Source organism: Callospermophilus lateralis, chromosome 13, assembly GCF_048772815.1.
Source record: "Callospermophilus lateralis isolate mCalLat2 chromosome 13, mCalLat2.hap1, whole genome shotgun sequence".
Taxonomy (NCBI): Eukaryota; Metazoa; Chordata; class Mammalia; order Rodentia; family Sciuridae; genus Callospermophilus; species Callospermophilus lateralis.
In genome coordinates this window covers 105607641-105747531 of record NC_135317.1, presented here as the reverse complement: position 1 = coordinate 105747531, position 139891 = coordinate 105607641, and the positions used below count along the sequence as shown (strand labels likewise).

The 139891-nt window shown below is 42.3% G+C and overlaps 3 protein-coding genes and 1 long non-coding RNA gene across 8 annotated transcripts; 2 read left to right on the top strand and 2 right to left on the bottom strand.

Moving 5' to 3' along the window:
- Positions 1 to 47116: 47116 nt before the first annotated feature.
- On the bottom strand, positions 47117 to 49626 carry Mettl18 (methyltransferase 18, RPL3 N3(tau)-histidine). Its single transcript, XM_076831760.2, has 2 exons — positions 49479 to 49626; positions 47117 to 48447 (listed from the first exon to the last, which is right to left on the bottom strand). The coding sequence occupies exon 2, from the start codon at positions 48246 to 48248 to the stop codon at positions 47151 to 47153; it is 1098 nt and encodes a 365-aa protein (XP_076687875.1). The 5' UTR covers positions 48249 to 48447; positions 49479 to 49626; the 3' UTR covers positions 47117 to 47150.
- Positions 49627 to 49740: 114 nt separating this feature from the next.
- Positions 49741 to 84783, top strand: Firrm (FIGNL1 interacting regulator of recombination and mitosis). Of its 4 annotated transcripts, XM_076831903.1 has the most exons (24): positions 49741 to 49878; positions 52560 to 52599; positions 53696 to 53784; positions 55473 to 55577; positions 56035 to 56175; positions 56957 to 57122; positions 58403 to 58487; positions 60437 to 60575; positions 65340 to 65420; positions 66986 to 67050; positions 68163 to 68311; positions 68873 to 69002; positions 69981 to 70167; positions 70951 to 71033; positions 71654 to 71705; positions 73038 to 73127; positions 74691 to 74876; positions 76700 to 76822; positions 78016 to 78111; positions 79367 to 79480; positions 81230 to 81334; positions 81880 to 81960; positions 83089 to 83208; positions 84285 to 84783. In XM_076831903.1, exons 1-24 carry the CDS (start codon positions 49783 to 49785, stop codon positions 84480 to 84482), a joined length of 2721 nt encoding a protein of 906 aa, XP_076688018.1. In that variant the 5' UTR covers positions 49741 to 49782; the 3' UTR covers positions 84483 to 84783. The 4 variants fall into 4 exon arrangements, with proteins under 4 accessions (XP_076688018.1, XP_076688021.1, XP_076688019.1 ...); XM_076831904.1 differs by lacking the exons at positions 49741 to 49878; positions 52560 to 52599; positions 53696 to 53784 and adding an exon at positions 53884 to 53931; XM_076831905.1 differs by lacking the exons at positions 49741 to 49878; positions 52560 to 52599; positions 53696 to 53784; positions 55473 to 55577 and having other exon boundaries at positions 56100 to 56175; positions 57000 to 57122.
- On the bottom strand, positions 84540 to 117423 carry Scyl3 (SCY1 like pseudokinase 3). Of its 2 annotated transcripts, XM_076831908.1 has the most exons (14): positions 117268 to 117423; positions 113292 to 113506; positions 105535 to 105720; positions 103436 to 103549; positions 101458 to 101514; positions 100044 to 100146; positions 98841 to 98952; positions 96216 to 96293; positions 94803 to 94942; positions 93156 to 93340; positions 89738 to 89909; positions 87115 to 87273; positions 85737 to 86368; positions 84541 to 85304 (listed from the first exon to the last, which is right to left on the bottom strand). In XM_076831908.1, exons 2-14 carry the CDS (start codon positions 113454 to 113456, stop codon positions 85245 to 85247), a joined length of 2163 nt encoding a protein of 720 aa, XP_076688023.1. In that variant the 5' UTR covers positions 113457 to 113506; positions 117268 to 117423; the 3' UTR covers positions 84541 to 85244. The 2 variants fall into 2 exon arrangements, with proteins under 2 accessions (XP_076688024.1, XP_076688023.1); XM_076831909.1 differs by lacking the exon at positions 87115 to 87273 and having other exon boundaries at positions 84540 to 85304.
- A 414-nt stretch (positions 117424 to 117837) lies between these two features.
- On the top strand, positions 117838 to 120519 carry LOC143379208 (uncharacterized). Its single transcript, XR_013088439.1, has 3 exons — positions 117838 to 118494; positions 118738 to 118888; positions 120131 to 120519. It is a non-coding gene; the product is annotated as an uncharacterized LOC143379208 (long non-coding RNA).
- The last annotated feature ends 19372 nt before the right edge of the window (positions 120520 to 139891 follow it).

Sequence of the window (139891 nt, the reverse complement as noted above, 5' to 3'; positions counted from 1 at the left end):
CTGACCTGGGCAGGGCTGGGAGGGCTAATGGGCAGAGACTTGAGTAGCTGGAGCCGTTGACTGTTAACCGCCTTCTACACAATTCAAAATTCCCCCAAGAAACAGGCCAGGGAGAGGGGCCTCCGTTCCACTGTGTCTCCCAAGCTCTGAGGATGTGGCTGAGTGTCCCTGGGACAACCTCCTTCTTGGGGGAGAGGAAAGGAAAAAAAGAACAAGTGCAGACACAGGCGCAGCCCAGATTGCGCCTCCTGGGCTGCACCGTCCCCTCCCAGGCGCCAAGGGTTCCCACTAGATCTTCCCTTTTCCTGGAAGTCCCTTGTCCCGCCCCCCACGCCCTTCACTTGGACATGGAGATGTTGACCACCCCTGCTTCTGGGCCTGGGCCCGGGCATTCTCATCTTCATGGCAAAGGGGCACCCCTGAAGGAGGGAGGGAGGGCCAGCCTGAGGATTGGGGTCCCCAAGCAAATGCTAGAATCTTAACCGTGGCTATCTGTGGACAGGGGTCTGTTGGAAAGTAGCTCTGTCCATAGCCACAAGTGAGAGAGCCTCCATGGAGATGTCGGTCTGTGACAGGGTCCTCACTGCCAAGGTCCCTGGGAGACTAGGCAGCCTGTCTCCTGGGTCTTCCCGCCCTCCTTCCTCTGGGGAAGTTTTTGTCACCTCAAAGTACTTCTTTTTCACAGCCTTGCTAAACCACCACCAAAAAAAAAAAAAAAAAAAAAAAAAAATCGACTTTGATAATACGTAAGTTACCTTTGCAGAGACTTAGGTAAAGGGGGAATCCTAATCAAGTCCCAATCTTATTTGTAGACTACAAGCAGAACATAAGAAATTCTTGCACACAGAAAACTGTGAAATAAAATTAATCAGTGTACAACTACATGACACAGTGGCAGCTCTTATCTGATAAAAACATAAGTACATTTGATGCAGCATTGGTGTAGGTCCCTGCAAATTCATTTCTCAGGAAAGCTGAGTCACTCGCTGGGGGTTTGCAGACAGATGAACACCTGGGTGGAGTAGGAACTCCAGCTCTCTCCCACGCTGCTCTCCACACCCAGTGAAGAAGTGGGGTTCTCAGATTAGAGTATGAAGAAGAATCACTTGAGGCATCTCATTGATCATGTACAACTTCAGATCAATAATTAGAGACACTGACTTAATCATTCCAGGTGGGACCCAGGAATTCGTGCTTCAAACGAATATTTGAGGTGGTTCGACGGAGCAATCTGACTTCACCACACTTTGAGATGTATAGACCCAGAGTATCTAATTTGGAGGAAATACCTGATAAGGTCCATTTGGGGTGCTCAAATATACATAGGTACCAGCATTTTGACCAGAGGTTCACTGAAGTTAATCATGGATCCTACTCTTGGGAAATGAATTTTGACAGTGCTGGGTAAATACAAGGGATATTTAGGATGAGTTGTTGTTTTCAGTTTTTATTCATGGAAACAAAGAAAGGGAATAGCCCCTGACAAATTGACACCTGTGTGTATATGTATATTTATTAATTTATTCTCTTTTCTCCTCTGATCGCAGAGGGCTCAGTAATTCCATTAATTCTCCCTGAGCTTCCTGGATGATTCTGAGACTTAGAATTTGGATTGTATTTTGTGTTTCCTGTTTGGCAGCACCTTATCTGGAAGTTTCTGCCCTCTGTGTAGGTATTTAAGGACTAACTAATGGGAATACATTCAAAATGAGCCAACTCTGGTGAATTCCCAGAGCGGAAGAAAAAGTACGGGTGGGCAGGTTAATTAACAAGACTTTTCCTGAATGTGGCCGGACCGCTCACCATTGTTAACAGGAGAGAAAAAAATACCCCTGATTTCAGAAAAGCCCCCTGGCTTGTTGTCCTTGGCCCCTCGTGCTGCTTATTTTGTAAGTCAGAAGTTTCCTTAAGGAGTATTATTAGCTTGTTCTCAGGACTCACATCAGAATTGTCCACCTGGTCACTCTTTAAAGCATCACTTTGAATTTATTCTTTCACAAACAAAATGAAAAAAATCCAAATAGATCTACAAGGACACCAAATGATGATGAAAGAGGTACTTTTACCCCCAAAGTAAAAATAGGTGATTTCAAAGAAGCGAAGTAGGAGAACATGCTGAATTTTCTAGATCTCCCCAATTGATGATTGAAATAAGTTAAAAAAAATTTAAAAGAAATTGAAATAACCTTTGTAAGTGGAAACATACTTTAATTAAAATGTTTGCTAACAAAAAACTGATCATTGATAGCTTAATTAGGTAAGTATTTGGAAATAGCAAGATTAACTTGATAACAATGAATATTAAATGCAGTGATTTAGCACTAGAGATTTCAATTGCACTAATTAGCTCTGTAACGTGGAACAAGATTCTTTTGCCTCATCAGGTCTCAAATTCCCCATCTGGAAACCAAGGGTGCTGGACCTCAGCCCTGCTGGCTGTGAAGCTACCACATAACAATGTTATGCTTTAAGAGACCTGCGGCTTTGCTGCCCACTATTTTAAGACAAAGTTGTTGTTGTTGTTGTTGTTATTATTAGTGGTGCTGGGAATTGAACCCAGGGCCTTGTGCATGGGAAGCAACCACTCTACCAACTGAGCTGTATCCCCAGCCCCAAGTTTTCATTATTTTTCTTAGCTGTGAAGTTTTTAGAAAACAGTTCGTGTCATGCTCCACACATAGTGCCTCTGAAGACAAGCACTTTACGTACATTGCTTCATACAAATTTTACAAAGTGAAAGGCAGACATGAGTCCCATTTTGCAGAGAAGGAAACTTGGTTGTTCACCTAGACAGGGTGAATACTCACCTGAACTTTTCAGTTATTAAATAGCAGAGCTGGAATTCAAAGCCACATCTGTGTGACTCTGAAGCCTGTGTGCTCTTGGTCACTTCATACCTGTTTAATGCAAACCTCAGCAGGGAAGTGACCCTTAGTATTCATATGAGAAAATGTCGTAGAACTGTTATGGTTTAGAGATGAGGTGTCCCCCCAAGTGCACAGGTGTGAGTCTGCAAGATTTCCAGATGACATGATTAGACCATGAGAGGTGTGACCAGATAGTGGGTGGTTACAAGGTAGAGGTAACTGTAGGCAGGTGGGGTGTGGATGGAGGATGGGAGTCACTGGGATCGTGCCTTTGGGGTTCCTGTTTTGTCCTGGTGAGTGGTGTCCTCTCTCTGCTTCCTTGAAGTCATGTCCTGAGCCGCTTCCTCCGCCATGTTCTTTTCCCTTCATGTTTGGCCTCACCCTGGGGCCCAGAACAGTGGAGTCAGCTATCTATGGATGGAGACTTCTGAAACCAGGAACCAAAATAATCTTTTCTTCCTTTACACTTTTCTTGTCAGGCCTTATGGTCACAGTGACGAAAAGAAGAACTCCCTCACCGCAGCTCTGAAGCTTAGTGTCCTCGGCTGGGAGTTTTTGAAGCAGATCCTAAGACACGAAAGTGCTGCCAGTTGTGTATTTGGGAGGTGACCCCCAAGAAGCAGTGCAGGGGAGTGAGGGGGTGAGACCAGGAAGAAAAGGAATTCAACAGGTTGATCATCAAGTCACCCTGCGGGCAACCAGGGATCAGTCTCTCAGAGAACTCTTGGGGACAGTGCAGAAAATCTCAGAATGCCCCAGCAGGGGCAAGAGAGCAGTCCTGGGGCAGGGTTGCCCCTGCAGAGGTGGTAAATTCCAGATGGACTCCTGTGGCCAGAGGAAGTGCTCCACAAGGAAGAGCAGGGCTTGAGTTCAGAGGTGACAGCATCTGCATGTACGCTGTGTGGGTCATGGTGGGCTGCTTGCTTTCCATCATCCCCTGAACAAGTTACTACACAGTCAATGGCTGCAAACCACACACAGTTACTATTTCAGAGATTCTGGGGCAGGACGTGGAAGTTGGCTGACCCATGGCAAATTAAAAAAAAAAAAATCGCGTAGCCTGTGGGTGGCAGAACTGGGACCCACACCCACTCCTCTGTGCCACCCCGTGTGCTCCTGCCTGTCGCTCTGCCACTGCTTTAAGAGACCTGCGGCTTTGCTGCCCTACCCGGACTCCTCAGCCTCCCAGCTGTCTGCAGCGGGCTCCAGCAGCCCAGCAAGTGCCCACATAGGCGGGAGGCCTGTCCAGCACCTCACCTCTCCACGCCTGCTGTCCAGAGTCGCCGTTGCCCTCGTTAGACTGAAGGGTGCGGGTGATTTGGGAATCAAGACGCCGGCTTCTCAGAGGGCATTTGCTTCTTCCCCAGCCCCTGACCCAGCCTGGCTTTTCATAAATGGTCAAAGCCATGTGCTCATGGCAGGAGGGAAAGGAGTCACGTGAGATGGGACCCCTGCTCCTGTGTCCTCGTCACAGGCGTCAGGCTCCGTGGCCCCCTGGGAGGAAAGCCTGGTGCTCCTTCTCCCTACTTCCTCCCTACCACAGAGGGAAAGCTGTCCCTGCCACCCCGAGGTGGACTGGGGGATGCAGAGTGAGGGGGCGTGCAGCCAGAGCCTCGTCCAGGGGACAGCCAGCGGTGGTCAGCCCACAGACAGCAGCCCCAGGGCACACAGCTGCACTGAAGTGGTGCCCAGACTCAGAGACAGTCATGTGCCCAGGCAGAAGATCTGCTCAGCGAGGAAGTCCTGCTTAGAGCATGCAGAGCCTCCTTAAGGACCTCACGGGAATACAGGGGCCAACAGAGTAGAGGAAGGGGACCAAGAGGGGCGGGGAGCCTGGGGGAGTACTGGGGAGTGAATCTGCCAAGTTATGCTTTGTCCATGTACAACCAGGCCACATTGAGGAGAGCTTTTATATAATTTTGAAACAGGATTTAAAATACTAATAATAAAATAGAAGGAGCATCAATAGTGTAGAGCAAGAGGATGATGGGAGGAAGAGAGAGAGAAGGTCCTGGGGAATGCGACTGATCAAATTATGCGTGTGCATGTATACACATGACATAATGATTCCCACCATTATGTATAATTACAATGTACCGATAAAACAAATGAATGAAAATGATACTCTTTAAAACACCTAAGAATTTATGAGAAGTGTAAATTGAGGCTGACCACCAACTCTAGGAGATTATAACTTTCTATCAAAACTGGCCTGTGCTAGCAGAAAAGCAAGAAATGGACTTATTTTCTGATGAGGCTGAGAGATAGATGAGGGGACATTGTGCCTGGCTTGCAAACCTGGCCTGCTCCAGCACCCTGGCTTTGCCTGCCTCACCCACAAGCAGTCGGCTTCTATCTGTGGCAGCAGTCAGGCTGGCCAGGTGCACCCTTTCCGTCTGGTTTGTCAACGTCACAGTTTGAAAAGCTACTGTTACCATGGAGCAGAGCACCAAGGTGATGAAATGATGAATCTGACGATGAGCTACAGGCACGCATGGTCCAGAGGGGACCAGGGAAGATTTGGCTAACGTTCAAAGCAGAATTTCCCTGCTCTGGGGGTCAGCTTACTTGGCCTGTGATGTTCAAAGGCTCCTTTGCATGTTGAACAATGTTGATTTTGGAAAGCAAACTGAGTTCAAAACTCCACACATCCTTTCCTGGGGAGTGTTTCAGGAATACAGAGGGCAAAGTCCCCAGGCCAGCAAGGCTTCATCTCTGCTTCTTACAGATAGGAAGAGAGGAAGAGATGAACAATGCCTTTTCAAAAAGTTCAGCTTTATTGCCACATCTCGTGAAAAGATGCCTCCAGTCAGCCTGGCTAGGGTGGCTGTCATGGGAGTCTTGGTCTGTGATCCTAATAACTGGAACGCGTCCCTTTCTTAGAGAGCCTTGTCGGGCTCTGGGAAGTGAAGAGCACACTCGGAGCCCTGTGTGCTGCAAAATACGCGGGAGCAATAAGGCAGCTGCAGAGTCGTGAGGAATGGGCCACCTACACCCTGAAATATCCAGAAAGTTGCATCAAAGTCTAATCTCGGGGTCTTCTTTGTCCAGTAGACCAAGTTGTCTATCTCTCTGAATTGCTGGGCAACCGTGGAGAACAGAGGCAAAGCCTCGCCATTGCAGTCACGCACCTCTGCAAAACCCACAGAACGTTCCGGTACTACAGAGGACTGGCTGTGTGAGCTGCAGTTTCTGCATGTGCAGAAGAGGGTGTTCTCTGAAAAAGGGCACATGTTTACATAGTGCTGTGATTTAAAGAGAAAAGTACAGACGGATGAGAGGGTCAGAAGTGACTTAGTCACTCAGCATAGCAGGTGAAGAGACTGGAGATTCTCCAGTTAGACTTCACCTTTCAGAGACCAATGACCACGGCTGGCTATGTCAGAGGCATTTGGGAAGTTGATGGACCCCTAGAATGGAAATAGTAAACCCCTCCATCTTAAAGCAGACTCTGGCTTATAAAGACTCTTTACTCTGCCTCTTCCCTTGGGAACAAGCCCTGGAGGATGTGAGGGGGAACAAGCAGTGGGTGCTGCCCATGGTAAAGCCACGCCCCGCCGGAGGCTCTGGAGAGAATGAACTGACTTCTGGAGGGTGGCAGGAAGGACAGGTGGCATTCCTGTGACATGGATGCCAAACCTCCTCCAGAGTCCTCAGTTGTATAAACGGCACCACAGTGATGACTTCTGAGTTATGTTGGATACACTCCTGCTTTCCAGAGGTGCTCAGTGAAAAGTACCAAGGTCAAAAAAGTTTGGAAACATGGTACAGCAGAGCTCCCTTCTGAAGAGTCACATGTCACATGTTAAAGCCCTGGAAAGCCCTGCAGAGTAGGGAGGGACTCCCATCAGTCTAGCTCCATATTTGCCAGTACTGTTCTCTGATAAGTCCCTAACAATATGAAGACACATGTGCATGAGGTTATTCATTATCCTATAATTTAATAGCCAAATACTGGGAACAATCTAAATGGAAATGCATAGCTTCCACCTCTTCTCTATAAAATATGTATCTATAATTAAGGGCAACAGCGCCCTAGAGAAGTAGCTCAGGCACCAGCAAAGAGACATTGTAACTAACTTGTAAGTTTCCTTTCTGTGGGCTATGCATAGAATTTAAATTCCAGTCTCTGCAAATTGCAAATTACCAAATTTCATGTTCATCCAATAGTCAAAGATGCAAATACCAAGTCTTTATAAGCCAAGAGACCACTAAAATATGCTTCTGTAAACATTGGTTTTCCTCCAGAGTAAATGATCCCTTGGGTAAAAAAATCAGAACACAGATTTTTACAAGAGTAGGATTCTCTCAGCCTTCCACCTACATGACCAGAAATGTACAATGTCATCCTGTTATTTTCCACCAATCTTACAACCTTTGGTGCTGATTTGGACACTCATTTTCCCTTTTGTATAGAACCATGTAAAAGTTCAAGGTAAGGAAAGCTTGTTTTGAGATTTGTTTTGCTGAGTATGGGTCCCTAAAATAAATTTGGCTCTGTTTTTGCAAAGTCCAACATGATATTTTCTGAATTTTTCATAACTAATCATTTTTACAGCTGTTATTATTAGTTAAGTGTTTTATGTATATGAAGCCAAACATTCCTTTCTTGGACAAACAGATCCAAATAAATAACTTTTCTTAAAATGTTGTCAAGATAAAAAGGTCAAGGGCTAGGGATGTGGCTCAAGTGGTAGCACGCTCACCTGGCATGCGTGCGGCCCAGGTTCGATCCTCAGCACCTCATACAAACAAAGATGTTGTGTCCACCGAAAACTGAAAAATAAATATTAAAAAAATTCTCTCTCTCTCTCTCTCTCTCTCTCTCTCTCTCTCTCAAAAAAAAAATAAATAAATAAAAGATAAAAGGTCAAGGCAAATATAGACTCCTAGCCTGCACTATTCCTAGTGACAAAACCAAAGAAAGTCCTTGCAAAGTGAAAACATTTTAAAAGTAAGGGCAAGTGGTTGGAAGGAGGTTAGAGATGATCGGAGGACCAGCCACAGAGTGGGTATCTGGAAATCTGGGCAGTGGACCTCGGAGAAGCTGGTGGGGAGTGTTGGGCTTCATACCCCACGGCTGTGGGTGTGCAGCAGTGCCATCTGTATGGAGAGGACCTGGGAAAAGAGTACAGGACCTGGGAATCTCACTTCTGGAATCTGTCGTGAAGATGCTCTCCAGTTAAAAAGTGTACAAGGTGTTCATCTTACACTGTGAGTTGATGTTTAATGGCAAACTATTGGGAACAACCTACATGGGCAAAATAGGAGACTATTGAATAAATTATGGTATATCCATATAGTAAAATGCTGTTCGACCCCATTATTAATTAATTAATTATTTTTTAAAAAGCAAATTCAGTACAGTGGTGCTCACTCAGGAGTCTGAGACAGGAGGATTGCAAGTTTGAGGCCAGTCTCAGCATCTTAGTGAGACCCTCTCTTAAAACAAAAATAAAATAGAAATGAGGATGTAGCTCAAAGGTTAAGCACCCTCTGTTCCATTCCAGGTACAAAAAAAAAAAGAAAAAAAAAAAAAGAAAGAAGCCAAAGAGGATATACAAAGAGGAAAAAAGAAAAATGTTTATGAATCTGCTTATTTTTACAAAAATAAGCATAAGAAGGATAAATTTGTTTAAAAGAAAAGAAAAAAAGACAACCCCTAAAATTGAATACCAAAAGTTATAATTGAACCTAACAGTGGATCAAAGTGATAACGTAACTCGGAAAAGAGAGAAAATAATCCAAATGAAAATAATCCAAATAATCCAATGGCACACACTCAAGGGATTGGTTCTAAGGACAGAAGGAATTGCACAAATATCTTGAATTGGATTTTATTGTTAATGCTATTGATATACCACTTTTGTGTGGGGGAGTATATGATAGGATGGGGTAAATTAATAAATGCATCCATGTCCCTGGGAACTAAGATTCTCACTGTGGAAGAAGAAAGATAGAACTATGGTCTTGGCAATGAGTGCCATCACCACATAACTCAATAGCTTAAAGACGCATTTGCCCTGGTTCTGCCCACTAACGAGGCCTAGGTTCCATGGTATCCTAGTATAAGTGAGCACACCTATTGCCGGAACTTTTTCTCCACATACATTCTCCACTACTAGAAGAGAAACAACATTCTGGTCTCCATCAGTTCAAGAACAAAGCAGCCTGGCATTTCTTGCTGTGCCAAAAGTGAGCAAGTACTTCAAAACTCACAGAACTCATCAAAGGACTCATGAGGCAGCCTGTAGTCAGCCTTGCTGGCCACATGGCTGGGACCTGGAGTGGCAGAAACAATCTTGCAAATAATGGGTTATGAATCAACAAAAAGAATCCATAAGGCCACCAAAGGGGAAGTAGAGAACACCAAACAGTAAATACAGAAGGTGTGACAGACCCCTAGAACAGTCAGTCACCGCTGTGGTCTTCAGCTAGGCTTGTGTTATTAATGGCTCTGCCACGTGGCGTAAGGTGGTTGAGGAGCAGCGTGGCCACAGTCTCGAGGCGTCAGCCTGCAGATGCGCTATTCATCCCAGAGGGCGCAGGGTGCCTTGCAGTGGGGAGAGCTGGCAAATCCCACTCTTACCTGTGACCAAGCGCAGCATCTCCAGTACTGGACCACATAGAGCTGTGCATGCCCAGTGTGATGCACCTGGAAGGAAGGAGGCAACAGCACCAGCGCTCCTGTGGGCTCCAGGGACCCAGGGGAAGAAGCTCTGTGGCTTTCCGGGGGTGTCGGTTTGGACTCCTTGGAGGATCTCCCATTCCTCAGGTTCTTATCAGCTCAGTTCTTTATTCAAGTGGGTGATTTTTGCATTGCGTCCTCTTAGCTTGAGGGTCTTTCAGGATTTCTAATTCACCAAGTTGCCAGCGGTGCTGAACTGCATGGTTTCTTTGAAAATGTCCAAATCGACACTTCCTGGTGTGTGTCACTGGGAGTCATCTGGTCCTTTGGCCTCATGATGTGGTGCCATGTGGCAAGGGCTATAAAAATGTTTACAGTCTTCTTATTCAGTTTGATTCTTAAGAAATTATTCTCAGGAAATAATCTAATAGTAGAAAAACACTGTTAGCACACACCATAACTTTGATTTCGGCAGCCGAACTCTGGAAACAACCTAACTGCCCATTAGGAAGTCATTTACTGTGCAACTGCTAAACTCATTAGGAAGACTACAGATGATTAGGATACTAAATTTTATTTATTTATTTATTTATTGGTACTGGGGATTGGACCCAGGGGTGCTTTATCACTGAGCTATATCCCCAGTTCTTTTTACTTTTTATTTTGAGACAGGGTCTCATCAAATTGCTGAGGCTAGCCTCAAGCTTGCACTCCTCCTGCCTCCACCTCCCAGGTAATTGGGATTATAGGCACATCACATCAGGTCCAGAGATGTTAAATTCTAAAAGCCAAACATAAAATTTATATATAGCCTAACTGCAACTTCTAGAAAAATATGTGCACATAGGAAAAAAGTTGTGTTAAATTGGTAGAATCTTGTTTAATATTTTGTTTACCACTTCCAATGCTTTGTTTTTGTTATGGGGAAAGGCCTCAGAAAGCCTCTTAAGTCCAAATTTCAAATCAAAAGAGAGCTTTATTTACCTGGCCTAGGACTGTCACCCACTGCAGAGACTCAAGCTCTGTGGGAGGACAGCAGCTTCCTGGTCCCTTCAAGGAGAATATAAGGACAAAAACCACAACTTGGTGACTTGCTTATCAGCATGTAAACTAGCCAATCATAGAAATTAAAACATTAATAAGTGGGACCTGTGGGCTGTAGGCAGGACTGGAATTTTCCGGTCAGCAAGCAAGTGATAAACAGAGGCCAAAAAAGCATTGGCTTTGCAGTTCAGTTGACCACAGTCCTGGGTCAAGCAGGTGCTAGACAGTCGCATCCTGAATTTGGGTGGGGGTCAGTGGGGTGAGAATCTACTTCAAAGTCATGTAGACCCACAGGGGCTTTCAAACCCAGGATGTAGCTCCCCATGACTACCACTGTGTCCTGAGTGGGGTACAATTTGTGGGGTACAATGTACAGAAAGACAATTTTTTCATAAGAAAATAGCTTTCATTTCAGACTCTCAGAAACAGCTCTTGCAACAGTTTTCTATAGAAGGCAGCAAAATGGAGTCTTAGGCCTGTCTGTGACAGTTCTTGCTTTATAATTCTCTTATCTCACTTATCAAAATCTTATATCCATAATCTATATTTTTTACTAATCTATAACCCATCACTTACACTCTTATTGATTATTTATCAGTTCACACCACAACAGTTTTGATTTTTTTTAATGCAGAAGAGTTTGCCACTTGTCTTTGCCCCTTGAAGGAGAAAGAGATGTGTTGTTGATTCTGTTCTTACTGTAGTTTTGGCAGGTTCCTCTTGTGTGGGATGAAGATATCAATTCAATCTTAAAGAGATAACAGTGAATAGTCTAGCCCAGTAACTGGCCCGAGGAAGACTATTAACAATTGGCTCTCGACCTTTTTTTCTCACACCCAAGTTTGGAAGGGTCAGTGCTCCCCTGCAGGTCCAGTGTGGATGTGGCCACACCAACTCTGAAGAGACCTTGGGAAGGTCCCTAGCGGACAGCACAAGAGGGTTCAAGAGCAGACACCTGAGCAGAAGCAGTCCTTACCCACTCCCTCCCCCAGCTTCTGTTCCCCCTGTGCTTGGCTTACTCCTATGCCAATGGAGGCAGAGGACAGGGAGCCTTATGTCTTTCCGACCCATCTAAGATGAAATGTAAGCCACCCTTAAGTCCCTGTTCTGCCACTTGCAATGTGATCCTGGGAAGATATTTGTGCCCCTGATGCTTGGTCTCTTCATTTGCAGAGGGACTGTGCCCCGTGCCTCACTGGTCTCTCGTGTGCAAGTTGCCATTGTTATGTAGAAAAAGACAGGGTAACAGAGGAGTTGTTTAGACATGTGCCAGGTCGACAGTACATGGCCTTCTCCTTCTTGACTGCCTTTCTGTTCTTATCCTCCTCCACCACAAACACACCCTCAGGATATGAAAAACACTGCCTGGTTAATGATAAGCCTTGTTTAGTTTCAACATCCACATTTCAAAAATCTCAAATTGGAAAACTGGTTATCTTTGTGTTGCCTGTACCTCATTAAGGAGATAGTATTAGAGAAAGTAGAAAGTAATACATTTTTTCAGCAATTGTTTCAGCAACTGCCCAAACAGTTGACAGTCCCCAGGGATTTATCATCAACTAACAGTATTGAGATATGGATGAATGGGGAAGTCTAAACAGATCCTACAAGTTTTATAAAACTGAGCAAATAGTTCAAATGAAGAGATAATATTTTGTGAAATTTTAGTGGAAGCAAAATTTTTACCCTATGTTCTGGTAGCTGTTTTGTCCATATCTGAGAGAATTTTGTCCACTGACCCAGCAATTCTATTTCATTGTTTAGAAATACCCATGTAGAAGTGCGTGTGTGTGTGTGTGTGTGTGTGTATGTGTGTGTGTGTGTGTGTATGTGTGTGTGTGTGTGTGTGTGTGTGTTATTCATTAGAGATTGCAGTAGAGCACACCTGTAATCCCAGCAACTCAGGAGGTTGAGGCAGGAAGATCCCAAGTTCAAGAACAGCTTTAGCAAGGCACTAAGCAACATAGCAAAGCCCTCAAAATAAGAATAAAAAGGGCTGGGGATGTAGGTCATTGGTAAAGCACCTCCGGATTCAATCCCCAGTACAAAAATAAATAAATAAACAAACAAACAAACAAAAAGAAAATTTATTTATTGCAGTGCTATTTGTAATAGCAAAAAGATAAAAAGAAAAACACCCCAAACTGTGATACCCGTAAGTCACAGAACACTGTACCACCATAACTGCTAGTATAGACATGCACTTCCGTGAACCTGGCTGAGGTCTTCACCAAACTGGCTTCTAAACATTGCCGCCCAAGGTTAGGCTGACCCTCCCAGGTGCTGACCTCACTGGGCAGCCTGTGCCTCGTCCTGCTGCAGTCCCATGCCTAGAACAGAAGATGAGCGCTGTGCAGGCAGACCCCAGAGAGGAGGGAGGAAGGAGCCGAGACGGCCCACGGCCAATTCCTGCCCAGTTCTCTAAGGTCAGGGGTGGGGAGTGGCCAGACGGTTCCTCCAATGGACCTCAGAAAACAGTGACCAGCAGCCCTTGGCCTCCGTCTCTTCTATACCACTCGTTTCATGTTCTGGCGAGAAGAGTGTCTACTTTATTGCTTTATGCAGCAATTAACACAGTGGCTGGCACGAGAAATGCGTGTCACAAAAGGCGAAGGAATGAACCACACCTCACGGGGGACAGGAACAGCAGACCCTGGCACTGGGCCAAATGTCCTCATCCCGAAGGCTGAGGACTTGGTGCAGGCACACTGTGCGTTTATGTAGAAATGGGAGTGTGGTCAGTAGGAACGGTTTATCTGCCTCCACCCCCCCCGCCCCGTGTGCGGTTCCAGAGGCCCAGCTCTTTTTACTTCTGCCCCTCTGGTGTCCTGTCCTTCTCCAGACTGGGTCATTCCTACTGCACCAGCTGCAAGCTCACTGACCCTGCCTTCTGTCCATCCAGGGACTCTATTCTGCCCTTAGGGAGGTTTGGAATGCTCTGGGCTTTAGTCTGCTCTCTAGCAGAAGTCTGAAGAGTGAGGCCTGATTCCACACTGAGCTGGTTCCCTCCTCCAAGTGTGGACTCCCCTCAGCCTGGCTGCTGGGGGAGTTGTTCTGAAGGGACGTTCCCCTGCCCCCCCAGGGGGTAGGGGGGGAGCTGGGAGCTCTGCCTGTGGCTGCCTTTGAGCAGTTTCCAGCAGCTTCCTGGTTTTCCTTATTTCTTGTTTTCTCAGCTGTATTCTTTTTATTTTTATTTTTTACTTCCTAAGTCAGTTTTTCTCTTTGAAAATTCAGTGACCATTATCAAGTGTCCCCTTATTGTTAAATACAGGCACTCTGTTGTACTTACAAAAGAACCTCCACTGGAGCTTACTGGGGCCCTGGCATAGCACAGTGAAGTGAGGCTGGGCTTTGGCGCCAGACAAGCAAGCTCACAATCCCAGGTCTCAGGTATCAGCAGGTGGCCTTGAGAACCTCTCACAATAACAACACGCTTTTCATCTGTAGAACAACAGTGACCCTATCACATGGGACGACTGTGACTACAAGAGATGCCCACCAAAGCCATATTTGTGTTTGGAGCAAATCAGGTGCTCAAAAAAATAGTAGAAATTACATTTTTAAAAGTACTTTTATTTCTTGTTAAAGTTTTAGGTTCACAGCATCGTGGAGTATAAGATACAGAGAGTGTCCGTTCTCCTCCCCTCACCCGCTGCTCTCCACATCGGAGTCCAGATGAGGGCTCACTCTTGGTTTTGTACATTTTGTGGGCTTTGGCAAATGCATAATGACACCTCTCCACCACTGCAGTATCGTGCAGAGCAGTTAAAATGTGGATCTAAAATTTGCCCTAAGAATTCTCTGCACCCCCGGTTCCTGCTGTGCCCCTTCCCCACTCCCCTACTGGCCCTTGGAAAGCACTGGTCATTTTGCTGCCTCCAAGCTTTGCTTTTCCAGAATGTCAGACAGTTGCAACCATACAGCGTGGGGCCTGTCACTTGGTAATACGTATTTAAGTGTCTCCACGTCTTTCCATGGCTTGAGAGTTGGTTTCTTCACAACACTGAATAATAGTCCATTTCTGGATGCCCCGCACTTTACTTCTCCACTCACTGCTGAAGGTCAGCTTGACTGCTCCCCGGTGCAGCAATCATGAATCACGCTGTTGCAAACCCCTCAGGGCAGGTTTTTGTGGGGGCAGACATTTTTAACAGCTCCGATTGGATTTCGAGGAGCTGGGTCATGTGTAGACAGTGTGTTTGGTGTGAGGGGCTACATGCTGCCTTCTGCAGCAGCTGCACCACCCTGCATGCCCTCCAGCAAAGAGGAATGCTCCTGTTCTCCACAGCCGCCAGCATTTGGTATTGTCCCTGTTTTAACATTAGCATTTTGGTGTAACTTCTGTATTTTCTTTTTCAAGGAAGAAAGATAACAGACCACAGAGAAAGGATGTATAAGGAAGTGCAGCCTTTTCCAACAGCCCATCAAGGGACGAGCCACCCTGGCACGCTTCGTTGTCTTCCACGCTGATGCTCCCTTCCCCACCCTCCCCTCCCCTGGCTGCTGACACATATGGGGGACCCTGGCTCATGAAGCTGTGCCTTCTCAGACTCCCTGTGCTCCGAAGCTTGGCTTTGACTTTGATCATATAAGATAGTGTCCTGAAAAGTCTTGACCTGCATGCAGGGGCACATCCAGAACTAAACCATAAGCTCCTATCCAACAAAACCCACGTGCATGTCTGCTTGCCTGCCAGCACGGCTCACACCCCAAGCCCTGCAAATTGTCACACAGGTTCTTTCTGTTTGAAAGAAAACTCCCAGAGAAGCACTTCCATATCACTAACCCTCATGTCACACCCAGTCCCTAGTCTGTGAACACTGAAGCTGAGCCATCCTATGTCATCGGTTCTCTTCCAGCCACTTCCCCTTGTGGGCAATGTGGGCTCAAGAGAAGATTCAATAAAATTGCTCAAGGTTAAGTTCTCCATCACCACACCCTAGAGAGACATGACAGAGTATCCAATGCCTCCCAGGTCATCCAGTATAGGCTCGAAAAGCAAGTTTTGAATGAATAAAGTCTTATTCCTTGGATAGTGTGGTAGGCTGGAACTCTGAAGATACCACACACTCATCTCTGGAATTTGTGAATAAACTGCCTTTCATAGCAAAAGGAACTATGCTGATAGGATTATGTATTTTGAGCTTCTAGATCATCCAGGATTATCCGTGTGGACCAGTGGGTAATCCCATGAGACTTTAAAAGCAGAACACCTTTCATGACTGGATTAGAGACCATGAGACAGAACAAAGAGGGGAGAGATCTGAAGCATGAGGATGACTCTACCCACTGGAAATGGCTTCAAAGATGAAAGAAGGGGCCACAGGACAAGGGATGAGGGTAGCCTTGGAAAAGGGGGCCAAGTCCTCCTCTGAGGGCTGCTAAGAAAGCAGTCCAATAAGCATGATGAACTGAATCCTGCCAACAACTCAAATAACCAAGGAAACAGAACCTTCTTTAGGGACTACAGAAGGGAACCCAGTCAACCAACACCCTGATTTCAGCTGGGGGAGACTGCAGCAGACTTCCCACTGACAGAATGAGAGACAGTTAGCTCCTGTGGGAGGATGCTACACTTGTGGTAATGTGACCCTGCAGCAACGGAAAGCCAGTGCAGGTGCAGGCGAGAGAGAGAGAGGTGGTGAGAGAGACAGAGAGACAGACAGAGAGATGCTCTTCCTAGATCATTTTACGCATGGGTGGCCAAGGATGGCCAAGCTGCACAGACTGCTGGTTCTCTAGAAGACTCCCATGTCATCCCATGTCTGCTCTGTGCAAAGTCAAAACCTGACCCTGAGCAGCCAGAAGAAAGATGGAGGGCAAATGAGAGGGACCCAAGCGAGAAGTCAAGGGGTGGAAGTCTGCCCAGCTCACTTGTCTCAGGCTGAGCCTTGCGAGTTTTTGCCCTTTGAGACTGCCAGGGACAGTCACAGTAACCTGATGGAACTTGGCTCATAATGAAGGAAATAATTGTCAATGGCTCCAACTTCAGGGACTCTAGTGTCCCATGGCACCAGCTGAACAAAGCCAGCTGGAAATGAGCTTAAATGGGGGATTTCCTGAACATACTCCCTGTTGTCAGGGCTCCAGTGTGGCTTCCTCGCCTCTGTCTGTGCCAAGTGCTCACACCGCACCGTCTCTAGGGACAGGAATTAGTGGATTGTTTCAACCCAAGAAACTTCTTAATGATCATTTATATGAAGGGCAATAGGGCCAGTGGCTTTGCTCCACAGGAAGTGGAGCTGGCTACCCAGATGGAAGGGAAGAGGGAAGAGGAGATCCGCAGGGAACACTAAATGGAGGGCGCCTGACTCTGGAGGCGAGCATCGTGTTGCTTCTCAGCACTGGCAGGGTCTTTATTTCAGCATGTCAACTGGATGGGAATTAAGTTGTGTCTCTGGAATTTGATTGAAAGATAATCTACTCCTTAGACAAGGAGGACCTACTTTGGGGGGTGGCATTAAGGGGTTGACGTTCCTAGTTATTCGTAGTCAGTCAATAAAGCCTCTCAAATCTCAAGTGCTGGCCAGGAACAAGCACACGAGCTCATCACAAAAGGAACATCTTCTTCAGAAATCTTCAGTGGAGATATTCAGCTACTCACCTGCTAGGGAACAACTATTAACTAGATGCCTAGTGACTCCTAGAGACCATTCTGCAAATCATCATAACCAACAGTGTCCAACCCTCTGCACTATGCTTCTCGAGGCCGATGAACAGTCTCCCCATTGGTAAGCTGTTTCCTAAATGCATCAAAGTTCATTTACTCTTTCTACCCAGTTCCAAGGTCAGGGCTCTGTCCAGAATAGGTCTTTCCTTTCCAATCTCCCTCTCCATGCCTAGATGGGCACTCACTTGGCCTGTAGGCCTGGCTGTGTGTGGACAGCTAGTCTATTCCACCTCTCTGGGCCTTACCCAGTACGATGCTGCAAACGACCTGCTCTCAACTTGACAAAATAGCCCCCCTCAGGACATCCTTATGTGAGTGCCGGACAGTGATGACTCCTGGAGAATGCCGGTCTGTCTCCTCCTCTGTTTCAGAGACAGGAGATAAAACAGGGCCATCCAAGGGTCAGACTAAATGAGGGAAGCGCTGAGAGAGGAAGCCAAGGTGGCTGCCAGTGTCTGGCCTGGGACTGAACAGCTCTGGGGGTTCAGGCAGAAGTAGCTGAGGAACTGTGCGTGGCATGCCGAGAAGAGAAGGAGCTTGAGCGTGTGAGCTGAGCGCCAGGCGGGAGAGCTTCAGGTGAGCTTTCCTTGGAGGTGACTGGAAGCAAAGTTCTGGAGCTAAGAGAGACGTGAGACCAAAATCTGGTGGACTGGAAATGGTCAGCAGGCCTGGGAACCATTCGGCAGTTTCTTAAGAAGGCACAGGTGTGTTCACCAGGCAACCCAGCAACTGCGCTTGAGCATTCCTCCAAGAGAAACGGAGAGGACCCAGACCGTCCCCACACAGACCTGTACAGAGGTCTGTCGATGGGAGCCCTGGGCATAAGTCCCAGAAGCACCTGCAGCGTTCCCAGTGACCTGAGCGAGGAAAGGGCTTATCTCACAGGAGGTGCCGCTCAGCAGTGGAGGGAGCATGAGGGCCCCTGTGTGACAGACGGCCTCAGGGGAAAGCCGAGAGTGGGAGCCAATCCACCCATCTCAGAGTGGCCCTGCTCCCTGATCCCTCAGGCAGCATGTCACAGATGACAGAGCCGTGGAGAAGGAGCACAGAGCAGGGGTCGCGGGCTGCGGATGGGAGTGGATCAGGCGGGTGGAGTTCTGCAGGGAAGCACCAGAGCCTTGAGGCGAAGGGCTATTTGGTGTGGTTGTGGTTGTGGTGTGGTTGTGGCATGGTTATGTTGTGGTGGTGTTGTGGTGGTGTGGTAGTGGTGTGGTGGAGGTGTGGTTGTGTTGTGGTTGTGGTTGGTTGTGTTGTGGTGGTGGCGTGGTTGTGTTGTGGTGATATGGTGGTGGTGTGGTGGTGGTGGTGTGTGGTAGTATGGTTGTGTTGTGGTGGTGTGGTGGTGATGTGGTGGTGGGGTGGGGTGGTTGTGTTGTGGTTGTGGTTGGTTGTGTTGTGATGGTGATGTGGTGGTGTGCTGTGGTGTGGTTGTGTTGTGTTGTGGTTGGTTGTGCTGTGATGGTAATGTGGTGGAGGTGTGTTGTGTTGTGGTGGTGGCATGGTTGTGGTGTGGTTGTGGTGTGGTGGTGTTGTGGTTGTGTTATGGTGGTATGGTGGTGGTGTGGTGGTATGGTTGTGTTGTGGTTGTGGTTGGTTGTATTGGGGTGGTGATGTGATTGTGGTGTGGTTGTGTTGTGGTTGTGGTTGGTTGTGTTGTGGTGGTGTTGTGGTGGTGGTGTGGCTGTAGTGTGGAGGTGGTGTGGTTGTGGTGTGGTTGTGTTGTGTTGAGGTGGTGTGGTTGTGGTATGGTTGTGTTATGTTGTGGTTGTGTTGTGGTGTGGTTGGGGTGGTGGTGGTGGTGTGGTGTGGTGGTGTGGTGTGATGATGGTGTAGCGGTGGTTGGTTGTGGTGTGGTGGTGGTGTGGGGGTCGTGGCATGGTTGTGTTGTGGTTGTGATGTGGTGGTGGCGTGGTGGTAGTGTGGTTGTGTTGTGGTTGTGGTTTGGTGGTGTGAACTGCACAGAGGATGAAATTGCACAGAACCCCATACAGGTGTGCACAGCAGCATGAGCCTGGGACATCTGAGGAAGCTCTGTGAATTGCACCAATGTGGCCCCTAGGTTTTCTAGAGCACTGTCTGTCCTTATACAAATGTTACCTTGAAGGAAACCGGGAAAGTGGATGCAGGACTTTTTGTATATATTTTTGCGACTTTCTCTGAATTCATAATTATTTTACAATAAAATATTAAAAATAATGGATGTACACCCAAAGATTAATGCCGTAAGATTGATAAGTTTACCTGATTTAGTAGATAGCTGCCTTAATTATTTTCTGTAACTATAACTACAGGAGGTTTGCTGGGGATTAAACCTGGGGTGTTCAACCACCTAGCTACATCCCAAGCCTCTTTTTGTTTTTTATTCTGAGTCAGGGTCTCACTAAGCCCCTTAGGGCCTTGGTAAGTTGCAGAGGCTGGCATCAAACTTGCAATCCTCCTGCCTCAGCCTCCCAAGTCACTGGTATTACAGGCATGTGCCACCATGCCTGACTACTAAAACCAAACATCAAAGATTATGTAATTTATAAAGAATAAAGGTTTGTTCAGCTCTTAGTTCTGAAGGCCAGCAGTTCCAAGATTTTAACCTATTTTGAATTTCAGAACACTCTTTTAATATTATAATTCATATTTACTTAAATGTAAATATGAATTTTAATATTAAAAATTTTTTGTTGATGTCCCCTTTTAATTTTCTTCAATAGCCTATTAATTCAACAAATTCATCCCACCACAAAAATGGGAGATCAGTAGAGGAAAAAAGGACCAAGGGATGGGAGTGAGAGGGAGGGGGAAGATGCTGGGGAGTGATGTTGGCCAAATTGTATTGTTATTTGTGTGCATGTAACAACAAATCCCATCAAGTATAATGCAAGTATAATTCCCGAATACAAGTATAATGCACCGATAAAAAATCAGATTCAACAAACATTTATTAAATGCTAAAGTATAAAAAGATTCCTGCTTTAAGTGGATTGCAGTCATGTTTGAGATTGTATGCACCAATCTGTAGGTGGCAGATGATTACAAAGTAGTATTTTGTGGTAGAAGTTTTGTGCACAGGGGAACGTAATGCACTCAAGAATTCAAGAAAGATACTTATTACATCCAAGTGGACTCATAGATACGGTGATGTTTACTGGCTTTTCCTCCTCAGTTGTCCACCCTAAAGAAAGGAACGCCCTCCACAAACGATGAGCTTCCATTCTCAAGTTCAGGGATATTTCCCAGCTTGACTGGTCTCTGACATCAACTTAGTAACATGCTCATGAAACTTGGCAATGAGCAACCAATTCCCGAACATAATCCCCCTTAGAAAACATCTGCGGTGGAAAGCTGAGGGACCCAAGGGCAGAGGCAAGGGACCCAAAGCCATTAGTTTGCATAGGAAACACCTTGTCTAACCCAGCCTTTTCCATTTTTATTACTACGTTAGTCACTAAAACTGTTTTTTGATTGCTTTGATAATAGGCGACTTTTAAAATGTCTTCATTAAGAATCGTCATTCCCTTGTCTCAGTCCAAACGGCCAACACGTTTCTTGGTACTGCCACTTATGGCAACATCCACTTCCAAGAAGACAAGGAGACCTTTGGACTTTAAAACGAAGACTTGAAGCTTTCTGTTCTGAAGAGGAAGCAGCCTGGTGAGATCACCACCGCTGCTCCACCAGGAAGTGAAGTCCAAGCTAAGACTTAGAACTTAAGGACCAATTAGCCAGGCAAAGGATGCAGAGGAGGGGAGAGTCCAGGCAACAAGAAGAGCCAGTGTGTGCACAAGTCCAAAGGGGTGGCCGCACAAGCCAAGGCCGAGAGGCATCCAGAGGGAAGCTGGCAGTGAGGTAGACCAGGAAGGGAGTCCTGCCCCAATAGGTCCATCTGGAAACCCCTGGGCTGCACCTTAGAGCTGCCCACAGCCCTTTCTTCATTCACTCATTCAAGATTTATTTTTTTCAATATGGATCAAAAGCCTTTCACGTGCCAAGACGTGGGCACAGACCCTTTAGTGTGAATGCCCTTGGGAGCAAGTTTGGCCTGTTCAAGGTGCACCTGCAGTGCAGTGAGCAAGGAGGGAGGAGGGTGGGTGCCGAGCCTGCAGTCACAGAGGGCCAGACGGTACAGCCCCTCGGGTCATGGTGAGGCAACGAGGTGTTATGCGGAGAGTGCTTGAGAACCACGGGAAGTTTTAAGCTAGAAATGATGTCTTGTTCATATGTTTAAAAGATAATTCTGAAGAAATAATTGAAAGAAGCAGGAGCTCATTAATAAGCTAGGGACTATTTTGGTGGGTCCGGTTGGAGAGCATGGTAACTTGGACTTGGATGGTAGTAACAGAAAGAAATTAAAGTGGCATGCATTTATGATCCATTTTAGAAGAAGCGCTGAATTGGCTTGTGAGTCACATATGGGAGTAAAGAAAGGGGGAAACTAGTAATGGATCCCACCCTTATGCCTGAACAGTGCATGAGTGGGTGCTACACATTGAAATAAAGGAGGCTGGGAGGGAGAGTAAGAACCACAAGCTCGATTTTGCCAGATTAATTCTGAGGGGCCTATTAGACATCCAAGTGGAGATCTCCAGCAAGTGATGGTATGCTTGTGGAGCTCAGCAGACAGGAAAGGGATGAAGAAACTAACTCGAGAATCATTTATGTCTGCGTCCTACAGAAAGCCACGGCAGTCAGTGAGATACTCAGAGTAGGTTAGATGAGGAAACAATGAGAGGCCTGGCACAGGGGTGCACGCCCCGTGATCCCAGTGACTAAAGAGGCTGAGGCAGAAGGATTGCGAGTTCAAGGCCAGCCTCAGTAACTTAGTGAGGCCCTAAACAACTTAGTGAGACTCTGTCTCAAAAAATAAAAAGGGCTGGGGATGTGGATTAGAGGTTAAGTGCCCCTGGGTTCAATCCTTGGCACCAAAAAAGAAAGAAAGAGTAACCATGAAGGCCTAGAACTCTGGGCCTCATTGGTACAGTTGACAGGGAAGTAGGAATTGGTAAAGGAGATTTAGACCCAGCAGCCAATGAGGAGGGGAGGACCCCAGCGAGGCGCACATCCCACAGGGCCAGGGAGTAGGCTCTAAGGAAGCAGCATCAACTCTGGACAGGTGGATGCGAGCACAGGAAAGTCACCTTTGGATTGGGAATACGGAGGGTTCACTTTGGCAAGCACTTTGACAGAAGCCCAGTTGGGGAAGTTGAGTAGATGATGAAAAGTGAGGAAATGTAACTTGCACATAAGGACGATTCTTCAGAAGCATTTTTATGTGAAATGGACTTTTGTCATATCTTGTGTTTCTACAGGGAACGTACACAGTGTGAGGCGAGGAAGCCTCTCCTGCTTCCTCTCATAGAGCTCTTCACTCAAGCTGCCCTCAGTTCCTAACAGCTGCATGGAGAGATGGACAGGTGGAGGACACAAGCAAACTGAAGACCAGAGGCTTTAGATTTTTATTCTAACTTTGACATCAATGGGTCCCACACAACGGGATGTCATCGTGTGCTCAGCGTTTGAACTGACATCTAGTGCAATATTTTTGGTGTTTCCCTGGTTGTGGCTAAATAATCCTGCAAAATTTCTTCCTTCTCAGACTAGAAAAGTTGAGGTTCATCTAGAAAGCTAGATGAGGAAACAACGAGAGGCCTGGCACAGGAACTGAGGGTCTTGGAGTTAACTGTTTCCAAAGCTCTTTCAATGACAAGAAGATCCCTCTTGCATTTCACTAATCTAGGCGATGGGAAAACAATTCTCAACAAGATTTATTTTTTCAGTGTCAAACGTGGGAAGACAAAGGGTGTTAGCTCCTTCTCCCCAGTCTGATGGCTGCTGTACCTTACCTCTTGACCCTTTGTTCCTAAAACTGTCTAGTTCCTAAGTTTACCGAGGGCTGAGCAGGCTCTGGGGGATTGCTGTGCAGTCAGCAAACTCACAATGGTCATATTTATAAGCCACAATGGTCAGTGACTAATAGGAAATGCCCTTCACTGAAAAACAGAGTTGGTTGTTTGCAAATGGCTTCCCCTTCCCAGAGCCATTACTGGGAAGAACTGTCGTGCAAGAGAAATTAAACTTCATAGAAAACTTTTCTCTGTTTTGCGTCTGCTCCTTCCATAGTCACAGGGGTATCAGGGTCCCTTTATCTCAAATGATCTGATACACCAATTTGCATGAAACTCTTAATATCTTATGTAAGCGTAGTTTCAAAAGGGGGCAGCCCTGCTTGGACAACAGGAGGCTGCCTACTTCATTCCAGATGCAGAGGTCCAAGCTGGGAAGCATGAACAACTGGGACCTTCTGGGTCTCCCTTCATCTATCAGCCACCACCCCTAAGTCTCCCTGCTCTTGAATTTGTTCTCTTAGGACACGAAATTTCAGATTAAAAGTTGCTTTGCCAATCATAAAATTTATTTGGAAAAATAAGAGACCCAGAATAGCTAAAGCAATCCTTAGCAAGAAAAGTGAAGTAGGAGGCATCACAATACCAGACCTTAAACTATACTACAGAGCTATGGTAACAAAAACACCATGGCATTGGCACCAAAATAGACACAGAGACAACCTACATAAATATGCTTATGTCATACTAGACAAAGATGCCAAAAACATTCACTGGAGAAAAGATAGCTTATTCAACAAATGGTGCTGAAAAAACTGGAAATCCATATGTAGTAAAATAAAATTAAACCTCTATCTCTCACCCTGCACAAAAATCAACCCCAAAGTGGATCAAAGACTTAGGAAATAGAACAGAGACCCTGTGCCTAATAGAAGAAAAAGTAGAAAAATCTTCATCATGTTGGCCTAGAATCTGACTTCTTTAACAAGACTCCTAAAGTGCAAGCAATAAAATAAAGAATCGATAAATGAATGGATTCAAATTAAAAATATTCTCAGCAAAGGAAACAATCAATAATGTGAGGAGAGAGCCTACAGATTGGGAGAAAATCTTTACCACATGCACCTCCAATAAAGCATTAATCTTTAGGATATATAAAGAACTCAAAAAACTTAACACCAAATAAAATAAATAACCCAATCAATAAATGTGCTAAGGAACTGAATAGACTTCACAGAAGAAGAAAAACAATTAATTGATCATCAAACACATGAAAAAGTGCTCCACATCTCTAGCAATTAGAGAAATGCAAATTGAAACTACCCTAAGATTTCATCTCATTCCTGTCAGAATGGCAATCATCAAGAATATAGGCAACAATAAATGTTGGCGAGGATGTGGGGGAAAAGGCACACTCATACATGCTGATGGGACTGCAAACTGGTGCAACCACCTTGGAAAGCAGTATGGAGATTCCTCAGAAAACTGGGAATGGAATCACCATTTGACCCAGCTATCCCTCTCCTCAGTTTATACCAAAGGACTTAAAATCAGCATACTACAGTTATGCAGCTCAGTGTTTATAGCAGCTCAATTCACAATAGATAAACTATGGAACCAACCTAGGTGTCCTTCAATAGATGGATGGATAAATAAAATGTGATATATGTATTCAATTTGAATATTACTCAGCTTTAAAGAAGAATGAAATTATGATATTTGCCAGTAAATGGATGGAGTTGGGGGATATCATGCTATGCTAACCAAAAAGCCAATCCCAAAAGACCAAAGGCTGAATGTTTTCTCTAATATGCAGATGCTGATTTACAATAAGGTGGGGGGCACTAGAGAAGAATAGAGTTACCTTAGATTAGGTAGAGGGAAGTGAAGGGAGGGGAGGGAGAGGAGAGGATGTGGGGATAGGAAGGATAATAAAACAGACATTTTACTTTATGTATATATGTGATTGTATCGCCAGCTAGGATGGACCTATCCTGGGTTCCCAAATCTGACTATTCCAATAACTTAAGAAAATGGTGAAGAAAGCACACAAACTCACAGAAGTACCTTTTCAAATCTGGGTGGGCTCTCCGAACTTAGGAGTCCGTGGAAAGAGAGAGAGCCATTGGAATTCTTTAATTCTTATATAGGAAACACACAAGGGGAGGTTCCATGGAACATTCTATTCCAAAAAGGGCAAGGGGGTAGGATTACCAAGGAACAGGTGAGTTAACTCAACCCCACCAGGTATCACCTATCCTAGAGCCACGCCTCATCATCTGAGCAGAGGTAAGGCCCAAGTTATCACAGGGCGCAATGATTGTTCAGTATCTCTTGCTCAGGACCTAAGGGCGTGTATTTCCAGAATGGCTCCTGACATATTCCCCCTTTCTTAATATATACAGGCAATTGGGGAGTTATATCTTCTGGATTCTTGGTTCAAGGTCGTCATGATCTACTATTGAGATACAAAATAAATTAGTAGAAAACATATCATTTCAATAATATATCACATAGAAAGATTCAGCATATATTTTAGGATTAAGGTCTTAACTTTGAAAAATCCAGGTTATTATTATTATTCTGCCAAACACATATCAGAAGATTTTTAGTCTTTCCCCAATTTTATTGGGAAGCATTGTGTTTAGCCACAGGAACACAGACATATTTATATTTAGCATGGCATTTAAGCCTTCCCTAAAACCATAGAGCAGAGGGCTCATGTGCATTATTCATTATGGTGGCTTCTAGAGTGTTCAACTTAGTTCCAGTCCTTCCATTAGCACTTATCTAACTATAGAGGATCTTCAAAGTAATTTAGGTCAAATTATTGAGAAAATCCACATGTTGTCAGTTTTGAAACATAGCCACAAAGGCTGTAATCGTAGGAACAATGAATAACATTTTAAGTAGTCACTTCAAGAATCATGAGATCAAGAGCTGCCTAGGCTGTGTAATGGCATGCACCTGCTTCAAGGCCTGACCGTTAACTTCAGCATGCCAGGGGCAACAGGACAAGGAAGGCTGGTGAAGGATCAGTGACCTTTTTCTCTACTACAACTGGTGATAAAATTAGGCAAGTTGCATTCTTTATGGGTTACAGGATATTAATCACCCTTTCTCTTAATTCTCACATTAAAGGGGTCTTTTAGTTTGTCAGAAATGTAGAAATTCTGGAGGCAAAAGTCAGCCATCAAACATCTTTTTGGAGGCCATCTCACTGAGGGTTAAAGTTTCTAGGAGTTATGGCATCCTCATGATATTCTAGGAGACCAGTCTAAGATATAGTCACTATTTCTAGACACCTTAAGTTATACTGGCAAGACACTTGCACAATCATCCACTTAGGAAAGGTGTCAATTTCTTGTGTAGAATGACTAGGGTAATAGTACATTGGTGGATATATTATGTAAATAACTGGCCTGTATAGGAAAACTCTATTTCAATGATCTTTCTATTTTGATAACTATCCAGTATATGTCTTAATTTCTAAAGACCAGCATAATTGGCTGGTTTAGTTTTCTCATATGCTGTCTTTTTTCTCAAAACATACTCCCAGACAGCCTGTTTACCATAGGATCAACATATAGGTATAACTGGCCATTACAGTCAGGACAATTAATCTAGCTTCATGGGTGGACTTTCCAGTCCACACTGCAAGAAACATTAAAGGTGGACGTGAGAGGTGGGTCCACAGGAGTCTCTTCATAATTTTTACTTACCTGATAAGCTCGTGAAGTTGCATGGCTGTAAACTCTGTAGCTGGAAATTTACCTTCCTGTGCCAGGTTTCAGTCATTTTCATGATGACAGGTATAAATGCTCCTTTGAAATTTGATTTAATCTACTGAATCATGTTTAGTAACAGTAAGATTCTCAATATTTTAATTTAAGAAAACAAATTTAAATATTTTGTAAGATCTAGTGTGTGCATATGGGGTCCTGTCTCCCCACTTTTTTATTAACATTTGATAAAAGGCTTGCATAAGTCATAATATCATTATTTTAAGTTATAGACAATAGTACAAGTGTTTAAATAATAAGAAAAGGTTTAACATCTTTAGTTGGTTTTGAATTTTAACAAAAATTATTTAAAGGGACTATGGCAAATAGAAATTTAGTCTTTATTAATTGTATGACTTGATTTTGACTTTACTAGAATTATCAAAAATGGAAAATATAATGTTGTAAATGAAAATTTTATATTTTGAAATTAGCTCTAGATTAACTTAAAATAATTATCTTAATTTTGGATGAGGCTAGTGACAGAGTTTTTAATTTAGGAGCTGTGGCCTGTACTAGGGGCATTAGAAATACATAAACATCTGCCCAAAATAGGAAATACAGGTTAATAAGCATAGAAAAGATATTTTGTTTTTTTACCATTAATAAGAAATGAAATGGAAAGATGAATAATCTTTTACTTAACAATCAATGAAAAACTGTTATTATTGTTATCAAATCCAATGTTCACCAAGTACGGGGAGTTAGTATCTCAAATATTAATGGGTAAAAACAAGTCAATAGTATTGTTTAAGACAGTGATCTAATTTAGAATTTTATATGACATTGAGCTAGCAATAGCACTTTTAGGGATCTTTGTGTATAAAGAAACAGTTATATGAGCATCCTTAGTAACTTAATGTAGTAAAATTAGCTCTATTAATTATGTATAATTTATGGCTTCACCAATTTCAAAAATATCAATGTATGCAGGGCATCATCTCACATTATTAGAGAAAAGGTTTATCATGTTAAATTTCTTATAAAAATAAGTTATCGGCTATTGAGCTGATTTATTTATGGCTGTCAGTCTAATATTTTAGGGTAACTATTTTTAGGGTTATTTTCTTCAGTGACAAACTGTCGACAGGTGTTCAAAGTAAGGCCCTGTTTCAATGTTTAGAGGCTTCCAAAAATCTGTTTTTAACCGAGAAGCTTATTTTTCTTGGGGTAAGATTAGCATTTTTATCTCTCTCTGTATGTTTGCCTTTCCTTTGTTTGGTCTCCATTCAACTGTGGCGTAATGTTCAAACTTGGTTAGGGCGATGTTAACCTTTGTAAGTTCCCTCGGAATGACTAGGGCTGACTGGATGATAAACCCGTCTTTTGAAAATGGGTGGCCCCCTATAAATCCAGGGTGCTGTACTGTCTTTTTTGAGTCTTTCTGTGAACACAGTAAGATTTGTCTAAAGACCTACCATAATCATTTGGTGGGCATCCTGTTCATCTGTCGGATTCCTGTTTGGGGGAGTTGTCTGTGCTCCTGACAGACCATCAGGGTTGTCCCTGTGTTGTTATTAATAAATTAGTTATGTAAATCTCCCCAAAATTGTTTTTGGGTGGTATTTTACCTTAAAATTTAGCTAAGTACTAGCATAATATCTTTTTTAGGTGAGGTCAGACATTTGACATAAATTTTGAAATATTATAATACATGTATTTGGAACTTTTTAAAAAATCTTTTTGAATTTGTTTTGGTCTATATAAAGTCTGAGAGGCTCCCTTTGATCTTTCTATCCAGTAGGTAATTTTTTAAAGGACTTTTCTATTAAGAGTAGTTTAGGCTAGATATGAAAATGAGATACCTATTATTGATCATTGTAATTTTCCAGTATATTGACTAGCTGATCCATGTTGATGTTACATGCAAATGGACAATTTAAAAAGAACCCTCAATCTCTTCCTGAGAGAAGGTCTCAAAATATCTCTATGTCTTTGAATAGGTGTCTTTTAATTGTCCTTTAGAAAATATGATTAAGGTTACTTCCTAGTGTAGGGAGCAATGTACAAGTCTTTCAGTGTTTCATGGATTAGAGGTCCAGTCAGAGAATTTATATAATACAAATGAATTTCCCACAAAGTTTGTAATTTTTATTGCTCAAAACTAATGTATGATTTTAATTTGGAGAGCTCCAGTTCTAATAAAATGTTCTCCCAAATCCCACAAATAGAAGCAATATGCAAGAATCAGTAGTAATCATTACTGATGTCTTTGAATCAAATATAGTCTCCAAGGAGAAGTGTCAAAATTGGAACTTTTTGAACTTGTTTTGGTCTATGTGAAGTCTGAGGGTTTCCCTTTGATCTTTCTTTTCAGTAGGTAATTTTTTAAAAATATCTATTTTATTTTAAATATTGTTTGATCAAGAATGTATGAATTTGATTCATTAAGAAATCAATCCTTGTCTAAACACTTAGAACCACTAGGCAAATAATGACCTTCTTGGAATGCGAGTAAGTTTTTGTCATCCCAACATATCAGCGTAAGAAAATCAGGGGGAAAGCCGAAATATCCTAGAATTCATCAGTTCAAATTTTTATAGTCAGTTCGGTTATACACAAGTCTGTGTTTCAAAGGTTTTAACCTTCTAGATCACCCGTCTAGATAATGTGGCAGAGCCCTTGTCTCTGCAAACCCTTGTCGGCCTTGTGTCACTCTTGGCCACGTGGCTCTGGGCTCCAGGCACCGAGCTTATCTTGCACCTCTCGGTTGCACGTGTCCTTGCCCCCGCACGTGGGCGTCGCCAATCCCTCTGGGGCTCGGAGTCCAGGCGGGTGGCAGCAACTGGGCTCCGGCCTCTGCGAGTCAGGGCAGGGACAGCTCTCGGAATGGCGGGGGGCGCGGAGCTGTGGCTGGGTTGTCTCATGCAAGCCCAAAAAATAAAAATAAAAATAAAAATTTTCAAACTCCCCAAATGGGCCCCAGTGGTAGACATGGTGCCAGTGGGTCCCAGGGGAGCCTGCCTTTTGCTAGACGGGCCCTGAAAGGGGCAGAACTAGCGGTGGCTTTTCAGGCAACAGTAGCTGGAGGCAGCATCTGCGCGAGAGCAGCTGAGTTATAGGTCACTCCGTTGTAATTTTTGGTAAGGATGCAGTGAGAGGCTCAGCAGGTTTATTTGCCCAATTCAAACTGTCTAAATAATTCTAGAAAGTACAGATTCAAATAAAAAATTTAAAAATACTTTATTTTGGGCTGGGGACTTGGCTCAAGTGGTAGTGCGCTCGCCTGGCTTGCGTATGGCTGGGGCTCAATCCTCAGCACCACATACAAACAAAGATGTTGTGTCCGCAGAAAACTAAAAATAAATATTTAAAAATTCTCTCTCTCTCTCTTAAAAAAAAAAAAAAAAAAAAAAAAAAAAAAAACTTTATTTTTTTAGAAGCAAAGAACTTCTGGAATTTTAACATCCCACAGATAAAACAGTCTCTTCTCTCTCCCTTCATTCTCTACACATTAATTTCCAGTATATAAATCAAAAAATTCTTACCTAAAGCATTTCAAAGCACACAAAAAAAATCCACATTACTTTCACACTAAGTCATAAAAAGTGTGCTTATGAGAGAGGACTACACTTTAACTGTATACATTTTATCAATTACCTTAAAACATCCCAGCAATGCCTCCATTTATCACCATCTATCCTAGCTATCCACCTACCCTGGGTTCCCAACTCTGACTATTCCAATAACTCAAGGAAATGGTGAAGAAAGCACACAAACTCACAGAAGTACCTTTTCGAATCCGGGTGGGCTCTCTGACCTTAGGGGTCGGTGGAAAGAGACAGAGCCACTGGAATTCTTCATTCTTATATAGGGAACACACAAGGGGAGGTTCCATGGAACATTCTATCCACAAAAAGGGCAAAGGGGTAGGATTACCAAGGAACAGGTGAGTTAACTCAACCCCACCAGATAACACCTATCCTAGAGCCACGCCTCATCATCCGGGCAGAGGTAAAACCCAAGTTATTGTTGAGAGCAATGATTATTCAGTTTCTCTTGCTCAGGACCTAAGGGCCTGTGTTTCCAGAGTGGCTCTCAATATGACTGCATGACCAATGGGATTCTACAACATGTACACTCAGAAAAATGAGAAATTACATCCCATCTATGTATGATATATCAAAGTGCTTAAATGCATCCCGCTATCATGTATAACTAATTAAAACGAATAAAAAATTAAAAGAATTTTTTTAAAAAAGGGTTGCTTTGTTACCTTCACTCAATACTGTATTCCTTTTTTTCTTAGGAAGAAGAAGCCTCTATCACCCTAGGGACTGCATCACTCTTGGGACTGGATTTTAGTAAATATTTATCACATATGATTTCACTTAATTCTCATAACAACACCATGAGGTCAGTTTTTTGATCTAGCAAATGCTAGATCCAGTTAACCAGCTAGAACAAGGCCACATAGTGGCAAAGGTGCAGAACCAAGAGTGTGGTTCCAATCCCAAGCTTTCTCTCCTCTGGGCTGCTTCCCTGGGTGGTCTGAGGTATTCCAGGAAAGAGAAGAGTCATAAAGCCAAGGGAAGGCAAGTTTACCATAAAAAGGAAATGTCCAAAATAGTTTTTCCTCTTAGCAATTTAAAAATACAGTGGAAAAATTCCATTCACTTTAACACTTTAAAAAGAATAGAAGATACATAGGAATAAATGGAAGAAATTTGTACAACATTTGCAGAAACTGGAAAACATAAATAAGGCCCTTCCTTAGGAAAAAAAGTCTTGGATAAACAGGCAAATATATCATATATTACTATTAGAATATTTAATATTCTAGGTGTTTTAATTTATCTTCATATTAATCTACACATTTAACATAATATCAAGCAAAATATCAAAGGAATTGTTATAAACTGTCAGAATGATTAAAAAAGTTTACCTGGGAAAAATAATCATGTTTGATGAATGAATAGCACAGCACCCCCCAAGACCCCCAGAAAAGGTTTAAAAGAAAGCAAGAAAAGCACGGCCTGAAAAGTACATTGATTGTAACTATTTAATACAAGTCAGCAACAGGCAGAAAAAGAAAAGAAAAAGAATAGATGGGAACTACACTCAAAAGGATAAAGATTTAAAACAGGACAAACCTGCATAATTCCAGAGAAAGGCTAGGTCTAGATCATCAGAGGAGGAGAGGCTGGAAGATCACACTTGGCTCCTTCCTCACGTCCCAGATAGGTTACATTTAAAAAAAGAAAAGAAACTATTAAATACTTAAAGAAATACGAATTTTGATTCATCTAATCTTTTGATGGAACATTTTTAATGTAGTGCGTATCATAAGTGAAAAGTTTTTGAAAACTGTTTTTTTGTTTTGTTTTGTTTTTTTAAAAATATTTTAGGGGCTGGGGCTGTAGCTCAGTGGAAGATGACTTGCCTCTCGTGTGAGACACTGGGTTTGATCCTCAGCACCACATAAAAATAAACAAATAAAATAAAGGCATGCTGTGCATCTATAACCACAATTTTTTAAAAAAAAATTATATTGAAACTTTCCATAAACAAAGTTCAAAAGTAAATGGCAAACATGAAAAATATGTGTAGCACTTGTGACAAATACAAATGCATAATATGTAAATAGCCTTTACAAAGCAGAAAGAAAACAATGATTGTTCCCCATAGAAAAATCAACTACTGAAAAAGAAATTCAAAACAAGAGTCTAAATTATCCATACATATGTAAGAAAGTTCAACATCATCAACCTCACAGTCAGGGAAAGAAATACATTCTGAACAAGAAAATAGTCCCCTGTTATTCCCCAAAACTAAGCAATAAGTTGTAAGAATCCTGACCTATGAATGTTTCTAGAAAAAGATATTTGCATACTTCAATAATCCATGTAGATTTTGGGGGACAATATAGATCAGACATCTTTAAAAATCTTTATTTACTCTGACCTATTTGGCCAGCATAATTACGAGTATACACACAGGGTTACACATAAGAATGCCCATGTGATACTGAAAAATTGGAAACAGATGTTAAAAAAATATGGATGAAGACTATAAATCGCAGTGAAGTCATACAAGAAACATTGTAGAAACAGTATTTATTCCCAGCCTCTTTAAAATGTAGCCTGAACTGGGTGCAGTCACACACATGTCTGTTATTACATGACAAGGGAGACTGTGGCAGGAGGATCCAAGTTCAAGGCCAGCCTCAGAAACTTAGCGGGGCCCCTGCTTCAAACTGGAAAATGAAAAGGGCTGGGGATGTGGCTCAGTGGTTAAGCCCCTCTGGGTTCAATCCCCAGTACCAAATAAATAAATAAATGTATAAATTATTTTTAAATAAAAAGGGCTGGGGATGTGGCTCGGTGGTAAAGCCCCTCTGGGTTCAGTCCCCAGTACCACCCCACCTCCAATTAAACAACCAAAGACTTGGGGATGTAGCTAGGGCGGAACACCCTGGCTTTCAACTGTCACAGGGTAAAGGCAGCTCTCAGCACTCTGTGACTTGGCTGCAACCACCATTTTCAAGAACAGTGCCCTGCCAGGCTGAGCGGTCCCTCCCCTTGAGCAGGGCGACCCTCTTCTCAAATCTCCCTTCCCTTCTTCAAGGCCACTTCATTTTGTCCCCCAGTTGAGCCCTTCTCTGCCTCAGGGCCTGCCTCTGGAAGCCTAAACATCCAGACCCTGGACATCTTTTCTGTCATTTGCCATTTAAGTACAGAGGCTTTTAGTATTTGTTTTCTACACAATTATATTTTAAGGCCTTAAGTCAGGAACAAAGGGTCTTGCTCTCTTCTCTCAGCAGGTCTGCCTACAGAGTTGGTAAATGTGGCTGATGGGTTAATCCAAGATGGGAAATATTCAGAGCCCCAGAGACCAGATATTACGGCTGTTCTCATCAACAGTCAAAACTGAGGAAACAGCAATTTTCTGATACAGGAAAGCACAAAACACTGAACCGTAACTGAAAATCCCCCCAGTAGTAGCCAAACTACTTTTTCATCTTTATCCAAGTCAGCCAAAGGCAAAAAGATATGAAGCACTAAGGAGGAGAAAATTGAGCAGGAGGGTTTCTCATGAGGGGCCATCTCCACTGGATCACATTTTACACCTCAGAGTTGCCGTACCCTAATCCTGCATCCTAATCCTGCATCCTAATCCTGCACGCAGCACAAGGACTTTTCCAAGTGCTGCCCTCCAGGGCCTGAGGACTCCAGCATGGTTCTCTTGCACTGGGGAGGAGATACGGTCCAGGCACAAGGATTTCCCAATGCTACCCTACAGATGGTTTGCTGAACTTCATCCAAAGCTCAGTCCTATTAAATCCCACTCTGTATACTGTGGCTCTTCTCCCCTGCAGCTGGTCACTGTTGAAGAAAAACTACAAATCCTGATGTCCCTTCAAATTCGTAATTAGCAACTCCAAGCAGCCCCTTCTATTCTGTCAATCCTATGACATTCCCCAAGTTCCACTTATTTTCTACTCTTCTATATGACTGTCCCACACCTTTCGCTCTCTCCTCAGACCTTGCAATCTCCTTCCCTGCCTTCATTATTAAGTTTCCTGTCTCCCTGAGAAGACAGAAGCCATCAGAAGAACTTCTGCAGACTCCCTCTGCCTCACCCATACCCGTACCTTGTGCTTTACGACCGTCTTCCCGTGGACGCCTCCTCTGTGCTTGGCTCTCAGGCCCACAGCGCCACTAACTCGTTGGATCAGCTCTTGCCAACTCTAGGCCGTCGCTTCGCTCCTCCTTTTGCTGTATTGACCCATCGGTGCACAAACATCCCCTCTTCTGTTTTGTCCCCTAGCCTCAGTAGCCCTCCTCCAGATCCCCGCTCCTTCCAGGTATTGCTTCATCTCTCTGCTCCTTTTTATGGAAAAACTCATCAAACTAGTTCCATGTGCTTTCTGCCCCCAGGCTCCCTCTTCTCACTTTCTTTTGAATTTAATGCATTTCGGCTTTCATCCCAATCACTCTACCAAAACTGTTGGTGCCCACATCACCACTGACTTCCACGCTGACAGATCCCGAGGTGCTCCTGTCACTTGGCCAAGCCACAACACGGGACGCCATCCGTTTCTCCTTCCATTCACCACTGGTCTCCAGCACTGTGCCTGCTCATCTCTCACTCACTGTTCCAGTCTCGGGCTCCTTTGGGATTTGGAGGCCTATTGCTACCCAGTGATTGATGACAAGTAATGGTCACTCTCTTTATTAAGATCAAAGTGACAGTCCTTTGTCATTTGACTTGCTTCTTGGCCTCCTTTCTATCAGTTGATCTACTGGGCACAGACACTTTTCCTGGTATAACTCAATACTGTTGGGTGTCTAACTCCAGTCTTGGACCCACCAAAAGAAAAATTTCTGTGAGGGGCTAAGGAACCTCCTAGGAGTAGGTCGATCAGAATTGGCAAACATAAATACAGAGTGAAGTTCAAATTGAATTTAAGAAGATTACTTTTTTAGGGTGTCTGGTGAAATATTTGTAGCTTCTTTGGCAATTCTATCCAGTACAGGACTGACCCTCCTCAAGAAAGTCTGACTCTGTAAAAGGCCCTTCAGTGCTGGACGGGGGAAGTCTTGCCAGCCACAGCACGGTACACTCCCCCAGTTTGTATCCTGGTCTGATCTACAAGGAACTCGTGATAGATCCAGAGCAGGTGGCAGTGGGAGTTGTGCGGGAGGAAAGGAAAAATTTAAAAACCTGAAAAAGCTTTTGCACAAATGGGACGTGGTCCAGAAAAGGAGGTGGGAGAAGTTTCTATCTGCTCCTCACATCAGAATGACCTTGGCATCTTGGATCTGGGCCCTGTGGGAAAAGGTGGTGCTGGGGAGGGACAACAGGCCAGTGGAGCCCAGGGAAATTGTGCCATGGGCCCTTGCGGAAGAACCGGTGCCTAGGAAGAGACTGCAGCGTGAATCAGCATAAAATAACAGTAAAGGGACATCACAGAGGAAGGGCCAGGCTTCCTGGGTTTAGAGCTTGAGGTGTTGCCTGAGGAGTGGGTGTGAACGGGGCGTCCCGTCCAGGCACAGCTGACTACAGAGTAACGCTGCATCCTGCCTGAGTTGAAACTCCGCTGGACCACCGGCCCCTCCAGACCCCCCTGGATATGTGACCAGGTCGAGAGGTCGAGAGACCCCCTCAAAACACAGCAGAGATGCTCCTGTCCTCTCAACAGCTTTCTCCGTCTCTTAGCCCCTCCCTAACTTTTAGCAAGATTTGAGAGTATGATGGCTGTTTGAGAATTTTTCCTATGACATGGTTCAATGTTTTATCCTTTGTTGAATTAGAGAGCCAGTTTTTTTTTTCATTTTTTGCATGTAAATGTTAAGAAAATTCCTACATACCAATTAACCCACTCAGCAATATGGTTAGGGTGAAAGTAATTTCCTCCCCAACAAGAGGCATGTCTTTATTTCCAATCCGATTGTTCTGTGTCATTTGTCCCCCTTCTATAAGTTGATCCACTTGTCAAGGAAACTGGATGAACAGTTGCCCTGATATACCTAAATGCAGCTGGATTTCTAGCTTGAGTCTTAGATGGACCCATCAAAGAAAATTTCTGAGGGACTGAGGAAGCTTGTAGGAGTAAATATAAATACAGGGCACAATTAAAATTGAATTTCAGATAGATTTTACTTAGTAAATATTACTTAGCAAATGAATCCTTGGTAATATTGCTTTAGTGAATAGATATTTACTAAACTCATGTTTAGGGAAATCACAAGTTAATAGAAGAATTTAAGGTACATCATGGGGACTTTGAAGACCTTGAACTTCCCTGAGAGGGCATTAGGCATTAACCAGGAGCCACCTGTGCTCGTCTGTCCAGAACAGACCTGGTTTACCCTGTTATCCTGGAAAAATCATTGAAACTGTCTCACTCTCAAATGGGTCCTGGTTTAGAAGCCAAATTGTATGGCCCTGCTGATGTCAAGCTTTTTATTTCAGTGAGAGATTTATAAAGACACCTTCATGAGAAGTTCAAAGAAAGAGACTTCAAGGTGGATTCAAAGGTTAGAGTGGGTTCATGGACCTAGGTAGGGTTTAAGGTAGGCTTTAAATGAAATGTAGGAGTGTTAAAAACAGAAAGAAAAAGGGAGCTGGGTGGGGGTAACGAGGGCGAGTGACCTTTGACAATAAGAGAGAGATTGTTTGGGGAGGAATAGTTACAGCAGAGCTCCAGAAACAGGGTGGAAATGGTAGCTTCGGCTAAACTGAGAGCCGGCTAAGGGATTTCATCTTTATCTTTGCGAGAACATCATGGAAAATTCTGGGCCACCTGGACCTTCCTCCAGTAGCCTGCAAGGGCGGGCAGCTGTGGAGCAGCCGGACGCCAGCCAGTCCTCCTCAAGAGCCCCCCTGGAGACTCTTCCACAACCATCCCAGGTTCATGACTGCCTTATGGTGTCCTGAGCCCCTGTCCCTGTGGACACTCTGTGTGGTCCTGAGACAATGTGAGTAAAGACAGTGACAGTCAAGGTGGCAGAGTCTTAGAAGGTCGCACTGACCTTGTGGTATATCCTATGCCCTGGGAGATCAAGAATTCATTTCTCTCTTATGCTTTAAATTTGAAAACTAATACAATTATATGATCTAGTATTTTCTCCTGCTTTACAATGAGTTGTTTTCTAGACTCACTTTGGAGATTATTGTCTTAAAAAATGGGAATCAGCTGAGATTTTAATCAGGGAAGACACGGGATGAAATCGGTGCTCTGGAAACCATCCCCGGGTGGTATGTACCGCATGGGTCAGCATTTGGCAGGGTGAACAGGGGAGAGATAAACAAAGGAAGCAATTAACTTAGTGTTGGCAGTGGCCACATTGGAATATTGTTTTGGTCAAAGGTGGAAACAAAAAGGGAGCACAAATCAATCTTGGAGGTTTTAAGTGAGACTAAATTCCCAGGTTGACATGAAACTTTAATGTACAATACTACATATGAAATACACAATTCACTGGGGTAAGCAGAATGAATACGCAGCCTTCCACTGGTGAATCTGCTAGAGATGCAGCACTTCAGCAGGCACTTAAGCAGCCACTGGAGGCCAGAGCCAGGGCCTGGCTCAGGGGTTTGGCCTACTCCAGAGCCCTGTCACCAGCCGACTGTCGGCTCCTTTCTTGGGTGCGTGTATTTGCTCTGTGGTGCTGGTCTTGAGATATGCCCGGCAACTGAGGAGCAGCAGAAAGCTACAGCACTCTAAGCTGAAGATGCCACAAGTTCTCCAGGCCCTTCCCTGGGGTCTGCTAAATTTAGCAGCCCTTCCTTCTGCTAGGCTAAAATGAAGACACCACCTGGGCCTGAAGTGCCCTTCAAATGCATCACAGTCACATCCCCGCAGGAAACAGACACACTCCATCGCCAGATCGTGTGTGTGCTGAGGTTTATTATCTGCCTAACAGAGAGGAAAGGCGGCATCTTCCTTGAAACTGGGATGTACATAGGCTTTCAAAAAAACTGAACTCGCTCCTGGAAAATGTTTCTGGATAAAATTTAAAAGTGAAGTACTAACCTGTGTTAAGCTATTTAAAATCAATGCCATTTTTTAAGAAAGTGACCGCAAAGCATGTAATTTAGATTAACAAAATGAAGTTTTGAAGATCTTTAGTTGATGGAGTCTTTTAACTAGAATAATGATGAATCGGGAAGCTCTTATCAGTCGCCCAGCCAGCTTTCCATCCAACAGAGGTCCCAGAGCTTGGTGGCCTGGAGCCGTGCTCCTGGGCTGCTATCCACACTCCAACAGCACTGCGTCTCCTGGGTCTGTGGGAAATGCAGACTCTCCTCCGCTACCCCTGTGCCTAGAGGTGTGCCTGGCAGACAGGAGGTGCTCAGATGCTGCACAAAACTGCAGATTAACATGCTCTCAGAGTGCACTGCTTTTTCACGGGCTAGTCCTTCTGCCTGTCTGAGTGCTCAGCTTTCCACCCTCCAAGCCCACTCCCCCTTCAGTCTGACAAAAAGCACTTACATTTGAGTCCGGGGTCAAATGTTACCTCTTCTAGAAGTCTTCCCTCCCAGTTTCAAAGGCATTTCTTCTCTCTTAGCAATGTCCCAACCTTGTCATTATTTGCTGTTTTCCTTATCCGTCTTCATTGTTTGCTTGCATGGATGTATATAAGGAAACCAGTCATTTCCCTAATAAAACAAGACCCTGCCCTTCAGAGCTGGCAGTTGGGGAAGCTCTAACTGGGGGAGAGGGAAGAGTGCTCACCAACCTCATTTTCCTATGCCCCACCTAAACTTCTTAAGGGCCATCTGTCCCCTTCTCTGTCCCCTTACCATCAGAAACCATTTTCATTCTTGAAATCCTGAGTCAAAAAAGAGAGACAGGATTTCCTGGGTCTGTGATCAACTTTCTAAGTTCTGTTTCTGTCTGAAAACACAACCGCTTTTCACCAGATGGTTTAAACTGGGCAAACATCCACCTACTTACTTCCCCTTCAGTCTTCTGCACACAGGGTCATGGTCCTCCTCTATAACTCAAAAGGATGGCCCTACCAGAGAAGCAGCAGTAGGTGCAACATTCTTGCAAAAGGTACAGTAGTTGTTATTATTTCCAACCTTGCTCAGAAGCTCCTCCAGGACACAAAAACAGATCATTTTATTTTATATTTCAATCTCAAGTCCTGTGCCTGACACATGACTGAAAGTTGATATGTATTTGTGGAGAGATTTTTTTTTTTCAATCATGACTTTCTCTACAGAACTCTAAAGAATAATGCTGCAGAGTTGGTGTAAATAAGCCAACTGCAGTTGTAATGGCGCCCCCTCCTTCACAGAAAATCTTAACTAAGCTTCTCCAGAAATCTTCACCATAATTGATTTTAGGACTATCAGCAAAAGTGTCTCTAAAAAAGAGTTCAATGTAGGTAAACTTCCTATTTTCCTGTTGCTCTATTTTACTTGGCCACTGGCCTGGAAAAAATCAGCACTCCAGGTGCTGGATGCCCCTTTTTAGTTTTTCACAAACATTTTTCCAGCATGGTAGTGTGTAGAAGGTGTTTGCAAGTGCTGGATATAAGGTTCTGAAGCAACCTGAACTCGGGGTTCAGAACCTGGCTCCTGCTCTCTTCAGTGCCCTGCCTCGTCTGTCCCCTACAACACGAACAGTTTTGGAGTGCTAGAATGTCTGATCAGCGGACACGAGGATGACCCTCATGGCCAGAGCTGCCTAGGAACACTGGGGTGTAGGTACTCACCTACGATGTGCAGCACAGCCATCCCACAACCCCGAACCCCAATTGATGTGACGTGCAAGGGCACAGCAAGTCCTTTCAGGCTGTCCCCAGGCTTCCCCTTGGGCTCTGGCTAACCCTGTCCCTGGCATCATCTGCAATGTCTCCCTGTCACTTGTTAAAGCTCAGCCAGCGTGTGAATTCCAGGCAACCTCTGGACACCAACTGCCCGGTTTTCTCCTGGGGGCTCTACCATCTTGCTTTCCCAGCACTTCCTCCCTTTCTCAGCTTTAAGGAATAACACCTTGCCTACCCGCCCTCCATCCTCCTTCCTCCTTCTCCTCTCCTTCTCTGTCCCCTTAGTTTGATTGAGTTTGGCTTTTGTGTAACTCTCCTATTCTTTCATACCAGATGACTGACAGCTTGAGTTCTAAGCTGTCAATCATCTAGTGTTCTGTCTCCCTTTGGCTCGTCTCTGAACCCCACCACCACCACATGATAACTCTGACAAAGTCCCCTGATTAAGGAAGGAGGCACTCAGGTCACCGTGAAAGGGCAAGACAAGACATGAGCAACTGGGATGTGTCTCCTCACCGTCCTGCTTTTACAACAGGTCCAGGAGAAGAAGATGCAGCCATCAGTGTGCTGAGTTGGTACACAACAAGAGGACATAACTCTTCTTATGAAAAATACATTTCTTCCAGACACAGTGCTGCAATCCCAGCAACTCAGGAGGCCGAAGCAGGAGGATCACAACTTTGAGGCCCGCCTCAGTAACTTAGTGAGGCCCTATGCTACTTAGCAAGACCCTGTCTCAAAAATAAAAATAAAAAGGGCTGGGGGCGAACTTAGTGGTTAAGCACCCCTGGGTTCAGTCCGGTACCAAAAAAAAAAAAAAAGAAAGAAAGAAAAGAAAAAAAGGAGAAGAAGAAAAAAGAAAGACATTTCTTTTACTGAAATTATTGAAAATGGAAATTACCTTCTCTACATACAATAAGTACTCAGTGATTCCTTTGTGGAATGAGAATGTGAGCAGACTTCAGAGTAGGGTAGAATTCTGTTTGCCTGATAGGTATGGGGAAAATTAAACACAAAGGTACTGGAACCTAGTGGGTAGCTGCCAGAAGGGACTCGATTCTTCCTGCTGTTAAAATACTCCAGAGAGCAGAACTGTACAGGCTTGTTTATGTAAAACCCAACAGAGAGCTCATTCAGGAAGTCTTTTTAAACCAATTATGTACTAAATTATTTACATTCGACTCTGACATTTGGCTTTGTTGCTTTTTTTTTAAGCAATGGAATAAAATATCTACATGATAGCAAGAGATGATGGCAGATGTTGACATTACCAGGGTGAACCAATCGCTAATGGTTTTGCGTGTGAGATCATTGCTCTTGTGCTGCACTACATTAGTAGACAAGATGAAAGACTGCTCCAGTATTGGCGGGGAGGTTATAGAATAAAACGTCTTTCCCACTTTTGGAAAATGAAAAGCCATTAGAAAGTTAGGAGGGCAGTTATTTTAATGTTAAGATAAGGGTTTTAACGCATTTTCTGGTAAAGGAACTGGAACAGAGTGTCAGACACATCTGGGCCACCCTTACTAGAAAACGTCCCTCCGAGGTATTTTCCGTGGATGAGAGAATCTTTATGGTTCTCATTGTCAAAGTCCTGGAGAAGCTTGAGGATGTCTAAGAAAACAGGAAACAGAGTTCACTCTGTGGAAAGCTCAGGGAAGAAAAAGAATGGCTGAAAAATGTGTCTCCCCTAAAGAATCTTTAAACAAAAGAAAAGTGGGAAACAATCATAATAAAAAAGCTGGCAGAGATGGTGGAGAGGGCAGTGGGGGCTAGCGAGCCCACTGGCTGTGTTTTGAATTATAGGCTTTATTCTACTAGACTTCCCTATGCTTTTCCCTTAAAAAGCACCCCCCACCTGAATACTTTTTCATGCTACTTAAATTTCAGAATCTAATTAAAGAAATTTGCTAGATGTTATTTAGCCTAAAATAGGTAAAGAATTCCAAGAGCTCTTAGAAATTTTAGATACACATAAAGAATTCAGACAAGCTTTGACCAGACAAGGTAGGATGAGGATGATAATGTTTCTTCTATCTCTTTGACTAAATAAATTTCTCAAACTTCCCAGGGGTCCATTTTGTTGTCTACATGAGCATATAAGATTCTTCTCTGCAGCATCGGAAAGATCTGAGAGGTGCCTGGGCTGTTGAATGATCCATGACCATGCTATTGGGACCAGGAGTTTACCTTTACTTTTGGGACCTGCTGGGGATTTGAGAGTAGTCTCAGAAAATTGCTAGAGCTACAGCCAGACTGTCGGGTGAGCTGGAGGCTTTCAGAATCGCAATTACTGCTGCTGCTGTAGTACACCCAGGGCAGCCGAAGAAGCTCTGAGACTCTTGGATGGGGCGGAAGGGACAGGTTCCAGCAGCCATTGGAGTTAGTGCTCACCCTGATGTCCAGTGAGCACAGGAGCTCCTAGGGGGATACTTGCCTCTGTATCCCTAACCCGCTGTTCAAACATTTTCTCTGAATTCACCTGCTGCAGAATAACTAAAGCCCAGTTCTCCTCGCCAAGCTGGATGCCCCCAGGACAGGCTGTTGCGATCACCAAATCATTACAAGGAGAAAAACCATCTCTTACAGCCCCTTCCCAAGCCTGGTGGGCCCAGGAAGTACTCTAGTTCTTTTCTTGGTGTTCACCAGCCCATTGCCCATTTTTCTATACCCTGTCAGTTGGAAAATGGGAGTTTTGTAGAACTAAGCCACAGGAATACCAAGAGGAGCCGAGGAGGTGAGGAGACTGAACCTGCCAGGGTCTGACTCAGCCTGGAGGAAGGACCTCTTCTCTCAGCCTACGGGCAGCACATGGTCCAGCAGCAGCGTGGCAAACTGCCTGGGGTTTGGCGAGACAGAGTGCATCTGTCTGCATTGTGCAGGCCTCAGAGGCACAGAGCCAAAAGCTCATCTCACAGGCCCCCTCCCACCTCTCCAGTAAGAGCTAGGGACAAGGGTGGCCACAGTACCCCTCCAGCACGTGTTTGCAGATCACAAGTAGATCAACCACTGTCCTGCTCTGTGAGGGGCAAACGTCCCACGCCCTTCAGGAATTCTTTTTTTTTTTTAAAGAGAGAGAGAGAGAGAGAATTTTTTAATATTTACTTTTTAGTTTTCGGTGGACACAACATCTTTATTTTATTTGTATGTGGTGCTGAGGATCAAACACAGCGCCCCGCGCATGCCAGGCGAGCGCGCTTGAGCCACCTCCCCAGCCCCCTTCAGGAATTCTTAAGTCATCAAGCCGTTTGTCAGTATCATAGTTTTTTATTTCAAACAAAGAAATAATTCTTATCCTGAGAAAATACTTCTCTCAGACAACTTCCCTTGTAGATGAAGAACTTACTTTTAAGGGTTTTCTGGATTCACTTTTAATTTCTTCAAAAGGCGAAAATTGGAATTGTGAGGAATATCTAGTGCTGATAAATGTACCGGGTCTTCCCCTCAAACAAGCTGGTTGAAGAGAAGCTGCGTCTGGACCACAATAAATGGTTCCTTCATGGCAGAGGGCACCCTTTCTGCTGGGCTGCGCCCAGATGTGTCAGCAATTTTAACATGTGGTCTTACTCAGAGAAGAGCCCTACATCATGCAAGCACCACCACAAACACTCACGGCTGAAATGGAGGCAGAGGGTCCAGTTCGAGTTGTCAGAGTCCCTTGCTGTCCTCTTTTTCTAGTGCTTATGAAGCACCTGGATGAAACAGTATGGAGGGTGCTGAAAAGCAAAGACATGGGTGCTCCACTCAGCTCATTCTCCAGCTGAGCAGCCGTCACACACCTGCAGGCCCTACAACACGTATGTCACCGGCCACTGCACGTGGCACAGGGAGTCATGGCTCTCAGACAGCACAGAGACAGTCCTAACCCCCAGGTCTGAACCCTGGGCAGAGAGCCATCTGTGGGACAGTGAGCTGGAACTTAGGGAGCCCACAGGCAGACCACAGCACGCAGGAGACCGTGCCTCCAGAACTCAGCCAGGGCACACACCCTCCTCCATTCTATATTTTTAATTTTAAATTTATTTATTTATTCTAATTTGTTACACATGATAGCAGAATGCACTGCAATTCATGGTACACATATAGAACAGGATTTTTCGTGGCTCTGGTTACACACAAAATAGAGTCATACCGTTCGTGTTTTCGTACATGCACGTAGGGTAATGATGTCCGTCTCATTCCACCATCTCACCATTCTTAACCATCTGCAATGCCACAGCTTCCAAGGGACTCTACAGGAACGGGAGGGGAGGAGGAGGAGGTGGGTGGTGGGACAGAGTGGAGATTGAGGCTGGGCAGTGAAAAGTCGGGAACTTAGTTTTTTCTCCCAGTTCTGGGCTGGGATTTGTAAAACAAAGGTACAAATCTAACTTTTAACAAAAGTGAACAAGACTTCCTATCTGTTTAGGAAAACAGGGTGACTAAATATTCTTGGAAGTAATAACTTTCATTTCTACACAGGAAATGTGTAATAGGATCCATGACATTCAACATTAAGTTGTATTCTTCAAAGAATTTTTTTAGGGAGATACTATTATAAGCCCTATTTCACAAGAGGAAAATGGAAAAATTTTAGAGCTTTAAAAATCTATTTTTATTAACACACTTCATACACATTAATGAGATTCATTGTGATATGGGAAACAATTTTAAACTCAAGGTATTAGACTACAAAACCCATTGTCTTAGCATATATCTCCTTAAACAATTAAATTATTTGCACAAGAAATCTAACAAAGCATCCCTCTCCTGGGTTTATAGCATGACTCACATCCCAAGTCCTCTTCCTGCCAGCTGTCTTGGTTAGGTGTATCCCCTTCGGATGACCTGTTACCTCAGAATTACCTGCGAAGGTCTGGGCTTCTTTCTGATACCTTCTACATATGCTGGACTCCCCCTCTAAAGACTGAACTTGTGTCCAGAACCTTGCTCATGGCCTGTTTCTACTACTCTTGGACAGGCCTCCCGCATGACCTACTGAGGGCTCATTCATCTTGGAGAGCTTCTCTTGAAAACACCTGTTATGTACCACAGGATTCTCTCACTGCCTTGGGACCAACAGGCTCATGCAGCTGGCCGGGCCTGTTTGTACCACCTTATCCAGCAGGTGGGTCTGGAATCGCAGCTGGCTTTCCAGCAAGGGCACTTTAGGGACTAGCACCAGCTACTGCCTGCCTTCGATGGCCTCAATCTGCCACTCACTGCCTGCCCCCGTGCACTTACCTGATAGGATACAAAGAAATTATAAATGACTTTGTTCATGTCATAGTTAGAAAGAGTACATGTAACCCTATATATGTTAAGGATGTGTGTGTATTTTTTAATGATATAAACGTTTTCCTTATGGCACTAGGGGCACTTTACCACTGAGATACACACCCAGCCTATTTTGAGATGGTATCTAAGTTACTGAGGCTGGCTTTGAACTTGTGATCCTCCTGCCTCAGCCTGCTGTCACTAGGATAACAGGGGTATACCACAACACCAGGCTTGATACAAGTTTTTTTAACTGACCTTCACTTCAGAATAATACATGATGTTAAGAAATATTTGTGATAAAAACAGGCATTGATAGGGTTGAAACCAGAAGGTGGTGAAAAGTATAATTTCCAATGGTTTCAGTTGAGATTCCAGTTCAACGTGAGGAATGTGATTGGGAGCAAATTACTGAATTCCTTTGAGTTTTGATTTATTTCTAAAATGAGGACAGTAATTACATCCTAATCCAGGGCTGTTTGGAATATTACATGTTATTATGTATAAAGCTGAACTGTATATGCTAAAAACTGTTAGCTGTCATGGTCATCACCAATATATCTGATAAGGTTATAATTATGAAGCAAGATGCTATATGAGTACCTAGTCAACAGGTGTCCAATAAATACCACAATTAATTAAACCTAAGATGTAGCATTATTTAAAGTACTTCCAAGAAACAAAAAATGGTATTGATATCGTAAAGAAGAGGGAAGATCAATTAAACAGGTAATTGAGGGGAAGGAAAGAGGGAGGGGAAACAGGAGAAAATGCCTAATGAATTTGACAAAATTACACTACATGCATGTATAAATATACCACAGTGAAAAGCATTTATACCACAGCTCTAAAGCATCATAAATGAATGCAAGGTAGACCAGCAGAGCAGAGGAAGGGGAATGGGGGAGGACAGAGGGGAGGGAGAAGGCACTGGGGACTGAAATGGAGTAAATAAAATTTCTGCACATGCTTATGTCAAAATAAAGCCAACCATCATATACAACCTAATGCACTAATAAGAGAAAGGAAAAAAGAAGCATATGAGGATTTTTTTTAAAGTTTGTGAGGATTAGATTAAAAAAGAAAATAACTGACAATTATAGATAGCATAGCAGATGTCAATTTTAGAGGTGATATGAAAACTTTTGCACTAAAAACAACAAAAGCAATAAAATGCTGCCCCTCCCCACCACCAGTATTGAACAACCGGTAAGGAGTCTACACCCCACAGAATTATCTTTTGCTATTCTCGTTTCTCTTACCAAGAGCCTAAGTTCTCTTACTTAACTACAAGAAGTTAATTTTAAATTCTCTGTATCACTTTTATACTTTATTATCTTTTATATTCTTGTTTTCTCATTTTAACATGAATTGAACTGCTCAGCATCCTAGGTAAATGAATATGAAAATAAAGCCTTCTTCCTAGTTATAAAAGGCCTTCATCCTAATATTCAGGTTCAGTGTCACTTAGAAATGCTGTACCATTTAAGAATCTGACCAGGCACTTTGTGTGAACAAGAAACTTAAAAAGACTGGGAAGAAATTCACAAACTTTAGATAAGAAATGGCAGGATTTTCTGGGGACAACTTCATGAAAAGTCCAAGATGGTAGAAAGGGCAAACAGAATGAAAACAGAACTTTCCTATAAGATGATTACTGGGTCATCTCACCAAATGCTCAAGAACACTTGCTCAGGCTCACTTAGCAAATCCAATGTTATTAACACAGTTGGTCTATTATTTGAAGAAACAAAACTAAAGACACACCATAATTTCAAGAAAAAACAATAGCAAAACAGAAGTTTGGGGTCATTCGGTTTATTTCACTTAGGAAACTCCATGAATATTAACTGGGCTGCTTAAAAGTCATTTCAATTAGGAATCTCTTTAGTCCTTCATCAATTATTTTGAGTATTCTAGTCTCAAATATATCCCTTTCTTCTACAAACTTCTGGAAGAGATGAACACCTCCACCAACACCAAAATAATGTGCCTTGCTGGCCAGAAGCACCCGCCCATTTTCACCCAGCAGTCCGTGGAACGCCTGGTGCAAAGCACTATAATAGTCCGGGTTGTAAATGGTTTCTGAGGTGAGAATGAGGTCATATTTTACAAAGAGTTTTTCACTGCTTAGCACAAGCTTACAAAACTCAGACCACTCCCCAGAAAAGAAACGGCACTTGTACAGTTCCTGGGCTACTTTTGACTTCCTGCATCTTTTTGTATCTGGTTCATTTACATCATTTTCTTCCTCTTCCAAAGTGGAGTTAGCCACTACATTAGGTAGGGTCACTTCATCAATCACCAGATTGTTATAATCTTGAAAATGAATTTCTCTGGCCCCTCCCTTGAGTGCAGTTATACCCAGCAACCCTGATCCACAGCCAAGATCCAACACTTTTTTCCCAGCGAATTTCATGTTGGTCTTTGTGAAATAAGCCAGGAGGTCAAAGGTACATTCCCAGATTTTTAAGCCTCCTTCATAAACACCTGTAATCAGATCAGAGTGTGAAGAAAAGTTTTCTGAAACTATGTTTTCTCCAGAGAAGTTCTCTTTCAACAAGGTGGTTTTCACTACTGATATGTTCACAGGCTGGAGACCTGGCAACATTTCTATGACTTTATTCTCTAGCACTTTCTTCAAATCTCTAGGCACAGCATGCTCTTTGGCAAGTCTCAAGAAAGGCCGATTGTCATGTGGCCCAGAGCCCCCTGAGCTCCCAGCTGTACTGGGTGGATCCGCATCTGGAGGGGGAGCTGCATTCCCCACTGACTTGGGCTTCCCCAGGTGCTCCTCTGAACATTTTTTGTTCTTGGGTTCTCCCTTTCGACTCACTGACAGTGATGATGCTTTCGAGGAATTCAGAGTCAAAGCTCCATCCCCAGCAGGCGCTAATTCATTTTCCAGATGGTCGTCTATAGTGAAATTAAATTGAAAGGTCATCCTCTTATTAAATGCACACCAGCCTGGAGTTCAAAGGAAGATTCTTCGATTTCTGGACAGAATTTGATGACACACAGAAACCTGCCTCAATTATCCAGTTAGTTCTGTTGGGGTCAATTCCTCTTTAGCTGCCTACACACCATTACAAACATATTTCCAAATACTTTTTAGAGGTCTTTGCTCCTCTTTGAATTTAGCCCTAGAGAAAAATAAATAAATAAAATTATTAAAGCAAAATGTCACATTTCACTGAAGTGAAATATTAAACAGACCCCATCACACTACCCATAATCAGCTGCCTTTTCTGAGAAAGCTGTAGGGAGAGAAAGGAGATTTGAGAAAAGATACACACACACCTTAAGGATCAGAAGCTGGGAAAGAAAATAAACTATAAAGACAATAAACTATAAAGAGGGGCAACAGCAACAGCCACTGCCACTGAACGAAGTCCAGGATTTTCAGACAGGACAGCTTAGGAACTTGTCTTTCAGTGATCCTGACTGTAACCAAACCTATTCACTCCCTAAACTTTCAGAATTACTTCATTTTGTTACTGCCTCAAAAAACAAGGGTGTTGAGGAGGAGGATCACAAGTTCAAAGCCAGCCTCAGCAACTTGGTGATACCCTGTCTCAAAATAAAAAATATAACTCAGTGGTTAAGCACCCCTGGGTACTAAAACCCAAAACAAGAGGGCTAGGAGGTAGAGTGCTTGTGTGAGGTACTGGGTTCGATTCTCAGCATCACATAAAAATAAATAAATAAATAAAATCAAGGTACTGTGTCCATCTGAAACTAAAACAAACAAAAATACTTAAAAACAAAAACAAGAGCTCAAGATTGTAGTCTGGAAGGTGAACATCCCTTTAAAAACATGCAAGTGTGGTTCTCACGAGGCACATTTTTCCAGACCAGGAGCCTGAGCACGTGAGTGACAGAGGGACATGCAGGTGAAAACGCACGGGAACACATGGGTGACCCAGGTGAGCACACGGGTGACACGGGGGGCACGCAGGGGGGCACACCGGTGACGCAAGTGAGGACGCAGTGGGACACACGGGGGGCACACCGGTGACGCAAGTGAGGACGCAGTGGGACACACGGGGGGCACAGGTGACAGGGGACGCGTCCGCCCTGCCGCGCCGCGGGTCTGGGGCCACCTCCCGCGAGGTCCAGCCAATCTGAGCCCACCCGTGCACCCACAGAGCCCCGCGGGGCCAAGAGTACGAACCTGGGACTCCCGGCCTCACCACCCGGGAGCATCGAGCTCCGAGTAAAGCCACGACCCAGCCGCGGGGACGCTGGCCGCCGGCGGGACCGGGGGGCCGCGGGGCGGAGAGAGCCACGCTGCCCGCCTCGCCCGGCCTCGAGCGCGCACCAGTGAGTGGAGTCCTCCGGGGACTAGAGGGGCCGGCTTCCTCGGGCGCGCGGCCGCGCCTCTCGGTGGTGCCCGCTTTGGCGCCGCCTCGCAAGGGCTGCCGGGAGGCCGGGGCTTCCGGCGCGGCGGCCGGAGCGGTGGAAGCGGCTCGGGCATCATGTCTCAGGAGCGCGCGGCTCCGCTGAAGGAGCTGCGCGGCTGGCCTGAGGCGCAGTGCCGCCGCGAGCTGCCGTCGGTCCTGCCTCGGCTGCTCATATCCTCGCGGAGGGCCGGGCGGGGGCGCCGTCGTCGTGCTGTGGCGCGGGCCGGGTCCGCCCTGGCTCCCAGGCCCGCGCGGAGTGGGCGGGGCCGCTGGCCGCCGCTCTTGGCGGTGCAGCGGGGGTGAGTGAGTCGGGGGTCCGGGGACGCAGTGAGGCCACGAGGCCACGGCTTTGAGAGACGGTCAGTGGTCCCCTGCCGTGTCGGCCTCGCTGGGTAGGGCTGCCTCCGCTGTTGGCCTCCGTCAGCGTTGAGTGCCGAGGGCCGCTGCTGCCTGTGCAGACGAGGCTTGGTTGTGAGTGTAACAAGGTGACAGTGTATCCCTAGCCCCACGAGTTCCAAGGAACGAGTAAGAAATGACCATCATTGGAACATTGTACACATGACTCTTTTTTTTTTACAGCTAAAGCCCAATATAAATATTAATATCCACAAACAAGTCATTCGGGGAGGCATGAGCAAAATCCCAGAAGGTACCAGTGCTTTTCCTCAGTCACTGTGCACAGACGCGATTGCCGTCCCGGAGCTCCAACCGGGGGGCTGCCAGCCTCCCCCTCGGAGAACACCCGTGTTCAGGACTGAGTGGCAGGCCTGGCGTCAGGTTTGCGGGAAACAAAGATGAGCAGCCAGGCTCCTTGGCGTCCCGACCTCCAGGTTCTAGGGGGAATTCAGTAAATTGAAAGTGAATATTCCTACCTTGCTTTGCGTCTCAAACTTTACACAAAAAACTCAAACCTGTTCTTCCTGCAGTTTTCTTATCCAAGTAAATGATTCTATAAACCAAAACCTTGACTCCTCTTTATTTTCATACTTAATCAGCAAATTATTCTTTCTGACAACAAACTATATCTTGAATCAACCCACATATCTGTATATCTGTTGTTACCACTGTGACTCCAACCTCTACCTCTTGAACTATTATTAATACTTTCCTTGTTTCTACTTATGTCCTCCTAAAATCCATTCTTCAAAAAAAGAATCTGCCCCCCCCCCATCCCCAGCAGGGACTTCTTAATGAATTAGGGAAAAAATCCAAACTTACCTTAAATTCCCGTGATCTGAGTCTTGCTCTTTTCTCACACTGGGCTAACTACCGTATGTCCACAAATACATCAGGCTCACCTGCTTCAGAAACTTTGAGCCCTCTTAGTCTTCTCCAGCCTTTTGGGCATTTCTTTATTCAAGTCTTGGTTCAAATGTTACTTCTTTAAAGGGGTATTTTTGGAGCCCTCAGTTTAAGGTAATCCCCAAAACCCAGTCTGTTTAAGTTTTATCACATTGCCCTGTACAGTTTTTTTTGGGGGGGAGGGGAGCATACCTGGGATTGAACTAAGGGGCACTCAACTACTGAGCCACATCCTTAGACGGGATCTCACTGAGTTGCATAGCACCTTGCTGTTGCTGAGGCTGGCTTTGAACTCACAATCCTCCTGAGCTGCTGGGATTACAGGCATATGCCACTGTGCCCAGCTGCCCTGTTCAGTTTTTTAGAGAGGAGCATCATTAATAGAAATTGTTTAATTTGCTTCTTCTTGCCCTGTTTTTCCTCACTACACTATAAAGTAGGGGCAGGATTTGGTTTGCTCACTGCTTTTTCCTCAGTATTGAGAAATGCCTGGCTTGTGATAAGTGTTTAGTACTGAAAATAGTGCAATTGTCAAAAGGGTTGGAAGTCTCAGACACTATTTTTTTAGTAGGAGGTAGTATTTTCACTGTTGACGACAAACGAAAGAAAAGTATAACATCCATATTCCTGTCACCCCAACATAATCATTTTCGTATTTTGCATTGTACATATTATTGTCCAGCCCTCACCTGCATGTTTACATAATCATAATTTAGGATGAATTGTGGAATAATAAAAACCTGACATTTTCCTTAAGGCAAATTCTACCCAACTAAACTCAAATAGGTTTGTGACTGTACGTGTACTTCATTTTGTTTGCTGTAAAAATGCAAAGATTTCAGAAGAGAATCAATTCTTGTATTAGGTGATGGGGTTATGGACATCCTTGTTACTTGTTGGCATATTCTTTAATGATCTTTAGGTTTTTACAGTAAAACATTTCTAGAACCAATGTAGTTTATAGTGTGGTTATATTAACTTTGGTATTGAACATAGGTAATGAATGTATTTGTAAAATATTTGTAAGCCCCTGCTAAGTGCAGAAGGATTTCAGACTGGTAATGTTGGTAAGACAGGTATGCAAGCAACAAAGTAGAAATGCTGAGGAGACAGAAATGTCTTTACTAGAAACCAGAACTGCCTGTATCATAAAGTAACAATATTTCTTTTTTTATATATATTTATTTATTTTAGTTTTCAGCAGACACAACATCTTTGTTTTGTATGTGGTGCTGAGGATCGAGCACGCTACCACTTGAGCCACATCCCCAGCCCCAATATTTCTTATCTTAAAAGCATTTCATGACTACACATGGAGTGAAAAGTTTATCCCTGAATAGTTTTGAAGATATTTCCTTTAAGTATTCTCACATTACTTTTGTTTACCGAATAAGCATTAAGTTTTTTAAAGTAAAAGTAGACCAGGAATCGGTCTCTTAATTTCAGTCTCTCATGGATTCTTGCTAAATTCCAAGAAGGGTCTTTTTGAACTTATTCTCAGTAACAAATGTTCTATTACTGTGATACTGTATCTTCCTTAATTATTTTACTCTATGTATCAACATTCTGAGAGTTGGATTGAACATGTTGGTAAGTAAAATTATTTTGATTGTATGATTTACTTTGATGTCATTAGGTCTGAATTCCACATATATTAATAGATGTGTCCTTACAATTTTGTGTTCCCTTCAGCTTTAATCATTTTCTTTATTGCAGCCACTGTGACCTTCCATTATCTAAAATGAACAAATTCCTTCAAATTACAATGCTTAGAGTTTTAAATTCCATTTTGGATAAATGCCAAAAGATCCATTGCTATGCATATGTGTACATTGTCAGTTTTCAATGTTGTCATTAGACTTATGTGAAACATAAGTCTACTTAGTAACCTTCAGCATCTAACAGGATTGATGTTGTTTAGAATGTACTTTCTGAGTTATAAAAAGCCGATTGTCCTTGTCCGGGTGATGACAAATTTGTCATTTGGGGAAAGTTGACTTTCTCCTTTCCATCTCTTTATCATTCTTCCTTGATAAGATTTACTCTTTTAGAGGAGTTAGAGAGTTAAGACTGTATGTAGATTGCTCAGTTTACTCAGATTTTGAATTAGCTTATTTGTGTTTTACTGAGTTGTGGAATTTTATAATTTTGGATCTGTATTTTTTTTGTTGTGTCTAATTTTTTTAAGTAGGCAAATTTATTTTTTATCTTGAATATAAAAGATATACATATTCATTGTAGAACATTGTAATATGCAGAAAATCAGAAAACATAATAAAACATCCACTAATCTGCAATGGTTAAGATTCTGATGAAAGCAGTCTCTTTTTCCTGTATGTTCTTGTCAGTCTATCTCATTCTTTGGACATTTATGTATATATTAAAATTGAGATTATATTTATTATTTTGGAAGTTTCTTGTTTAAAGTATTGTGAACTTTTTTAATGTTATAAAATATTTTAATGACAGATCCTATATAGGTTTTCATTGTCTTCTTTTTTGCTATTATAGATACCTTTTGCTATTAAATGCTTAATAGTTTCTCCATATAGAATATGTCATTGTGACACTGTACAGAGCTTTGATTGGCAATACTTAACATATTCTCACACTTGGTAAGAAGTAATGACTATTTACTGACATGATTTAGTGTTTTTACAAGGTATGTTGCTATTTTGCTTTATAGAAATCCTGAAAATTATGGTAGAAATGTTTTTACCTCATATGAACCACCTGACATTGGAACAGACGTTCTTTTCTCAAGTGTTACCAAAGGTATAGTACTGTTATATTAATCTGCATATCATAAAGCTTGTTAAAATCTAGCCTCAGACCAGCTATGGTAGCATGTACCTGTAATTCCAGTGACTCAGAAACCTGAAGCAGGAGGATTGCAAGTTCAAAGCCAGCCTCAGCTACTTGGTGAGATATTTTCTCAAAATAAAAAGGACTGGGGGTGTGGCTCAGTGGTTAAGTGCCCCTGGGATCAATCCCCAGTACGAAAAACTAAATAAATAAAAATAAAATCTAGTCTCAGTTTGGGCAATCATACTTGAAGTACAAATAAGTGTACTTATGAAAATGTGATGACATTGGTGTAAACTTGAGGTGATTAAAACTATTTTCAGATCCTTTACTGATTGATAGATCTTTTGCTAATTGAATTCAAATTATTGTGGTTAACTTTAAAAACTCTTTTGTTTTAAAGCTATTAATGAAAATTTGGAATGGGTGATGGAAATTTGCTAAATCTCTTTACCATCTTTGTGGTATTTATTGATAATTGTTAAATGTCAGTGTTTGGCAAAATGGAAACCAAATTTTATTAAAGAAGTTTTGGGGGGAAAACTGAAATTTAAAAAAAAAATTAAAATCAAGTAATAATGAAAAAAACATTAAGCTCACAGACTATATTACTACTTTGTAGCTGTAGATGTTCTCTGAAAAAATATAGCCATACTTTTTTTTCTCAAAGTGGAAGGAACTAAAGGTGCTTTGGTGCTGATTGTAACTGATTTATTTATGATTGCTTGGCCTTTATTGGAGTGGATTTTTAAGTTTCGTTTTTAAACAGACAATCAGCAGAATTCCTTTTACTTATAGTCACTGGATTATTTTCTGTCTGAAAAGCTTTTACAATTTGTTACTGACCGCCAAAAAAAGTTCCTGCTGTTATATAGGTGAAAACAGGAATCTGAGTTCACCGGCCTGCAGGAAACGATGTCCTCTGTAGCTTTATTGCCTTGTTGACTGAGTTGTTCTTACAGGGTTTAGGCTGTTTAAAGAGTTTAGAAAAATCTGATTATTAAGATATTGGGATAGTTAAGCTAGTTACGAGGTTACATATGCTACCTCTCATGTAGGAAGGGGATCTTGAATTGGTCAAAAGGCAGAGTGTTCAAATATTAGTGAATGATGTCTGGGTGATGCAGTATAAATCCATCCCCACACCATAGTGTGTCCTTGTAAGATGCCAAGTGGAGGGTGTTTCAAGGCAGTCGTTTTCTAAGTGTATGGAGTAGTGCTTCTGTTTCTTGCATGCCCCAAATAAACCTCAAGTGACTTTTTGTTTGTAGACTCAAACGACAGAAACAGAAAGTAATTATTTTTTGTGGGGGGCTTTTTTTAGGGATTATGTTGTAGAATTGCTTTTTAAGATGGACACAATATCTTTGTTTATTTTATTTCTTTTTATGTGTATGCTGAGGATCAAACCCAGTGCCTCACATACATGAGGCAAGCACTCTACCACTGAGCTATAACCCCAGCCCCTATAGAATTACTTTTTACATGTATTTTTTATTTAATTAGGTGTATTTTATTAAGCTGGACCATACCCTGTTGATGTTGCTAATGCAAAATTAAATCATCCTATGGTGTTTTTTTTTCTTTAAAGATATGTCTTTCTTTTCCTAGAGAATTTTGTTTCTTATATTCATTTATAACCTAATTTGTTTTTACAGACTGTAAAGTTATTTGATGACATGATGTGTGAATTAACCAGTCAAGCCAGAGGACTGTCAAGCCAAAATTTAGAAATCCAGAACACTTTAAGGAATATTTTACAGGTAAGTCAAATGTATTAGAAAGGGAGAGAGAGGGAGTTTAGGGAGAGTGAAAATTTTTATGCTTATATTGATTAGCCATATAGTCTTTGTTTAATGGCCTAATGCTGGATTTAAGTTTATGAACTTAAAGATAGGAATACTGAATTCTCGATTTTTTATACAGCTTATGTTGAGTAAATATTTGCATTCTTACAAGGAGACATATCGAGATACCTGAAGTTTTGAGGCGAGTGTGGAATACTTGCCATGTATTTTGAAGTGTGGGTTAGGTTTCTAAGTGACTGGCCAGTTGTTCCAGTGTTATTGTTCTGGGGTAGATTGAAGTTCTGTGAGAAGAGGAACAGAGTGTGTTTTATCTGTTCACTGTTTTATCCCTAACATTCACCATACTGTCTGATACCTTTTTATTGCACACAAAAATATACACTTAGGATAAATCTTCTTTTCTTATTTCCAGACAATGGTGCAGGTCTTAGGAGCTCTTACAGGATGTGTTCAGCATGTCTGTGCCACACAGGAATCCATCATCCTAGAAAGTATACATAGTCTCCCCTCTTCAGTCCTTCATGTAATCAAAAGTACTTTTGTACATTGTAAGGTGAGTAATGGCCTGTGTATACTTTAAGTAGCCTAGAATCAGTGGGCAAAGAGACTGAGTAAAACAGTGTTTATACATAAGGTTTTACATTTTAGCCAAGGTTATTAGGATAGACTTTTCCTTAGAAAAAAGAGTATGTGTGCAAATGTTTCAAAGTAAATGGATAGAAGGAAGACATAAAAAATGGTCTTTTGAGGGTTCATTGTTGGTGTTCATTTTATGTATTTTTTTTCTCTATAAAGGAAGAAATGATCAGGAGTTATACTGAGTGACAGGGATTCTGAAATTGCCTGACATATAGCATTTGTGGGTCAGTGATCAATCGCTTTAATGAACTTCCTATTAGAAAGGGAGTTGACCCTTATTTGGTCCATTTCTACATTCCAGGGGCAGCTTTAAGGCACAAAAGCTGGCCAAGAATTTGTAAAGCACAGGCAGTTTTTCATTGTTGTTTGTTGGGTAAATGAAAATTGCTAGCTCATTGATACTTCTCTTTGGTGGTCACTTGCTAAAATGTCATGCACTTGACCTAATATTGTCTTCAAATGTTATTAGTTCTAGAGTTGCCAGATCATGAAAATCATAAATTATCTTACACATTGTTACAGCTGCCTAAGCATATGTAAAATGGGTGATCACTGAAATATTTGTTTTATGGATGTGTGATAAGTTAAAAGCATTGCATTACATTTCTGATCTCTGATAGTATATGTTAAAGTAAATTGGATCTTAAGCTTTTTATGATTTGATTTTTTTCTCATTTTTTTATTTTTGGAATCAGAATAGTGAAGCTGTATATTCTGGGTGTTTACACCTTGTTTCAGACCTTCTCCAGGCTCTTTTCAAGGAGGCCTATTCTCTTCAGAAGCAGTTGATGGAATTGCTGGACATGGTTTGCATGGACCCTTCAGTAGATGAGAATGATGATATTTTGAATATGGTAATAGGTAAGTGAAGAAAAGTTACTCTAGTGGATGATGTGAAATAACAGTAATGCATGTGTCAGTTAAAATATTAGACCCAACATTGTTTATAGTGATTTCAGGATCTTTTATTCATTATGCATAAAAAATAATTGAATTCTTGCTGGATAAAGTTTTAATCGTACAAATTTTGAAATTTGCAAAATGTATTTTTACATTCCTTCCCAGTAGATATAAAAGTACATGTACCAAGTAATACCTGTTTCATATGTGATACACTCCATGCTATTTAATTTTTACATAACTGTTGATTGTAACATACTTCAGTGATTTCATCCCTCACTAATGGATTATGACCTAGAGTTTGAAAAACAATAATCTTATATATAGGGTAAAGATTATTTTCAAAACTTGTGTAAAAAAGATTATTTGTATAACTTGTTTTGTGTAGGGTACTAAGTTCTTTTGCTCTGTAACAAACCACCCCAAAAATCTGTTGGCTTAAAATAGCCACTGTTTGAATCATTCACAAGTCTGTGAGTCTGCAGTACAGGCGGGGATCAGCTGAGATAACCTTTTCTGCCCCAGGTAGCGTAACTGGCTCACTGATATATTTGTAGTCAGTAATTTCATGCACATCTGGCTATTGGCAGAGGCAGAAGCACTGAAAAAGTCCTGTGTGGCACTTCATTCTATGGACTAACACAGGCTCAGTCACCTTAGGATGGACTTAAGAGTTCCAGGAGCAGCAAGAGAGGGCGATTCCTGGTGTGCAATTACTTTGCAAATTTCTACTTGTCTCAATTTTATTATTGTCTCCTTTGCTAAATCAAGTCAAGGGACAATGTTTAGTGTTACTGTGGAAGAGTATGGATATTGTAATCTGTGGTGGCAGTTTATAAAATTATCTGCCATAGGCAGATAGAAACCTTACACGAATACCATGTATATTAGCTTTAATCCTTCCTTTTTAGATTTTCTTTTCTTAGTTTGTCAATTTGGATTAGAATCGTGTCTATAGAATATTTCAGTTATAATAGGGCACAGCTTTTCTACTGGATGTTTTGGTTTTAAGTGATAGGTTAAGTTGAAACTTAAAAAATTAATTTTCCATAGTTTGTAAAAACTAAGTCAAAAGTGTGGCACTTATTTTGAATGATTATTTTGACACAGTAACTTTGAAACTGCATTACCTATTTTAATTCAATCAAATATTGAAATGTTTAGTTGATACTTTTAAATGTAGGAGAAACACCCTAAATAACATTTTAATATCCTAAGGGCTCTGTTATCTTTCTTTGTAGTTATTCATACACTATTGGATATCTGCTCTGTTATTTCCAGTATGGATCAAGCATTCCATGCCAATACTTGGAAGTTTATAATTAAGTAAGTTTGTTAGTTTTTATAAATATTTCATTTATCTCAAATCCTAATTATTCATAGTTTCTTAGATTGCATTTTGAACAATTTTGTGTGGTGTGTATATTGTTCACTGGCCATGCTATCTGGCAATGAAGATATCCTATATGTAGCTTCTGTACCAATTTGGATTTATTCATGCTGCCATCTCTAACATGGAAAAGTGAGTCAGCTAGCAGTGGACTTGAATCAGACTATACCTTAACTACTTGGTTGTAGGTATTATTGTTAAACAACTATCAAGTATTTATAAGCTTGGGCAAATTAGTAACTAATTATAACTGTATGCAATCCCTTTATTATGCATGTTTGGGTTGTTCCAACTTATTTCCATTTATAAAGTAATATTGACTTTCTGAAACTGGAGTGCTGGGAAGAGTTTCTCAGGGAGAATGCCTATGACATTCATCAGGTTCGTAGGAGTGAGGGAAGACATGGTCACAATATCAGCATCATTGAAACCTCTATTAGACATGTGCATAAAAGGTGAAAGGTTGGGGTTATTCTTTGTGGTCTTAGGTGCTTTTCTGTATCATTAAGGCATTAAGTTGCCAATAAGAAATAGTGTATTAGTTGAGAATGTCACCTGGGAGCCATACTGCATGTCCTTGAGTTCATTCTGAAACCACTTTTTCTTCCTGAGACCTTGGGCATGTGGTTAATTTGCCCTTCTGAGAATGAATGTAACGATTGTGGCACTCTCTTGGTAGGATTATAGTGAGTATTGAGTTCATCACTTAAAATGCTGAGACTGTGCCCAACAAGTTAGCCATATTGCCACCAAAATCATTGTCGTCATGTCTGTGCCACTCTTGCCCCCTTCCAGTTCACTTTTTACTCAGCGTTTAGAGTGATCTTTTAAAAAAGTAAATCAAGTCATGTCACTCTACTGTTTACATCTCTCCCATTGTACAAAGTAACACCTAATTCTCCCTGGACTCTTCCTCCTTCGCAGACTGCCGTCTCCCTGCTCCTCATTCCTCAAACATACCAAGTTCTGTAGGCCCAGGCTTTTACAGCTTTTCCCTCTGCCTAGAGTGCTCCCCTCTCCCACTCTGCACCTTGATGACTCCAGCTTTCTTTCAGTTTTATGCTTAAGTATCATCTTTATGATCACATTCTTTGATAGCCTTAAGAATACGATTAGCTTTTTCTTTTTTCTTTTTTTAATATATTTATTTTTTAGGTGTAGATGGACACAACACAATGCCTTTATTTTTATGTGGTGCTGAGAATTGAACCCGGGTCCCGCCCGTGCTAGGCGAGCGCTCTACTGCTGAGCCACAATCCCAGCCCAAGATTAGCTTTTTCTGTTGTAGCACTTTTGGCTTTTCCGTCTCAGCATTTATCACAACCATAATTAAATATATTTACAATTATTTAATATTCTTATGCTAGACCACAAGTCACAAGTTCTATACACACAGGGCAGAGATGGTATCTATTTGATCTACTTTTGGGGGGGTTGGGGGGTATCAGGGATTGAACTGAGGGTCACATGACCACTGAGCCACATCCCCAGCCCTATTTTGTATTTTATTTAGAGACAGGATCTCACTGAGTTGTGTAGAGCCTTACCGTTGTTGAGGCTGGTTTTGAACTCTTGATCCTCCTGCCTCATGAGCTGGTTAGATTACAGGCAGGTGTGCACCACTACGCCCAGCTTGATTTACTTTTTTATCCCTAGGGCATAGAAGAGTGCCTCACACATAGTAAGAGCTCGTTTAATATTTTATACAAAGAGAAAAAACAAGCAACTGCTTCAGATGTAAAGTTAGCACATCTTGGGTATACTCTTCTAATACATATTATGCATTGTGGTTTTTAAAAGTGTTGTATAAAGCAGATATTTTTATGGCCCTAAGTTACTTGCTGTATTACTTGTGATTGTATTCTTTTCGTTTTATTCATTTTAGGCAGAGCCTTAAACACCAGTCAGCTTTGAAGAGCCGGTTGAAACACAAGGATGTCATTACTAGCTTGTGTGAAGACATTCTTTCCTCCTTCCACTCCTGTCTGCAGTTAGCTGAGCAGATGACTCAGTCAAATGTGCAGGTACAATCTAACAGCACTTTAAGCAGTACTGTTGTATCCCTTGGCAGATACTAAGTCTCATTTGGACAAATGGATCATTCTAAAAAGGTTTTGATTTACTCCTTCTTTTGGTCTGTGGGGTTATTCACAACTGTAGTTACTTCCCACTCAGAACACTGCCTGGCATCCTGACTGCCCTTGTCCCTGGAGCCCACTTTACCCTCTTGTCCACACTGCACTAACTGGTTGGTCAAGGTCTTTGCCTCAGAATTCTTTCATTGTTTTCCACTCTAGAACAAGTTCTAATTCTGTGTTTATTTGGAGTAAATTATAATCCTAATTCTGATTTACATTTACTTAAGAACTTTTTCACATAGCCACAATCTTTCTGTGTTTCCTTCACCAATGCATGCAACCATTAGTGGTGTGTATGTGTATCAGTCTTTTAAAACTTGTATAAACTTATGTTTAGTTTCATTTCAAGAAGTTATAGCGTTAAATTGACATACCATTTAGGAAATACATGAGTTCTAAACTTCTGTAATACAGTTGTTGGAATTATAGTTTGAGTGGTCTCAGTCCTTAGATGGCTGACTCCATGCTCTGGGCCCCAGGTGAGGCAGCATGTTATGGGGGAGGTCCAGCAGAGGACAGCTACTCTGCTCTTGGTGGGATCAGGAAGCAGAGAAAGAGAGGAGGGAGGAGAGGGGCTGCAGGGAAGATGCACCCCCCTTCCGGGGCCTGTCCCCATGTACCACCTCCTCTCGCCTTGCCCCGCCTGCTTGTAGTTACCCACCCAGTCAGTCCCTTCAGGCCAGGGTGGACCGATGGGGTCCCAGCTCCTAGTCTAGACATTGCTCCACACATTGCTGCATGGACACAAGGACTTTTGGAGGATGTCTTATCCAAACCATGACAATAAATATTTCCTCCTAAAATATCAACACCCCTCTTTGTGGACCTGCAGGCTCATACAGGGACTTCCTTTGTGTTGTGTTCTTCCCTGCCAAGCAGCTGTGGGGGTGGAGGTGCCAGATTCCTCTAAATCCCCAAACTGGTAGCATCTTCTGGAACAGGGATGATCTTGAAGGACAAATCCTACCTCGAGAGAGTTCTGAAGGTGTTAAGGAAGTAAGGAATGGCTCAGGAAGGAGCTGACCTTTTTCTTCTCTTTTTCTCGTGTCTGTCCTCCCTTTAGAGCCCTTCTTCCCCCCCTTTTTTTATTCCCACTTCCTTCCTTTGCCCTTCCTTGTTCCCCTCACCTTGTTGAAAGGAGGAATTATTTGGTTGGGCATCCTGTCCATTGCAGGGAGGTTGTCCCCTTCTCCACCTTCATCTCCTACACCCTGTATGTCTTCAACCCCCAACCCCCTGCCCCTTTCAATTTCCTTCTTTTATTGACACTGCAGACTCCACAGCTGGTGTTTGGAGAATAAAATTAGCAAAGATTCTTGGACAGGAGTGAGTTGAGGAAAAACCAAGCCCCAGCGTAGTTTACAGGGGCAAGAGAAGAGACCAATGCAGGTGCTATTTGTATGTATGTAAAATGTTTGTCTTACGTATGAAAATCATAAACTAAATTGCAGATGTGGGGCTGATAAATGTGGCCAGCTCCACACTGTCCATTAGCTGAAACAAAGCTCTGATATGGACCCAGCTCTTTACTATTAACTCTGTATTCTGAGCAGCAGTGCCCTCTGTCGTTCACTATTCATGTTTATGGAATCAAAAGTTTTCAAGTAATTTTCGCTTATATCTGTTTAGACTACTAAACAAAAACTAGCTTAAACTGGGAAATTCATAAATAATAGAAATTTATTTCTCATAGTTGTGGAGTCTAGGTATCTACAGTTGTGGAGTCTAGGTATCCAGGATCAGATTCGTGTATGGTGAGGGCTGCTCTCTGCTTCAAAGGTCCTGCTTCTTGCTGCCTCCTTGTGGGGTAAAAGGCAGCTAGCTCCCTTCTTTATTATAAGGGCCCAGATCTCACTGGTGAGAGGAGAGCCTCTTGACTGGTTCTTTCCCCATGGACGCCATATCTGTGTCTATCCCATCGTATATTAGCTTCCAACAAGGGAATTCGCATGGGAGAGGGCACTAACATTTAGACCACAGCACCTTGCTTTCAAAATGTCAAAATAAAACCATTAGATTTAATAATAGTCTGGCATACTAACATGCTCCTAAATTTGCTGGGGCTCTTATAACAAATGACCACGACTGAATGGCATTTTTAAAAACAACAGAAATGTATTATTTCACAGTACTAGAGGCAAGAAATCCATGATGTGGCAGCAGGGCCAGGTTCTCTCAAAGGCTGTAGGGGACAACCTGTCCACCCTTCTCTGGTTTCTGTGTTACTGGCAGCCCTTGGCATTCCTCAGCTGTGGCTGTAGAACTCCAGCCTCTGCCTCCATTGCCATGATGTCTCTCCCTGTGTCTCACATCTCTCCACGAGGACACCTGGCACACTGGATTAAGCACACACCTTACTCCAGCATGACCTTGTCTTGGTTGATTACGTCTGCAATGACTGTATTTCCAAATATAGTCTGAGGTGTTAGGGGTTAGGACTTCAACAGTTCAACCCATGATAGCCCCAAATCCATATGGTACTTATTATTTATTCTCTGTTTTCTTGGATTTAATTTCCAAAAGAAAATATTGAATTAGACTTCTCAGTAGACAGTGTTTTAGCCACAGTGATTGTTTTTCTTTTTTCTTTTTTTGGTACCGTGTATTGAACCCAGGAGCACTTAACCACTGAGCCACATCCTCAGCCCTTTTTGTATTTTATCTATAAGAGACCGGATTGCTGAGTTGCTGAGGCTGGCTCTGAACTTGCAGTCCTCCTCTCTCAGCCCCCCAAGCCATTGGGATTACAGGGGTGTATCACTGCATCTGGCCAGAAATTTATTTGAAAGGCCCTTACATATAATTTAGTTTCCATCGTGATTTCAACATTTGTTCATATAATGATTTGAGAAATTTGTAATATTCAGAAAATAAGCACACACTTTTATATCTGATGCCTATACTTAGATTTATTGTCTGCTACATTTGGACTTCATCAGTATTTTATTTAAAGAAAGGAAGAATGGGTACACATTTTAAAACACTGAAAATGGTCTTCTTTGCTTATATTTCCTGTCCCTTCTTTGTTGACATTGGGATGCAAACTTTGTTTTAAACAGTTGAGTAAATCAAGGTGGGACTACTAATGCATATGTGTTATTCACTTGCTTTTAAAAACATCAAAGTAATAACTCTTTAAATAGTAGTATGGTATTTAGTAATGAAATAAAAACGAGGATGTCAACCAAAGCTTGTACAATTTCTCTGTGAGTGAGAGAGAAAAATTTAAAGTAGACAAACTGATAATAAGTTGCCTTATCATTCAGTTGTCGGTTTTATAAAGTAATTCCAGAGTGCTTATTGTGTGCCAAGAAATGTAGTAGGTACTAAGTTAATCACATCCTCTACCCTAAATAACTTAAGAGTCTAGCTTGCAAGATGAACAGATAATTCTAAGTGCTTCTAGGACAGAGTGATCTTAGTTGGCTCATGGAAGTAGAGTATAAGGTAGGGACCCAATCATGAAGTCATGGAAGGTTTCTTAGGGGGATATGACGTCTAGGCTGAAAAAAATTCATTTTACGGTCAGTGTAGATTTATTTTTAATCACTCAGCTTTTATACTTACATAGCATTTTTGAGATTCATGTGCATAATTGAGCAAAAAAAAAAAAGGTGAATTTTCATCTACTCTATTTCTGCTGAGGAAAACTTTTCAGTTAGTTTTGGTAAAGTTCAAAATGAAGGATCCTATTCAGTTAATGGATCATGTGATTCCAATTTTATTGGATTTAACTAAGGATTTGCTATTGTTGAAAAAAATCATACTCAACATTAACATTAAGGTAAGTTATTTTCATATAAAATAATTCTCAACATTGAAGATAATGTATCTATTTGATTTAATTTTGTGGCACTAATTTAAAGCTCTTCATCAATCTTAGAGTTTTCTGTAGACAATATATCTACCCTACTCTTTTTAATAACTGTATGGTATTATAGTTTATGAATGTACCATAAATATCTTTAGCCTTTTGCCAACATTTGGTTCACTTCAGTTTTCACAGTATCAAGAACTTTGATTTCAAAGCAGTACCAGTATTTCTATGAGATAGGTCCAGAAAGGATATTTTAACACTTCCACTCTTAATAAAAATGAATAGAGTGTAGTGTTCATGCTTCCACCAGTGGTAAAAGAAAGTGCTTGTCAACCTCTTTCCTCTTTGGCTTTTTAATCAAATAGCCCTCCGTCCTTCCCCCTCTCACATGATATGGGGATTGGGTGGTCATTTGGGATTTTTCAGTATTAGTTATTGATTGGTTGTTTTTTCTTTTCTCAGAACTACCTTTTCGTGTCTTTTATATATTAGTGACCTTTTTCTTTTGACTATTAACTTGATTCCTGTATAGCAATGAATAATAAATTATTTAAATTTCTTTCCCTTTAAAATCAACAAGAAAGATTGCCTCTTTGTTATTAGGCTACTAATAGAATCATGTAGAATTTTATTTTCTTAAATACATCTCTTGTCATTTAGTGTGTGTTTATATGCTTCTGCCAAAATATTAGAGAATAATAATGTTTTCTTGGGAAATTTTTATACTCTCTGTATTTATTAAGAGGTGTTTTTAGAAAATACCTCATTTATAAGTTTAACTAATTACATATTTGTATTTTTATTTAACTCCTTATGTCCTTTTTCTGGAACAGGATAATACTGACTACAGATTATTCCAGAAAACACTTAAATTATGTCGTTTTTTTGCCAACTCCCTTTTGCATTACACTAAGGTAAGTGCTTTTTTCTTTATAATGCATAAATGTAAAATCTACACTAAATTATAAATTGTCCTGTTATTACTATTCCTACCAAAATTAATCTTTTGAAGTTATTTTATCAAGTATATTTTGAAGGGTTGTTAATGGTTTTGTGTTATTAGTTGTTAAATATTGAATATCTATTGTATTATTTAACTTGTTCCCATCATCATTGTTATGTGTGTGTAGTTGGGGGGATTGAACCCAGGGGTGCTCTACTAGTGGACTATATCCCTAGCCCTTCTTATTTTTTATTTTAGACATGGTCTCACTAAGTTGCTTAGGACCTCACTAAGTTGCTGAGGCTGGCCTCAGACTTGCCATCCTCCTGCCTCAGCCTCCTAAATAGCTGGGATTATAGCCATGCACCCCCATGCACTATCATTTTTATTTTTATTCACATCTGAAAAAAATATTTTCATAAGCATAAATCGATTTTCAGAAAATAATTCAATTTACCTTTAAATACCATTAAAAATTATTTCTACATATTTCTAAATTAGTTTGTTAAAGTTTAAATGTCCAGACTTTGAAACTGTCGTAACTGTAAGAGTGGGAGTCATGGGAACGGCAGTGACACCGGAGTTGGTGGAGTGGACTGAGTATGTTGCCTAGCACACTGGCCACGCCCAGCACACTGGCCCTAGTGTGTTGTTTTCTGCTTGTGTGTGGACTCTGTTGGTCCTCTGGCAGTCACCTCTCACAGTAGTCATCTGCCTCTTACGCTGGGCTCCTGCAGCTTGCGGGGTCTTACTCCAGGGTCCAGGGGCAGAGGTACGCTTGGGAAGTGCACCAGTGGCACTTGAGGGGCAGTCACCCATCTAAGATTCGCTTGGTGAATAGAAGGTAAAATTTTCTGTAATTATGCCCTGTTTTACATTTTTATTTCCATATAACAGTTTCTTTTTTATATACCAGGGATTGGACCCAGGGGTGCTTAATTCCTGAGCCACATCCCTAGCCCTTTATTTTTATTTTTTGAGACAGGATCTCACTAAATTGCTTAGGACTTTGCTAAGTTTCTGAGGCTGGCTTTAAACTTTGCGATCCTCCTGCCTCAGCTTTCTGAGCCACTGGGATTATAGGCACACACCATGTCTGTCTGTCTACACTGTTAGTTTCTAAGAGATAGTCTTAATGGATAGAGGAATCACACTTGGCTTGAATCCCAGTCTTATTTAGCTACGTGATGAAGTTATTGATATCTGAGCTTCAATCTTCTATTTTGTAAAATGAGGATAATAATATATAGTAAGTTTTTTAACAAGACTGAAAGTACTGTATGTAACATCATTTGGTACTGGTGTGGTTCCATAGTAGGTGCTCAGTAAGTGATAGCTGCTAGTTGTAGTTAGGATGGTACTTGTAATGGTAAAGAATTTTATGTACCTGCTCAGCCTCAGCTTTCTTTTTATGATCATGTACATTTTTTTTAATGTGGCTTATCTAGGATTTTATTTTATCTGCATGCTTTTGGGATAAGATATGTATTAGAAAGTCATATTGCTTACAAAGATTGAAAAATTATTTTATTTCAGGAATTTCTTCCTTTCCTTTCTGATTCTTGCGGCACATTGCATCAGCTTTATCTTCAGTTACACAGGTAAAAAAATAAAATAAGTAGAGAGGGAATCTTGTGAAGGGTGGATTCCATGTGAGTTACGTTTGCTTTCTTAACTAGTGATACACAAGTAATAAATAATTGATGTGGTGATAATAACGAAGGCAAAAAAAATTTTATTTGATAGATTTGGAAATTTTATTTATTTGAAATTAAAATTGATTTTGTGCGTTTATTTGTAGATTAAACATAGAAGAAAGGAACTACAAACTTAAAATTAAGTTAGTAGAACTTCCTGACTGAACACAGAAAAGGGCAGAATAGCACATAGTTACATTTGTGATAACATAAATTAAACTCACATACCATGTAAGTTTACTCCCAAAAGAGAGGGGGGGAGAGAGGATGATATAAAAATATATAGCTCAAGATATAATGGCTAAATGTTTTCAAGTTCATTTTTATTTCTGTGTAACATAATCACAGAAAGTGACTATTTTCTGAAGTTTTATTGTCTCTGGGTGCTAGATTAAAAGTTAGCTTTCAAAGTTTAGCTTCCATCTGGCACACCCATTATTTTGTGGTATATGGGATTGAATCCAGGCCCTCACACACACTAGCAGGTACTCTACCACTGAGCTCATCCCCAAAACAACTTTTAATAGACATAAAATGAAGCCAGAATTTGTCAGAAGTGTCTTTTTAATACACACACACACACACACACAGTATTCCACTTGTTGATTTAGTGTTTGTATTTTACTTACCCTGTTTTTGTCAAATGGTATTAAAATGCATCAAAACAATACTAAAGGCCCGGGAATGTAGCTTAGTGGTAGAGCACTTGCCTAGCATGCACAAAGCCGTGGGTTTGACCCTTAGCACAGCAAACAAACACACAAACAAAAATGAAAAGAAAAAAGGCACTTATAAGGATTTCTCCAAGATTGTGAACTTTTTAATTTTATAGAATTATGTAACATTTAGTCCAGAGTCTTCATACATCCTACTATCAGTTCAGTACTTCAAGTGTATTGCTGCTTTATAGAAACAGATGTAAAATATGCATTTTTTTACTGCTGGAACCTTAGTTTGTAGTACTTACTTTTGTCTGAATTGAGAAGGTAGCTGCTAATGAGCTGTGTTCTTTCCAGCAAGTTCCCTCCAAGCCTGTATGCAGCCAGCATCTCCAAAGCACATCAGGAAGAAATAGCTGGGGCTTTCCTGGTGAACCTGGATACACTGGTGAGTCAGCTGCTCCCGGTCCAGCCTTTCGCACAAGCAGTTTTGGACAATAAATCAGGTAAGCTACAAAGCAGATTTAATGTTAAGTCATCTCCTGTTAATTATGACATATTAGATATGGGTATTTCCCCTCATGTAGTCCCTCTTTCGTAGAATTCAAAAATTATTTATTTAAAATTCCCTCTACTGGGGGTGCTGGGGTTGTGGCTCAGAGGTAGAGTGCTCACCTAGCACATGTGAGGTGCTGGGTTCAATCCTCAGCACCACATAAAAAATAAATAAATAAAATAAAGATATTGTGTCCAATTACAACTTAAAAAAAAAAATTTAAAAAAAGTTTCCTCTGCTGGGGCTGGGACTATAGCTCAGTGGTAAAGCGCTTGCCTTGCATGTGTGAGGCACTGGATTACATCCTCAGCACCACATAAAAATAAAAAAGATATTGTGTGTCCATCTACAACTAAAAAAAATTCCCTCTAATTTTATTGATTATCTCTCATTTAAAAATATCATACCTCTAATTTCTTTATGTAACAATCAAATTTCTGCTGAAAATACTTTGGGCATGCTGTTAGCAATTTGTTGGATCTTAATGTGTAACTTGGTTCCACACCTGAAGACTTGCCCTGTGAGCTCCAGCTCCCACAGTGCCTACTCCTGGTGGTTGTCATGGAGAAGCTGCCCTCTCAGCCTGAAGACGTGCAGGCCCTGTGGTGCACCGAAGGCCAGGTCCCAGAAGCTGCAGCCAGGTAGCAAATGTGTTGTTCCTGTCCAGTCCTATCTATTACTCTTAGTTTAGAATACCTTATTGTATGGAATGGTCTTAAAATTAAATATTTTCTGTGTCAGATATTCTAGTTAATAGTCACTATGTAGAAAAACTACTTTATAAAAACAGCTATAAAGTATATCTATCTGTAACAGATACTAAAAATATTTTGGTCTGTGACCAGTGGCCATGAACACTGACTGTGGTAGAGTAGATGCAAACAGGGACATATAAAATGAGCCCAATGAGGGGCACTCCCAGGTAGTTCCTGGGAACTGCAGTGACCTCCGTCTCCCAGCAACACCGTGGCCCAGGCCAAAGTGCCTCGCTCCCTGGGTTATTGTTATGCTCCAATTCTCTACCCCTTTCACCAGCCCCTTCTGAACTTTCTTTTCTCCTGCTCAAAACTTCTCAGTTTTGCCTTCAAAGCCATCCTCTGCTTTTTCTCTTCATCCTCTCCTCCTTTCTAACACATCAAAGTGGTGAGCTGTGTCTGCCTATTTATACATGCTTCGTTGTCTTTACCTATTTATATTTTACCTATTTTTAATTTGCTATTTAAATCCTTTATGAAAGTTTCCTCCACCATTTCTATCTTAAAATGGCTCCTCCATGTCTGAATTATAAATAATATTGTTTTCTTTCTTAAATCTATAATAGTTAATTTGGCTTTCTTTCCAGTTCCCTGAGAACTTTGACTTTGTATAAGTCAGTGCATGATAAACAAGTTGGTGAATGATGAAAATCATGTCCAAGAAAATTCTTCTCCCTTTTGTAACTTATTCTAACAGTGAATATATTTCATGTGTGCATGTTCACATATATTAGCAGGTATTACTGATTGTATCTCTTGAGATATTGCCTTGCTAAAATAACCTTCCCTGTGATATATTATTATTTTACCTGCTAAATAATAAGTGCTATTAATATTGGGTTCAATGTTCTGACTTCCCTGCAGGAGATCTCTACTCAAGGCCATTTTCCACAGTTTCGAGCAGTGTTCTGGTGAACTCTCTCTACCTGTTCATTTGCAGGGAGTGCAGAGAAAAGGGAAAGCTGAGGTGGCTGTCACCTTGTACCAGCATGTTTGTGTTCATCTGTGTGCCTTCATAGCTTCCTTTCATCCCTCGTTGTTTCCTGAGCTGGTGAGCATGTTGCTTGCTGGGACAAGTGGAGTTACACTTCTGCTCTTTTCACTGAAATTGTGATTCAAATGTAGAAGAAAGTTAATGATTATTTCCTCAACTGCATATTTTATCCTTTAACTTGGTTGTCTTGGAATGTAATCCTCGATTCCTATAGATTTTAGATTAAATAGATAAAATACTTGGGGAAACATTTTGAGTGGAAAGTGTGATAAAACATTGTGAGTAGAGGAGAACTTGTATAGAATTTTACTTAATTTCATAAAAGAAGTAAATAGACCTTAGACATAATGTGCATGTTTTTTTTATTTTTCATAGAATTGGATTAGAAGAGAGACTTTTTTAAATTCTAGGAAAGTTCCTATAATTTAATGAAGGATCAGAATTAGTTAAGATATTATACAGTGGGTCCAGCTATCATATATTAAATATTTTGTATGAGTAGTTAAAGGCAGGAAAAAAACTAAGCATATATTTTATTTCCATTGCTTTAAAGATTTCAGGCTCCTTAAAGAATTCTTGTGGGTCCTAATGATTAAATTACCACATGTAAAACCAGTTTTGATTCTCTGTGGCCTGACCCAATGGTTACATATATTTGGTGCTTATTAAATGCTGAGGGAATGTCATCATAGGTTCTTGGTGATATTAGAAATTAAAACATTGTCATTGAGAATCTGTTACTATATTCTGATAATGATTTCTTGTGGAGAAATGTAATGTTAATGATAATTTATCATGCACTTTAGTATATTTATGAGCTAACTTTTTGTTTTCCATTAGGATGCTGCTCTGTTGAATGCTGTGCTTAGTGCTAATTTGATCACCTCCTTGTTGGCAATGGATGCATGGTGCTTCCTTGCTCGGTACAGAATACTTAGCATTTTGGTGTTTGGGGGTTTTTTAATAGTAACTGACAATAAATGATTCTATAATTGTGATGTTATAGAAAAACTGTAGTAGTAGTCCATTAATAGCACCTCAAAATGGTTTGATTTGATATCACAGCACTAAATTATAGGAAGCAAGTTTCCTCTTTCCTTTCTTTGGTACAAGCCCATAGATAAGCATTTAGTAGTAATTTTGTGATATTCTTTAGCCAGAAAAATGGGATGAGCACTCCTGAATCAGTGAAACTTTGAGCACTGTCATGATGTTTCAAGTGGAAAATGCCATACCATGAAACCTTGTTTTATGTACAAGATTATTTAAAATATGGCATAACTTTACCTCCAGGCTAGGAGTATATGAAACATAATGAGCTTATTGTTTAGACTTCAGTCCCACCCCTAAAATATCTCATTTTGACTAAGTAAATACTAAAAATCCTGAGTGAAACACTTCTGGTCCTAACATGGATGAGGTATATTCAACCTTTAAGTAGTTTCGATGTCCTCATCATAGTATTTAGTGCTTTTTGAAAGTTTATCTCCTTCCTTTTCTGAATAATTGAAGAAAGATGACAGCCTTCTGTTTTGTATTGCAGATACGGGACTGCAGAGCTCTGTGCATACCATGTCACCATTGTGGCTCATCTAGTGAGTGAGACATCCACTTTGCATATGTTTTCTCTGAGGATATGACATTGTTGAAGAATGTGAATAGCATAAGGAAAAACAGTCTGGTAGTGAAATTGTCTTGACGGTTTCTTGGCTCTGCATTAATGCTGGTGAATTGAGAAAGATGTTATAGCAACAAGCTATTTATTAGTGTAATTTGCATAAAACTAGGGAAATTTTCTTTTTTTTCCAAATTTTAAATTCAGTTCCACTAATTGTTCTAGGAAAGAAAGATAAGATTAAGTGCGAATAAATTTTTAAAAAATAAATTTTAAGTTGAATTCAAAATAGAAAATAAGTGTTGGTTGTAACATTTTTGGCCAGGAGTTCTCCCTTCTGTCTTTTCTGTATGATGTCACTGACTCTTGATTTTGTTGTACTTCTCTCAGCCAGCATGCTTTGAGAGAGGGACTGTTTGACAATAATCAATGCTTTAGGAGAAGAAGTCCTATTTTGTCAGTGGGTATACAGAGAAAATGATTTAATAGTGATTCTTTTAACCTTTTTAATGTCAACAGTTTTTTGCTTTTAAATTGAGGTGTTTACTGTGTTCCATGTGAGATGACTATGGCCTTATGATCTTTTTGTTGTATTTTTTCCTTTGGCATTTGATAAAGATCTTATGTGAACCCATCAGCCACCTTTTGTTTTGTTTCTTTGTAGAATGATTGTGTTATATTTCTTGGTTTTGTTATTTGTTTTTGTCTTTTTTTTTTTTTTTTTTTTTGGTACTAGGGATTGAAACCAGGGGCACTCTACCACTGAGCTACACCCCCAACCCTTTTTATTTTCCATTTTGAGACAGGGTCTTGCTGGCTTCAAATGCCGTAGCCCTCTAGTCACTGAGATTACAGATGTGCCCCAGTGCACCTAGCTCTTGGTTTACCTTTTAAGGATTCTGCAGACTAAATCCAGTGAAGTCTGAACATGCATAATGGCCAACAGGTATGTCTCTGTGGCTGATAGTCTAGATCTTACTGTACTAAACCTCTCACATATCCTACACAAAACATACTGATTTTTGTCAGTTGATTTTTTTTTTTGTTTTTGTTGTTAATATATTTTTAGTTGTAAATGGATGCACAATATCTTTTATTTATTTACTTTTTATGTGGTGCTGAGGATCGAACCCAGTGCCCCACACATGCTAGGCAGGCATTTCACCACTGAGCTACAATAGCGAGCCCTGTCAGTTGATTTTCATATGTCAGGTTTCCTTTAATAAAAGCTTTCCTGGTACCTTAGATCTTAAAAAGTTTCCACAAGTCTGCTTTTAAATCAGCCTCTTCTCTCCCTCCTGCCTTTTTCCAGATAAAATCCTGCCCTGGAGAATGCCATCAACTCATCAACCTGTCAGTGCTGTTGAAGCGCCTCTTTTTCTTCATGGCCCCTCCCCACCAGGCAAGGACCCCATCTTTGCCATCCTCTTTGGGCAGCTGCTGAGTGCTAAGTTCACTCTTCCCTTCCTTTATTCACAATTTAAGTGTCAGCATGATCTGAGCATTAGTTTTTTTCTAATCATAAATTTTTAACCAACTGATGGCTTTGCTTATTGCTTTTAGCACTGTCGTTTTTGACACCTTTGCTTCAAGTTACAATTAATTTCTCTAATTCCATCCTCCTGAAGTCTGTCTTTCCCCTTATATGTTTGAAAAATATGCAGTGAAATGACTCTATATCCTTTGTTCTTTTGAATTTACTTTGAGGAGCTAGAATGTTATGTTCTGAACGATCTTTTCTATTTTTTCATAGTAAATAAGTTGAACATCTAAGGGAAAATTTCTAGTATGGTGAGCCTTTGCCACCGAGGAAAACAGACTGTGCCACATGAGGTGCTTCCCTCCCACAGGAGCCCGTTCACCAGTCAGCACAGTTCTCTGCTTTCCCTGAAGCCATGTGGGTTTTTATTTTTTATTTGGAGACATGGTCTCTAAATTGCCCAGGCTGGTGTCAGACTTGGGATCCTCCTACCTCAGCCTCCTGAGTTGCTGGTATTAGAGGCATGTGTGCTACTGTGCCTGGCACTATCAAATTTGGGGACTCTTAGGGGACTTTTTAAAAGTTTTTGATGTAGGAAGAGTTTCCTATAATAAGTCCATTTTAGATAATATAAATTGAATTGTTTCATTTCTTTAAAAAATACACTAATATATTTCCTAGTTGAATTACACTTTAGTAATTAAGTGCACCATTATTTTTTTCCACCAAAACTGATATTTTTAACTGTTTTTAGAACTGTTTCCCATTTTTGTGTAGTCTATTGGTTCCTGAATTTTAATAAAACAGCACTGCTTCTTGTTAATCCATGCCTCTTTGAATTATCATCTCAGTGGTGGGATGGACCTGATGTGTGGCTTGCCTTGTGCAACCATATGGTATGTCCTGTAAGAGGAACACAGCGAGCTGACCCATGTGCTTCTCTGTATTCTTTATTGTGGTCAGTTGAGAAAGTACCAAGCTGGAAGGGCTGGCTAAGTCAGCGTGGGGTATACTGGAATATTACTTTTGATTTTACAAGGTGAGGAGTATTTAGGAAACTACTAGATCTAATGGGTAGGAACAAGATAAAGTATCTGATGTGACTAATAATGAAATATAATATTTAACATTTCTTAGTGCATTTATGTCATGCTTCATTTAAACTTTTTCATTTTGGAAACAAATGCATGCTCATTTTGGTGACGTTGGTCAATACCTAGTGATGTTACTGTGCAGTCAAAATGCTTTTTTATTTTTATATTTTATTTATTTATTTACTTTTTTTTTTTTTTATAATTTTGGTGGTGGTTCTGGGCATTGACCTCAGAGCCTCCTACATGCTAGGCAAGTACTCCACCACTGAGCTGCATCCCCAGCCCAAAATGCTTTTCTATATATTAAATATGGAAATTAATTCTTGGTTGTCATGCATCTCATCATCCAATTGTCTGATGTTACTCTGGTTTCCTTAATGATTTATTTCAGGTGGAGTTTGTCCAAAAATTTCCTCCAAAAGAAGCAGAAAATGTGCCTGTGTGGCAGTGTATTTCCTTCCAGGCGTTATCTACTGACCTGAGGAGACAGGCTGTGTGTGAAGTGGCCACAGTGGGTGTTGCAGAGTGCAAGAAGTGGCTGGGCAGCAATCACACTCTGGGAGAGCTCAGCTCTCTGGTAAGGTGATTTTGATGAGTCACTTAATTCATCAGCTGTTCACTGAGTTCTGCTTGAGATTAGTGATAAGAAGACAGACTCTGCTTTTAGGTCCCAGCAAGGTTTTCGGGTTGGTAGGGATCTCTGAGAAGCTTAACATCTGGATTGTGTAAATTATATTGGGGGCAGTGTTCCCTCTGTTACTCAAGACATGTTGAAACTGGATACTTAATTTGTGGTACTTTTGCTGACATATCTCTGCAGTAGAGAGATGGGTTTAACAACATACAACTTCCATTTTATGACGCCCCCCTGAGCCTTTATGGATCTTTCTACTTAGAATGTTCCCTTATAAAATATAAAAACTATATATGTTTTATAAAGATAAAAAGTATATTAACTCGCCCAGGAAAAGAGACTCATGTACTGTAAGGAGTAGAAAATACGTAACTAAGATAAAGCAAGTTGACTAGATTTGGTACATGTAGCAGAAGGTAATTGGAGAAAAATCAAGGAAGGATAGCAGCAGGACATTCAAAGACAATTTGAAGAGTTTAGGGTTTTCTCAGGATATGGGCTTCCATGTTGACAGTAAATGTTCTGATATTCTATGTAATGGTACTTAAGTATTATGATAACTTAAGATACTTACATATATCCAAGGGAAGCTGTTATATGCCTTTGTTTTAGAAAAACTGTTAAATACCTAGTTAGGAAGTAGGTCACATTTTTGTATTTTATGTGCACTAATTTATAGTGCCCAGCTAGCTTGGCTGGCAGAGGCTGAGTCTCTTAATGTGCACTACTTTCTTTAAGAGAGACAAAAGTTCTTTTATTTTATATTAGGAAAAATCACCAATTTTCTAAAATTGAATCATCCTTTAAAGTATGACCAAAACTTTTGTTCATCAGGTTTTTGACATGTTTATTTTTAAAAGGAAGTAGGAAAATATTAAATAAGGAGCTGTATGGTAATTACATAAAGTAAAGTATGGTTGTTTAATGTATTAAAAATCATTGTTACTATTAGATTCTTATATGGCCTTCACCCCTACCCCCATCACACCACACCACCAACAGCTCCATCCTGTCTAGAAGGAGATTTGAGTATACCCGTAGACAACAGTGAGTCTGGAAAAGACAGTTTTAAGTTTTAGCTTCCAAGTAGTATACTTCCTAAGTACTACATTTGGTTATTAAATGTAGTTTGCTGAGAAATCTCCAATTTTAAAATGATAGGAACAATAAAAATCTAGTAACCTATAAACATTACTGAATGCACAGTAATTTAAATTAGGCTGACCACACTGGCCACTGCTCAAACCTGTTCATTAAAATACAGTAGCTTCAGCTGGGTACAGGAGTGCACACACACCTGGTAACCCCAGTGGCTTGGGAGGCTGAAAAAGGAGGATTGCAAGTTCAAAGCCAGTCTCAGCAACTTAGTGAGACCCTGTCTCAAAGTAAAAAATTTAAAAAAGGGCTGGGGATGTAGCTCAATGGCTAAGCACCCCTGCGTTTATCCCTGGTACCAAAAAAAGTAAAAAACAATTACATAAAATATAGTGTTGTTTTAAGTTGTTACGTTTTCAGCCTGAAAGGGAAAAAAAAATGTAGAAAAATAAGAAGCAAATGTTTCTGTGTATAAGGAAAGTTAGTTTTAATACAAACGTATTTGTATTAAATAAATCACTAGAAAGATGGATTTGGCTCTTGGCGTCATTCCGCGTGGATTTCTGTGAAGAGCTCTAAGTAACTCACATATCCTATGGGAAAGATTGGGCTCCTGGTCCTTAGTCCAACTGGTTCTGAACTCGGGTCTTTTCTCCTTCTCTTCAATTTAGAACACAGTCCTCTCTGCTTTGCTTGCTGTATGTAATTCTGCTGGTGAGACTTTGGATATTGGGCAACAAACTGCAATTATGGAAGTTGGGAGTCAGCTTTGGGCTTTTTTAAACATTAAACAGGTAAGTGAAGCAAATAATCATTTTCTGGAAGAAGAAATTTTAAATGTTGAAAAGAGAACAGGACGAAAATTTCCCTGGAAAGTAAAATATGTCTTATTTCTTGAGAAGCTACTTATGATTCAAACTGAAAGCACTGACATATACACTCAGGCAGTTCTTTTTCGGAGTGTTACGGAGTTATGGTAACAATCTACTAAAGTCACAGTGACCATCTATTCTTATGGCTTGTTGGACCCTGTTTTAAAAATTTCCTCCGCTATTGGTTTCTATTTTCTCTTGGGCTGACATAGTCTGCCTCTGATTCTCGGGCCTCTCATAAGATCTTCTGGGCATGGAGTGGGTCAGAGCACACGTGGCTCTTTCCTAGCAAAGCCAAAAGATTAAGCCATCAAGTCAAAATTAGAATGATAACTTCCTACACATGGTTAGAAACTTAAGTTTCTTAATTTAAAAATCTCAGTATGTTCTGTTTTCTTTGTAGTCAAAGGTAGAAATAAATATGTGCTCTGTAGCAGCTGATGGAAACAGTCAGCATTTATAGTTCTGGGAAATAACTGAAATGATTTTGCAGATCCTGTTTCATCATCAGTGGTCAGATTACCTTCCTACAGCATTTTTAACTTCAACAGTGCTTTCCTCCAATGCTCATACATCATTCAATAAATATTCACTCTGCCTTTCTGTGCTAGGGATGGATATAGTTTATTAGAGTGTGACAAACAATAGTTGGAAGAAATGGAATTTTAAGACTAGGGAGCATACGAGTTTACAGTGGCAGACAAAAGTAATTAGATCTCCTTTAGACTTGAATCTTGGATTGAATCATGGATTTTTTTCCTAGCCAGGTGATCTTGAGCAAATATTTACTTTCTGTGACCCAATTTAATAGAAGTAAAGGTGATAAACTCTCCTCATGGAGGTATCATGAGGCATAGGTGAGGTAATAAACATAAAACACGAAGCCTGTTGCCTGGTGTCTAATAGTGCTCAATGAAAAGTTGCTACTGTTAGAGGCCAATCCTGTTTAAGAAACTAACCTTTCTGTTTAGGACAGTGATAGAAGAGATGACATCATTTTGTATGTGGTGGGGTCGGACAGAAAGAACTGAAAGCAATAGCTTTGTTGTTAGCACCTCTTGTCGATGACACGTACATAGTGAAATCTTCACTAAAACCATCTTTTCTTATTTAAGGTAATAGATCAGCCCTGTGTTCAGCAGACATTCAGCCTTTTACTCCCTCTGTTGGGATTTTTCATTCAGACTCTAGATACTCAGCTCATAAGTCAGGTAAGAATAGTGACCAAGGAGTGTCACTTCCAAGGAAGTCCTTTCTCATTACTGCTCATTGCCTTTGTGTCGCGCCTTCCTTGCTAAACTGAACATGAGTGTCTCAGCTCCAGCTTCTTGTCAGGCACGTCTCACCCTTTCTCCTCCAGTTGTCCTAGCCTTTTTCTCCCTGTTCTCTGTCACCTCAGGAAAAGGGAAACATTTTTTCACTACTGAGCAGTCTGAACTTTTGTGGTTGCTATTAACTGCCCAAAATAAGCCCTGAGGCTGGGAGTCAATTCCCAAGTTGAGCCCCACACCCCAGCCTCTTCCCAGGCACCCCGCGCAGCTGCGGACCAAGGAGCATTACCAAGGAGAGGAGTGCTGCTGGGTCCCGTCTGGTGGGGAGCGCAGAGCCTGGGCCACTGTCGGGGGGCCTTTGTGGTGCTCCAGTTACGCCCTTCCTTAGAGACTGAGCAGAGGGAGATGGGAATGCCTTCAACTTGTCTAAACGACTTAGTGGCTTTGGAACAAGTCCATACTGCACAGAATCCATCCTCCAAGTCAGGGGTTAGCTTTAGCTCAGGTCAAGAGGAAACAAAAACTGTTTAGAAAGTAACTCTTCCTGTTTAGGAAGATGATGGAAGAAATGACATGTCATTTTGAATGTGGTGGGGTGGGACAGAAAGAACTGAACCCAGCAGTGGCTTTGTTTTTAGCACCTCTTGTCAATGACGTGTACGTAGAGAAATTAGCTTAGGTACTTACCAGTAGGTGTACTCTTCTTACTATTTTATCACGTGGATTTCTAAAGTAAAATGAGAATACAGTAAAATTATTGACTCATTGAGTGTTTGTAATTTGAATTTGCTGGTTCTGAAAGTTTTAATTTTCTTTTTGAAAAATTACTGATAATCTTAAAAATATATGCCCATCTTTAAAAAAATATCCAAAAAAAGTTGTAAGGTTCCAATGTAATTGTTCATACAGGTATAAAATGTTATCTGCAAAACCTAAAGTAGTAACTGTTTAGCCCTAACTTACAGAAAAAGTTTGCAAGTCTTGGCTTTAAATAGTGAACTTCTCTCAATAGAATTTAAAATACAAAATAATTTTAAGGTTTGGTGTGTGGTCTTTTTTTGGGAACATGGGGATTGCCCCCAGGCTGGGAGTCAGGAGTGTGGCCAGGATCCTGAAATGGCTTCTCCATGTCTGAGGTGGGCGCCTGTCTGCACAGTGCTGCTCCCACTCACGGCTGTGGTTTTCGTTTCCACAGGTAGTGACTCTGCAGACCTCCCTACTTAAATCGGAGCCTCCTGACCATGTGCGTTTGGCAATGTTGGATTTTGTATCTTCTCTAGGAAAACTTTTTATACCTCAAGCTGTCCAGGTAATAATATTGTTAACTGTTGTTCCTGTACTGATATAAAAAAAAAAAATCTCTCAGCAACTTGTTATTAGTGGATAGGAGAGCTATGTTGATTAGGTATCCTGCTACTTTGCTGAATTTAATGATGAAGGACTTTTGACTTCTGAAATTTTGTGGATTACTGGCAGTGAAGAGGGGGAAAGAAACATTTATCTTAAGAGAAGGTGACTGTCAAAACAACTCATTTTCTTTCAGAAAAATACGTAGACATACAGATAGTTCATCTGTAGTCTGAGGTAGAAGATGCTCATACCAGTTGGGCTCAGCTACAGTTTCTGAAGGCAGAAAGCTTTTTCATGCCTTCTGTCCAACAGTGTAATTAGAAAAATTTTCATTTATAGAAATTATTTTTCTAGGCTTTGTATTCATGAATGGGCACCTGTTAGTTTTGAAAGACTTGTAGAAAATGTTTCCCACTTACAGCTGACTTGTGACTGCTCACTTACAAGGTCATCTGCAGTGGCCTGGCAATGCATGCCTACTGAGTTCTAAAGCAGACCTTAAAGCAAAAGAAGCTCCTCATAAATGGAGTTTTCCCTTCCTTATTCCTGTATGACTAAAATTGCTGAAATTCCAGCAATTTTAGATAATTGACTTTTTTTTTTAATCTTACCTCCAAGAGAAAGTCTACAAAAAGAGCTCAAAATTAAGGCCTTTATTTTATAATCCAAGCATGCTGTTAATTAAAAATCTTTGGCATCAAAACATTAATTTCTAAAGACTTCTAGTTTATTCACAAATAAACGTCAGTATGCCGTCTGTTTCTATCACGTCATTGTAGTCACAAGTGTAGATGTTGACAGCTTCTTTCCAATTCTTTTGGCAAAAGTATCCAAAGATATTTGCACTTGAGCTGGCTTATCCCAAAGTGCTGCTCTATTCATGCACAGCTGTGAACCCTGCATGGGCCAGAACCTGTGGAATAAATGTTTTATCACCAGAAATTACAATGCCTGATACGTTCTCTGGGGAGAGGCCAGGGCCTGAAGAAATTTTGAGGATTTCTGAGCACACGGGACATTTAAAGCTATGAGATAAGATGGATTCATTTGATTCATTTGTTCATTCAAGAAAATGAATGAGTGGTTGTCGTCAGGTTTTTATTTTTAAATGTTTTAGTTGTAGATGGACATAATACCTTTATTTTATTTATTTATTCTTATGTGGTGCTGAGGATTGAACCCGGTGCCTCGCCGCAGCCCGGCCCTCAGGTGCTGTTTTAGTCCCAGGTGATACAATGAACTAGTAAATGGCAAGTCCCCAGTCTCTGCCTCTAGAGGCAGCAGACAAGGACGTGTCAGGCAGCACGTTAAACAGAAGTGATGCTGTGAAGGGAAACAAAGCAAGGGGGACAGGGGCCCCATCTGAGGGGAGTCAGAGGGGTCCTCACTGGGGGAGGGTGACGGGAAGTATGCGAGGCACTAGCCACACAGCATCTGGGAGAGTCGTCTGGGCACTGGCAACAGCAAGCGTGGGCCTCCAGGTGGGAGCAGGCCTCATGTTAGGGAAGCAGTGCAAAGGCTCTGGGTCATGTAGCCATCCGAAATGGGAAGCTATGGGAAGGACTGAGCGCAGGAGTGCAGTGAGTGGCCATGCTGGGCACACACCTTCAGCAGGACAGGGATCTAGAAGGCTGGCAACTGTGGGCACCTGAATGTACTCTACTGGGTTTCTTCTTCTGTACTTAATAAGGTTTGGTTCTCTTTTTAGGACAAAATTCTGCCCAGCTTGTCTTGTATTCTTGGCTTACTGCTAGCTGACAGGAACTGGCTGCTAGAGCAACATACCTTGGAGGCTTTTACCCAGTTTGCTGAGGTAATTACTTATAACACGGACTTGTCAGTCACCACCAAAGAAGGTCCAAAAATTATTTACTGAGCTGCTTCTGCACCTTACTTGTAAAACTTTCTGCTGGAGGAAATGAGTCGTGTGCTCTACAGGATCTCAGATAAGGCCTAGAGAAGTGGGAGGTTCTGAAATCATCAGCGAGCCTTGGACAGGCCTGACTAACACAGTGGCTTGACTAACTCGGACACTGTCTTCCAGACAGTGTTTTTGGATTGAATGATGGTACATCTCATCCTGAACTGTCCTGAGCTGAAGAACCAAAACCTGCTGGTTTGGGTCCTAGGGAAGGTGACTCCTCCCTGGGCTGCTTCTCCTCTGGTGGCTGAGCAGAGGGGAAGTCTCAACGCTAGACTTGCACTGCGGCAATACAGCCGACTGTGAGCTCGCTGCCTTTGAATATCCCATAGCACTGTTTTCTTAAAGTTTTAATAAGGTAGCTCTTACAACTCATTTGTCTTTGCAAATTGTTAAAATAATCTTAAAATTGATCTTGTTTATTAATCTTTTAATAGGGAACAAATCATGAAGAAATAGTTCCACAGTGTCTAAGTTCTGAAGAAACTAGAAACAAAGTTGTATCCTTTCTGGAGAAGGTATTTATTATGGAATTACCTTTTCTTTTCTGAAACTGTAATTATAACCAACTTTGCTTAAATTTTTCAGAATGCTCAGAGCAGTCCTAATCCAAAATACTCCGAAATCTAAAACTTTTTGAGTGCCACAGTGGAAAACTCCATACCATAAAACTACTTCATAAACAAAATCATTTAAAATTTTGCATAAAATTAACTTCAGGCTATATAGTGTTTAAAGTTCACATGAAATATAAACAAATGGATTTTGTTTTTAGACTTGGGTCCCATCTCCAAAGTGTTTTAGTGTGGGGGGGGGAGGGGCTCTGAGACACTTCAGTTCCAAGCACTTAAAACAATTGAGATCATATTACAAGTGAGAAGTGAAACTCCTGAAGTCCCTCTGTAGTTTGGGATAGAGTGGCATTGATAGTCCAGGCAGCAAGATGACACGTGGGGGTCCCTTTACTGTTACTAATCATAATTAGATGCAGCTAATTATATAGGCTCTGAGGATCTGTTATTGTATTTTAAGTATGGTTTAGGCTTTTGTTCAATGATTGAGGCCAAGGTAGTGACATTATATTTAAGGCATTTTTACATTTAGAACCAAAATTTTGAATCATAGGAATCCCATGTTTGTATATACTTTGAAAACTTTAAGATGGTGCTGTCACCAAGTTGTAATTTAAGGGATAGTTGGGAGTACTAATGGAAATAATTCTAAGGTCACAAATCCAAGAAAAATTATTCATAAGCACTTACTTTAATATTGTGCCCATTGTTAAACCGGACTATATGTTTAATATACGTAAGTACACCTGCATGTATGACATACTTCACATATCTCACATTTGACACCTATCTTGTGTTACATCTAAGCTGTACTTAAGTCCATGAACACATCTCTCTTGCCAGTCTGCTCTTGGCTTAGCTTATTTTTTAAGTAAAGGTTGGCAGACCACCGTTTTTTCTTGGAAAGAAGGCTGTAGGGCAGAGACAACACTGTAGAGGGGTTTTTAGCCACGCCCCATGAGCCCACAGGTTAAGTGACTTGATCTTTTTATCATCTGAATATTACACCATTTGCCATCTAGTAGAGAATGCTAATCTGTTGGTGTTTCCTTGGCTCTTCATGGTCTTTGGCAGACTAGGTTTGTGGAGGAAACCGAAGCTGCCAAAGTGGAACGTGTGAAACAGGAAAAAGACATTTTCTGGGAACCCTTTGCTAACATGACTGCAGAAGCAGCAAAGGGGTTGTCCTCAGAGGTATGAACTGCTTTCCAGTATGCGCCAAGAAGCTCTGTGCTTATTATTTACTAATATAGCAAAGTAGTTTTGGTTCAGTGCTTTTCCTCATGTTGAATTTCAAATCAGATTTAGTCATCAGATCTAGACATGTAAAATTCTCCTGTTTTATGGTAGTTGCTCTTTGGAAAATCTCATGTATTCTGCCTGAAAGGTCACCAACACACTGAACGGGAAGGCTAGAGAAAACAACATCTTAAACATCGTACCAAACATACCTTTCAATGGTAGTAACCATGGGGGTCAGGGGTGGGGTGTTTGCAAACTGTACCCAGGACACAGAATGTAGTTGCTGAACCACAAAAGAAACCACTTGCCTTTTAAAGTGTTTAGACAGTCCCTGCCTCATTCATCAAACCAGTCTAATTTTTTGGGGTATGTTAAGAATCACATTTACCTACTGAAAAGCAGAAAGTTGACACTACTGTTGATATTCAAAATTTTGGGCACTGTAAATACATTTGGAAGGATAAGCTATATAATAGGATCAATGTTTTAGTCACAATTGTCACTAACAGTAGTTTATGGTGATGATAACAGACAAGTTTATCTCTGAAATCTCCAAAGTGCAATTATGTTAGTTGTAGAAATAGGTCCCTTATGTATTTATTGTGACACTCCTCAGGAAGCTGTTGGCCCCCACCCTTCATCCCCGTCCCTGTGCAATGTGTGATACTGTAGAAGTCTGACATTTTCTTACCGAGTTAAGTACAAGTGTTGGTGGGGGCGGGGGGGACTCTAAGACAGACTTGGCTCTGTATAAAGAGTACTTGCTGGAGTTACTGATCTGGGCAGCACTTTTCATCAGGAGCCCTTTGGGACAGGATCCTCATGTATACCCCCAACAAATCAGGACACTTGTAGTAACTAACATCTTGAATCCTGTGACAAACCAAAGCATCTTCATGTAGCATTCCAGATAACCAGGTGGGGTGAAGGGCCCTCCTGCCCTCCTGTCCTTGTGATCAGTGACGTGATCAGTGACGAGGAGGGGTTTTAGAATGGGCATTATGGTCTCACATTTCTCTCCTTTCCAGCCTTGTGCAAAAAGAGCCCGCCAGGAGGTCCCCCTGGAAGAAGAGCATAGGGAGGCATTGCGAGTAGCAGCAGGGGCCCTGCAGACAACAGAGTCCCTGCTGCAGAAGGCTCCTGCTCCAGCCTGGCTTCTAGTGGAAGTGGAGACACTGCAAGAAAGGATCGAGAAGGTGAAACGCATGCTCCAGGGTGAAACTTGACCATCTGCATCCTCGGGAGACAGGACCAAGCCTGATCCTCTCTCAATTCCCAGGACATTTTGTAAATGAAAACACTGATTTAATTATGTTTGTACATTTTCTAGTACATATAAAACAGCTTTTGTAAAGGTGAATCTAGTGAAAATAGTCTTTTATTGACATGTAGAGAACAGGATTGTGGGGGATATTTCTCATTAAGAACTTTGGTACAACGTAATACACGTGAACAGTCAGTGACTGCCCAGGTCCACAAAGGGCCTTTTTATTCAGGACTACTGTAAACAAATAAATAAGCTGCCTAAGGAGACCTTAGCAATTTAAATCATTTATAATTTATAGCTAAATTTTTTTAAGTTGTATTTTCATAATAGACTACTCTTCTTCACTGTTCAAGAAATGGCACAAAATTAAGCTAACCAGTTTGGGGTTTTATATTTATCGTCTTGACTTCCAGGACTATCCTGGAAGAGGCAGTCCGCTTGGCCTGGCCTCGCCCGCTTGCTCTTCATGGAAACTGGCCTCAGTCAAATGCACACGGGCTCCCCCTACCAGGAACCTGTGCTGAGCCTCCCGACCACTCCACGCGTCCAGTCAGCACTTGAGGTTGGTCTCACGTCAGTTGGCACAGACTGTGAAGAGACCTCCTGGCATAGGAAGCACAGGCTGCAAAAGGGTTTTGTCCACACAGCCTGGTTTTGAGGTATTGATTTTTTTTTTTTTTTAAAGGAATCATTGCTCATAAAGTTCAGCTCATACCCGTTGTCACCAGTTATTATCTTCCCAGTTCAGCTCCCCTTCTTCTCCCCAGCCTTCAGCCTCTGCCTGCAACAAAGCACACCAACAGCAACCCACTGAACAAATCATATCCACATGTGGAAACTTTTAAAGACCCAGCACTTGTTTTTTGATACCAGAATATAGTGCTTCATGCTAAGTGAAAGCTGAAAAGCAAGACTGCATAGGTTCCAGCACAGGAGAACCTCAGCCCTGGAAGAACTTTTCACAACCCTATAATCCAGTAGTAACACTACTTTTTTGCAGACCGCCTAAGACTGTGCCCAGGCACCTCCTCCTGGGGAAAAAAGAATGCTGTTCCTAGGAACCAACTTGCTTAGCTTGAACATTTTAACCACCGTATATAGTAATCTTTCTTTCCTTTCACTGGGAAAACGTGCTGGGTACCATGAACTGGGACCTGAGGGAAGACCCTTGATTTTATATTAATAGCAGCTTAATCCAAAAAATACTACTCACTTCACTCATTTCTGCTGCAGCAAATTTTGAGGAAAACTGCATCCCAGGCGAGACATCATCTGTTTCTGTCCTCAGTTCAGGTAAAATAAGAAACGTGGCTGAAGGCTTAATTTCTGGGATCATGTCTGCAAACCAGTCCAACTCAGGGTCTTGTGCTGGCTTCCTTTTCACTTGGATTGTAAACTCTTCTCCTAAGCCAAGTTCGGATGGAAGTTTAAGGGGCCTTTCTTGTGACTGCACTTTTGGTGGCTTGATTTTGTCCGGGTCACTCTGTGCTAAACTGGTCTTTTGGGGTGGGCTTGATTTCAAAGGTGTAGGTTCCTCAGTGAGGGGCAGTGAAGCAGGGATGGGCGTCTGCTCCCCTGAAGTCACAGGCACTGCAGTGGGGATCCCAGCTCCCAGGTTTATTCCAGCCCCTCCACTTCTGGGCTCCTCGGCAGCAGCATCACAGGGTTCTGAAGGCCAGATCTGTGTGCCCATGGTTTGGTTCTCAGGCTCCGTAGGCTCATTCCAGTCAGGCCACTCCTCAGACTTCTTAGGGTCTGATGGGAAATTTTCACTGTCTCCTGAAGTACTTTTGACATCTGAGATTCCGTTCATGGGAAATTTAACAGACTGAGAAAACTGATCACCTGTGAGGATATGTACAAGAATTCTCACAAAATGGTAAGAACAGGCAATATGTTGGTTGGGTGGGGGTATAGCTCTGATCACTTGGACCTATCCATGCATACCAAACCAACAAGAGATCCTGCAGCAAATAACACCAAAGATGCCATACAAATCACCCACTTCCTGTACAGTACTTACATACTATTAATTCAATGGAAGCATGTCATGTAACAAACTAGATATTTAGTAAAGGACGAAATAATCCAAACATACTGCTTACTTATCGGCATAACTGTCCATGAATAAGTATACAAATACCCTAAGCCAAATCAAGATGGTAAATACATACACCTTGAAAAAAGTGCGCTCAAATAAGTTTGCCTAACATGTTAACTTACAAGTATAGTGAGGGTGCTAAGAAACCATAGGCAATGTGTCAACTCTGCTACCATTTTCCCAAACATTTTAACCGCAGAACCCTTTCTTAGCATGCCCCTTAACATCTTTGGGTACCATCATTCTTGGTACAATTTGGAAGATGCACTGAGGCATCAAATCCCCAAGTAAAGTATATGGTGCAAAAAAGAATACAAGTAATGTTGACTCGTTCTTTTTACCAGTAACCAGGACGCGGCTAGAAACATACCCAAAAGTCTGGGGAGATAACATGAGACCACTAGCCAAATTTTCAGAATTTAAACTTAATTTTTTTACTCTCAGAAAACATTCATCCAAGCAATGGAAACTGTAAATTTAGTATTTCTACCTGTCTGCAAAAGAGTACTGTAGTAATCTTGCTGTATGGACTTCTTGCTGCTGATGGGCATGTTGCCAGAAAGGAAACACTTAGGGAATATGCTAGAGGGTTTCTCCAAGGCTGGCGAGATCTGACTGTGCTGGCTGCAGCCGACGTGCAGGGGAGAATCTGAAGGTAAATAAAAACTCAAAAAATGAAAGGGCTAGTAAATTTCTTTTAGATCTATCACGTTTGATGAGCAGCAGTTAAAGGAAATGGGTGTATTTAACTAACACAGATGGAAGAGAACACCTTCCAGGACACGATCCTGTCGTGGAACAGACAGCCTGTCCCCTTTGTGCACTCCACAGTGATGATGGAATAGAAGGGATTCCAGCATTAAACAAATACAACCTTTGGGATACCTAGCAAAAGTCACAGCCAATATGAATCTACTGAATACTAAAAATGGTTGGATTTTATGCTCTGAATATTTAACCCCAAACCAAGGGGGTGGAGGTGTTTCAAAAAAATGTCTTTTACAATTTACCAGAATGTTGTGATTGGGCGTTGGTCAAAAAGATGGTAGCAAAACTTGGCTCAGTTCTTCCTCTGCCTTGAAGTGAGGGTGGGTGGAAGGGCCGGGGATGAACGACGACTGGCAAGCCCCCAGCTCCTTCGCGCCCAGCCTGCAGCCTGCCCTCTGCTGGCACCACTGTCTCCCCTGTGGAAGTTCCTGTTTCCCTTGCCCAGTGTCCTCTGAGCAGGTCCATGGCTTTCTTTTAGGCAGAACGACTAACCCGTCGTGAAGCTCAACATCAGCCCTTGTTTTAAGTCTGACCATGCAGGTACCGTCTAAGAGGTATCCCTAGACCTGTCTCTTCCTCAGCAGCCCCCGTCACTACACAGAAGAGCTGTACTTGACTCTAAGCTGGGCACACAGGCTGATGCCAGGGCTCACTGGGTCTCATAATGAGGAGCCCAACTCAGTCACCAGGATTACACCTCTCCATTCTCTAGATTCTTATCTGGTACTGCTGCTCTGGTGTTTCATTAAGACTACACAATGCTACTATGTATGGTGTGTCAAACGCATCCCTGTATAACTACTTAGAACAAATAAAATTTAGAAAGATAAAAAGACTACACAGTAATCTGGATCGTGTACCTGAATACTTCAGGAAACAGAATGTCAATAGTAGATAACTCCACCCTATAAGACAGGTGTGAGGAGGAGTGGGAGCTCTCACAGAACCAGTGTGCAAACATGCCCCAAGACAGCCCCAAGTCTTATCCTATGCCCGCAGCCCCTATGATGTAGAAATAAACCTCTCCTGTTTGATATAATCTGCTAAAAGAATTGGTAACAACATCAACTGAATTCAGTATGTACATTTCACAGCTGACAACGAGGCAAGAGCATCTCTGGCCTTGTCCCTGGCACCCCTTTGACCACAGCAACCCTGGATTCATCAGCATTAAGAATAACTGAACTCCCCAAACTTCAGAAACCAATGTTGCTTTAAAGATTGGGTTGGCATCAATATTAGACAAAGGCCTACATGAAGCTCTTTGCTGCTAACCATCCCATGCTATCTACTGACAATCAGAACAGAGTTAGATACCAGGAATTTTATATTGTGATCATGTATGGTGTAAAACGCACTCGACCGTCATGTATAATTAGAATAAAAATTTTTAAAAAGATAATAATTAAGACTACACAGTAGCTTGGATCATGTATCTGAATACTTAAGGATACAGAACGTCAACAGCTAGATAATTCCACCCTATTCAAGGTATACAAAGTAACAAAAAAGCAATGATGTTGTTGACACCAAGTTCTTTTAAGTATCTAAAAATCAACAGATTTTCACCCAATAAATGAACAAAAAAATCAAAGGAACTAAAATGTCTAGTATTAAAGAACTACTTTGATCTTCCTGGAAACTGATGTTGTCCACTAGAATGTAAAATGCCTCCACCCCAGGGGTCTCCTGCTAAGACAGCATTCTATTGCCGTGACACCCAAACTGCACGAAGACGCACACATCAGGGTGACTACTGCAGCACTCCTTATGGTGATCAAAGACCCAGAAACAGGGCTAGGGCTGGTGCTGGGGCTGGGGCTGGGGCTCAGTGCAGAGCGCTCACCTTGCACGTGCAAGGCCCTGGGTTTGATCCTCAGCACCACATTAAAAATGAATAAATAAAATAAAGTTTAAAAAAAATTAAAAACAAAACAAAAACAGAAATAGATGCGCTATCCATGAGTCAGTAGGTGAGAGAGTGAATTAAATTCAATGAACTATTAGGCAATTATCCAAGAATCATCCACACAAGTACGTGCTGACCTGGAAACGAGTCCCTCCATGAAAGCAGGCTGTGGCCTTGTGTGTGGTGCTGTTTCAGTTCCCTCAGATGCCATGTAAATGGATGTGTACAGTCCATCTATGTATGCCCCTGTGTGGGCTTCAAAAAAGATATGAAAGGTAGATACCTCCACCCCTACAAGGACTCAGGAAAGGGAAGCAACCTTTTCCTTATACTTCTTTGTATCATTTAACTGAATGTACCCTCCTGTTTTATTTGTGTAACATTAAAAATCCAATTTAAAAAAAAAAAAAAAGCTAGACTTTTCAATCATTCTTACCTTGTGGGGAAAGGTCAACAGTTTTTGTAAAACTTGGGGCAGTACGCTTGAAGATCTTGGTTCTTTCTCCTCCCACAACCACTTCTGGTCCAAGTAGAGAGACTAGCACTGCGAGGCTATGAAGAGTAATTGACACAATGGAATCGCTGGTGTCACGCAGGCCCAGTAACACCTATGAGGCAATGAGGAAAGGAGTGTAGATGACCACAGAATCTGTCTTTCCTCTCTGTAGCCAAGCAACTGGGCTGCGCTCAGAATGTGCTTGCTCAGATGAACCAGACATACTTGCACGCCTACAATCCTAGCAACTCAGGAAGCTGAGGCAGGAGGATTGCAAGTTTGAGGCCAGGCTTGGCAACTTAATGAGGCCTAAAGGCTTATTGAGAACCTGTCTCAAAACATCAAAAGAGGGCTGGAAATGTGGCTCAGTGGTTAAGCACCCCTGGCTTCAGACCCCAGTGCTTCACCTGCAAAACTAAATAAAAATAAAATCAAAACAAAGTTAAATAACATTAGAAACCAACACAAAATTACTCCATTAAATTGCTACAAAAGCAATTTTAAGTATTAACTGTTCACCTCTGAACTCAACTCACTGCAGAAACTGACGCTCTGGCTGGCCATGTGCTGCCGAGCACACTCAGAACCACCCACCTTGGGCACTTCATAGTCCATTCCTGGTCCTTGCCCCTCTTCCCAGCTCTACACATCCAGGGGTGGAACCTTGGACATCTTTGTATATGACACAGATAACACCTGCCCCCAAAATGAGCTAATATTTTTAATATTTATTTTTTAGTTATAGTTGGACACAATACCTTCATTTATTTTTATGTGGTGCTGAGGACTGAACCCAGGGCCTCGCATGTGCTACGTGAGCACTTTACTGCTGAGCCACAACCCCAGCCCCTCTTGCCTGGTAATTTAAGCTGGAATGTGGAGAAACTGGTTACCTCTGTGGTTAAAATGAGGACAGTAACCTGGAAGTTACAGGACAACCACACTTGACCATATGCACCCCAGGACAATGAAAGCTGGTCTTCAGAGCATTTTCAAAAGTGAAAGATGCAAAAAGAAAGAAAAAAAGTGGGGCCCACACAGCAGTCCACTTACGTAGCCCAACGTCCTTTCACTAAATTCCTTTTACTTTGGTTGGTTTAACATGGATTTTGGTTATTTGCAATCCAAAGCATCTTAACTAAAACAACCACGTGCAGATATCAGGAGAGGTTTTGCCCTACAAGAGGAGGACCTGCAAAGCATCTGTGCCGACCAGACACAAGGCAGGTTTGGGCATCAGCAGTGCTGGGTTCCAGACCCAAGTCTGCGGCCCAGGGGATCACAGGTTTCCAGCAGGACTAGCAAGACACACCAGGCACTTCTCTAGGCAGGCCGCAGAGCTGAACTAGAGCTTGTGTCTGTGCATCTGAGCGCAAGACTGGTGCTGTGATCACACAATCACCCAAGCCCCAGACCCATCCTCCTCACACCTCTCCATCCAGTGGGAACCAGAGTCCTGCCCCTCCACCTTCTGTGCCCTCCGTGTCTGCTGCCACATTGCCCCCGTCCTGCCCTCTCTCAGATGACTATTCCAACAGCTTCCCAGCTCATCTCCCTTCACGGTCCACTTGCACCTGCTACCAAAGTGAACTCTCCAACACTCAGAAAGCGTCCCAGCCATTCTCCTGCAGCGGAAGCAGTGTTCTAGACATGAGAGCTTCTGTCGTCTTTTGCTTGCCGAACACCTGCTCACATTCCTACCACAGCCCAATCTAAGGCCTAGGACAAATCTATTCCAGAGCTAGAAATCTTCCAGACACCCTTTATCTTCCAGCTACCTGCAGGTATGAACACAGGTGCTAGGCTATGGTAACCAAGCTCCCCAGTGACCCACAGTGAAGGACTTCTGTGACTCACTTTAACCAGGAGGATGTGGCATAAATGACTTCTGTTAGCCAAGAACAGACATGAAATAAGTCCCCCTTCCTTACTAGAAGAGCCATGTGGAAATGTCATACGGAGGGACAGGGCCTGTGACTGAGAGTTCGTACACTGAGAGAAAGGTCCAGCTTCCAAAACCCCCGCTAGCCTAGCCTTCACCCTCCTCTCCCAGGTCACAGACCATCCTGAATGTGTCAGCCTGGGGGGCCCAGATGACTGAAGCCCGTGGCTGACATCATGGGGATCTCTGGAGAGCCCTGTCAACCCCTAAGAATCAAGAGGATTAATAAAATGAATCATCGTTTTAGGTACCATCTTTGGAGGTGCTGTGATACACAGCGACAGACAACTGAAACATCCTTCTTGCTTATCAGATCCTGGAACACGGGGAGTGTTAATCTCAGAAAAATTATTTGAGAGATACCATGGAATTGGTATCTTTAATTTTTTTTTAAGCCTTGTGCTGGGTCGAAAAGCACCCCTATAAATTCATAACTATATAGAATGTGATTTGTAAAGGAAGTTATAGTGGGTCAGGTGTCCTTCTGATAGATTGCTGACCTTTTCAGAAGGCAAATCTGGGACACAGAGCAGCTAGGTGACAACAGGCAGGATGGAGCAATGTGCCCGCAAGCCAACTGCTGAGCACTGCCAGGAACATCTCAGCTCCCAAGGGGCAGAGGAGGATCCTCGCCCACAGTCTGCAGAGGCCGGGTCCTGCCGGCAGCCTGGTTTCAGACTCTGGGACAGCGAGCTGGCTGCGCTGCTGTGGCTGTCACCATGCAGGCCGGGTGAGCTGTTACAGCAGCCACAGGGAATTGGTACAAGCTTGGACCCTTGGGTGGGCAGATAATAAGGTTCCCTGGTGGTGATAAGCAGTCTGAAAACCACCGACAGGAATACTCTCATGTTCTCTACACTAATAATAATTATGTTACAATAACTTGTGGACAATCATAGTTTATGCTCCCCAAATAATTCTTGTTCATTTTCTCCAAAAAATAAAGTAGCAAACAATTAGTTTCTCCCACATTAAGACCAAGTATGAGCCAGGTGTGGTAGTGCACACCTATAACCCTAGTTACTTGGGAGGATGAGGCAGGAAGAGCACAAGTTCAAGGCCAATCTTGGCAACTTAATGAGTCTGTCTCAAAAAAAAAAAAAAAAAAAAAAAAGGCCCAGGAATGTAGCTAGTGGTAGCAGTACAGCACCCTGGTTCAATCCCCAGTACAGCCGAACAGACGGGCCAACAGGCCAAGGCTCCAGGACCTCCTGTGCGAGGGGAAGGGAACGCGGTTTTAATTCAGCCGTCAGCGTTCCAGGAGACCCGCGCACCAAGCTGCTGCCTCCAAGGCTTTCTAAGCAGACACCGCAAACCCTCTTTTTCCTTCCAGCCCCCAGATGAGCCGCACCCCTGGCCCGCTCCCTCTCACGGCCTAGGGAAGGCTCTGGCCCTATGGCCGGCCTGGTCTCTGACCTGCGGCAGGACGACTTTCTTGAGCTGCTCCTGAGTGAAGTGCTCCACGTAGGCCTCGATGTGAGACAGCAGCACCAGCCGCACGTGCTCCTCGTGAACCTGGAACAGCTGAAGCAGCACGGGGATCACCCGCGCCTGGAACAGGGCTGGCGAGAGCAAGCAAGGCGTGTCTCCCCGTGCATTATCTACCCCCAAAAGTGGAGGTTACAGGTGAGAAAGTAAATGGTTTCAGTGCAGAGTCCTGAACATAGTTCATAAACAGCCCAGAACACAGGTACTAAGTACTCTTCTCAATTCTTAGGCCCACGCCAAAGAAGGGCTCTTCTATCGACCTAAAACCACTCCAGGTTTAACTGTGGAAATGTTTCTGAAAGAGTGGAGAGCACACTTCACAACACACAGAAAGCCTGTATTTCAACAGGATTCTGAATGAGCAACTTGATAAATTTATGTTCAATCAGTGAGGAATTTCTCATACTAGATCAGATCAGGGACATATCATATCATTGCGATTATATTTGCAAAATTAGAAGCAGTTAAGTGCTGCCAAGAGCTTTGATCTAGTATGGCAGTGGTGAGAACAGTTATCAAACAGGAATGCGGAGGACCATCGGGGGCCTTTCAGTGGGTATGCCCATTTCCTGACTCAGTCCGGCCCAGAGCAACAGGCAAACAGATGAGCGTTCAAAAGAAGCAATGAGGGCTGGGGATGTGGCTCAAGCAGTAGTGCGCTCGCCTGGCGTGCGTGTGGCCCAGGTTCGATCCTCAGCACCACATACAAAAAAAAACAAAGATGTTGTGTCCGCCGAAAACTGAAAAATAAATATTAAAAATATTCTGTCTCTCTCTCTCTCTTCGCCTCTTAAAAAAAAAAAAAAAAAAAAGAAGCAATGAAGTGATTCAGAGGTTCACCCTGTCTGAGATCCACCAAGTAATAGAATGAAAGAGCTAAGAAGGACAATCCAAGGTTTGAAGGAATGACACTGAATAAGAGATACAAAAGAATGACATTGAATAAGAGATACAAAAAGATAAAACAACTTCCCACCACACTGGGTTTAACATAATTTGTTGAACTGAAATTGTTTAAGAAAATTAATTTTTAAAGTAGGTCCCAGTTAAAAAATTCTGTAGTATAAAATTAATGCTGCATTCCTAACCTGATGTGTTACCCCTTTTAGTGCTATAAAGTTATAACGTTTCAAAGCAATAATTCCATTCCACATTCAGGAAAAAACCTGCAGCCAAGCAGTAAACTGAGCTCAGTGATTTTCAGCCTCCTCACTGAAAATGGAAAACAAACAGGTTGCTCTGGAAAGTCAGGGGTGCAGGCCTAAGTGACTCAGAGCAAATGCGACAGTTCTTTGCAGGTACACACCTTACCTTAGACCTTCCCCAGGGTGTCCCACCTGAGTCCCATGTGTCTACATCTTTAACTACCACACCATCAACCTGACCCTTGGGGAAGGTGCTCCATGTTTATCCTGTGGGCTTTGGTATCCAGGTTTGAGTTAAAGTTACATAGAAGCCAACAACTGCTCTCTACTTTTAGAACCAACATTGAACTAAACCATTCAGTAATTTCACTTTGCTCCAAAATGGACCAATAGCCACGAAACTTATTGATCACATTGAAAAAGAATTCACCTTTTTTGGGGCCAAGCAGATGAGGAAGAAAACTCTTGACAGCTACAGGCTCTGCAAACACCAACTGATTCAGCAGAAGAGGTACCAACCTCGAAGCTATTAATTCCTCTGACAAGCAGCTGACTCTATCCAGCAGAAATCTGAGGACAAAAAAGCAAAGAAAAGCCTGGGAAATTAATGGCGACACTCTATCAACTGTCCTGCACAGGTGAGCTCCACGTGGCCTCCCTCCCACTTCTACCAAAGTGGTGCACTTCAAGAGGTAGCTGGGAAAGGTGAGGGGAGCGGGGCAGTGGCCAGGATCCTGAGACACATGCAGTAGGTGTGACCATGGCCAGCCAGCTGCCACACTATTCACCAAGCTAGGGAGCTCTCGCAACAGATTACCCCTTATAATGAAGTGATAAGTGGCCAAAGTGTCCCCCAGGTCCCCTGACAGCCAGAGGCTTCCTAGATACAGATACTTTCTCAGATTTAAAAAATGCAAGATATTCCATTATCTAAAGTTTTCACAGTAAACAAAAATGCAGGCTTTTATTTCTAACCTTGTTGATTAAAACATACATAAAAGCATTCTATTGAGAAATAAGACAGATAGCAACAGGGATAATATCCCTCCTCATAACCACCCTTAACAGGTAACCTTGCCTCCATCTTTTTAGAAGCAAGCCCCCTCACGCGAGTCCCCGGTGTCTACATCTGTAACTTCCACACCATCAACCTGACCCTTCAGACCCCCACACCAACACAGACGGCGGGGTGTACCCACCCTCACCCCCACCTCCTCCCAAGGCCACCCCGCCCAGCCTCTGCCCCAGCATCCCCTTCTCACCTCTCTTCCATCCCTAGAAAGCCCTTCCTTGACACTGGCTCTTTCAGTGTGACAGCCACCCTTCTCGCTACGTTCCTGGGAGGTCTCACCCAGGGTCCACCTAATGCTCTCACCCCTCCATGGACCCAGTGCCCGATGCACACAATACTCAGACTGTGTGTGGACACTCCTGCCATGATGAACAAGAGCTGCCTCCTGTCTATCCTGGCCTTGGACTCTGCCCTCCAGCAGGGCAGCTGCCTGCTTCCCACAGGAGTCACCCTGGGTCTTGCCCTGGTGCCTGCTTTCCTGCGGCCCCATCTGAACAGCATTCCTGGAGCACCTGCTCCCGTCCTGGTTCGCGCAGCTCCCGCCAAGCTCTCCCGCTGTACTCGCCCCCTGTATAAGCACTAGCAGGCGGGTATCCGTTTCCCTCACCAGGCCACTCCCCCAGGGCCTCGAAGAATGCCAGGCATGTAGAAGTGTTCAATAATGTTCTGAAATAAACCAAATGGCAGCCTCACCTTCTCCAGATCTCCTCAAGTGATTACAGGGACTAAATCTAAGTTACTAAATTTAAGGTCTCAATTTCCTGAACTTACTTGAAGAATTCAGTTTTCTCCTCTTCACTCTTCAATGTTAAGCTTTTCAAGAAATTTACAACTTCTAGAAAATCATTTCTAAATGCCAAAAAGAAAAAAAAATGCAGGACAATAGATTAGAGTAGGCATGTTAAATATTGAAGCCATAACCAAAGACTGCACCATTATAATTTTCAACAAAGAAACATTCTCTATGCCATTTAAAAGATTCCAAGTGGCTTATGAGACAAAGACTATGGGAATCTAATATTTTAAGAACATGAGAGATCTGTAAAGAGGATATAAACGATACAAACGCACATATGCTAACAGGCTTAATGGTCTTAAGTCACAATCATCCTCCAAGTTTTTTTCTAACAGGATATTGTGAAATGAAATGTCCCGGAAGAAATGACATTATCATTACAAAATATGTGTTGATTCCCAATTCTCCTCTAATGAAGTAAAACCATGAAAGAGGACTGACTGGGAAAAGTGGGATTTCTGTAAAAGTCAGGAAGCTTTTCATTTTTCTTGCTATAAGTTAGTCTTTTTTTTTTTTTCCCGGGGGGGGGGGTGGGGGGTAAGGCAGGGTCAGTTTCTTATGTAGTTTCCAGAGCCCCAAAGCTATGGACCCTGGGCTCCAAGGAAGTGTTGCTCACATCTGCCCTGTGGACAGTGGCCCAGGGCTTGAGCACAGCAGGCAGAGCAGGCCTGGTGGGCACAACTGCCAATGGCCTCCAAATCTGGCTTACTCATACACTGGACTTCAAACAGCCCAGGGTTAGGGCACCACCCCCAGGCAGCTGATAGCCCATATATAACTCCTGAGTTCCCCCAAACTGAATTACTAATAGCCCACTATTCACCAAAAGCCTTAGTGATAGCATAAATAACACATATTTTGTACATCATAAGTATTATATATGGTGGAAACACGTAAGAACGTTGAGATCACCTTTACTATAGTACGCAATTTGGTAGAGATGAACTGCTCATATTGAGGTCAGTCTCACAAGTCACTTCAGGCAGGTGAACCTCACAGGCTCACTGCAACAGCACAAGGAGGTGACATGCAGTCGTTGGAGGGACGGTATGTCCTGTGGTTGGTTTCATGATTTAACGTTGCATCTTTTTAGCTGCTTACATCTCAACCGCAAGTGGCACCATTATATGGTCTGTGTGCAGGTTTCAACACATTTCAACTCTTATCACAGATTTGTGTGTGTTTCATGGTAGTAAAAGACACAACAGACTACCTAAGTGTATTACACTGATTATGACACACCTCTTTCTTGATTTTTCTCAACATTTCTAGGCTAAAGTTCACCTGTAAAGTTTTTTTCACACTGTCAAAACTTTCTGCCCTGCAAATAAAGAACCCACGTGTAAGGAGATCACAACCTTGCAAACACACGTGTCCAAGGGCCAACTGTTTTTACTCCAGCTCCTGAGCAGAGGGCACTCAAATGTCTCAACCAAATCCAAGAACTAGGCCACCCTTCAGGCGGGGCAGGGCCCTGCCTCCTGACAGACCTCCCCACTCTGGGCACAGGGCTGGTTTCTTGGCTTTCTTCTCCCTCTCTAACAGGCAATTTTAAATAAAGAACTCATATTACACACAGTGATGGGAGACTCTGTTTAATGTGAAGGGTTTTTAACAGGATATTGTTAATCACACAGTGATGGGAGACTCTGTTTAATGTGAAGGGTTATTCTTTGTAAGGACTTTAATATCAAAGGAAATAAAGAATTCCTAATAATCATTAAATACTTACAATAATCATAAATAATAATCATGGAAGTACTGTGGCTAAAAGACTCATAAAGGTGAATATACCTTTTGTATTTTTCAATTAAAAAAAATGAAAGAAAAAAAAAACTCAATGGTAAAGGTTTTGAACAGTGTCTCTGAAACAGGACAAAGAATCCCAATAACCACACATACACTTATTTACTCGTGTTCTACTCCCTAGTACTACCTAGGGTAACTCTCCCCCTCCCCCTGCTTTTCCCCACCTCCCTAACTGCAAACACAAAAGGATACATAAGTTTCAAAACCAACAAAGTTAGCTTTGCTAATAAAAGCTATGAGCATGGAACTGACTTGGTAAGTTCTATAGTCTTGGAAATAAAAACGAAGGACATATAATTAAAACAAACCTTGAAGAGAAGTTCAAAAACACTTCTGAATCCAGAAAACGATTAAGTTACATTGTACTCCTCCCTCTAAACGAACTTTCTTGTTCTTCCACACATATTACTGAAGAGAGAAATCTTCTGCCTAAAGAAAAATGAACTCACACCCCTCCCAATAGGAAAAATTCAAAATAACCGATTCTCATCACTCATACGATGAAGCAGAACAGGGAGGCCACGTCTGTTAACTGCTTCAGTCGACTTGGAGCTGGGAGCTGCTGGACACAGGCATGCTTCTTCATGACCAAGCCTGCACCTCCGTGGCAACCAAGAATTTCTAAACTTTCCGTCTTTGATGGGAACCTGCCGGATCCAACTTCTCCCTCTTTTCTCCTGTGAACACTAGTCAGTCTCCCAATAATCAGCAGCATCAGGGACTGCTTCCTCTGGTCCTCCCAGCTCTCAGCCCCCAGCCACGGCGGCAGTGGGACGCGCCGAGGCCCTCACCTGAAGAAGTCGTGGGACAGTAAGGTGCAGAGCGCCGGCCGACACTGAGGGATGGGATGCAGCACAGTTGAGTGCAAGGTCTGCTGGAAGCTGGAGAGCACGTCCGCTGAAACTGAAATCCAGAGCGACAGTTAGTCCAGCCTTCGCCCTCCTCAGGGCCTCTACGGCTGCAGACTGGTGAGACCAAAGCCACCTGTAAAAGCCCAGACAAACAGAGCCCGGCTGTCGCTGAACCGCTTCCTGCTGCTTCAAGCCCAGGTCCTGGCACGTGTAGAGCCAGCCTGCCAACACAGCCAAGCCAGGCCAAGCGCCTCCCCTCCCACGCCTCCCATTTCCTGGCTGTTCCGCTCAGGTCCAGGAAGTGAGTAAGTAGCAGGTGGGAGGGGCTTTCTCAACCAGGGTTCCTCATCCACAGGACACAACTGTTTGAATGATTATTTTCAATTCTTCCAAGGATGGCACAAACTGTCCCCACGCTAGGGGCATGGGAGAGTAGTTAGTTTCCTGAACACAGTGGATGCCTTGTTGTTCAAGTATTCAGACTAGGACAATTTAGGGCTAAGAGGTGACATCCAAAGCCTAGCAGAAGAAGTGACATCAGCACTGCAGAAGGCTTGGCAAGTGACACCAAGGCCAGAAGGGGGCCCGCATGGCATGTACCTCCGTAAACTCGCTGGAGAGTGACGTAGGCCGCCAAGCATGCCATGAAAGAATGGAGACAGACAACCGAAAACCATGCCTTTAATAGCCTGGGCCTCAGGAGGCCATCAAAGGAAAGAGCAGTGGACAAATTACAGCAAGAAAAAATAAACCAAAAAACTCCTGAAAGACCAAAAACTGCTAAGCCTGACAAGAAAATAGTTTTGAGTCTTACTCTATAATTCAGACTACTATATCTTAATCATTATGGCATTTATTTACTTATTGGCTGGCTCACTAAAATATTATTTTCAATAAGGTTATCACAGGAGACTGAAAGCTATAGTTCAAAGTGCTTCCTACTTAAAATTCTTTTCACTACTGATACTAATGAAATGCAAAGCTTGTTTCCATATTGCTGTTGATACTTGCTCTAAACAAATTACACAGTAAGCAACAGGTCCCTTGCTATGATCAAAGACTGAAGTCCCTCGAGTTCTACGCTGGGCAGGCCTGCATTACTTTCTTACTTAGTCAGTGGACGCAGTATTAACTCCAACTCACCCTGTCCACGTAAGACTGTGAGCAAGCCTTCCACCAGTGTTCCAAACGAGTAGGCATCCCGGGCATGTCCGTGGGACTCCGGGAGAGGGCTGAACTCTGGAGACTAGAAGCAGTAAAGACTTTTAAAACTAGAGCATTATAAACTATTCCTAACTCTCTCCCATGTTTGCATTTATTACACTCAAATCTAATTTCACAGTACCACACACTCAGTTATAGCTTTAAAAACTATTAGTATACCATATAAAAAATGTTGATCATCTGTAACAATCAGGGAAATGCAATCCAAACTACACTGACATTTCATCTCACTCAGAAGTCATCAAGAATACCAATAATAAGCTAGGCACAGGGGCACACACCTATAATCCCAGCAAGGGGAGGGTATTGGGGAGTGAAACTGATCAAGCAATGTGGTCATGTAGGTGTGAATATGCCACAACGAAACACGCCATTCTGTGTAAATGAGATGTACCAATAAAAAAACAGCAGGACTTAATACTGGAAAAAAATTTTAAAAAATGATTAGCAAATGAAATTTATCAAAGATTTTTAAAATATGAAATAGGATCAAAAAGAAAATAAAAAGATCACAACATAATATGTGTTTGTGGCTTTCAAAAACATATTTAAAAGTTATGTTTTAAAAGTTAATAAAAGTTAATATGTAAAAGTTAATCTTACAATGTAGTGTGCACACATAATACAGTATGCATATAAACACACACATAATGAAAACGAGTTTCACAAAACAATACTAAGATGCCTAGTAATGATTTCTTTCACTCTATTTTTTACTTTTTTCAAAATACTGTCCAAGACATCCTTAAACTATCTTAAAACCCACAAATCACCAGTTTGAAAAACACCAGGGTATGCCATGAGTAAACCTGATTTATGTTAAGTCTAAGGTCCATATTAAGTTTATACTTGGTTTGTATTTCCTATAAAGCACACTAACATGTCTTTAGGGATTAATGTCATTTATAGTGGTTACAAGAACAAACTTACAGAGGGCATCTGCTTTTGAATTTATCTGTGAATAGAATCTTTCTTCACCAGAACCAGGTATTAATAACCACTCTGTACACATCCTGGAATCCCAAGCAAGGGCCAGCGAGACAGACGGATGCAAAGACAGGGCTGATGCAAAGGAAAGGGCCAGCCTGACCTCACGGCTCCCGTCAAGTACAAAGCCAGTGTGCTTTGGATATGACATCCCCTGTTCACACTGGGGGCGCTCCACCTCTAAACAGTACCACAGGACCTATACAGCCAAAACCTGTAAGCTGGCTCCCCGAAGCTCAAGGCTAAAGGAATCACGAGGCATCCATAATTTAATAAAGGCCTGGGAGAAGTTTCCCGCTCAGCTGCACAAGCAGGCCTTCATCACATCCGACGCATATCATCTTACCATCTCTTCAGGAGGGATAGACGCTGGGTCTCTGACTGCCTGAATACTCCTCAGAAACTAGACAGAAAAATAAATCAAGAAAAGCAGTTCTTACGCATTTGGCAAAGCAACCTTTTAAACCTATTTATAAAAGCCGTGAGCAATAGAAACAGCAGCAATGAAACCTTTCCATCACTGTCACATATCCAATATGCAAATTTAAAACTTCCTGATCAAAAAATGTAAAGCAGTACTTGGCATGGAGCAATTCTTAGTGAACATAAAAGTCAGTCCCCTTTCTCTGCCTTCCAGCTGGTTCACACACACCCCATGCTGCTGAGAGGCATCTGTGCATCTGATTTCCTTATACAGAAATTAGAAATACTTCTTTCTCTTCCTGCATAGACATTAAGAAGTAAAAGGCTCTTCAGCTGTTGGTGACGGTGTGCATCTGTAGTCCCACTACTCAGGAAGCTGGGAAGAGGACTGCCTGAGTCCACAAGTTTGAGGCCAGACTGGGTAACACAGTAAGACCCCGTTTAAAAAAAAAAAAAAAAAGGCTTTTCAGCACAGGATACATCGCTTATCAATCTTGTCTTTGTCACTAAATCAGGTGAAAGTCTTGTTGCACATGAAACTTTATAAGCTATGGAAACAAAACTAACATCTATAGAATGAGCATATTCATTCACCTAATCAAAGAAGGGCTTTTATCCAATAAACACCATCTAGGGCACTAGGAATACAAAGGACAGCCACAAATTCCCTGCCCCCAACCACATGCTCACAGCCTAGAAGGTACATCAGGGATTTCAGTAAGTGAAGCACAGGATTTTTGTAGGGTAGGACAACGCCCGGAGGAAGGATTCACAGAGAGGAGACTCAAGCAAGATCTTGGATGAGCTGGCACTTTTCAGGGAGTTCAGGGGAAGAAAGGCAGCCTGGTAACAGAATGGCAGAACAAGCAAGAAGAGAGTGAGGCGAACAGCCAGTGCAGCAGCCCGGCTTCGAGACAGAGTGCGAGCAGAGCAGGAGCACTCCAAGTGCTGAGTGGAGCTGAGGCGGGCTGGGAAGACTGTGGAGGGCCTGTGCACCACCCCAAGAAGCTCCTTCTGTGGGACGAACCCACAGGACCGCGTGCTGCCTGCCATGCTAACTACAGGAGGGAGACTTTAGAGAAGGCAGCCATCACCAAGAGGGATGACTCAGGCAGTACTGCATTTGACTGATCAAGAGTCCAGGAAGGTGCCCACCAGACTAGGCCGAGCTGAGCGCCAGACAGCACGCAGGAAAACACTGAAAGCTAGACTGAGCCACCGTGTCAGCAGGAGGATCGGGATGGGAGTGGTTTTCACTTTTTTTTAGAGAGAGTAAGTCCATCAGAAACATGCAAATGGTGAAAAGAAGAAATAAAATAGAAAAACAGTCCAGTTCTAAAAAGAACTGCAGGTGGATCTGTCGAACAAAACCACCGGCTATACCCCAGGAGCAGCAGCCCAGCCACCAGGAGTTAAGATGCACAAGTCCCAACTTGGACACACCGTATGTTCAGGGAGCACCCCTGAATGCCTAACGTGAGACAGGCACTCGGCCAGGTGCAGGTAGAAAGGTAAGGTCAGAGGAGCTACCCTCAGGAGGCTCAGCTGCTGGGCAGGATCAGACACACAAAGGCAGTTTCAACACGAAGCAGTGAATGGCATGATCAAAGGAAGTGCTGCACTGCAGCTCAGGAGCAGAAAGGCAAGCGGTTAATTAAAACGTCTGAACAAAACCATTTCACCTCCCTCATTCTCAGGTTCCTCATCTATAACACGAGAAGAGTATAAGACCCCTAGTGCTTCCTGGAGGGATAAAACCCTACAACTCCATGAACATGGGCATCCACAAAGTTCAAGTCTCCAGACCAGCATGGCGCTGACCCTGGGGGGCAGTGCCAGGGCAAGAACACACAGAGGATGCCACCAGTGCTCAGGGGAAAGAGGCCTACTACCTGGCTTACCTCGGGAGTGGCCTGAGGAACTTTACACACAGTTTCCATTCCTCCTAGCTTCCAGTGCCCATCTTCACTCACAAACACAGATGATAAGCAGACATTGTTGTGTGTGAGGTGTCCCTGGAAAAAAAAGAACAGGAAGAAGACTGCCACTCCAACTTTGAAGAAGTCGTCTTTAAAAAAACTACTAGTTACCAAAAAAAGATTATGACAAGATCTTCCCACTTGTGGACTGATATCAGAAACTACGCTTCCAGGAACGACCAAGGGAATGAGGTCAGAAGAAGCGGAGATGCCCTGGGGAGGCTCCTGGCCCCTCCCTGCCTGCTGAGCAGGAGAAGGAAGACACCCAGCCAGCGCAGGCCAGTCACGCCCCACCTGGAAATCCGGACCCAGGCGTCCCTAAACAGGAATCCACCAGTCCTGTGGCCTAGCTCACTTGCACCAGGGCCTTTAAAGATAAAATTTATCTTTGCCCTCATAGGTTATTTTATTCATTTTCTGCTCTAAATTCTTTCTTACCTATATTCTATCATGAACCCAGATCCACTTCACCTGAAATCTTATCAGTAAGCATTAAAAAAATTCTGCCTGAAGAAGAAGAAAAGGGAATGAGAAGGACCAGCAGAAATGCCCCACAGACCACAGAAGAGTCGATTTTAAAACTATAAAAAATAGTTCAGTCAAATAAGAGGAAGGGAGAAAGTGAGAACAGGGTTTGAGTATTTAAGTATTTTCCTAACCAGAAATCATTTCAGTAGATGGAAGAACTCTTTAAATTTTCTAACCATGAGATCAAATTTGTACATATTTTTATACAGAACACTCTAAAATATATATAAAGAAAAGTTTAGAATAGTATATATGGTATTTTCATTTGAGGAAAAATAAAATAAGCATAAAGATATTTGCTTTATATGCCCAAAGAGTATCTCTGCAATAATACACAAATCACCATAGTAGCTTCTGGAGAGAATTTGCTGAAGGACTGGAGAGGGACTCTCCCTACAGGCAGTCCTACTATCAGCACGCCTTGTTCCAATAAAGATGTTCCTCCCCAGAGAAGCTTAACAATGTTCGGTATCATATGAACTTGTAAACATGCTTTTAAGAGTTATACATCCCACATAATATTTGGAGAGTCTGTCTTCCATAAATAGAAAAAAAATTAAAACATGCATTGAAATGAGTCAAATGCAAATCTCTCTAACCTAAGACTGGTGTTTTTTCATTAAGGAGAACTGCTGAAGATCTGAATGTGTCAGAATGCAAACATCATTAAGGAATTATAGCTCCAGGGCTGGGAAGATGGTTCAATGAGAGCACTTGCCCAGCATGTATGAGGTGAAAACAAACAAATAAGAAATAGTAGCTCAACAAAATTGTCAAGACATAGATCAGAAGTAAACATAGGAACCATAATAATAGTAAACATTACCACAGGCCAGGTAGCCTGGCTACTCCAGTATTAAGAGGCTGTCTCTCAACTGGTCCCACCCAAGTGGGATAGGATGTGTCTAAACTCTGCCTCTAAGAAATGGTCATTTCTTCAAAGTTTAAAATTGCACAAAATTCCTAAAAACAAGTAGGAATTATGGTCTACAGCAACACTAATATTAACTTTTTGTTTTAACAAGCATCAACTGAGCCAGGCACAGTGGCACACACCTCAAATCCCAGCAACTAAAGAGGCTGAGGCAGGAGGGCTGAAGGTTCAAGGCCAGCCTCAGCAACTTAGCAAGACCTGTTTCAAAATCAAATAAAAAGGTCTGGGGATGTTACTCAGTTTCAGAGCACCCCTGAGTTCAATCCCTGGTACCAATGAAAACAAAACACAACCAGGAACCAGCTGAGGCTGTTTTCAGGTAAAGACTTGTCCAAAACTAGGGGGAGACCACGGTAACCTCAAAATAAAATTGTACCAATAACTGCCCAGGGACAGAATGTGCTGCCCATTGCACAGACCACCTGGAGCGTCTCCATCTTGCCCTTTCAATGTGTTCTCTGTCTTACAACTTCCACATATACCATGCTTCACAGCATACTACACACTCATCCCCCAGGCTCCATCAGAGCCCCTGAGCTGGACTGTACAGGTCACTTACTCTGTCGTGAAGGAAGATGAGAGCCAGCAAAACGTCATAGATCCCAGAACAAATCTCTGCAGAAGACAGCCTTTCCAAGGCCACTTCCAGAGGCTGCACTCTCTCAGTGACCAGATGAATGCCATCTGCTTCCACGGTACATGACAGGAATCTCAGAAGGCAGGGGTGACGCAGTGTCTTCAAGTGCTGTAAAACGTAAACAGAAGAGCTGATGGAGCAGCCTCACGCACACGCGGGAAGAGGGAAACCGCACACTCGCCCCTGCAGGTCTCCCCAGCTCCTACCCTTCCCCATAGTTCCACCAAGACAAGAGAGATCTCAGTCTGTTCTCATTCCATTCAATTTATCAACAACTAAATCACCCCACAGACCTGCACTTCCCTTAGGGCAGTGCCGGACCTCTGTGCCCAGATTTCCCAGGAAGTACCGCCACACATTTCCAACCCACTGCCGGAACCCTCACAAGGCAACAGAGGGGCGAAAAGCCTGGAGGACAATGTGTGTGGGACAAGCTTCTGGTTTGGGAGCTCTGGCTCTTCCTGCAGCAGAGGCAGGCATCCCCTGAAGGCAGCGTGACAGAGGTGACAAAGGCTCCGCCAGCAAAGTCCTGCCATCCTTCTGGCCAGAAGAATCAGAGAGGAATCCTGCAGGCTGGAGTGCCAGGAGGCTATCCCTGAACAACAGGCACAGAACAGACCCGAGGTGGTGCAACGAAGTGCTGAGGAGAGAACTGAGATCTGAACTTGCATTCCCAGGAAGGGTGAGAGGGGAGTAGTTCAAAAACCCAAGGCCCAAACCTAAGGGATTAACACCCTGCTGTATCAAATATACCTACATCCTCAGAGTGTCACAACAGAGCCAAGAGTCTATGCAGCACATTTCAGGATGCAACCCAACATTTGTACCCAAAATACAAAGGACTGTGGAAATGCCATGAATTTTTAAGGGAATGAGTGTTAATGAGCCTGAAGATATTAACCAATCTGAAGAACAGAGAGAAAAAAAAGTATCTTCTAAAAAATTATGAGAGCATCAGGAACAAAAAAGTCTAATGCAGATAATTTAACTTCCAAACGAGAGGAAAAATGAATTGGAACATTAAAAAAATAGTAGCTGAAAACATAAATGTGGCCAAATACTTAATTTACAGAGTTAAGAAGTTCAGTGAAGACCATACGGTCTCTTAAAAACGTAAAAACCATCCTGAGCTCAAGTCTGCTGACCCCAGCTGGGCATGGTGGTATACACCTGTATTCCCAGCAACTCCTGAGGCTAAGGCAAGAGGACCACAAGTTTGAGGCTAGCCTCAGCAACCTAATGTCTCAAAATAAAAAACAAGAGGAGGAGCTGGGAATGTGAGTCAGTGGTTAAACGCCCCTGAGTTCAATCCCCAGCACCTAAAAAAAAAAAAAAAAAAAGTTTGCAGACCCTGCCACAGACCATTAACAAATGTGACTCTTTTATAAAACATTTTAATATTGTTCTCACCTTCTTATTTATCATCTATTTAATCCCCTTAAAATATTTAAAGTCTCTTTTAAATTTTTGATTTTTTTATCATACATAAAAGTGACTGCCATTTTTGTGTTCACACTCCTCACCAATAAATAACGTCAGTTAAGTACCTTATAGTTAAGTACCTTATATATGTATACTAGTTGTTGTTGCTGTTTATACTGGGGATTGAAGCCAAGGGCACTTTACCACTAAGCCACATACCTAGTCCTTTATGAGACAGGGTCTCTCTAAGCTGCTGAGGCTGTCTTGAGATCCTCCTGCCTCAGTCTCCCGAGTTTCTGGGATTGTAGATATGTGCCAACATGCCTGGTCTACATACTATGTATTTTTTTCATATTCTACATGAACTACATATACTGTAAAACACAAAACAGAAAGTACCAAAAGACTTAGATATTCCCAGTGCTTTTTTCCACAACTGCAATGTTGCACAATACCTGGAGCAGGAACCCCATTTTGAGAAGTCCTCAGTATGAGATCCTCCCCTCCCTCACCTCTTTCCTTAGCAGAGACAGTAAACACACCTTCCTGACAAGCATAAGCCATTTCTGTGTCTGAACACAGGGGCTGGGTCAATTAAATCTGTAGGGTCTTTCCTTCTCTGGTTGGCCCTTTTACAGCCCCGTTGGGAAAATCCCTATGCATATTTTATGAGAATTACTTGAGTAATTAAAGAGTTCCACAGTCTAATATTCTCACCCCAGGTAATAACTTATCATTTATTTACAGCAAAACTTAAACTGCTGAAATGCTATGATATGACCTTCAAGCTCTGAGGTCTACCCTGTACTAGCCTCAGGTCACAGGGAAGAATCTTGGAAGCCAGTCATTAGATTGGGAGGAGATGGAAAGGAGGATTTCACTGAGAGCATAACCTTCAATTTAACACTAGGTTTCATTTTCACAAATAAGTAGCTGATACTGAATGTTCTAAATACCTCCTTGAAAGGAGGAGGACAGCATCAGAGTCCATAACCCAGTCTTGCTACAATTTTTCTATCAGCTGGCTCAAACCTATTATAAACTTCTTTCACAGAGGAATCTTCTGAGCATGTTGGATTCTCTAATATTTTAATTTTCATTTTATTCATTTATTTTATCTGCGGGGTACTGGGGATTGAACTCAAGGGAACTCAACTACTGAGCTATATCCCAGTTTTTATTTTCTGTTTTAAGCCAGGGTCTCACTAAGTTGCTGAGACTGGCTTCAAACTTGAGAAGCTCATGCCTCAGCCTCCTGAGTTGCTGAGGTTAGAGGTATATGTGCCATTGTGTGCATTTAAAACAATTCACACATATACAAATAGAACATAGCAGACATGCAGATGAGTCAAAATTGGTGCTAGCCAGTTGGTCAAATGAGTGTGGTTAGCTGAAGAGAACATCCTAAGAGTTATGTTTGGAGCTAGTTTGTATGTAAAATCATACACGCGTCTCACTTTTTTTTTTTTTTTTTTTGGTACCAGGGATTGAACTGAGGGTGCTTAGCCACTGAGTCATACTCCCAGCCATTTTGATTTTTTATTTTGAGGCAGGGTCTTACTAAATTGCTGAGGCTGGCTTTGAACTTGTGATCCTCCTGCCTCAGCCTCTCCAGCCACTGGTGTGCACCACCATGCCCAGTCACCACATTTTCATTTTTTTTTTTAAGTACTTTTGTTTTATTTATTTGTTTTGGTGGTGCTGAGAATTGAACTCAGGTCCTCGCATGTGCAAGGTGAGCGCTCCACCACTGAGCCACAACCCCAGCCCCACATTTTCATTTTAAGAATCATTTCAAATAATTTTCAAACCAAACATGAAATATTTCCTTTTTGGCTGCTCAAGATAAATTCTTCATTCAGTTTCGTCTTAGAACTCTGATCACTTTCTTTGATTTCAGGTCCCTTCTTTTGTTCTCCTTTTAGCACTCAGGATAGACACTTGATAGACAATAGGAGCCGCCTGGTTCAGTGTTAACAGGGAATAGTTATTAAGTGTCCAGCTGATTTTCACTTTTGCTTCTGCTATTTTTTTTTTTACCCTAAATACCCCAGAAAAATTCTTGCTCCAAAGTGAGTTCCTGCTTGTTTATAATAAAAGAAAAGAGGAATAAATGATGCACTGCATGATTCTGAACAACACACTTAGCAAGAACCTCATCTGTCATTGCCCTTGAATACAGTCAATATTCTGCAAAACCATGCAGATTCACAGGAAGGACCAGCAGCTAAACAAATCACAATGTTTCTTGGGTCAATCTTCTGCTGCTTCTAAGAACAAGGGGAACAGGCTGCACCTGGGGAGGGCAACTTGGTTATTTTCTCAGTGACCCCAATTGAGCAAATCAATGGCTCTTGTTCTGGTGGAGGTACCGTGTTGAATGTCTTAAATGCATGTGCCCCAAAGTCAGGACTCCAGTTGGATTTATTCCCTGTTCCAGGCGCTCACCTCTGAAGCACACAGCTGAGCAAGGTCACTTACTAATGGATATCAACATTACAACTCCCAACATCTGTGCTATCTGTACTTACCTACGTCCATCCATTAAGAGCTCCTCAGTGTGAGAGTCTAGCCCTGAATATAAACTACTCCTGTTTTCAGGAATCAGTAAAGACCCAACCATCTAGGAAATTAATTCAAGCCTTAGAGGCTTAACTTTCCACTGTTGTTCTGCTCCTGATTTGTTACATCATTTTGAGAACTACATAAAGTTAACTGACTCAATGTTCTTATCTATAGCTTACATCTACCTTCACACTTTAAAACAAGAAAAAAATCTACACTTTCACACCGTTAAATAAACATAACGAAACAGCTAAGATGACTAAACTGGAGAGTAATAATCTTTCAGGAAAAAATACTATTCCTTCTTCCCTAAAGTTGCACATCTGGGACAAAGATGCAGAGACAGTCTGTCTTTGCGTACCATGTCTGAAGGTTAGATCATAAACTAGGAATAAAATTCAGGAAAAATAAAAAATGGATAAAGAATTCGTCTGGGTAGAAATGTGGATGACTACAAGCGTCAGAGGAGAAACAGCAAGAAAGTCAGGTCTGGGAAGTATGATGGGAACCAGGATGTGGCTAATTCTGTCTGATGGCTGCATCATACCTAAGGAACAGGCAAATACGTCTTAAGTTCTGAATGGACACTGAGCAGGAGCCCTGTGAGAACACCAGGCTCTGATCAGGAGAGGGGAAGAGATACCCTCTGTAACTGTTAACTACATGGCAAGTTGGTTTACAATGAATTGGACGTTATAAATAGTGTAAGAAAGGCCTATAAGGGAAAGGGAAAGGGAGAGAGAAAACGTGTCAATGTGAGGAAGAGAACACCTGCCCAATGGCAGACACAGCTGGTCATGCCCACACAGTGCAAGCTCTCCAATACTTCAACAAACCCTTCCACTATGCAGCCAGAGCCCTTCACAGTGTCTCCCAGAACACCAAATCATGTACTTGGATGACAGCTGCATACTTATGCCCAGATATGTGATTCCTGTAGGAAGACTGGGGAGTTGTTTTTACAGCTTGTAATTAGCACAAAGCCTTAACTAAGCACTTTGATTATAACAAACAACCATAACCAAATTCTGACTTACAATTTATCATTCTTAACAGGCTGTTGGTTAGAAATGAGTCATAATCACCAGTAAACAAATCACACTATTAATGACAGCTGAGGAATTCAAGACCAAATGAGATCTTACAGGCCTAAATATTTTCATATTGGTTTGTGACCAGAGCTCTACTTGCATTTCAGTTACATACACCCACAAACACACAATTATATACTTATCTATTTATAACAGTTGACTATCAGTATCATTTTTTGAATTTATAATAATAAAGAAAGAAAAATAATACCAATAATATTTGCCAAGGAAAACACTATCTGCTTAAAAGACTCATCAGAACTTTCAAAGGCAGGATGAAGAACTCAAACACTGGTGAGAGTTGAGATAACTACACTGCTTCAAAATTTCAGATATTGAGGACATCACACTCCTAAAACCTAATATACTGAATGTTATATATGTCTCAAGTACTGTGACCTAGTTTGTGGGATAATCAGAAGTAGAATTCTGACAATGTAAATTCCTTATCACTTTGTTGCCATTTCAAATTTCCATGATTCAAGTTTGAGTTTCAAAGCTACAGAATGGCTGACACATTACGAGTAGATCTTCGGTTTTTTCCCTTTAAAAATTTTATGATCTGGGGCTAGGGTTGGGGGTCAGTGGTAGCACACTTGCCTGGCATGTGTGAGGCACTAGTTAGATTCTCAGCAGCGCATATAAATAAAGAAAATAAAGATCTATAGAAAACTAAAATATATATATATTTAAAAAAATTTATGTTCTGGTTTATTTGACTTTCAGGGTATATGCCGGATATGATTTTTAAAAATCATATAGTCTGAAGGAAAAAACTAACAAATATTATAAATTATAAATTCTAGTATCTGACTGGATATGGTCAATTAAGTTATTTAAAAAAAATAAAAAACAGCTGGGTGCTGCGGCACACACCTGTAATCCCAGCAACTCAGGAGGCTGAGGCAGGAGGAGGGCAAGTTGGAGACAAGCCTGGGCAAACTAGTGAGATCCTGTTCCAAAACAAAAAATAAAAAAGGCTGGGGATGTAGCTGAGTGACAGAGCACCCATGGGTTCAATTCCCAGTACTGGATTGGGGGGTGGAGGGGGGGATAATCTCATTAGAATAAAACACAAGAGGTATGTTAGACATTAACCAATTATTATCTTTTTAAATTGTCTCTTTTGCAAAATTACAATCAAAAAAATTATTAACAATTCTCAGATGGGATAGATAAAAGAGAAAAAAGTGGCTTTACCAAAAGGCAAAATTACCCAGCAAAAGAACTAGCTATACTTTTTAACCACATAATATTACAAGAAAATGTATTCTAGGCTAGGGGTGTAGCCCGGGGATGGAGCACTGGCCTAGCCTGTGTGAGGCCCTGGGTTTAATCCCAGCATAGCATGCATGTGTGAATGAAGAAATACACGAGTAAATGAGGGAATGAAGACTGTTACACATGTCTTTTTCCTAGGGAACTATCTTATAACTGTTAATTTCACACTTAACCTAAGACACAAAATCAAATAATTATTATGACCAATAAAATGCCAAAATTATATTACTAATACAACCTTTTATAACCATTAAAAAAATAAAAATCATTTAAAGAACTATATAAAATAGGTATCAATGTTTCACATCAATTGATATCAAAAAGTGACTCATGGTAATACAGATCATAATTCTTACAGAGTAAAGATATTAAACTCAACTTGAAAGTACTCCTGACATATTAAACACTCAAGAATTAATTAAAGAATACCACTGTATTTTTTCTTTTATAAACTTCTAAAGATAAAATGAATGTCTGCCAAAGGGCAAGGAAATATCAACTAACACCTTTCTTTTCTCTAATTATGAAAGACTTGAGATTATTTTATTTCATTAAATGATATTCCAATCCAAGGTAGAATTGTTTCTTATATCTCTTTTTCTTCTTTTTTTGGTGGTACTGGAGATTGAACCCAGAGCCTTGTGCATGTGAGGCAAGTCCTCTACCACTGAGCTACAACCCCAGCCCTAGAACTGTTTCCTGTAAGACGTGAGGGCCCCTGACAGTGCTGAGACAGCATGCTAGTGCACTGGCCCCTCAGCTGGGAGCAGCTCTGACTAGGTATAAACAAGAACCTTCTTCCTAAGGAGGAAACTAAAGCCTCCAGAGTTAGCAACCTGTCCAAGGTCCCTCAGCAAGAACTAGAGCCGAGGGCCAACATTCTTTCTGTCCAAACACACCAGTGTAAAACTCTTTCTGGGTCATCACAATGTCTCAGGAAAAGAAAAACATGACAAAGTTCCTAAAATATTTTATTTTCAAGCTCCTCATCAACAAACTAATTAATATGACAATGCTTACAGCATTTTTGCTAAACTAGATTAATTCCCTCTTAGATAAGCCATGAAAAATCATTTTCTTTTCTCATTAAAAAAATTCGCTATGATGACAGAAACCACTGCAAGGAGTTTTATGGGGTTTGGGTTCACTTATGGTATCTGTTGGAAATAAACCCACAAAATAAGGATAACTATGTTGATACAGACCATCAACGATATTATTCCTTATGCCTTACCTCCTTTAATCTCTATTAATTTCATTTTTAAAAAACAGAACACAAGATAGTAGAAAGCACTATCAAGCCATCACCTATTAAGGTACCTTGGCAGCTTTATTAACTTTGTCTTCATTTTCTCTTTTATATACAAAAACTGAAGCAAATTTGCCATCTTGCAGCACAGCAGGATAAACAGCAAGTCCAGAGGGCAAAGTAAATGGTGGCTCTTTCAGCGTATAGCTCTTTAAAGCACTGTTCTCTGATCCCATCCCTTAGGCAGCAAGGCCGTACTGCAGCTCCTTTTCAAAGCCAAAGGGACCTAAAAGAAGACAAAACAATTGCAAACATGAATTCTATCTGCAATGGGAGCAGAGCTGTTCAAGGTCTCCAGAAACAGCCAAACTGTTTCTGCAACCTTGTAACTAACACATTTGACAACAGAAATGGTTAACTGCTCAGCAAGTTATCAACAATGCTTGTTAATGAACACCTAACAAATCCAGAGAAAATGTACATCACCTACCAGTTACATGCAATTATCGTACTCACCCAAACCCCACGTCATACAGGAACTTTCAGTTACTTAGAAAAGCAACCAAAAAATAAAACAAGGTAACTCATATTTCTAATCAACCTACAATCCTGCCTCACAAAGGAAATGTTGTAAAACTTGGTTATTCAAAAACAATAGAACTTCTGTATGTCTAATATGTAACTACAAAGGAAAACAAAATACAAAGCATTAACAGTACATCATAGAAACAAGGAAAAGATCAAAAGAGCAGTAGAATAATGGGAAAGAAAACATAACTCATTGAAGAAATACAAAATTACAATAAAGAAAAAGTACAGTCTCAAAACTCTTTAAAGTTATTGCTAAAAAAGGGAGAAACGGCAAAATGTATAATCACAAGCTAAAACACACACATAAAATTCTTGAAAATGCAAACTGCTTCATCACAGAAAACAGGTAAGTGGTTGCCTAGAGAGGGTCACAGAGGAACAAAGGTGTGTGAGGAAACTTGTGGGGGGTAGATATATTCAGTATTTTGATTATAAACATACCGAAGGGTGATTACAAATGTCAAAACTTATAAAATCGTGTTATGTTCAGTCTCTTCTATATGATTATACTTCAATACAATTTCTTTAAAATACAAACATACATACATGCATACACAAACACAAGAGACCTCCCAAATCTTCTACAATATGAACATGTCATTCTTTACAACAGAGATACAAATTCACGGAGTTGCAAGAGGTACCAGGAATGCAGCAGGGATGGTGGAGCAGCAAAGGGCCTACTATGTGCACACTGGCAACTACTGTGAGAAGTTGGCATTCTGAAGGCAATAGCTGTCACAAAGCTCAGCTCAACCACTTATGATGAGAAACTGAGAATCAGATATTTTGGGGGGAATTTCAATATTATTCAATGTTGCTCAAAAAAAAATTTTTTTTTAAACCTGTGTAGGCCAAACAACAAATGTCTGGAATATTTGTCGAATCAGTTTTTAGTTCTGGCTTTACCATAATATGAAAAAATTTAAAAATAAAAGAATTCTAATTCTAGTCAAATGGCAAGCAAATTGCTAGTTCTAAATAGCACAGCCAAAAATTCCACATAGATAGTAAATATTTCTGTTAAAAATCTATAATTTGGGGGAACATGTAAACCAAATAATGATTATACATAGACTCTACCTGGATTTTTCTTCTACCTTGCTGAGGTTCATCCAACAATTTCTAGGTTATCCATGTAATGCTCTATAAACATATCGACCACAGAACCTGAAGTGCCTACAGACCCACATACACTATTATATAAGAATCACAGTAAGTACAAGGACTAAACCTATCTAAATTAAACATTCAAAATCCAAGTATGTTTCTGAATGTCAGAACTAATTCTGCTTTGAAATAAATCCACTGACCTAACAACTTATCCTAAGAACAAGAAGTAAAAAAAATGCTAAAAATGCCATACCTCAACCACAGGCGACAGTCACCTGTCTACTAGGATGACAGGTACAAGAGAGAAGTGAGGTAAATTCTGCTATTACGGAGATGTGGGGGTGCTGCTCAGGTGTGACCACCTCCTACAGAATAGGGAAGGCTGAGCTGGACACTAGGTTCCTACACCCTCCCCTTTTCTGGGCACAGTTAATGGGTGAAGTGGCAACTATGGCCAAAGGGCAGTCAATTTACAGATGAGCCTTCTGTAGGACCCAGGCCTGAATGAAGAGATGAAGTGGTCAGATCACTATCTCCCCCAAGAATCTGAACTTAAAGAGAGCTTTCTATCTAAGAGTAGCATAGCTAAGGGTGAAGGATGCCATGAGGTGGGCTGGGACTGGGGCAAGCCAAGGCCACCTGAAAGCAGAAACTTGGCAAGGACAGAAGTAGTTGGTTGGCAGCAGGACTACAAAAACTGGAGAAGAGCATGGTCATGTTTTAGGGGCACTTAGCATACTCCAGCTCAAGGCTACAGGACCCCAGTTTCAAGTTCACTTCCCTCACTGCCCAACTGATACCTCAATCAGCTCCATTCCCTGAAGTAGCCCACGTGGGTCCGGGTTCTTTGAAACCAACTGCCATTTCATAAGAAGAAAACTCTACTTCTCTTTAAAATGCTGCCTGAAAAACTAATTAAACTAGAGAAAGGTTACAGAAGTGCCACTTTGAAACTGTTTATCTGAAGCGAACACAACTGCCTTCTCTCAGCCAAAAAATTTAGCTTTTCAACCTCAATACACAATAAAGGAAAAACTGAGAATAAGGAACTGCAAGTAAATCAATGTCCTCTTGGCAGAAAATCATGCTGGTTAATATTAGTCCCCAAAAGAGATAGGATGATTACCACGATTCAGGGCTTTACATTTATTAAACCTTGATTTAATATCATGAATACCACTATAATTGATTAAAATTATTAAAGTGTTAAAGAAGAGATTCAAACCAGCAATTTTTCATAGCCATGTGTTTTAGGTCCAAGACCCTAAGAAACATCACTTGCAAGTTAAAAGAGGGTGCACTAATTTCTCGAGGAACTTGAGAGAAAATCTGCCATTTTACTGTTCTGAAAGCATGAGTAATAATGACAAATACCATCAGTGTCAGACGGACAGTGTAGCAGATAAAGCCTACATACAATTCAAACCGACCACTGCCATCTGAGAATGGCTTGAAGAAGTAATTCTAACTCTTGACACGACTTGTCCAAAGAGGCACAGGTACTACTACTATAAATACCTTTAAAAATAATTCAGCTAATATCAACTTACTGAAAGTAAGATAAATAACACGTGGATTCCCAAAATGATTTTTTTCTTGTTTGCAGGAAAAACACAAAATACTGCCTGTTAGCTTTGAGATTAAAAGACATGAGAAGGTAGAAAAGGATATCCTAACACCACATGACAGATATTTTGCAAAATTTGTCATCTCCACTCTGCGCTAAAAGGTGGGGTCTCCGGTCTGACTTGCCCATCCGTCATCTTCCCAGTGAAGCCCTGCTTGCCCGTCTTCCTCCTCTGGCTGGCTGGGGCAGCACTTAGGTTTCCGGATGGCCACCTGTGGATCGTGGAAGCCCTCCTCCAGGTCACTGGGCAGCTCCTACACCCCACCCAGAAACCGGCTTCCTCCGGGGAACATTTCTCTCCAGGTCCTTCCCAGCAACTAACCGAGGTCATCCAGGTCCCAGATGCCGGAGCTTAAAGGTGGCAATGACAATGGCTCGCAGCGAGTGCCGGGCACGCAGCACCGCCTGGCACCGCGGCCCCCGCCTCCGGGCCGGACCTGTTGCAGGCGCGCTCCCGGCACTCACACGCCATTAGCGCCCAGTTCGGGGGACCCAGGGCCAGCCCCAGCCGGAGCGCCCCGGCGGAGGCGCAGGCGGGCCTCACACCCGCGGGACGCGGCTCCGGAGACCGGCGGCGCCACCTCCTCACCTCGGGGAAGCCTCGACTCCGCTCCAGCACGGAGCCACTGCCGCCGCCCGCCCGGGGCTCCGTCCCGGCCTGCCCTCCGCGCCGCGCCCCGGCGACGGCAGCTCCACCCGGCCAGGCTCCCGCTTACCTGCGGAGGGCGGCGGGGAGGAGGCGCAGGGCCCCGGCTCCGACCCTTCGCTGCTGCTGACACCAACCGCCCTCGCTCCCCGTGCGGCCGCGGCCCCCACGCCACAACCTTCCGGGGTCGGGTCTCTCGGACACCACAGAGACGGGCCCGGAAACGGCCCGAATGCCAGCCTTCGCCCCCCCCACCCGACGCCACCACTGAGGCGAACGAACCCGGAACCGAGGTAGAGCGCCGCACAGGTGACTCTCAGGCCGCTGCCATCTTGAGTGTGGGCGCCAGGACGGCCCTACGTTTCAATCACGGCCCTCCGCAGCTAAGTTGGTTATATCACATGGAGATATCACCTCTATCACGTTTTGGATTCAATGGACGTTTGTCTTGATTTAAAATTTTAGTTTCTTAACCGTACACTTTAAATTTCTTTTCCGCCCGAACCCAAAATGGCCGCCGGTGGCCTCCAACAGATCAAGTAGCGAGGGGCGGGGCGGAGAAAAGGAGCGTGGAGCGGGGCGGGAACCTTCGGAAGGCGACGCCCCGCCCCGCGCCACCGATTGGCTGCGTTACGTGGGGCTTTCGCGGACCGCGCGGAGGCTGTCAGAGGTCCCGGGACCCGGCCGGAGTCAGAGACTGGCAGACCAGGGTCGCAGGATTTCGGAAAGGAGACCCGGGAGAAGCGGTAGTGCTGTTCCTGACGTTAGCGGTGCCTGCTTAGGGTGTTAGGAGAACGAGGTGGGCTCACGTAGTGGTTGTGAAACTGCGTGGCACCAACTTCGCCACCAGTGGCGGTCGGCGCGGCTACGGCTTGACGGCCCGGCCCGAGTTATTTCGAGTGTAGGACTTTCACATCCCCGCTGGCCGGTAGCAGTAGCTGGAAAGATTTGCGATGGATAAGAAAGGACTGCATGATGTCTTCAGGTCAAAGGGAAACAAATAGCGAATTCTGTCCCCTGTCCAGAAGTAACCTTAAATAAGTACAGGGCTGGGGTGTGGCTCAGTGGCAGAGCTTGCCTAGCACGTGGGAGGCACTGAGTTCGACCCTCAGCACCGGATCCAAATAAATAAATAAAATGAAGATATTGTCTTCATCTATGACTAAAATATTTTTTTTTAAAATTAAATATTTATTAAATAAGTATTTATGAGGAGATGAGCACAAACAAGTAATCCACCCCATGAGCTTGATGAAGTCCAGACTGTACTAAGAGCGCTGTCCTCTGGAAGTAGAAGGTAAGCTACATAATTTTTAAATGTTATAGTAGCAACCGTAAAAACAGTCGAAAGAATGAAAATGATTTTGATATTATATTTCAACTCAAGGTAGCCAAAAGATTGTTACTTAAACATACTCAATGTAAACTTTATTTCTGTCCTGGGTTTAGAACCCAGGTCTTCCAGAGTGCAAGACCTCTCTGCCACTGAGTTACACCCCCAGCCCAACATCAATAATTATTAATGAGATGTTTATTCAAGGTAAAACAGACTGAGTTGGGGGCCCCCCTCTGAATTAAGAGGAACTTCCTCCTATGAAGATGGAAAGCCAAAAGCTGACCTCACCCTGTGGCCAAGAATCTGGGAGCAGAGCATTCCTCTGGCCTAACACAGGTTAACTAAATCCCACCAGGTACATCCCTTATCTTTCAACTCACTTCACTGCTGCCCCTCCCTTCTCCCCTGCCTCTTCTCCTTTAAAGTTCTGCTCACCTTTAGGGATTTTTGAAGATGGAATGTTTGAAAGGGTTGTTTCTTCTGTCTTCCTTCAAAGCAGGCTTTGAATAAAACCATTTTTCCTATCAACTTGACCCCTGTTTCTGGACCAGTGAGCACTACAGTCTACTCTCTTTCCCTGCAGGGTGTCATTAGAGCTACTTAGTAACAATAGGTTGTTGGTACTGTCTTCAAACGGAAATGTATTTTTTTGCAACCTGAACTAGCCACATTGTAATGCTCTTAGTCACACATGGCTAGGGAATACAGTATTGAGTGCAGCTATAGACAGTATGACCACCATTTTGCACCAGAATGTTGAGAAACAAAAATACAGTGTGGGATCCTTCTACATTATAGTCAAAAGGAGCAACTGCAAAACAGAAACCGTCCAGATAAGTGGTAAAGCCAGGACCATTAGGGCCAAGCCTCAGGCAGCCTCTTGAAGTATTCTGGGCTCCTTAAATTTTTACACCTGGTTTATTCAAAAAAGTAGAGCAATCTCTAAAACATTTTGGACAATTCACCTATCTTGCATATATTTGAGCCCATCTCTAATTTTCATCATGATAAATAACAGGTTGTTTGTTATTTTGCCATTTTAAAAGTAAAAACTCTGAAACCATGATAATAACCAAAACATCTGGTGTCTCCAGAGATCAAGGTGGCTAAAGTATATGTGGCTCCGTCTCTGGAATGTGTTCATTTGGTATGATGCTGGCTGACTACCCAGGAGGGTGGATTCCTAATAACAGTGCCCACTGCTCCTGGGGTGTAGTTCTGTGAGCTAACCCACATAGAATAGTACACCATCCATGCAGAAGTAACTTAGGCTGTCCATCAGAAGTATCCTGTGAAAGGCACATTGTAAGCATCCATAATCAAATCCCATGAACCCCCATCAGGGCAGAGCTAGAGTATATAGCTACTCCCAGAGAAAGACCTAAAAAAAGCCAAATTATAGAACATACATGGTATAGGGTTACCAGCTCCAAACGACCATCTCACTCTCCTCCCACTTCTCCACTGTTCACCTTCATTATAGGGGTTAAGAAAACAAAATGATCTCTTTCTAAGCCTCCTTTGCAGTGGGGTGGTTACAAGTCTGGCTGGTGATACAAGGTTAAGAAGGACTTAGCCTCTTTGCTTTTGCCTGCAGATATCCGACCAGTGGCTGAGCACTGGATTAAAGACTTGCGTCCCTGCCTCCATTCTGCATGCATCTTCTTTTCTCCAGAGTCACCTTGGATTCCAGGAACAAGGACTTGATAGGATAAGCCTGTTGTGATTACCCCCAGGCAACAGCAACTTTCTCATCCTGAACAAGGCCTGCCTCACCTGATCCTGAGATCACCAGGGACAGACCACACCTGAGCAAGGCCACCTGCTTTGGAAGCTGTGACAGCCTTAGCTGTGCAAATCCAGACGCTTGCCCTCATTCCCCTTTCTATAAACCTCAAAGTCATTGTCAGCCCCTGGAGGACAGGGCTGAGGTCCTCTTGTCTTTAATTGCAATCTATAGGATTAAAGTTCCCTTCATGCTTGTCACCATTATGTTTCCTGTTTGCTTTTTGAGGCTAGTGGCCCTAGTTGATTTACTGCATTTTTGGAGTCAGGCCTCTGGCTTAGGACTCCAGTAACAATGGCAGCATCCATTAGGTTTAGGGCAGTGCACTAGGGAAAGCTTTGCCTTCCTGATAAAGGAAGGGAATGTGGGTGACATGATGGCAGCTACCCAAGCACCATGGGACAATAAGCAAACAAGAAAAGGAGGTGCAGGTGAGAGACAGGAGGAGTGGGATTCTCTTGATGCATATCATACTGTCCCGAGAGTTCATCATTATATTTTTTTTCATTTTGAGGGGAGGTCGAAATAAGTCCCATCACCAACACATGATTCTTCTGCAGCAGTAGAGCTCCTGATATGCTCGAATTCGGGAGCCCCAAAAGACCATTAGAGACCAAGATCGATGTAAGCAGCAAAGAGGTGTTTATTGCGAGCTAGCTTGGTCCTCCATGCGCACACAGCAACTGGTGACGCTGAGAGGCCTCAAGCCCAGGGTTTGCAGCAGTTTTATACACTCTTTAGGGAAGGCAGGGACTTCACATACATCATAGTATCTCCTAGCAAATCATCACACACCTCGGGAAAATCAAACAACTCTTAACATTGATTAGTACATTCACTGGTGGGAACAAGTTGGGTAGGGGTGATTGGTTAGTGCAAGAGGGGGATTCGTGGGCTGGGGATGTGGCTCAAGTGGTAACGCGCTTGCCTGGCATGCACGGGGTGCAGGTTCGATCCTCAGCACCACATAAAAATAAAATAAAGATGTTGTGTCCACCAAAAACTGAAAAATAAATATTTTTAAAAAATTCTCTCTCTCTCTCTTAAAAAAAAAAAAGAGGGGGATTCATTTGAACTGATTGGTTTAAACCACGAGGGGTATAAATGCTGAACTACATGGTTTCCCAACATGTTATCAACCACCATAAACTACTGGGAGGGTCATCTGGCATCCCAGTTATTTTCCCTGCTTCATGCTGATTGGTGGTCGCTAGGGGGTTGTTATGGGTCCTCACTGTTGAGGGCCACAGCTGAATCGGGATGACACCTGGCATTTTGCCAGAAGTAATGGTTGAGAGGCCAGCCATTAAGATGATGCTGGATTGATTCAATTGTATATAGACCCCTGCTGTCCACCTCAGGCACCCGCTACTTTGGAGTTCTCACGAGATTTCCTGGGGAGTTCACATTGATTGGTGAAGTTCCAGTGGAGGGAGTTCTGGTTGGTGTGGTGTGCCAGAGAAGGGCCACGTGGGTGGTGTTCGGGAGAGTTCCCCGGGAGAGTGCGTGGAGTGCTGTTGGAGTTCAGGCAATAAAGTTTCCTGTTTGAACATAAAAGTGCTTTGTGGCAACTCAGTGATTTGTGCTCAGCCAGACTGCGGCATTTGGTGGCCTGTACGGGGAACGCCTGAAGCTTGGGGGTAAGTGAAATTGCTCACCCCTGAAGGAGAGCAAAAGAATGGGTGACCATTTCAAAAAACAATGTGCTCTTGTTTTGATTTGTTTTGTTTTTGTTTCAAGCTGCCTGTCCCTAGAACTTTCTCAGGCAAACTGGGAAAAATGGTTGGCTCAAGGTTTGAAGTTGTTCGACCCTGAGGAAGAGATAGAGATAGACCATGAAAATACATTTCAAGAAAATAGGAAAATTGATACAACGATTTTTTTGTTCCATTTTTGTTTCATTCTGTTTCGGTTTTGTTTTGTGTTATCTTGTTGGGTTGCGTTATCTTTATAGTAGATTAGAAATTATTAAAAAACAAACCGAAAGAGTGTTAAGTAAATTGTTAGAGGTTCAGACTATGGAGGAAGACATTTTAGATGAAGTAAAAGAGAAGGTCTCTCAAGCTAGTCAGACAGAGGAAGAAAATTTAAAGGAGGAAGGACTATCAGGGGAAAAGTTACAACAGGAGGCTGCTACTAATACCTTTCTATCTCCAGAGGGTGTAAGTGTCCAACCAACAGCTCCACCTATAGAGACAACATATGCTGGGGGGCCCCCAACCCCTGTAGTTGATAGATGGGATCCTGAGACAGGACCTCAAAGATTAGCATGCCCTGTACTTGAGCAGGCAGGAGGGCAGCAAATTTACCATGCTTTAGATTTCAAAACAGTGAAGCAGTTAAAGGAGACTGTAACAACCTATGGTCCCCAAGCACCCTTCACTGTAAGCATGGTCAAATCCATTACCAACTTGGACATGATGCCAGCAGATTGGGCTAGTATGTGTAAAGCTGTGCTAAATGGAGGGCAATATTTGTTATGGAAGGTTGCCAATGAGGAATTTTGCATGGAGACGGCTAGGCGATATGCAGCAGCCAGTTATCCTCAGAGAAATCTAGATATGTTGTTAGGAAAAGGACCTTATGAGGATTAGCAGCAACAAATTAGATATGATCCTGCTACATACTCACAAATTGCTGCAGATACAGTTAGGGCATGGAAGACTTTACAAGGACCTGGAGATTTACAAGGTCAATTATCTAAGGTAAAACAGGGAGCTAATGAACCTTATGCTGAATTTGTAGATAGGCTTATTCAAACAGCTACCAGAGTATTTGGGGATACAGAACAAGCAATGCCATTAATAAAACAACTGGCTAATGAGCAAGCAAATCGTTGGTGCAGAGAGGTCATTATACCATGGAAACATGTATAGTCATTAATGAAAAAGGGCAAGTCTTGGCAGCTGCAGTACAACAGGCTTTAGATGCCAGGCCAAAAACATGCTACAATTGTGAACAAACAGGACATTTTAAAAGGAATTGCCCCATAGGAGGAGAATTTAACAAAACTAGGTATCAAAGGGGTAGAATACCGGGTATTTGCCCATGATGCCATAGAGGGAGACATTGGGCTAATAATGCTGTTCTCAAACCACCATAGAGGGTACTCCGTTATCAAAAAGCGGACAAGGACCAGGTGTTTACCCATGATATCATGGAGAAAGGCATCGAGCTCCATTGCCAAAAACGGATGGGGGACCCAATGCTCCGGGGCCCATGACCACAAATATATGAGGCACTGGAGGAACTCAGCAAAACCATCAGGGTAGTGCCCAGGACACATTATCCATCAGATCTCTCATCAGACAAACCAGAGGAAGTGCAGGGTTGGACATCTGTGCCTCCGCCAGAGCAGTACTAACTCCAGAGATGGGAGTACAAATCATTCCCACAGTAGTAAAAGGACCTCTTCCCCAAGGAACAGTAGGCTTATTGTTAGGACGCAGTTCTTCTACTCTAAAAGGACTTATGATAAGTCCTGGGGTAACTGATCCTGATTATGAGGGAGAAATAAAAATTATAGCTAGTTCTCCAAGAGGTATATCAGTAATTTCACCAGGAGATAGAATAGCACAGCTATTAATAATACACAGCCTGCATGATAAATTATCCAGTAGTACTGTAGAAAGAGGTTCCAAGGGATTAGGCTCCACAGGTGTGGATTGGGCTATTGCCACAGTCTGGCTGGGCACATTTCGCGAGCCACTTGTCAAGCAGGAATGAACTTTATTTTTTGAACGCATGCCGTACCACACGAAATCTCCAGGAATTCCCTCAGAGGCCAACTGCCACCATCAGCTCTTCCAGCGAGCCTCTCAACCCCAACTCCTCCCGCTCTTGAGGCCCCTGGCTGGGTCGCGTGGGCGGAGCCAAAAGAGTCCCCCAATGAGCAGTTCCGTAGTCTGAAAGGGCAGGGAAACAGCCCAATGAGCATCACCGCAGAGGAGCCAATCAGTTGGAAGTTTGCTGGGGCCGCTTCGGCTGTGGCTCCCAACAGGCTATGCTGTCTTTAAATTTAGATTCTCGCCCCATGCTAAAACTAAATATTCAAGGACATGAATTTAATGGGCTACTGGATACAGGTGCAGACCTTAGCATCATCTGTCGTCAAGAATGGCCAAAACATTGGCCATTACAACAAGCCACTCAAATGCTTCGAGGCCTAGGAGTGGCGACTAATCCCCATAGAAGTGCAATGGTATTAGATTGGAAGGATTCTGAAGGATGTGAAGGAACTATACAGCCATATGTATTGGATCATCTTCCTATAAATTTATGGGACAAGATATCCTAGATCAATTAGGTTTGACATTAACAAATAACATCAATCCAAATGCGCCCACAATTATGGCTAGACAAGGTTTTAGGAAAGGAAAAGGATTAGGAGAAAAAGAAGAAAGTATAGTGGCACCAATAGAAATAGATCAAGAAATAGATAGACATGGATTGGGTTTTCAGGAGGGGTCACTGAGACAATAAAAATTACTTGGAAATCAGATAGACCAGTATGGGTTCCTCAGTGGCCCCCAACTAAAGAAAAGATACAAGCAGCCCATGACCTGGTCAAACAACAATTAGCGGAGGGACATATACAACCTTCCATATCTCCCCATAATACTCCCATTTTTGTCATTAAAAAGAAATCTGGTAAATGGAGATTATTGCAAGATTTAAGAGCCATTAATAATGAGATGGTTATTATGGCACCTGCTCAATTAGGGATTCCTCAATTGTCTGCTTTGCCAAAAACCTGGTATATTTTAGCTATAGATATTAAAGATTAATAAATAAATTAATTAAATATTTTTTTTTTCAATTCCAATTCATCCTGAGGATAGTCCACATTTTGCATTTACTATCCCTGCACTGAATCATGAAGGTCCTGATCAGAGATATGAATGGAAAGTACTCCCTCAAGGGATGGCTAACAGCCCAACTATGTGTCAAATTTATGTTAACAAAGCAATCCAGCCACTTAGAAATCAAAATCCTGAACTACAAATATTTCACTATATGGACGATGTATTATTAGCACACAAAGATAAAAACACATTGCTAGAATGTTATGCCACACTTATAAATTTGTTAAAAAAATTATAATCTAGAGATAGCAATAGATAAAGTACAATTAAATTTTCCAATTAATTATTTAGGAGTTTTATTATCCTCAACCATGGTCCGTCCACCAAAAATTCAAATACAAGTAGATCAACTCAAATCACTTAACGACTTTCAAAAGTTATTAGGAGACATAAATTGGATAAGGCCTTATCTAGGCATACCAACAGGAGAGTTGGGACCTTTATTTGATATCCTAAAAGGTCCATCAGATCCAAATTCACTCCACATGTTAGCGCCTGAAGCAAGAAAGGCATTAAAAATCATTGAAACATATATGGAAAATATGCATTTGGATAGAATTGATATAAGTTTGCCTTTATTATTTATTGTACTACCAACAAAAAATATTCCTACAGGAGTATTTTGGCAAGAAGGTCCATTATTATGGATACATTTATCTTATTCTCCTAACACTATTCTTTCTAGGTATCCTGAGGCTATAGGACAATTGATACTCAAAGGAATAAAAGCAGCAAAGGGAGTGTTTGGAATTTCTCCCAATAAAATTATTACTCCATATACTATGGATCAAATTGATGAGTTAGCTAATGAGTTAAATACTTGGGCAATAATCATGTGTAAATCTAATGTTTCATTTGATAATCACTTACCATCTAATCCTTTGCTGTCTTTTTGGTCTTCGCATCCTGTAGTTTTTCCAAAAATGATAAGAAAAACCCCTATCATGAATGCTCCAAATATATTCACTGATGGGTCAAATAATGGTACAGCAGCAGTAGTCACCCCTGATCAAACTATTACATTTTTAGTACCCAAACAATCAGCTCAAAAGGTAGAGCTTAATGGAGTTTTACAAGCTTTTGTGATGTTTAAAGATTCTGTATTTAATTTATTTTCTGGTAGTCAGTATATAGTTAATGCTATAGTATCCCTTGAAGATGCTGGTAGGATTTCCCCTTCCTCTACTGTTTACTCTTTGTTTTCCACTATACAAAGTCTAATTTGGGACAGAACAGATCCATTCTTTATAGGACATATCAGGGCACATACAGGATTGCCTGGAGCCCTTAGTTTGGGCAATGATTTAGTGGATAAAACTACACATGACATACATATTTTCTCTACACTAGAAGAAGCTACAAATTTTCAAAAAAGATTCCATGTCAATGCTAATACTTTACAAAAGTGTTTTAAAATAACTAAGGAACAAGCTAGACAAATAATAAAACAATGTCAAAATTGTGTGACCTTTTTACCACAAGTTAATCTTGGAGTCAATCCTAGAGGACTAATACCTAACCATATTTGGCAGATGGATGTCACACACTTGCCAGAATTTGGAAAATTAAAATATTTGCATGTTACAGTTGATACTTCTTCCGGATTTTTGATAGGCTCCCTTCATGCCGGAGAGAATACTAAAGATATTAAAGCTCATTGCTTACAAAATTTTGCCACTGTGGGCATTCCAAAACAGTTAAAAACAGATAATGGTCCTGGTTATACTTCTACCTCTTTTAAACAATTTTGCTCATCATTTGGCATTACTCATATAACAGGAATCCCGTACAATCCACAGGGACAAGGCATAGTTGAAAGAGCTCATCAAACTATTAAAATGTACTTATTAAAGCAAAAGAGGGAATTGGGAATGGGTATATATCCCCCAAAGATAAACTTAAAATAATACTTTTTACTCTAAACTTTTTAAATTTGGATTCATCAGGGCTTAGTGCTGTGGAAAGGCATATGTGTCCAAAAAATGTACATAAGCCCAAGGTACTTTGGAAGGATATTCTAACAAGACAATGGAAAGGTCCTGACCCAGTGATTTGTCTGGAGTTGGGGGTCTGTTTGTGTGTTTCTACAGGGAGAACAGCAGCCGATTTGGATTCCAGATTAACTAAAGCCATTTCTACAGACCAAAAAGAAGATGACTTGGCTCAAATCCTTAACAGCTGATATCCTTACATCTGCAACAGTGGTTCTCCCACACCTGGAGGCTAATGAATAATGAACACCATTAAAGCCTATTTCAAATGTAAAAAACCTTGGGGTTGCTTGTGGGAATACCTTCAGACCCATGTGCAAGCTACAGGAAAAAGGATGGGATATCCAAAGAAGAGTCAAACCCAGGTGGTAACCAGGATGCTTTTTTCAATATCTATTTTATTATTGCCTTTACCCACATCATGAAGTTCTATTTTATTTTTTGAGCTCTTACAGACCTAGATTAACGTTTTTCTGATCAGTTCTATTTTTTGACTGTGGAGTTTTTAAACATTGCAATGGATATTTCACCTTTGAAAAGCTACAAGGCCTTTACTATTATGTTATGTGTTGTATGTATTGTGTTATGTGTGCACACTTCTGTTTTGTGTTGTATGTCTGTATGTGCGTATGTCCATATATGAGGAGTGCTCATGAAAAAAATGGATCCAAATTTTTTTTTATTCATGTGATTTAAATGGTTTAATTTAAATTGGGTAAACAGCTATTGAGGATTGTTTTAATATGTGAACAAAAAAGGAGGTTAACAGATCTGTTTGTTTACTTTTACCTTTCCTTTTCATTATATTTAATAATTCTGTTCAGGATAATGTAAATTGTTTAGAAAATTGCTTTCTTTTAGTGCCTGCTGGAATGTTACATAATTTTTTTTAGCCATCATTGCCAGAATTCCTATCTTCATCCCAGTGCCTGTGAAGACAAAGATAAAACCAAACTACAGCTTCTAAGATAGCTATTACAACAAACTGTATAAACTGATGCATCAATGAATAATAACTCAACAAGTAATGCTCAATCAAGGAGTTGATTTTCTTTGGGAGGAAATGGACATATTAATGGATTCCTCTGCTTTGAATTGCTTGCAGAACTTGCCTGGACTATGTATCACTTGTATGCATTGTGAACTATCTGTTGGTGCAGCGAATTGTGGTAGTGCTGGGGTATCTTTGCTGATGGTGTCATCGGTGGTACAATTTTTCCAAAAGAAACCGTCATTTGGCTTGGTGTTGTGGCATTTTGCATCCTCCTCCCTTCTGCTTGTGATGGTCTAAAATTTGGGGGCCAACAGAGGTGAGGCAAAGAACCTCACCCGCCCACTGACACCAAGGCCAAATTTGGGGGCCAACAGAGGTGAGGCAAAGAACCTCACCCCCCCCACTGACACCAAGGCCAAATTTGGGGGCCAACAGAGGTGAGGCAAAGAACCTCACCCCCCCACTGACACCAAGGCCAAATTTGGGGGCCAACAGAAGTGAGGCAAAGAACCTCACCCCCCCACACTGGTGCAAAGACCAAATTTGGGGGCCAATAGAGGTGAGGCAAGAACTGCCGCAGTCTCTGGCTGGGCACAAATCACGAGTCTCCACACAGCTTGTAGATTCAAACAGCAATTCTTTATTCCCGAACTCACACCGGCCGTCTACAAACACGTTCTGGGGGAATCCACATTCTCTGCCCAAATCCACACTCTGCCCTAATCCACTACTCTGCCCAAATCCACTCCACATGGGCTTCTGTCTCCCAAAATATACTGTCTGACCCTAATAACTCAAGAGGAACTCAGCAGCAGGATACGCCCTATTCTAAAGGGGGAACACCCTAATCTCCTATTATGCTAAACCGCCCTATTCTAAAGGGGGAACACCCTAAACACGGATCCGCCCTGGTCCTTGAGCAAGGTCACCTTTCAAGAGTCCTTCCACTAGACAGCATGGGAGTAAGCTGGCAAGGAGATTGTCATACCTACTTGGCTGATGGCTCCCAGCAAAGAACCTCACTCCCCCATTGGTGCAAAGGCCTATCCACAAGTATGGCTGTATGCTGAACCGGTAGTCAATGATGGGTAGATCCAATTGCAATGGTACCAACCTAAGACAGGAGGCTGACGCCTTGAGGTCAGATCATCCAATGACGGGTAAGGACCATATGTTGTATTGGACAGCTTAAGATGGGCGTGGTCCCTAAGGCACATTACTTGTTGTTTAATTAAACAGAAGCGGGGAGATGTCAAGGGCCACAGCTGAGTGGGGATGATGCCTGGCATTTTGCCAGAAGTAATGGTTGAGAGGCGAGCCATTAAGATGATGCTCAATTGATTCAATTGTATATAGACCCCTGTTGTCCGCCTCGGGTGCCCGCTACTTTGGAGTTCTCGTGAGATTTCCTGGGGAGTTCGCGTTGGTTGGTGAAGTTCCTGTGGAGGGAGTTCCAGTTGGTGTGGTGTGCCGGAAAGGGGCTGCGTGGGTGGCGTTCGGGAGAGTTCCTGGGGAGAGTGTGTGGAGTGCTGTTGGAGTTCAGGCAATAAAGTTTTCCTGTTTGAACATACAAGTGCTTTGTGGTGGCTAGGTGATTTGTGCCCAGCCAGACTGTGGCACCTCACCTAGCCTGACTGAGTCAGGGACACCTGGCTCCACAGATCTCTCCTATTATTTAACAACTCAGCAGGGTGGGTATGTGCCTAGGAGTGCTCCGTGGGTCTTTCCAAGGACAAGAGTCATGCCACCTTCCTTGGACAGGCTTTGCTCTGAGGTAGAGGCTGGTTTTTCACTCCCCACCTGGCTCCCCCTACCCTTACCCCTCAGCCTGTGGCATTATCAATCCATATGTGGCAGAGCTCCTGGGTAGCCTCTATCTTCTTTTCTCTGCTGGTAGTCGAGAGTCTGTACTTCTTCATGTACCCAGGATACACTTGATCCCCCAGATATTAATGAGAACATGTTACTTCACTGCTGATTGACTGGGAGAGAGAAACAATGTTTCCTCTTCCTAGGATTCATCTCCTCACTTACTCACTCCTGATGTCACTCAAGTCTCTAAACAAATGTCACCTGTTAAGACCCTGAATTAGATCCCAGACTTACTGAAGTTACAGATTAACTCGTGCATTTTTGTCTGATAGGGATCTAAATAATTCTGTCCAGTGAACTCTTGATTCTGCAAGAATATGGGACCGTATTCTAATAGCACATAGATTGTCCAGCCATCCTAATTAGTGTTTAGTGAGAAAATCTTTTTTACAAATTCATATAGAACTGGTTTGAAATCCTAAACCTGGGGCCCCTTTCCAGTATAGATTACTGCACTTGTAATAGTGGTCCACTTTATGCTTTGGATATAGCCCTTGTTGCTCTGCCACTGTCCATTTTTAAAATGGACATGTTTCTTTCTCTTCCTCTCTCCCTCCTCCTCCCTAATCTTGGACAAACATGGTTTCCTTTCTTCCCCATCCTATGTGAAGTTAACTGTCCTTGAGCACACACCATCATAGAAACAAAGTAATTCAGACTTGGGTGGTACCAAAAGATCTAAGAAATGACTATCTCCCAAATTAACAGGCAAATTACAACTCAGATAGACACCATGTGGGATATAGCCTTCAAATCATCTCCTTAAAACCCTCCTGTTCCCCTGATGGGCAGGATCACAGCCCCTGGGACCAGAGTCCCCATGTTTCTCCTCTGCTAGCAAAGAAATAAAACTTTGTTTTTCTTTTTCTCAAAACTGTGTCCTCATTATTGGATTGGCCTTGGGGACAAGGACTGAGCTTTTGGTAACAGACTCACTAGAGCCTTGTACTCTGATGGAGAATTTTGATCCATTCCACCCTTCTTGACATTACTCATTTTGGTGATGAAAATTCACCCTTTTTTTCCATTTTCAAAATTTAAGCTTTATGTTACATCACAAACAATTATTTGATATGCCACTTAAGTAATGCAGTCTATCAATTTCAGAATTATGTCCCAGCACCAGCCATTATGTTCCTCAGAACTTTACTTGTTATTTCAAGGAAAGGGTGATGTTATTCAAAAAGGGATGGGAACTCTGGAGACATCACCAACTCATGAAGCCTTACTAGGGCAGCACAGTAGTCAAGAGCTGGTCTTCTTCAAGCAGGTGTGCCTCCTGCACCCTGACCATGGCCATGAGGAGTGGCTCCTTCTTGGCCTTCCTGTTTTACTTCAGAGGAGCTCACCTTCCTGATCCACTGACCGCTCTGCTCTCCTCTGCACGGTTCTGGCGTCTGACAACTTGTGATATTATTTACCTTCTCAGGTCTAAACATCTCAGCTCCATTGGGTTCAGCTGCCTTTATCGAGATCCCTCGCCAGTTCCCGAGTTTCAGCTGGGCGGTTTCTCCTTGTGTTACGAAGCTGGGGCAAAGAGGACTGCAAAGACCCCCCTCTCCAAACCCCAATTCTTGCGATCAAAAGTCGTAAGGATTTCAGATATGTCTCTCAGAGTAATAGACATGAGTTTATTGAAGGGAGAGGAAAAGGGGAGGGGACACGCTAAAGGGAGAGGGTGAGACCACTCAGAGAGGAGAGGGACAATGTGACTCTCCCACCCTCCAGTTTTATTGGGGGTCCCAAAGAAGTTTCAAAGTTCCACCCAAGTCTATCTCTTGACTTTTGTCTGACAGCAGAGTGACATCAGACTTTTAAGTCCCCACTGTCATGGCAATTCTAGGTCACTTGGCCCATGCTGACTGGTTATAATTGGATTCTTAACCATACATTCTTACAGAAGTTATAGTTAGGAGAAACTATCCTTTATCTCCCAGAGTTCAGGATCTGTTACAAAAGTCTCCTCCTTCTGGGTAACCTAGGTTCCTCTTATCAACATTATTATGGGCCTGCATTTCTCCCACAGAGAATAGGTAGTTTGCTGAGGAATATGATATTCCACTTAGGCTAGTCAGGGCTGAAGGTAAATTGCTCCTTAGTCCATGAAGCGTGTAGGGGTCAGCACAGTGGGCCATTATAGAGAATTATTCTCTTAACCTCATGTTCCCACCATCCTTGTCTGTCTGTTCGGTAAAACATAGGTCTTCTGATAAATTCTTTAAGCACATTTATTTATATTACTGGTTTCGGAGGTTCAGTGCATGATCAGCTGACTCCATAGATGGGGGTCGAGGTGAGGCACGTCATGGTGGAGGGGTATGGAGGGGGAAGGCTGTTCAGACATGACAATCAGAAAGCAGAGGGAATGAAAATTCACTTTAACATCCTTAAGACACTAATATTGACCTAAGAGATAGCTGAAGTGCTTATACTAGCTGTCCCTGAAGTACCGATTTCTGATGCAAACCTTCCAGGTGCCAGCACCCTTTGAAGTGTAAATTGCTTCTCAACTTCAAATCTTGCTCCAGAAAGGAGACAGATTTGGGGCAAACATCCTGTTCCATTGTTTATATATCTCTTCTGAAATACTTCAGCATTGAGAGAGATACACATGTTTGTTAATTTAGAACTGTCCCTCAGGTCACCTGGAAGCATGTGAAGGTGAAAAGCTGGGCCTTGTGCTGGGATTTCAGTTTGAGAAGCACTGCCCCATGTGCTCTGGCACCCCTCTCCTTTGACCTCATTTCCTTTTCCTCCCCATCGTTTGCCCTGGAACAGTGTCCACTTGTGCTTTGAACGGAGCCCTTGCAGCTCTGCCACTGAGACTTATTTTAAAATAGACATGTTTCTTTCTCTTCCTCTCTCTCCCCCTCCCTAACCTTGGGGAAAACAGATTATCTTTCTTCCCCATCCTAGGCAGAGAGATCTGTCCTTGAGCACACACCCACTGCAGGAACCAAGTCAGACTCCACACAGTGTGGAGATTCTGGGCTTTGAATTGCCACTTCAAAACCCCCTGCTCCGGGTGATGGACAGAATCTCAGCCTCTGGGACAGGACTCCCTGTGTGTCTCCTTTGCTAGGAAAGCAATAAAACTTATTTTCCCTTTTCTTAAAACTGTGTCCTTGTTATTAGATGAGCACCAGGTACAAGGGCTGAGCTCTGGATAATACCCAGCCATGCATACTGGCCTCCTGAGGTCCCTTCAGCATGCTCAGCAAGCTCCTGCTCTGCTCTCCCCTTCCTTCTGGGTGCCACTCCCTTTTCCTGGATACCAGCTTGGCTAAGTCTCTCACTTCCTTCCACTGTATATTATGCTCAAATCTCATCTTAAATGCTGTCCACACTGACCCACCTGGTTGGCCTTTATCCCTTGTCTGGACACTCCTGATACCTCTTATTCTGTTAACTCTTGCATATTTGCATATTTCCACAGCATTTACCACGTGTAACAGCCATTTACTATATTTTTAGATTGAAAAAAAAAACTATTATTTTTCTTACTTTAGAGTAAGAAGTCTGAATATATTTCTACCATAAATAATGGCCCATACTGACCAATTTGCTTGTCTTTTGTGACACACACACACACACACACACACACACATATAGTTACTAAGGATTGAACCTAGAAGTCCTTAACCACTGAGCCACATCCTCCCTTCTGGTCAGTTCTAGGTTCTCATATATTGGTATTAGGACAATCTGTTGCTGTCCCTTTTAAGATATGGTCAATACTGTGTTGATCCTATAGGTAGTCTCTTGGGAAAAGATATTGGCTGACCTGTTTTAAAGGTTTCTATCTAATGTCCATGATTTGGGGTATTCTCTCTGGTTGTCTTTCCCTGTGTTTCTTTCTTTCTTTTTTGTACAATCTTTTCTTTTTTAGAGATACACATGAGAGTTTATTTGTCAGAGCTGACAAACAAAGGCCATCTCTCGAGAGATGGAGAGAGGCCTCTTTTTTGGTACAATCTTGAATTGGGAGTTGGTCTGCCAGAGGTAAAGTAAGTGGAAGAAGGGCCACCTATAGGTATAAGCCTTAGAAAAAGATGATGTTCTACTTTAATGATCTGATCTTTGAATGGCTTTCTGAATTATTATACAATCTTGCAGTTGGAGTTGATCTGTCAGAGACAAAGTAGGTGGAAGAAATTCTGTATGAGCAGGTCTCTCTATTTTGTAGGTTCCCATCTGTCAGCCATGGATTGGGGGTCCTCTCTGGTTATCCGTGTGTTTTCTGCTTTCTTTCTTTTCTTTCTTTCTTTCTTCTTTCTCTATTTATCCCTCCACCCCTGTCTCATCTGTAACTGGCCCTTTAAGACATGGGCCATGATATATTGAACTTACTGATAGTCAGGGTTCCCTAGAGGAACAGAATCAATAGGAAGTATAATTATAAAAACGGGATTTATCAGGTTGGCTTATGCAACCAGAAGCTGGATAGTCCACAGTGGCCATCTGCAGGTTGGAGAGCTGGAGGAACCCGTAGTTGTTCAGTCTAGGAGGCCGAAGCCCCAGAACAAGAGGGATCAACAGTGCTACACTAATCTGAGACCAAAGGCTTCTAGAGAATCACTGGCAGAGTCCACTTTCCAGAGTGAAGAAGTGAAGCTGATATCCTCAGAAAATTGCAGAGCAATCAAGCGCTGATTCAAGAAGAATTGAGCTTTGCATCTCCTGCTTCTTCCTTGTTCTTCCAACTTCTGTTCCATCCAACCCAACATCCTTTTGGACAGTGCTGCCCACACTCAGGGAGGGTCTCCATTTCAGCTGTCTATCCCACATGCCAATCATTCCTAGACACCCTCGCTGACACACCTATAAACTTCTCAATCCTTGGAATCTCTTAATTCAATCAAGTTGACTATTCAAATTGACCATTACAAGTGATTTTTCTGGATTATTTTACAACTTGCAGCTAGAGTTGGTCTGTCAGAGGTAAAGCAGAAGGAAGAGATTCTGTGTGTACAGGCATTTATGCAGTTGCATGGTAAGGAGTCAGAATAGTCTAAGTTGGGGATGGTAAGGGCCCTGCCCTTGGTGTGCAAGGATAGGATATCAGAACAGGTGTCCTCTCGGTTTCTTCTTTGTGAGCAAAGCAATAAAAATTCTCTTTCCTAAAAAACACATCCTAGTTATTGGATTAGCATCAGGCACAAGGACTGAGCTTTTGGTAACAGTAGGGAGTAGATAAAGTCTATGAGGCTTGAATTCCTCAGTCTAGTGACATTGTCAGCAATAAAGCCATGACAGTGTGCACACCCAAGTGACAAGAAAAACTGGTGTCACAAAAGCTCAATGGACAGCACCACTGCCACATCTCAGTTTTTGACAAGATAAGAGTGGAGGAGGAATGGTTTGTTTGCCTTTCTTAAATTCTCCAGGAAGCAGGAAAGCTACAAACCACTTAAGGAATCAGGGGTGAACATGCTCAAACCAGAGCAGCCCTAGATCAAGTACATGAAGAAGTGTTTTCATACCAGGAAATCAGGCCATGAAGGGTTATGTGAAAGGAACATGAAGGCTTCGGAATCAAGATGGGGTCCCTGTGCAACCCCAACAAAACAAAAGTAAACCAAGTAAAAATAAACAAAGCCAGAGGTCAGGAAGGAAAGGTTCACATAGCTGAGCGCCTGATGGTAGCACAAAAAACTCTACCAGAACCATAAGCTTGCAAAAAGACCACTGAAACCTTTCACAGAAAGTACTGCAACTGTCTGTCCACACTTGGGCCAACAGTTATAATAATGCATATATGAGTGATAATGAATTTAGTGAATAATGCTGCTTTTGTTATTCATTATTCTGGCCAAAGTCTATTTTTTTTTCTCAGAGTCTGATGTGATGCTCCTGCTCACTTGGTCTTTAAAACTCCCTTTCCCAGTCTCTGAATTTTCCCCAGTCCACTCTGACATGGTGCCACCCTTGATGCTCTGCTGTTCACAAATGGCAACATTCTTTGGAGAATCCCTCTCCTGTTTTGTATTTAGATTAAAAGTAGTTACGTGGGTCAGGGGCATAGCTTAGTATTAAGGTGCTTGCCTAGCACGCATCATGCCCTGGGTTCATCCCCAGCATCTGATTATTCTAACAGTTTTCCAGAATGAACCACTAAAACCGAAGGAGAGGCTACAAAATCAACTCTCAGAAGAAATGCTGGGCTGGTGAGGAATTTGAGGGGAACTGGAGTCGCTGATGCTCTTCTGCTCCCCCTGGTGGTAAATGTTTGGTGCTGCCTGCTTTTTTTTTTTTTTTATTGGTTGTTCAAAACATTACAAAGCTCTTGACATATCATATTTCATACATTAGATTCAAGTGGATTATGAATGCTGCCTGCTTTTTGAGAAGAGCGGGAGCCTGATGCTCTTCACCTCCTCCTGGTGGTAAATGCGGACTGCCTGAATACTTTTTTTTTTTCCTACCCCAAAAGTGGCTATTTTGAATGATGAGGTATACGTATACAATGGAATACTATTTGGCCATAGAAAGGACTGAGGTTTTCATGATGTTACAGTACATGAACTGTGAGAACATCAGGCTGAATGAAAGAATTCAGGCACAAAAGGCCACACATTGTATGAGTTTGTCATATGAAATGAACAGCGTAGGTAAATTCATAGACTGAAAGTAGATTCATGGTTTCCAGGGACTGGGCATGGGGAGGGATGGGGAGTGCCTGCTAATGTGTAAGGGGTTTATTTTTGGAGTAAGTAAAGTATTCTGCAATTAGATAGTAGTAATGTCAGTACAACCTGATGAATATGCCAAAAAAACAATTGTTAGAACATTTTTAAATGTTGATTTTTTACGGTATGTGAAGTGTATGTCAATAAAATACCATGAAATATGTTTAAGCAGATACAACTCATGCATATGAAGGGGATAAGACATATCGCAACAGTGTAACCAAGAGGAGCCCTACCAAGTAGTGCCTTGTTCTATTCTATGCAACTGAAAGTCATGTTTGAGGAAAAAATAGAGGGTAATGTACCTGCTAAACATTTTTTCCACAGTTAATTAACTACATAGTTTCTATATTGATCTGTCATGCTCAAATAAAAGTAGCTTTGTACAGTGCCAAGCCTTCTATACCTCTGGGAATAAAGATGTTTCTAAGTGCCCTTGAGTGATCAAGATTTGTAGGGATTGATAATTTTACTGATAAACAGATTTAAATTGCACATGCTGTAAGGGTCCAGCGAAACATCGGAGAAAGAGACCACCAAGTGACCAACTCATGCAATAGCAAAAGGGGTTTATTGAGGATCCAGCGTGCTGGGGCTCCGTGCTCACTCAAGAAGGGAGAGCAGCCCAGAGCCCAGAGCTGAGGTTAAGCAGTGCTTAAGTACACTTTTTGAGGAGGGCGGGGGCTTTGCATACATCAGAACAAATCATCATGGGGCGCGGGAAAATTAAACAACAACTCTGAGACATGATTAGCACATTCATTGGCGGGAACAGGTTGGGCGGGGGTGATTGGTCACTTCTAAGTGGGGTGCACATTCAAACTGATTGGTTTTGGGGCCTGAATGCCTACGTGACAAGCTACACAGGGTCCCAGGTTATTAAACAACCAGAGAGTCAGTGGGAATATTTACTGGGCAGTTCGGGTATTGTCCTAACAGCTACAGGAATTTCAGGTTTTGGGGCTAGCAGAGGAACTTAACAATACCTGGTCCTTTACTTTTTAACTCAGGCCTTGCAGCTTAGAAACTTTACAATGCCCGGTCTTTTACACTTTAACTTCAATTTCTTTTACCCTTACAATGCTACAGAGTGTGTTAGGTTGCTTTCCATTACTGTTCATTTACTCCCATGAACTCATCATCTTCATAGATCTGGAAAATGCAAATAGTGGTGACAGAAATAAAGAGAAAGTGTAAAGGCTTAAGGAAGCCATAGTACTGTGACTTGCAGGATTTCTACAGGCCTTTGGATCCGTCCCTGGCTGATATAATCCTTATTATATTCTTGCTACATAAGAACCTTTGCAAACTTAGTTCACTGAAACAACACCACTGCCGCAGTCTGACTGGGCACAAAATAACCAAGCCACCACACACCTTGTAGATTCAAACAGCAACTCTTTATTCTCGAACTGTCACTGGCACTCTACACGCACGTTGTGGGAAAAAATCCACCTCCACCGGGCTCTGCATCCCAAATACTCTCTGAATTCCGCGGGAACTCAAGGAGCAGGCACCTGAGGCAGCAGGATACGCCCTATTCCCAGCAGGATCCACCTTAAACCTGGAACCGCCCTATTCCCAGCAGGATCCACACCCTAAACCTGGAATCGCCCCAAACCCGGATCTGCCCTGGTCCTTGAGCAGAGTCACCTTTCTCAAACATTCATGCAATGTCACTGTAAATGACCTGGGTCCAAGGCAAGCCCATTTCCACAATGGAGAGTCCTCCCTCTAAGCAACATTGGGTAGGCTGACAAGGAAATTGCCATGCGTCATTCCTACTTGGCTATGGCTCTTAGCACACCACTTATTGTGCTCACAATGTTCAAGGTGGACAGGGTGTGGCAGGGCAGTTCATCTTGGCTCATGTGGCGCCAACCTGGCAGCATGTGGGCTGTGGGCTGCAGTCATTTACCACCACCAGCTGATGTTGCCTGTCTGCTAGGACCTCAGCTGGGCCACCTCCTGCAGCACACCTGTATGTGGCCTCCACGTGTGGCTTGGTTTTCTCAAGGCATGGTATCTTATAGAAACCCCCAGAGAACAGGCAGAAGTGAAAATATTTTTATGACAGCCTAGAAGGCCATGTAGTGTCACTTCTGCCTAACTCTGTTAGTTGAGATTGTCAAAAAAGTCCACTTGGGTTCAAGGGAAAGGGATGTAGATAATACACCAGTTGGAAGGAGCATTGGTACCACCGTAAGATGAACATGCAGATGGTACATAATGTGGGCACCATCTTTTGAAAACATCAGCCCCAAACCCAGAGGCTTAAAGCAAAAGCCATTGGCTGATGTTCGTAATTCATGGGTGGACGTGGTGGCCTTCAGGTCTTGCCTGGGCTCACTCAGCTGACTGCATTTAGGTGAGTCACGTCCACTGTGATGGCGGGGCTTCTCTCTCCTGGTGTTTCCTCAGCATGGCAGTCCCAGAGAGCACTCCAAGGGTAAATACAGAAGCTGCAAGGCCTCTTGAGACTAGCCCCCACCATCATGCATCACTTTTCTCTCATTCTATTGGTGGAAGAAAGATACAATGAGAGCCCAGGTTTAAGAAGAGAGGAAGTAGAGTTCATATCTTGATGAGAGCTGAAGAGTACCACAACTGTCTTTTTCAATCACGTAGCACCACTGCCACAGCTGTTTGCCGTCTATCCACATGCACTATGTGCTTACCTCCTCCTCCCAAACTCTCCTACACTGTGAAATTAGACTCTGGTTTGAAGTGTAGGACCTCTGCATCAAAACCAGGTTCAGGCAGGGATGGGGGTCCTTAGGGTCTTTAGGTTCCCTTCCAGGATGGCTCCTCTGGATCCAGAAACTTGTAACTAAAAGGAGTCATCTGCCAACCTCACTCCCAGCCAACATTCAATGGCAAGACAGGGACAGGATAATCACAAAGGACACCCCTGTTTAAAAAGGAGGCCATCAAATACATATAGCAGTTACTGGTTCATAGCAAATCTCAAATGTTATGGGCACATCTGCTTGTCCCCTTTACTCCGAGCCTGTTTTGTTTCCTTGGAATGGTTTCCTCTTCCATCCCCGACTGCTAGCCCCATGATCTGCAGCAATTTAAAGCAATTCTGTTTCCCTAAGACACAGAAAAAACAGCATTTTTAGACTTCTCCACCAAGTCCCACACTACAGAAGAGCTAA

Excerpts from the sequence above, each read along its gene's own strand:
- Mettl18 (XM_076831760.2), bottom strand. The coding sequence starts at position 48,248 with ATGACCTTTCAATTTAATTTCACTATAGACGACCATCTGGAAAATGAA.
- Scyl3 (XM_076831908.1), bottom strand. The coding sequence starts at position 113,456 with ATGGGATCAGAGAACAGTGCTTTAAAGAGCTATACGCTGAAAGAGCCA. Across the intron at positions 103,550-105,534 it reads TCATCTTCCTTCACGACAGA|GGACACCTCACACACAACAA; the intron begins GTAAGTGACCTG and ends TTTTTTTTCCAG. Across the intron at positions 94,943-96,215 it reads GAGAAAACTGAATTCTTCAA|ATTTCTGCTGGATAGAGTCA; the intron begins GTAAGTTCAGGA and ends TTTTGTCCTCAG.
- Firrm (XM_076831903.1), top strand. The coding sequence starts at position 49,783 with ATGTCTCAGGAGCGCGCGGCTCCGCTGAAGGAGCTGCGCGGCTGGCCT. Across the intron at positions 52,600-53,695 it reads GAGTTGGATTGAACATGTTG|AAATCCTGAAAATTATGGTA; the intron begins GTAAGTAAAATT and ends TTTGCTTTATAG. Across the intron at positions 70,168-70,950 it reads CCTCGTTGTTTCCTGAGCTG|GATGCTGCTCTGTTGAATGC; the intron begins GTGAGCATGTTG and ends GTTTTCCATTAG.